Genomic DNA, 144,179 nt, shown 5'->3' on the forward strand with positions numbered 1-144,179 from the left:
TATATTCCTGACTTGTGATGTATTTTGGCTTCTCTAGATTGTTCAGACAAAAAGAGAAAAACTGGAAGGAGATCTGAAGAGAACAAGGGACCAGAGTTATATGTAAGTCTTTGCATAATTCATCACATCTTTTTATAACCCTATTCAGTTCACACTTTCAATACAACATTCATCATTTCTCCATTGGCAATGGGACTGGCCATTTTATGAAACAAGTGATGGAAAATTATATTCTAGTAAAGCTTGGGAAAAAAGGGTAGAATGTGTTGTAATTGTATCAAAAGTTTGATAATTCAAGTAAAAAAACAAACAAACCCAAGGGCCTAATTTCTCTCTGGTCTTCATAATTTGCAGAAAGACAATGGAAATCTCAAAACTTCTGGCAGAAAAAGAGGAGCTCAAAGTCCAAATTCAGGAGCTTATAAAGGAAAACCACCAACTGGCCAAAGAAAAAGAGGAGCTCTGCGAAGAGTATAAAGAGTGCAAAGAAGAGATGAGCAGGTTAAAAGATTTAGATAGCCACCCTGACTTTCTCTTCCTTTCTCAGCTATTTCAATTAGTTTTAATTTTAAACAAGTTTTATAATTCAAATAAAAAAAAACCTAAGGGAGCTAATTACACTTTGCTCTTGATATTTTACAGAAAAATTAGTTCAGAGGAACTTGGGCAGCTGGAGAAACTGAGGCAAGAGAACCAGACACTCCGCTGCAAGGCTCAGAAAGAAGCTGCAGAGAAAGCAGAGCTCCTACATGAGAATAATGATCTCAAAGAAGAACTTTATAGGTGAGAAATATTTAGACAGCGATTTGACTTTTTCTTTCAAATTCAGATTTATTTATTAGATCCCTTAGGCCAGATATACTGGATAAAAGAAATATTCCATTCATGTATGTATGTATGTATGTATGTATGTATGTATGTGTGTGTATGTATGTATGTATGTATGTATAACTGAGTAAGAGAAGAGCAATAGTTATAATGGAATGCAATAATAATTAGTAATTCAAGTAACAAATTAAGAGGGCTAATATATCTCTGGTCCTCATAATTTACAGAAAGATGGCAGTGATGTCAAAACTGACCGTAGAAAGTGAAGAGCTCCGAAACAAAACAGAGATTCTAACGTTCAAAAATATTGAACTTACCGATGAGAAAGATGAGATCTTCAGAGCGTACGAAGAAATATTGTGCAGGTGAGAAATTTTTAGATAGACACCACAAACTATTCCAGAATTTCATATTAGGGTCTCCTTATCTTAGAAAGCTTGGAAAAACCTGACATTCTCCTTACTTTAGAAATAAATTAACAAACTATGGCTCTTATACTTTTACATATACAAATCTAGGAGTTAGTCTCATGGAATGGGAAGATAGGTATAGAAGAGACTTTTCAATCTCCATCCCCCAGTGCCCAACAATATTTATAAACTTTCAGAGTGAGAGTTTCCTGACATCAAAGAAGTTCCTGTTATTTTAACTAAGAATATTTTGTTGTTGGCCCAGATTCACAGCTAACATTCTGATTTTTTTCCAGAAAGGAACTACTGAGGATAGGCCGCTGCACCTTATTGACACACAGAGACCAGATGGAAGACAAGACAGAAGCTCAAGAGAAAATGAAGCCTCAGATGGCGGAATATGAATTGAATCAGAAATGGCTTAAAGCTTCAGTAGACAAAATTAAAAAATCGAAGGAACCCGGGTCAAATATTCTGAGGTGGCTGCATAAATCTCTCAAACTCCTAAAAGAGGATTCCTCTGAACAGTCAAAACACACCCTGCCAGAATGGCTTAAAGCATCTGCCACCAACCTCCCGGAGGAATGTGCTAAGGCAGCCAGGGAGGATGTGAATGATTGGCTAGTAGAATCAATAAATCATCTCCAGGAAAAAGGGCCAGAAACGTGCAAGTTAGATGTAAAGGGATGGCTTGAAGCATCTATTATAGGCATTCAACATCTACAAAAGTTCAAGTCAGAGTCTCGTGGAAGCCAGAAAAAAAGGGATGGCTTGCTGTGATACAATTGTATCATCATCATCATCATCATCATCATCATCATCATCATCATCATCATCATCATCATCATCACGGCCAGTTGTATCACAGTGGCCAGTTGTTTCACCGGATTTGACATTGGTTACTAGTCGGGCCCCACCCAGGGGCCTAGGACGTCGTAACGTTAATAATGGTCTTAATATCTGGCTGACTGTGCAATAATGAACCATAAATAATGCAAGGTAAGAATGACGCCTGGAAGCTACAGAAACAGTCTCTGTGTCCTGTGAATCACAGTTTGCACTCAGTCCATTATAAAAAAAACAACAGCACCACCAAAAATTTAAAATATATTGGAGGGGGGAGCCCAAAACAGATAGTTAAATTGCAACATAAGACAACAGCCTTTCATTTTTATCTAAATCAGATATGTCCAATCTGTGGTCTACATGCAGCCCTGGACAGCGAGTAATGTGACCCCAAATAACTTTACTGACATTGTGTGATTTCATATTATAAAACTATATTATATATTTTTTGTTTGTTTGTTTAAAGGATTTATTTGGCTGCCCACCCACTCTCAGGGACTCTGTAAAGTGGCTTCCCCATTGACTTTGCTAGTCAGAAGATCCCAAAAGGTGATCACATGACCCAGGGACACTGCAACCATCATAAATATGAGTTAGTTGCCAAGCATCTGAATTTCAATCATGTGTCCACGGGGATGCTGCAACAGTCATAAATGTGAAAAAAGGTTTTAACTTCAAACGGTCATTAAATAAACTCTTGTAAATCGAGGACTACCTGTAAAAAGCTTCCTTCCCTATTTTTCTCTGGAACTGTCAAGGCTGCTCTGGGCATGCCTATAAAAGCTAAAGGTAAAGATTCCCCTCTCACATATGTGCTAGTCGTTTCTGACTCTAGGGGACGGTGCTCATCTCCTTTTCAAAGCTGAAGAGCCAGCACTGTCTGAAGACGTCTCCGTGGTCATGTGGCCGGCATGACTAAACGCCAAAGGCGCATGGAACACTGTTACCTTCCCACCAAAGGTGGTTCCTATTTTTCTACTTGCATTTTTACATGCTTTCGAACTGCTAGGTTGGCAGAAGCTGGGACATGTAATAGGAGCTCACTCCATTACGTGCTGCTAGGGATTCAAACCGCCAAACTGCCAACTTTTCTGATCAACAACCTCAGCGTCTTAGCTACTGAGCAGAGGTGGGTTCCTACCAGTTCGCACCAGTTCGGTAGAACCGGTTCATCAAATCTACCGAACTGGTTAGAAGAGGTTCCACCAGTGGACCTGGAAAGCAGGCGACACCAACAGAAGAGGTTCCAAATATTTTTGAAACCCACCACTGACACACAAACACACGCGCACACACACAGAGAAAGAGAAAGAGAAAGAGAAAGAGAAAGAAAGGAAGAAAGAAAGAAAGAAAGAAAAAAGTGAGAGAGATAAAAGAAAAAAAGGAAAAAGGGACAGAGACAAAAGGAAGGAAAGGAAGAGAGAGAGAGAGAGAGAGAGAGAGAACACATGGCTGGCAAGCCACTCCCACCAGGTCACATGGCCGGCAAGTCACTCCTACAAAGGAGGCCACACCCACAGAGTAGGTTCGAAAATTTTTTGAAACCCACCACTGCTACTGAGTCACCGCTTCCTTGTATAGGTCATGCCTATTGCTGCCTCCTATTTCTTGGCGCTCCTTGTCTTTGTGCCATCTGTAGTTTCTCAATAATTGACTATGTTGTTGGAAGAAAACAATTTCGAAGAACGGTCTGCAACAATTCCACCTTGAATAAGCCGCTTTCAAAAAACCTGGACACAAGCCTCAGAAAAAGAAACAGGCACCAGGCATGTTCTTTGGTATGGTAAAGAACAAATTAAGAAAAGGCTTGCTGTACAGCATTAGATAAGCTTGAAATGAAGATCCCTGGATGATAAATAATAAAAAAATGGCTGATAAGAAAGTAATTAGAATTAACAAAGAGGCTGCTAATCACTTACCCACCAGTAAAACAAGAGGGAAAAAGGAATGATGATTTCCCATGAGAAGAATTTTAAAACATATTATACTAGAACTGAGACTCATAGTAAGTATTCTTCCCCAAGCATGGGGGAGAAGTGTCCACATAACCCATGCTCCACTGCTCTGGAAACCTTTTAAGACTGGATGGATCAGCCTGTGAGTCGAATTTTGCTATAAGAGGAAAACCCAAATGTGCTTATCCAAAACGCAACTGGACTTTGTTTTCCCTTGAAGACATTTTGTTTCTGATCCAAGAAGCTTCTTCAGATCTGAACTGAAGAAGCTTCTTGGATGAGAAGTGAAACATCTTCAAGGAAAAAGAAAGAAAATCCACTTGCCTTTTGAAAAAGCACCTTTGGGACAACCATGACCTGGATGACCGTGAATCTCCATAGACATATAAGGGAAAAAGTTCAGCATTTCTCCCCACTTTTGTTCCCCACCTTGTATGGCAAAGGGCCACTAGTCATGTACCCCAGTAACTTGTGGTTCAAGGTGGGGAAAATTGGCTTAGACTGAAGGACATTTCAGGTAAAAGGTCTGCAATATTTTACATCTGTAAGGAAGCATAGAAATAGAATGGCCAGCTACTCTGGCTTCAAATGAGTCATCCCTTATACATACTCAGCATTAGGCAGAGTCTTGCAGAAAACAAATGTAAGAAATAAACATTTGGAGTAAGCCTTAAACAAGTCTGTAGAAGTGGTCCTTTACCAGATGCAAGAGAGGAGGTCCTAGGGGAGTAAAGAGATATTTCAGGTATAAACCTCAGGGGCTAAACCCTTAGGTCTATATCTGCATCCCCAAGGGAAGACAGACAGGCTCGCAAGATTCTTGTGGTATAAGTGATCAACAATGAAGTTTATATTGGTCTGTTCTGACCCCCTCCTCCATACAGTAACAAAAGCTGAGACAAGCTTAACTAGAATATACTTTAATAGCAAGACCAAAATCTCGGTGGCTGAAAGCCAAGCAAACAAACAGATAAGGACCTTGGCAGCAACTCAAACAAACCTTGGCAGCAATCCAGCCTGCCAAGTTAGTTACAACAGTTCTCTTTAGTCAATGCGTTGACTTCTGCAAGAGGGGTGTGTGCACAAGCAGTCTTTTTTATAGTCTGGAGTGGAGCCTAATGACCACCAGCTGAGCGCAATTACCTCCTGTACTTGCGTAACTGTTCCTGACTCCTATTAGCTCTTTGATTCCGGGAATCCAGGAACAACTCACTGCTGGGTTCTGAATCACTCTCCCTTCTCTCCTCCCCACTGGTCCAAGGCTCAGGCGCCACCTGGTGGCCAACCAGTTCTCTCTGCGCCCTGCTCAGAGTCAGAACCCTGTCCAGGGTCCTCCACATCCTCCAGAGCCGACTCATAGGGCCCCTCGCTGTCAGAGTCTGGTGGCAACTCCAACAGCTCCTGCTGGGCCACAGCATTGGCCTATTCAGGGAATGGTTCTGATTGCATGCACTTGACAGCAGGTTTGGTAGTTGTCCTCAGAATCTTTTCAGTTTATCCATGTGTCCTCTAGTGATGTCATTGGACACTGTTATGTGATGATGCACTAAGAGGCAACTTCAGAGACACTGTTCCTCCCAAATGTTCTGTTGCCCTCAGCTTGCACCACCAAAACTGACTGACATTTTCATAATTTTCTGTGGCATTCTCATTTCAGGCATATTCTGTGATGGTGCCACAAAGTATGTATCCACTGCCACCTTCATCATCATCACCCTCTGCTTTTCTTGTTTCATCTTTTATCTCAAGTTTCTTCACAACCACCACCCACACCGATTCAGAATCAGTTTTCCTTATTCACCCAGGTTCTTCCTGAGCTCCTTTCTTCCCTGTCTAAATTAACTCAAAGGAGAATGCCAAAATGTTTTTACTATCCTATCTCAAATAACTAGTTTCTGAAACAACAAAAATCATCATCACGCCCCCGTCTACAATTGTATAACAGCAATAGCACCACAGGATATGGTGCAGAAGAGATGTGGGAAAGTTCTAAGACTTCTGAAAATTACACTAATACAAAGACTCACACCTACAAACTTGCTAGCTATTTGGCAAAAGGGGAACAGCTGCAAGGAACTGCAAAGAGACAAAACCCCACTCCAGATCCATTTCAGCCGCCTTTTAAGGTAATATAAGCAGGATGGTGTACATTTTATTTATTTAAATGTATTTATTTATTTTTAAAGGGATGTGGTGGCTCAGTGGCTGAGATGCTGAGTTTGTCGATAAGAAGGTTGGCAGTTCGGCGGTTCGAATCCCTAGTGCTGTGTAACAGAGTGAGCTCCCGTTACTTGTCCCAGCTTCTGCCAACCTAGCAGTTTGAAAGCATGAAAAACATGCAAGTAGAAAAATAGGAACCACTTTCAGTGGGAAGGTAACAGTGTTCCATGCACCTTTGGTGTTTAGTCATGCCGGCCATATGACTACGGAAACATATTCGGACAGCTCTGATTCCTCAGTTTTGAAATGGAGATGAGCACCACCCCATAGAGTCAGTAAATATTAGCACGCATGCGTGAGGGGAACCTTTACTTTTACCTTTATTTATTTTTATCCCATCCTTTTTATTTTGATAAATAAGTTGAGGTGGTAAACATACCTAAAGTTCCTTTCTCCTTATATCCTCAACAACAACCCTGTGGGGTGAGTAGGGCTGAGAGAGAGTGATTGGCCCAAAGTCACCCAGCTGATTTTCACACCTAAAGTGGGACTAGAACTCACAGTCTCCTGGTTTCCAGCCTGGTTTCTTAAACCGTTATATGCCAGGCATCCTATGAGTTGTCTTGGGGGGACCTGTACAGCACCGAATCAATATTTTGTGTTAAAGGTTTGTGAACAGAGCGCTATGTCAGCTTAAGTTGGGGAGCAGATCACCATCAACAGGAAAACTGCGTTCAGTTTTGGTCTCCACGATGTAAAAAATAGTAATAGCAGTTAGACTTATATACCACTTTATAGGGCTTTCAGCCCTCTCTAAGCGGTTTACAGAGTCAGCATATCGCCCCCACAGTCTGGGCCCTCATTTCACCCACCTCGGAAGGATGGAAGGCTGAGTCAACCTTGAGCCGGTGAGATTAGAACCGCTGAACTGCAGATAACAGTCAGCTGAAGTAGCCTGCAGTACTGCACCCTAACCACTGCACCACCTCGGCTCATTTCTGTCAAGAAAAAGATGTGGAGGCTCTAGAAAGAGTGCAGAGAAGAGCAACAAAGATGATTAGGGGACTGGAGACTAAAACATATGAAGAACGGTTGCAGGAACTGGGTATGTCTACTTTAATGAAAAGAAGGACTAGGGGAGACATGATAGCAGTGTTCCAATATCTCAGGGGTTGCCACAAAGAAGAGAGAGTCAAACTATTCTCCAAAGCACCTGAGGGTAGAACAAGAAGCAATGGGTGGAAACTAAGGACAGAAGCACCTAGAACTGAGGAGAAATTTCCTGACAGTTAGAACAATTAATCAGTGGAACAACTTGCTTCTAGAAGTTGTGAATGTTCCAACACTGGAAGTTTTTAAGAGGATGTTGGACACCTATTTGTCTGAAGTGATGTAGGGTTTCCTGCCTGAGCAGGGGGTTGGACAAGAAGACCTCCAAGGTCCCTTCCAACTCTGTTATTCTATTCTATTCTAAAATACTGATGGCTGCCTGCAAGCTCTTCAGTTTCAGCATTCCAAACAAAAAAGGGTCCTCTTTCTTTCTTTCTTTCTTTCTTTCTTTCTTTCTTTCTTTCTTTCTTTCTTTCTTTCTTTCTTTTTTTCTTTCTTTCTTTTTTTCCTTCCTTCCTTCCTTCCCTCCCTCCCTCTCCTTCCCTCCCTCCCTCCGTCCTTCTCTCTCCCTCTCTCTCTTTTATTATGGATACACCATAAGCAAGGCAGAAATAAATCAAGCTGGCTGTCAGAAAAATGATGGAATGAGAACACAGGGATCCAGAAATTATTCTGGAGAGATGCAATGAGTCCATACGGAAATGTATAAAATCTTGAGTGAACGTTACATACTGCAGGGTAGGTATTCATTCTAACTACAAGTATGCCAAAATGATGAAATGTGTGTTGTGCTGCAAGCAATGTGTGCTTGCTCTTGTACCACAAAGTCACCCACAAGTAGGTAAAGGGCAGAGTTTCCATCGCAATACTTGTTTCATAATTGCCACTGGCACCCATGCTGTACTGTAGTGTTACATTGCTTTGGATGGGAGGTTTCTCCTCTATCAGGTGGCTGTCATGTAAAGACAACCCATCTTTTTAGCAGCACTCACTGTGACCTTGGAATTATTTCCAATAGCAACTTTGCTCAACTTTGAGACCTTCTGCAGAACATATTCTAACATGGAACTAGGAGGGCATAGTCTTTGTACAATGATCACAGGAATTACAAGTCTCCTTAAGGTGTGATATGATTCATCATTCCCATCCTGCTCCCTTTTTCTAGTTATATCAGGGCTTATTAGTTATAAGAAGAAGAAGAGCCACGGTGGCACAGGGGTTAGAATGCAGTATTGCAGGACAACTCTGCCCACAGCCTGGAGTTTGATCCTGATCGGCTCAAGGCCGACTCAGCCTTCCGTCCTTGCAAGGTCAGTAAAATGAGGACCCAGGTTGTTGGAGGCAATTGTTGCTGACTCTCTAAACTGCTTAGAGAGGGATATAACTCACTACGATCTGGTATATAAGCCTAAGTGCTATTGCTATTGCTATATATATTTATTTTAAAAGGGTTATAAGCTACTCCATTCAAAGCCAACTCTGGAACATACTTTTCCCATTTTTGTCATTCAGAGTAAAATCAGCCATTCATTTAAGGAGATAAATAATAACAAAGCCGATGGCCTCCCAAAATAGTAATGGTGATTATGATAAAAAAAATGATATTGTATTAGGTTTACCAGCCAATCCGAAAAGACTCCAGGCAGTGTAAGAGTCAAAATAGCATTAAATATTTACAAATACAAAATCAAATATAGTACGTTGGAAATGTAAATGCAAGTGAAGTTTTAGCACCCATCATTTACCATCTGGTTTATCAATTCCTCTGGCTTCTAGTTTCTTTCAAAAGCAAAACTTTTGAGCTTTTCTGAACCGGAATAAGCCTCCTTTAAACCCACTTGCGACTCAACTCAGAATCCAAAGGGTTACCAGATCTGGGCTGCAGAATTTGGACAAGCATTAGATAGCAACTAAAAGATACTGCAAAAGCTCATTCTTTTTGCTATCCATTAGTTACCTGGATTTTTACAATCCAGATTTAATAATTTTAGACTTAGTCATATTTTCTTTTGCAAGAGATTTGTATAAAGTTTTCTCATCAGATAGTGGAAGGTTTTGTATAATAAGTGTGTTAACCTTGTTGTTATGCTAGTTGTTCCCGACTCTAGGGGGCAATGCTCATCTCTGTTTCAACGTCGATGAGCCAGCAGTGTCCGAAGATGTTTCTGTGGTCATGTGGCCGGCATGACTAAATGCCGAAGGGACACAGAATGCTGTTACCTTCCCACCAAAATGGTTCCTATTTTTCTACTTGCATTTTTACATGCTTTCGAACTATTAGCTTGGCAGGAGCTGGGACAAGTAATGGGAGCTCACTGTGTTATGCGGTGCTAGTGATTCTTTCTGATTGACAAGCTCAGTGTCTTAGTCACTGAGCCATCGGGTCCTTAAAAATAGCAATAGCAATAACATTTAGGCTTATATACCACTCCATACCACTTTACAGCACTCTCTGGGAGGTTTACAATGTAGAAGCTTTATTTGCATATTGTACCCAACAATCTGGGTCCTCATTTTATCAACCTCAGAAGAATGGAAGGCCGAGTCAATCTTGACCCCCTTCAGGCTCAAACTCCAGGAAGAATTTGCCTGCAATACTGTACTTTAACCACTGCGCTACCAAAAGCCAGGAGAAAAGGCAATGTTAAACACCTTTGGTTCCCCAACCACACAGCAATGCAATGACCTTCACAACCATATATGGATGCAAATCTTTAAAAATGTATAAATGTGGGAGTCAGAGTGGAACACAAGAAGCTCTGGATTATAGTTAGAGTGGTTCCAATGGCTTAGGCCCAGGATACCTGCGAGACCACCTACTGCCACCGATAGCCTCCCACCGTCCAGTGCGATCCCACAGAGTTGGCCTCCTCAGGGTGTCATTGGCCAGACAGTGTCGGTTAGCGACCCCCAGGAGAAGAGTCTTCTCTGTGGGAGCGCCTTCCCTCTGGAATGAGCTGCCCCTGGAGCTTCGTATAATCCCTGACCTCGGGTCCTTCCGACATGCCCTAAAAAGTTGGCTTTTCCAGCAAGCTGGCCTGGCCTGAACAAAATAAAATAAATGATTGATTATTGTTAACTTTAATTGAATTTTTAAAAATGTTATTGTTAATCTTAATTGGGTTTGTTTTTTGGATACTCTATCAATTTTTAAAAAAAAACTTTTGAATTGTGTGTGTGTTTTTTTTAATGTTGCACGCTGCCCTGAGTCCTTGGGAGAAGGGCGGCATATAAATCCAATAAACAAACAAACAAACATATGGATGGAATGACAGCAAAAGTAGCTGCAAAGAAGGACGATTGGCATCTAACCCTCTCCAGGGACACTCTGGTATTTGTGGCATCACCAGAGTTAAATTGATATTCTGGAAATAAACTTTTGGAAGGTTAAAACTAGAGATATAACTGAACCATCAACGTGTCTAATGACTAGCTGGCAGCAAAGAAAATTATATTATTTTCTTTGTGCCTATCTAGAGGTCATCCAGATTCTTGCAGACCAGTATGGCATGTGTACTTAAATCTACAGCATAGTAGATGTAGGGTGGGGGATTTTTAAAAATACATTTCTGTTAACTGAACTCTAGACTTGAAAAGTGTTTAAGACTGTTTGAAAAACTGAGACAAATCAAGGATAAACTATAGCTATTCAGAGAAAGTACATTGGGGAAAACGATATAGTTCAATTTCTGCCTTTAAGGCTGCAGTGAGATTATTATATAGCAATAACATTTAGACTTATACACCACTTCATAGTGCTTTACAGCCCTCTCTAAATGGTTTTACAGTGTTCAGCATATTGCCCCCAACAATCTGGGTCCTCGTTTTACCAACTTTGGAAGGATGGAAGGCTGACTCAACCAATCTTGAGTCGGTGAAAATTAAACTGCTGGCAGTCGGCAGAATTAGCCTGCAATACTGAATTCTAACCACTGAGCCCCACACACTTTCTGTACAGTGGCAGAAAGACTCTGAAATGGAGTCTGCCCACAATGGAGGAATGATTGGGGAAGATGACAGAATTTGCAGAGAGGGCAAAAGTGATTGGTTTGATTAGAGAGAGAAAAACAATAATTACAGGTGTTAGTGCCTGGACTTTTCATTGAAAATGGAAGAAAATTAAGCCAGTGATTTAAAGGTTTGATGATTAGGAAAGCTAGACTACGGAAGAAAGGAGCTAAAATGTAGGAAAAAGGTAGAAAGGTGGAATAACATATAAATACATTTATACCTGCTGTAAAGAAGATTCGAAGCTGCTGTTTATATCCTTTCTTTTCTTTTTCTTCCTGTTGTTTCTCTTCTTTCTAATTCACTCATCACTTTTCTTTTAATTTGTATTGTTTTCATTCCGTAAACATTTCTTCAATAAAAAAAATAATTTAAAAATACCTTTAATGCTTAGAAGAGATTTATACTAGTTCAGACAAAAAAGACTCAGTGCACCTTCTGTTCCTTCAGCTATCAATGGATGCCTCTGGGCAGTCTCTTCTATCACACCTGACAGTCGGCCAGCTAAGTGTAGTTCGCAGACTCCACTCATTCCTACAGTTCATTTGTACTGACTGACTGCTCAAACAAATGCTTGAATGCACCATTAGCAGCACCGGAATATGATATATCGTTAGAGCAACACACACCTACATGCCTGGTCTGATTCTTCTTGTGGAATGCCCACAGAAGAGGTAAAACATATCAGGATAGTAATGTAATCATGTCTTTTTTACATTTGTTGTCATGCATATGAAAAGGGGTGGAGCCCCATTAGTGAGGGCATGGGTGCCCTCTTTGAACCCCGCCCACTTTGTGGATCCCTTGTCACCAATGTCTGCAGTCAGAGGACACAACCAGACTCTGAATTGTAGCAATTAGCAGATGGTGTCAATTTCCAGACTCTTTGCACATCAAATATTATACCATTTAAAGAAACAAGAGTTTTATTATCTTTCCTGGTCAATTGGCAGCCTTAAGAAGAACTACGCTATAAACGTATACCGGTAGACCTCACTTACCAACTGATTCATGTAGCAACTTTTCAAACTCAAGATCTCTCTCTCTCTCTCTCTCTTAATTATGTGTTCACTATTGTAGTCAATTAGTATGCATTTGTTGTGGCCCACCAGCAGCCAACGGAGCTGGCAGCAGATTTGGACAGTGAGGAGGTTGGGGAGGAACATGGGCCAGTCCTGGAGTCTGGGGAAGGCTCTGTGTCGGAGGCAGAGTGGGGCCAGAGCTGTATGCTAGTTATCAGCTGTCTTCAGAGTTAGACATCAGTGACGCAGATGAACAACTGGAGCCTGTTCCCAGTGTGCATTGTCCCGTTTCCGTAGGGAACAGATAAAGAACAGGGGTCGACTTGGGAATAAGGCCAGATGATGAATGGCCCCTCCCAGAAGAAATAAAAGAGGAGCAAAAGGGGAATGGAGTTTGCAGGAGACAATTAGTTCACTTAATTGGTTATGACTCTCTGAGACTCCATGCCAAGTTCTGCAGATATCAGCCTGGCAGCTCTCCAAGCCAGATAAGGTCTGTGACTGTAAATCCTCCCTTGAAGGACTTTGCTGGATGTGAATGAGCAGAATTCACAGTAAATTAATAAAAGGGGTTTTTGTCAGGACAAGGGATTTGCTTCCTGCTCTTGGGAAGCCTTGGTTAGAAGAGCATTGTCCTACGCCTGACCCATTTTTAATTCCCCTCCTCTCGCAGAGCAGAGGTTGCCTAAACAAGTGATTTTGTTAACCAATCTCTCCTGTGGTTGACCCATTTTTTCTCCACCTCCTCCACTGAGCACAGAGATGGGAGAGGAATGGATTGCAAAAGGGTAGGCAGGCATCAAATGGGGAATAAACATTAAAAGTAATGCTCTAGTGCCAGCTGTTTGCCTGGGCACATGACTTGCAAGGCAAACAGTCAGCACTAATGTATTTCTTCTTTTTTTACCGTATATGTATTCCTTATTGTGTGCCTACTTATTCTCTTGTAATCCCTTCCTCTCCAATTAAGGTAAATGCAAACATTAATTCTCTTCCTGCTAATTATTCCAGCACGGGGTTGAATATTCCAAAGAGTAAGGGAGTAGGGGGAAAGGAAAGCCAAAATAAAATTAGAAGCACAGTTGTGGGCACACAACTTTCCACTTAGCAACTACATCACTTAGCAACTGAATTGCTGGGCCCCATGTTGATTGCTAAACAAGGACTATCTGTACTCTAGTGTTACAGGGACCTATCTTACTGTATATTCACTGTGATAATTAGAAAATATTCCAGAGATTGCCATCAGATCAGACACACAGCCCACTTGTGATTCAATCCAAAGAGTTACCAGATCTGGGCTGCAGAATTTGGACAACCATTAGATAGCTACCAAAAGATACTGCAAAAGCTCATTCTTTTTGCTAGCCAGTGGTTACCTGGATTTCTACAACTCAGATCTAGTAGTTTTAGACTTAGTCACATTTTCTTTTGCAAGAGATTTATATAGAGTTTGTTCATAGATAGTGGAAGGTTTTGTATAACAAGTGTGTTAACCATGAATTCCAAAACTTGATTCACACATAACCTAGGCTGAAATTTTGTTTTCTGTATTTTTTCTACCAAATTTGGTTATATATACTTAAGAGTTACACATGTTTCAGTCTGGGCTTCAGATGTATGTTGTTTAATCACTCAAATGTGCACCAAATATTTGTATTATTTTATTCTACCAAGTTTTAAATTTGTAGTTCTCCCGCTCCCAAAGTGAATAACTGGTATGGACTACATAAAGAGCTACCAAAGCATTCAAACTAGCATAATTCTAACAACCCTGAGCCAGCATCAACATTTTATACTGATTTGGAACCATTTTGTCTACACTTTGTCTTCTATCCCATAGATAAATAGGTGCAGACTTTTCAAATCAGGATTCATCAAAAATTACAATTTTGCAATATTCAACCTGAACCTGCAGCAGTGTTCTATCAATTTGATGTCAATTCTTTGTCACCCAGCCTGGGTTTTATATTTTCCCCTCCCCCACCAAAAGAAGTGCAGCTCTAGACAACCAGTGATTGGAGACCTTCCTTACTTTTGACAATTTTTTGGTCTTCACTGTAGTGGCACAGTGGTTAGAGTGAAAAGCTGCAGGCTACTTCTGCTGATCACCAGCACCCCAGTTGCACAAATTATGATTAGTGGCCAGGTTTCATGCTGTCAGTGTCTAATCTCATGGTGTAAAAAGCTTCCTCTGTTTTTCACCATTTGTTTTTGATCAGCTGGTAACTCAGCACTAAGCTTATCCATACTAAAGAATGATTTTCTTGCAAACATCAAGGGGAACATAAATACCAGGGATACCGCTTCTTTAAAGAAGAAAAATTGTAAGATTAACCAATCTTTCTCCTGATGAAAAGCAAAAGTGTGATTTATCATCCACAAATACAACCACAGGCTGAACATGTCTTATAAACTTAGCCAGGTGGGAAGGAAATGTGAATAATTTGTTATGAAGAAATTACACAGGGATTCGTTGAAGTGTAAATGCCAACCAACTTTCTATTGCAAGGATGGCTCAGGGCCCTTCCCACAGTTCAACAGAATTGCTCTCCAGCTAACTATGAGCTGGTAGAAAAGCAAATGGGCATAGATTTTTCTGGCCTCAAAGGAGAACGGTATCTTCATTTTCCAGGCAGGAAAAGCTGGTTCCTACAAATAGTCAACCTCAGAAAAATACCTGTCAGTCACAGCCCTTCTGTGACCCAGATTCAGAGTTCCCACAGCTGTCCCACTCCCTTGGTCACATGATCACATTTTGGGTGCTTGGCAACCAGCCTGCATTTGTCTGTTTATAGCGTCCTGTAGTGTTTTTAACCATGATGTACAATTTTTTTTGCCAGAAAAAAAAAAAAACCCACTGTGCTTTCATTTAACAAATGCCCGCAAATAGGTTGTAAAATTGGATCTGGTCACCTAACGACCTGCTGAACAAGTGGCATGATTTATGACCATAATTCCGGGTTCAATTATGGTAATAAGTCAAGCACTTCCTGTATTAAAAGTCTATTCCAAAATAATGTGTCATCTCAATAATTTAAAATAGATAATATTGTTAGGAAACTTTGTATCTCTGCTAGAAAAGGGAAACGTATAGAAAACCAATTACGAGTTTGATGATGCTAAAACCAAGCTCAGCTACTATGCATAACTGGCCCTACCCAGTAGTGGGATTCAAAAATCTTAATGCCGGTTCTGTGGGCGTGGCTTGGTGGGTGTGGCAGGGGAAGGATACTACAAAATTCTCATTCCCTCCCCACTCCAGGGGAGTGTTTGTAGGGTTTGCTCATAGGGTCGGTTTAAGCCCTCCAGAGCCTTCAGGGAAGCCTCCTGAAAGTCCCTGAAGGCTCCGGAAGGCTAAAAACGGCCCTATGGACAAACCGTAGGAAGGCCCCTGAAGGATCCAGAGGGCTTAAACTGGCCATACGAACAAACCAGAAGTCCATTCCCGAATTTCTGGTTTGCCCGTAGGGCAGTTCTTTGCGCTCTGGAGGTTTTAGGGAAGCTCCTGAAGCTTCCGGGGGGCCTCCCGAGGGGGATGGGGGAGGCTGTTTTTGCCCTCCCCAGGCTCCTCTAAAGCCTCTGGAGGCTGGGGAGGGCAAAAAAAGCATGCAAAAAATGGAGGGTTGCACCTGTCATGTGTGCATGCACACTGGGGGGTCATGCATTGCATTATGGATATGGCACCCCCTTGCACGACCCCTCTGCACTCCCTCCGCTTTTGGCACACAAGCCAAAAAAGGTTCACCATCACTGGGGTAGGGTGTTCTATTGCTGAAATTGTTTTTCCTGCAATCAAGATTAGAATTATATAGCCATCCCTGTCACAAAAATGTGACTCTGAATGGCGTACAACATAGCAATGATTTAAAACATCGTAACAACCTAAAACAGCTAGAGATAAATAAATAAAAAAGCTTCAGCCACACTGCAGGGTTAGTTACTGAACAGCTGATTGGTCTGCTAGCCATTATGGGCCAGCTTTGCTGTCAGTCAGGTTGCAAAATTCCAGAAAATGTAATGATCAGCTTTTTGCAGGCTGGTCTGGGCCTGCTCCAGTACACCCATTTGCACAGATCAATCCTTAAATTGTCACATCTGTCCTTAAAAGCAAGAGCGCTGCCTTGAATATTGCATCGCTTAACGTCTCTGAGTCTGAATGCTTATAGCTTTTCTCCTGCGCGGGGTGTCCTTCGGTCTGCTGGATTGGCACTGCGGTAGAGAATAGCTCCCCTTCCCCCCATCTCCTGGAGCAGAGAATGAAATGGTCCACAGCAGGCCAAGACCACGTGGCGTGGAGGCTGCAGGGGTGAGAGTAGCTGATGATCTCCTATTAAGGAGATCTTATCTGTCAGAGCGGATGGTCTGTTCTGCTCACTGATTCTGGAGAAAGCTGCAAAATGCTTCAGTCGTTTTGCCCAAAAAGCAAGTTGAACTTGTCAACTCAGGAGTTTGCTCCCTTGTCTAATGCGCAAGTGATTTCACTTCATCAAGGCTCACTGATGAAGGGTTACAAGGGTGGCCCAGCATCTGCAGATGGGTCTACGGACTCAGATTAGTCACTGTGTGAAAGGAGCAAAAAAGATGGTGGAGAAGAGAAGGAAGCTGTGCTTCGGATGGCTGTTATGGAAGACAACCACCATGGAAGGCATTAGGCTTTATCAAATCATCTCGACATTCAGGCAGTACTGAATAGTCATTGCTGGGCCAAATGGGGACAACTACATTTGATAGTATTTGTTAACCTTGCTCCAATGGGGAGGCACCATGATTCTAATGTGGGACAGACCGCTTCCAAAATTGGACGATGAATTGTCAAATGTGGCCATTTTGATCCCAAATGAAGGAGTAGATAGATAGCTGTGGCATTGGAATAGAGGAGGAGCCGGCTCTTTTTCAGAAAGTTGTTTTGTAGCCGTCACTCAGGCAATGTGAAGTCTGTCCTTACTATTGTTATTGTGATAGCGAACCTCTGGCACGCATGCCGGAAATGGCATGCAGAGCCTTCTCTCCTGGCATGCCAGCCGTCTCCTTTTGCTCTGCCAGGTTTTGGAAGACCAGGTGACCGGCGCGCATGGGCACACTGGAAACCAGAAGCTCAGCTCTTCAGAAACTGCTCTTCCGGTTTCCAGCACTCCCCCATGTGTGCGCCGGGGAACTGCTCTTCTGGTTTCCGACACTCTTCCGCATCTTCGCTGGGGAGGTACTCTTCCAGTTTCCGGCGCTCCCTTGCCCGTGTGTGCAAGCTCCTGTTTCGGCACTTGGGGCCGAAAAGGTTTGCCAACATTGTTATATCAGTACTATGATGGCTAGAGAGCTCTGAAAGGCACTATAAATTACTAGCTGGGATTCACTTCTTTCTTTCTTTCTTTCTTTCTTTCTTTCTTTCTTTCTTTCTTTCTTTCTTTCTTTCCTTCCTTCCTTCCTTCCTTCCTTCCTTCCTTCCTTCCTTCCTTCCTTCTTTCCTTCCTTCTTCTACCTTAATCATCAAATCACATGTTCACTCTTTTTATTTTTATGCAAAAAGTCCACAAGAGGTTTCTAGTTACCAATAAATGTAGGTAGCGTCTTTTCTCTATCAAATAAGTTAATTTATCCATCTCAGCAAGACCTGTGAATTTTGTTCATAGTGGATATTGAACCTTTCCTTCTCTATGATTATAATATATCATCTCAGTAATCATATATTGAAATAAACTTCCATGGCTTTAAAAAAAAACCTGTTTATCTATTACTCCTTAAAAGTTAAATTCTGGATTTAGTTAATTATTAATCTTTAAAACCCAGAGTTTTAAAGCACGCACACGCTTTCAGAAGCTGTGGATGCTCCAATACTGGAGGTTTTGAAGACGAGATTGGACAACTGTTCGTCTGAAATGGTATAGGTTTTCCTGCTTGAGCAGGGGGCTGGACTAGAGGACCTCCAAGGTCCCTTCCTGTTATTCTGTTACACCTTCAATGTTTTCCCAAAGATGCTTTTTCTGGAGGCGTGGACTTTCTTGTTTTTTCTTTTGAATTCAATGTTCAGTGTTCATAAAAAATGGTTTGAGTCTTCAATCCAGTAGTGGGCTACGACCACTACGCCCCGGTACGGGCGTACTGGTGCCTGCCGGGAACACCAAGTACTGTTCCGGTACAATGCTACAGAGGCCCCACCTATCCGCCCATGCTCCTTACTGGTATTTGAGGTTTTGGGGGCTTCCGTACATGTGCATGGAGAGGAGGGCGCCTGCGCGACACTCCGCCAAGCAGCTGGAGCCTTGCGGGCGCTAAGTACACATTTGCGTGCTGTTTGCGTGTGTACACATGCCGTGCACATTCATGTGGTGGAGACCTGGCCCCGTTGCACCATACCGGTGATCCGGAACCCACCACTGCTTCAATCCCATGGTTGGGGCCACCATCTTAATTTTTTAAATCTCTCCTGCAAAAGAGGAGGGGCTGTTTAAAACCCATGACCTACCCGGATGGAATTTGAAGTGTCTTAACTTTTTAGTGCCTTGACTTCCACTTTATCTGTCCTGTTTTCTCTTCTTCCCACCAGTCTTGTTTGACAAGCTCCAGGGTTCTTCTCTTTTTTTTTCTTTGCCTCTGTCAACTGTTTATTTACATTTGACTTAGCTGTTCCACTTATCTCTGCTGTTACACCTTGATCTATTTGCCTCCCTCAGGATGTATTTAAGCTGCATTTAATCGAGGAGGCACTGAATTTACCATGACTTGGCTTTGAAGGATCCCTGCCTTGGTTTGAGCTGTGAATGGCTTTTCTCTGCTGAACCCTTTCGCAGGCAATTGCTTTGCTCTTGGCAAGTCTTTTCTTCTTGCTTTGGAAGACCCCAGACCAGATATTCCGCTATTGATGCCTTGCATTTCTCTCCTAGAGTGATATTCAGAGCATGCTTCAAGTATGTACGGATGATCGCCAGTGGTGGGTTTCATATTTCGTTACCATCGGTTCGCCCGGTACGGGCCCCTTTCCCAGGCACACATGCCCCTTCCGCACATGTTCCTGGGCTTCCGTGCATATGCTCGGCCTTCCGCACATACACTTTGCTCGCATGTGCACCTTTCACACGTGTGCCTGGTCTTCCATGCATGCACTTTGCTTGTATGTGCGCCTTTCATGCATGCGTCCGGTCTTCCACGCATGCACTTTATTTGTGTGTGCGCCTTTCATGCATGCACCCAGTGTTCCGGGCATGCACTTTACTTGCATGTGCACCTTTCATGCATGCGCCTGGTCTTCTGTGCATGCACTTTGCTCACATGTGCGCCTTTCACGCATATGCCCAGTCTTCTGCGCATACACTTTGCTCACATGTGCACCTTTAATGCATGTGCCTGGTCTTCCTCACATGCACTTTGCTTGCGTGTGCACCTTTCACACATGCACCTGGGTTTCCAGGCATGCACTTTGCTTGCATGTGTGCCTTTCATGCATGTGCCTGGTTTTCTGCGCATGCACTTTGCTCACATGTGTGCCTTTCACTCATGTGCCCGGTCTTCCATGCATATGCTTTACTCATGTGCGCACCTTTCATGCATGCGTCCGGCCTAAATAGGATGGCATAGAGCTAGGGCAGGTGGACCCACCTGTGATTTCTGCTACCGGTTTGGGTGAACCAGTTCAAACCGGCTGAATACCACCTCTGATAATCACATCATCCTTCATCATTTGTCCAGTTTGAAGTCTTCTTAAATTGGTGGCTATTCCAGTGCAAAAGAATCATAAACTTCTCTCAGGGTGAAAAAGTCAACGTTTTGAGTCCAGGTTCTCCAGAAAACAAGGTCTCCGTGTTGGCCTCATCCTGTACATTAGGAATGGGCAACCTGAAACACATGGACTTCATGGAGCCTCCAATAGCTCCTGCCCAAGATGGCGAGACACAAATTCAGAGCCCATGAAGCTTTAAACAAGCAAAACTAATATGATAAGCTTTGTAGAAACCATTAATTGGACTCCTTACGGACATCCAACCTCACCAAATGCAGAATGGTGATTTGAAATGTTACAGATACAGTATAAAGCACTGTCTGTAGAAAAGGCAGAGCACCCCCTTTTCTTTCTTTCTTTTTTGGCACTAGGCGGTCTCTGTGGGCATAGACCTTGCATCTCTGGTAAATCAATAAGCAGTGGAAGACAGTGGAAAAGAAGTAGAGGTTTAATTGTCCTTCTGTGGTGATCTCGGTTGCACTGAAGTCCATGATGTGGAAAAGAAGCTTTTTGTTAATTCAAGAATAGCAATAATGGTCAAGGATAGACATTGTGGTGGGTTACTTGTCAGGTGAGAATATTTCAACAATGGCCCCCAGCAGGAAAATCAGTTGCTTTTCATATGTGTAAACCCCCTTGAAATCATTGATAAAAGTTGATGCATGAAGGTTTCCAATATAACATATAAAACAGTCGAGGGGCTAGATCTGTGGATGTACATTTTAATTTCCCATAGTTGGTATGCTTGGTTGGTATGGGGTGAAGCCATCTACAAAGATTAGCTAAGTTACAAAATTATTTATTTCTAGGTTGAATCTCTCCTTGATTAGTTTCCATCATTTGAATATTCCATGTACTGCAATATTCATGTATTTCTTGCTTCAAAATAATGGGGAGCCATACCAGCTTACTCCGAAACAGCTGACATTTTCTGCCAATTTGACATTCGTACTGTTTTCTTATTGCTACCTAATAATACAGTTGCTGGCTATACCATTTTTAAAATTCTCTGTTAAAGTAAGGGATATTTCCTCTCTTCAATGACTGGAAAGTTGAACGTTTAATACTTCCTGATCTGATCAAAGTAGACTTTCCAGTTGACTGGGGGGAGGAGGGGGGGAAAGGAAGTGTGTCTGCTTCCTTGCCTTAAACTGCACTTTAATGTTTGGAAAGCAAACACAGAAACAGGGTTGAGAGACCGCCTGCTGCCAATTACCTCCCAAAGACCCATTAGATCACACAGAGCAGGCCTCCTCCGGGTTCCGTCTGCCAGCCAATGTCATCTGGCTACTACCCAGGGGAGGGCCTTCTCTGTGGCGGCTCCAGCCCTTTGGAACAAACTCCCTTCAGAGATTTGTACCCTCACCTCTCTCCAGGCCTTCCGAAAAGCCGTTAAAACCTGGCTGTGTCGGCAGGCCTGGGGTCGATGAGTTCCCTTCCCCTCGAATCATGTGGCTGTTGGTTGTTTTTAAATACCCTGTTGTTGTTGTGTTTTCCCCTTCCCCTCCTTGGGTTTGTGCGCCGCCCTAAGTCCCGCCGGGAATAGGGCGGCATATAAATAAAATGAAAACTCAAAACTCAAAAACAGAAGTTTCTCCCACTGACTGATCAGCCTTCTCCCCACCATTGGCTCTGTTTCTGGTTACTGTGAAAGGCACAGCTACAGGGGCAAGTTGAAAAATGGACTCTCCTGGAATCTGAGCTTCATTAGTCATTGATATGCAGCCAAGACACTGAAGCTATTCTCAGTTCAGGTAAAATGAAGGTTTGGTCATTCTGGGGATGAAAGGAGTCATTTGTGGAGAATATGAATTTGTCTCCCAACCTTCAGGTATGCTCCCGGTTGCGGCATTGCTGAGAACTGCTCTGTCCTCCCTTCTCCTTGAGATGGTGTTATTAAGTGTAGAAATTGAAACCTTCTCATATTCTTATGCCCCAAAGGCTCTTTTGTCAGCACTTCCGTTCATTCACTCAGCAGAAGGTGGAGTTCAGCAAACAGACATACACTTAACCAAACCAATGGCAAATCGTTTTGCACAAGCAGATTTATTTTGGAGAAAAAAGTACCATTTCTGCACAACAATTGAGTTCATAAGCAGAGATATTCATACAGGGTTTGGGTTGGATTATTTATTCATGTGGCAGGGGTGGGTAGTGCTGTAGATTTGGCAGCTGTAGCCCTTGATATTTTAACAGTGGCCACGGTGTAGTCTGGAGCGAGGAATTCAAGTTTTGGGTTGGGATTTCCAGCTTATAGAGAGTGTAAAAAAGCACCTGCAAACAGTTGGAATTTGCTCTTGTTTGTTTGCTTGCTAGCTATAGTGATTTCACAGTATTTTGTTCTTTGCATAGCACCAATAAGATTTGAAGCCTAGAACAACTTGTTTAAACCCAGCTTTCTGTTTATGTGGGAATCTCCGGGAAACAGGTTAGATGGCTGGTTAGATGTCTAAGGTCCCAATTGTGCAAAACCTTGCATGTGCGCTTATATTTGTCATACGGACCCAGCGTTGAGATAAGGAATATTGGGGTCCTGAGCTAAATAATACTCTGGGATCTCACATCTATCCTATTTTTCTGTCTGGAATGGATTCCCTGTTGTGCGATTATGAAACAGCTCTGGGGGACGGAAGTAACATTTCCCCTACGGTAAATTTCAAGGAACCACATACAGAGAGAAAGATGCCCCACACACAGCGTAGCTGGATTGCACAAGCCGAAAATTACCTATGTAACTTTTACATCGACCACCGAATCAGGCCTACCATATTACAGTTGGGTACATCCTTGTAGCTGATGAGCTGCTATACCTGAACATCTGGAGTTCTACATACAGGTGAAAAGCAGAGAATCCCAACTCTTGTGATTCAGGAATGGATGTAAGTACACAGGGTCAACATCTGGATTGCAACCCATCGATTTTGTCCACACAAAACAGAGTTGCCAGTTTATTTGCTTTGACTGCCACAGACTGACCTACAGTCAGTGGGCAGTTAATTCTGGGTTCCATTCATTTTCTGGCCATGCCAAGTACCTCTGCCCAATTTTACTGTATATACAGGCCAGCTCTAACCCTTAGGCACTGCAGCAATAGACAAGATTCTTTCATATCAAGAGCCCTTTAGGACTCTATTCATCAGCAAACAAAGGCTGGTTGGCTAATATAGCCTTATGAAGTTGTTTCTGTGGATCCCAGTAAGACACATTATGGTAGTACAGTTGGCAATGTGTATGCAACTCTGCAAAATCTGGACTTATTTGCTTATTTGCACATGCTCATGCACCCTATGTGTATAACAACAGAGAATCTGGTTCACCCATTTGCATTATAATTCTGGAAATCTGAGACAAATTGGAAGTCCCAGCCCATTTTGTTCATGTGCCCCACTCACATAAAAGCCATGTGCTAGTTAAAATTGCAAACTAGCTGAGACTACCCATCAGACCAATGCCTCTGCCACATTTTGCATGGCTCATGCTTTGCCATGCTTGCTAGAGCTATGACCAGTATTGCCATGTTAAAAAGGTATGCTTATACGGTACATCTAAGAAAGCTCCCACCATCCAGATGGATCCCAAAGTGCTTTGCGAGCCTCTGAGCGATTCGCTGATTTTTGTGCGTTTGGTTGTTCAAATAACACAGCGATCGCTTTTGCAAACACTGCAGAAGTACGGTCACTTCTGGACTAAAGTGCAGCAACTGTCCAACAACTCAGAGCAATGGCTACATGCTAGGTTTTAAGGACAGCAAGCAAGGAAGAATACTCTACCCAATGGAAATTGCACAAGAAAATTTCAGGCACAAAGCATCTAAATGGCAGCTAGGGATTCAGTGAAGACGCCAGCACAAATACATGAAGTGCTTGCAATATTTTGGTCTTCCTCTTTTCAGCCTAAATGAGACTAAAGCACGCAAGAGATATCATGAGGAGAAGTACAGCTCAGAAAGGGAATATATCAAGCAATCATAGCTAGGCAAACATTTTACTTTTGATCTGTTACCTGCAGGAATGGCTCTGGGAGTGAGAGGTGCAGCTCTAAGGACTAATTTGAACAGATTCATCACTAGGGTTGCCAACTAACCTAGCACCAACATCCAGAAAATTGGTATCAGTTTATTTAGCATTAAACCTGATCTATACAGAACAACCATCAAACTTGCACACAGCATAAGACTTTACTGCATAGGAGGTAAATATTTTATATGGCTTTTTGAGATCTACTTTTCTAATTGCAGTTGAAGACAAAGAGATTATGCTGTGTGACTGTTTGAAAAGTTGGCAACTCTAGCTATTAGTCTTATTTTTGCACACACATCAAGGCTGCGGTTAATCATACCATGATAAATTTTAACAATTAAGTTTCAAGCCACAAGGGTCTGCAGTTTGCATTCATATGGCAAACTTTGGGTTGAAGAATGCAACTGCTCGTACCTCCCAACTGATGGAAATTTACAATTCTGTCTCATTCAAGGACATATGCATTAGAGACAACCCACAACAATTCGGACTTTTTGTTGGGTGGTCAGTCCCAATCATTCTTCTCGGTACCGATGCCAACATGGTGTGACCCAGAACCGTGACCCGACAAATGCACGCCCAACAAATGGGCGCCGACAAAACCGCCGTGACAAAATGGCGAAGTCAAAAGCGTGCCCACTAAAGCATGCTGACAAAACCGCGCCCACAAAAGCGCAATTAGGGTTTTTAGGTTAGGATTAGGATTAGGGTTAGGGTTGTTAATGTTGTTACCGTTGTTTTCACATTGTTTTCTATGGCACGCTTTTGTCGGCGCGCATTTGTCGACGCGTTTTAATGGGCACGCTTTCGATTTTGCCGTTTTGTTGCAGTGGTTTTGTTGGCGCGCATTTGTCGGGCGCGCATTTGTTGGTGAACCACCCGGAACAGCTCCCTACTTCAGTTGCAAACCTCATCAGTTAACCCTGTGGTGTCTTAAAGAGCCTTCCTAATTCGGAAACTTTTCTCAACTAATCAAGCACATCCAATGTTATCATTCTGTGTTTTGTCTCCCACACCCCTACTTTGGATTATATGTTTGCATAAATGTTGCTTTTGCAGAGAGGGGGTGCAGTAGCACATTCACCTAGCTAAGAACTGAAATGGCTAGCAAATGCCCAATAATATAATATCGTGGTCGGCCCTTCCTGGGAGTGTTAAGGTAAGGACTCCACGGGTGGTGTAAATTATGCCTCTCTGCTGTAAACAGCAAAGGAGGAGATGATGGTCTCCATCATCTTAGGTTTCCACACATGTTGCTTTATCTGGTAGATTTCTTCCCAGAAGCAAAAGCCATTGTAGCTCATATGTGTGTTGTTTTTCTGTATCCCTTCATCTTGTCTTCCTTGGATGTTGCTGTTCCTCTGACATTATCTCCCCATGAAGAGTAATGCTTCAGTGAAGCAGAGGAGATTACTTGCCAACAGTAACGTGCTTATGGATTTTGTGCTTGGTGCCCCAGTTATACAAGAGGAAAGCACTTCAGATATTGTCTGGTTTTTCTTTCTTCCCCCTCCCCTGGAGTGGCTCCCACTGAGAAGTTTGGTTTCTTTTTGGTTTTTTGTTTCAACAAACTTCATTTCCTCTCCTTAGCTTTACCCCACGCTGAATGAATACTGTGAATGTAATCAAGTGGAAGTGAAGGCAGATCATTTTGAGGAGGTCTTAATTCAGTGGGAGGGTTACATGCTTTGCATGCAGAAAATCCCAGGTTTCATCCCTGGTGTTTCTGATTAAAATGGTCTCAGGTGATGGGGAAAAAATAATCTTTCCCTGACACCTGGAGAGCTGCTGCCAGTCGAAGTGGACAGTACTGGGTTGGATGGTCCAATGATCTGACGTAGCATAAAACAGCTTCAGAAATTCTCCAAGGCATCGTAGGTTGGTGTGCCATTGGATGACTTTTTATGACTCTGCAGGTCTTCTTGACACAAAAATGTGTGAAAGTTGCACTTTTGATGCCAGGTATTTGTAGTTATAAGAGGGAGACTAAATCTCTCCTTCAGTAAGTCTGCAATGGAGAGCCTACTTTAAGACAAGCTGTTTGTTCCCTGGCTAAATATTCCCTTTCCTCTGACTTTGGTGCTCAACAAAAAGGTACAGAACGAACTTTCTTCTCCAGGAATTCACACACACAATAACAGCATCTGTATCTGGACAGAATGAGGGAGGAATCAGATTATATAGAATACAGAAAGACAAGTGATTTGAAATGTATTTGAATATAATTAGCTCAGGTTGGTAGTTGAGCTATTGGTCTGAGCTCTGAGTTTGGCAATTTGGTTGCAAACATTTCATCACCATTCAAGAAGACACCATCAGTGTGCTTTGAATTGTGCTCGTCTGATGAGCACAATTCAAAGCACACTGATGATGCCTTCTCAAATAGTGATGAAGCATTTGCAACAAATTGCCAAACTTGGAGCGCTGACCAATAGCCCAGACAAGTAATTTATCCTATGCTGTGGAAAGTATATAGAGAGAAGTACAGCTAGGGTGTTGTGAGAAACCACTTTTTTCTTATGATTCAATGCAGACAAAAGTTTTCTTTTGCACACATTCCTATTAGAGGTCTTGGGTGAACTGCCATTATGAAATGGCACATCTGTCAGCTAGACCAGGGATTTCCAAACCTGGCAATTTTAAGACTTGTGAACTTCGACTCTCAGAATTCCTCAGTCAGGCATACTGTTAGATGTGGGGAATTCTGGGAGTTGAAGTCCAAAAGTCTTAAAATTGCCAAGTTTGGAGACTTCTGATCTAGATCCATTTTTCCAAAATAAGTACCAGTAATATAATAAACCCATTCATTTTGCAATGGCAGCGTGTAATAGATTACTCACTGTAAGCCAATTTTAATAGACTTTTTAGGACTAAAGAGATGTGCAAAAATCCAGAGAAGAATTATTGTGACCCAAATTGTTCTAATTCTAATTAACATGTTAGATATTAATTGGCAGTAGGTAGACCAATCTTCTACCCTGTTATAAAGCAATTCCATATGCTTCACTAAAACCAACAGTTTTAGAGATACCCTTAAGGACAATAAATATTTCCTCTGGATTCCTCAAAAGCTTCCTTGACATAAACTCAAGATGGGAGACAGTCACCAGGAGGAAAAGACAGCTACAGCTACTAAATTTGTTCAGTAACAAATAACTCCAAGGGGAAAAATAAATTACGATGGACCAGAGATGAGAAACACCTTCACTACAGCAGGGAGGTGAAAATCTCATCTGGTTATTATGACTTCTTCTACCTTTCAGCAGTCCAGCAGTGAAAAGAGAGGCTGACCAAGGTTGGATTGAGAGTGGTTGGCATTTTTTTTTACTATGAATGTAACACATATAGTGCTTAGTAGAAATAGGCTGAAGTGAAATTTGGTTGAGAATTAATTTTTTGGCATTAACACACTGGATGTAGGCTCCAGACAAGTCCTGGACCACTGAAGCTAGTTTATGATATTTTCACACCAAACCGTACAATAAAACTTAGAGATAGATAATCCTAACATTTGCTCTTCTGAGCCCTGGCATGTGCTGAACCAAATTGGATGCAGATAATACCATGATCAGAAGTGTTGGTCTCTGCTCTACTGTCAAAATAGCGATTATATTTTTTAAAAAGTAGAAACTAGATGTTGGATGTAACAGCTGACCAAAATCAGCAGCTCCATGTTTCTAGCTCAACTCCTATCTGTCTCAGAATGGCTTAGTAATTGAAAATATGTGATGAAATCAAATTGCCTGGCCATCCGTCTCTCTAAACAGAGGCCAGTAAATGAATGGGTTCATTAGGCTACATTTCAACTTTCAGATTATTGGATGTTGGAGGAAAACAGATGAAGAGACTCAGGTCTTCTGACCCTCAGAAAACATGTTGTATATACCCTATTCTACTTTTTGCCCATAATTTTAATCTCTGTCTCTCTTCCACCATGCCCTTTTGTCCATTCTGGCCAATTGTAAAGGCTGCTCTATTCTCATCTCCTTTTTTATGACAATAATCAACCTTTGCTGTTACTGAAGATCTGTTTCTGAGGCTGGGAAGACCACTTAGATAGCAACCGCACTTAGACTTATACACCGCTTCCAGACGAGGTATTCAGCCGGTTCGGACTGGTTAGCCCGAACTGGTAGCGCAAATCATGGGTGGGCATGCCCACCCGCCCCAGCTCTATGCCATCCTATTTGGACATGTTTTTGAGGCTGGGCACATATGTAGAAGGCGTGCAAGTGAGCAAAGTGCATGTGTGGAAGGCCGGGTGGAAGTGGCTTCATAGTGCTGAAGTGGTTTACAGAGTCAGTATATTTCTCCCAACAATCTGGGTTCTCATTTTAACAACCTTGGAAGGATGGAAGGCTGAATCAACCTTGAGCTCGTAGGATCGAACTCCAGACAGTTGGGAAGAGTCAGCCTGCAATATTGCATTATAATTTCTGTGCCACCACGGCTCTTCACCATGATGATGATGCTATCCAGTTGGCAAAATTGAGTGACCTTCCTAGTCTAATATTTTAAACGAAAGGAAATGGGTTATAAAAATTAATTAAATCTCAACTATGAAATGAGTAACAATTAACTTAATTTTCATTACTGGGCATTAGATCATTCAGACATAATACATGTGCCTCTTTTCCACTATCCAAAGGGACATTCATTTCTTAAGCTTTCCCTTAATTCCTACAAATGCATGAATGGTTCAGAATTTCATTCATCCCCATTGTTCTTTCTTGTAGAAAATAACTACTGTTCATGTCCCAATGTTGTTACGTATACCCGCCAAGTTTCTGTATTCTATATTTTATGAGGAGAATCATTAAAGATGTTAAAAGATTGCTGTTTTTTTAAAAAAAATACAGCAATCTCCTTATTTAAGATATACTTTAAAAAAAATAAAGGAAATTTTGTCCTTCCTTGTTTTAATGGCATATTTTTAAAATATGCCATTAAATATGTTGATTCTGTTGTACCTTTTAGAAAGTGGAGGTTGAGAAATAGGAGGGAATTAACCAGACACAACAACATTGCCGATGTCCTATTTGCTCCTATTTTGGTTTTCTTTGAGCAACATTGCATAATAGCTGTCACCAAAAAGGCTCTAGTGAGTTTAAGCTATTTATTACAGAGTCCTGCTATTTCATTGGCACTTAGCTTTCTTAATATGTGCCAACCTGAAGGGAATGGGATTGTCCTTTTTAGACGGAGAGAAATACTATATATATATTTTTTAAAAAATAATCTTCACATCTAGTCCCTCCCTTCTAAGGACATCCCTCCCTTTCCTTGTTGTTACGGTGATGACCAAATGCCTTGGGAGCTCATTATAAAACCCAGACTTTATCTTTATAGCCCAACCATAGAGAATGCTGTGTCCTTGGAGGCCATTATTTTCAATGCCGTGTTTTGGGCATGAAATGACCATTGGTCAAAATTCTTCACTATGTTTTGAGTAGTTGTTCTTTTCTCAGCCGGTGATGGATTTAAATCAGAAGTAGTACTATTGAATGCTTACTTGCTTGAAGAACTGCAGTTTTTTTAGGATGTTCCCTCAACTTAAGCCTCTTGTGTGAGGTAGAAAGATGTCATTTTTTTACCCCTCAGGTAAAATTGTGGAAACAGTAACTTTTCATGATTGAGTCCCACAACTGATGTTAAGGCTGTAGAGGACAGGGTGGAACATCTGTTGTAATAGCACCTTAGATTTCTTAGCTTTCTACCATGTAATACTTTATGAGAAATCAATGTTCTTTATCATTAATAAACTGTCGTAATCATCCTTAAAGGCGGGATAAATAGGAAAAACAAAATGTGGGAAATTAGATGAGTAATATCTGAGTCAACACACTGGATTGGTTCTGTGCTGGCATGAATTGATCTTTAAAAATATGATGGGCCTGAGGGAAATCTAGCTAAGATATTACAGCAAACATCAGCACTGTGACTGTAGGAGCCATAGAATCCACTGGAATAACAGATGTAAAACGTATCCAAGTTATTATGTAATTTTGTCAGCACATCTGATAAGCAAGTGATCCTACGTCTCTGAGCTCTTATCAATCTAATTTGATTGAATTATTATTTTTTTCAATTAATTATTCCTACTTTCAGCATCATCTGCGTGGATTGACTGAAAGTGAGCTATGCAAATAACTCACAGTGCAGTACAGATTGAACAGGTAAGAAACCTGCATGTGATACTCTGATGTCATAAATGCCAGAAGGATCTTTAGATCCTGTTTGGTTTGGAGGCTTGGCATTGTTGATTTTTCCCCTCTTATAGATGCAAAATTGCCGATACAAAATTACATCTATTTAAAAAAATGTATAATTTGCAAAGAACATTTTGGGAACAATGGTATGTAAGGATAAAAGGTGATTTTTTAGGTAGATAAAAAAAAAACCCCTTTCCCAGCTTTACCATGTTAACTGGGCATGATGAAAATGATAAATCAAATATCTGGATAGCTTTAGGTAGTGGAAGGTGGACCTGGATAGAAAGGACCAACCCCTGCCTTTGAACCAGGGGTGAAATGCTACCGGTTTGGATCGGTTCACCCAAACTGGTAGTAAAAAAAATGCTACCGGTTTGGGCGAACCGATAGTTCCAATGATCAGCTGTGCAACAATCAGCTGTGCTGCATGATTAGAAACCGTGTGGCACAGCTGATTGTTGCACAGCTGATTGTCCAGTAGCATTTTTTTACTACCGGTTTGGGTCAGCCAGTAGCTCCGACGATCCGCTGTGTGACAATCAGCTGTGCCGTGCGATTGTGCAGCACAGCTGATTGTCACACAGCTGATCATCGGAATGACCAGTTCACTTGAACTGGTAGCGCTGATGATCAGTTGTGTTGGTGGCCATATGTGTGCGAAGCAAACCGGTAGCAGCCTTCAGAGCATTTCACCCCTGTTTTGAACCCTTTCCTCTTACCATGCTTACATGAGATCTCTCACAATGTTTGAAGGCAGAACATCTCCAGCCACATTCATAGTCCCTATTCCAGTCTTTTTCTTGGTCATGAGCACCATGACTTGCACAGTTCGCTTGAAACTTGGCCGGCAAGCTCTTCCATCTCTCAGAATTGCAAGAGGGTTAGTCTTGGAGGCTGTGTCAGATTTCTGGGTGAGCCTATAGCACCGGGGATAATTGCTGAAGCATTCAAAGGTGTCAGAACAGTTCCTACAGGATCCACGGTGGTCAGTGAAAGCAGTAGAGAATCTCATGGAAGCCCGGCCATCTGGCGTGTGGAAGGATCGGAGGGTGATGACCCTGGACCGGCCACAACAGCAGACTGCACACACTGCCTGGAAGAAGGAGAGGTCTTTAGAAAGGAACTTCTGGAAGTTGGGCTTGAAGAGCAGATACACCAGAGGGTTGTAGGTGGCCGAGGACTTGGCGAAGACAGCAGCCAGGGCAAAGGCCAGGATTGGCACTTTGCTGGCATCGCCAAATGCTGCCCACATAGCAACAATGGCATAGGGGGTCCAAGCAGCCAGAAATCCAATGCACACAGAAACACTGAGCTGGAAAAGAGAGGGAAGAACCAAGAGGAAAATCGTAATATGCTCCACATTTTGCTTCATTTTAAGATTACTGTATGTAAGGAGATTCCTACATTGCAATAAGATAGGGTGCGGCTTGATTGGTTTGGGTTAATGTAATACATAAACTCAGCCAATTATAATTTATTCAGGAAATCATGGTTAAGCAAGCAATCATGGTTAAGCAAGCATTTGTGACTCAAGTCTATAACTCAACCATCCATAACTTACCCATTCTTCATTTTGATTAAGCTTATACAGTAGAATCTAGCGGAACATTGAGCTTTGTGGCAGGCCAGTGCAGAAGTCTTACAATCTCTACTGAATATTTTAGGGTCAGAGTTACTACAAATAGGCATTAGTTTTAAATGACTGTAATTCTCAGGACTTCCTGAAACAATATAGAGCAGTGATAGTCAACCTCGTCCCTATCGCCCACTTGTGGGCATTCCAGCTTTCATGGTGGGCGGTAGGAGTTTTGTCTGATACTGAAACACTTTCCTTTTTTAATTTAATTGACTTCCCTACTTTATAAATCACCATTACAGTGGAACTGGTGGGCGATTAGAAACTTTTACTACTAACAGAGATACAAAAGGTTGACTACCCCTGATATAGAGTGTGGTTATGCACTGAGAGTACTGAGATGTTCCTTAAAAATAGACAATTTTCCTAAATGTCTCTGTTTCCTGGGCTTCTTAGAACAAAAAGGTGACTTCACCATCAAGTATGTTGTACATCCAACCACATTAATCTGCTTGAATCAATTCCAAACAATAGGGAAGCATTCTAGTATCCACACAGTCTTTTCTGTGATAAAAAATGGAAGGTTATCAACTTCAGACCATTCCTTCCTTCCTTCTTTCCTTCCTCCCTCCCTCCCTTCTCCTCTCCTTCCTTCCTTCCTCCTTCCTTCCTTCCCCTTCCTTCCTTCTCCTCTTCCTTCCTTCCTTCCCTCTTCCTTATTTCCTCCTTCCTTCTTTCCTTCCTCCCTCCCTCCCTCACTTCTCCCCTTCCTTCCTTCCCCCTTCTTTCCTTCCTTCCTTTCATCCCCTTCTTTCCTTCCCCCTTCCTTCTTTCCTTCCCCCCTTTCAATTTTCTTTCCTTCCCCCTTTCAATTTTCTTTCCTTCCTCCCTCTCTCCCTCTCTCCCTCCCTCCTTCCTTCCCTTGTTCAGCATGGTAATGTCTATATGGGCATTACCTTTGCAGGTAATGTACTGAATGTGAAAACATTAGCTTCTTGCATTTCCTGTGCATGAAATTTTGCTTTGTTTCTTTAAAAGAAAAGGTAAAATCTCCCTGGAATCAAAACCGACTTCTGGGGATTACATGGAGAGATCCATATTTTCTGGGCAACAGTAGAGAAGTGATTGCTATTGCCTCCTTCCAATGTTTCCAGTTGCTTCTCCTATAGAAGCAGGACTGCATTAGAGCTAAGCAATGTGCTGCAACTGAATAGCATCATCATAGCATCATTCTGTACTCAAGAGATCTAGCTGCCGGAAGATAAATAAGTATCTATCGCACTTCTGGAGAGAAACTATCTACCGCAGCTCAAAATAATATGCTGCTGGCGTGTATATTTAATTAGCCTGTAATTAATGAGTTAATTAATTCAACTGGTGAATTGGTTAGTGCATTCAACCAGATGATAAACAAGGCCTGGAGTTTCTCTTCTCTTTAGATAAGCAGGTTGTGATATGCTGCTGACATACTGCTTGCCGATCAAGAGGGTAAGGTGTGTACACATTTAAATTAAGTTGTCAAATCATGACAGGCAGCCGTGCAACATGAATGAGCAAATCATCCTGATGTAATAGAACTCTCTCTCTCTCATTTTATCTTTGCCTGCTGCTGTGCCTGATTCATCACGCCACCTCTGTCTTCCAATGGCATTTTTGTGGGGGAAGCATTTTTTTTTTAAAAAAAGTTCCCCAAATTGAAGATTCTTCATATGAGGATTCCCAGGGATTCTGGAAGAATAAACCATTGGCAAGAAAGGGTGGTGGGTGCATTTAGACTAGCAGCAGGGATGTCACTGAAAGTAGATACCCCAGCTGTGCGACTTACAATAGCTTTCTAAGCAGATTGACGCCCTCTTGAGCAGTGAAACATCTTCAAGGAAAAAAACAGAAAATCCAGTTGCCTCTTGAAAAAGCACCTTTGGGGGAACCATGACCTGGATGACTGAGAATCTCCATAGACTTTTGTCATGGATGTTAAGAAAATCACTGCAGTCGTTAAGCAAATCCGACTTTCCCTATTGATTGTGCTTGCCAGAAGCCAGTTGGGAAGATTGCAAATGGTGATCACCTGAGTTCAGAAGGATGGAACCATCATAAATACCATATTTTTGGACTATAAGATGCACCGGTGTATAAGACGCACCAAGATTTTGAAGAGGTAAGTAAGAAAAAAAAGCCAAAAACGTCCCAGTTTTTGCGAAAAACGGCCCATTTTTCGCCCGTTTTTAGCAAAAATGGGTTGTGGGGTTTCAGGAGGCCAAAAAATGGCTGTATTCAGTGTATAATACACACCAACACTTCCACGCTCTTTTAAGGGGTGGAAAGGTGTGTCTTATACCCCACAAAATACAATACATTATGTGATTGTGGGAATGCTACGATGGTTGGAAGTCCCTTTTTTCAGGGCTGTTGTAACTTCGAATGGCTGCTAAAGGAATGGTTGTAAGTAGAGGCTTGCCTGTAAAAGAGTTTGTTTCCTTTTGGTCAGAATGTTTTGTGACTCTAAGCTCTGTGGTTTATAAAACATGGTTTAGGATTTAAATATGCTATGGGAACTCAGCCAATTATTGCTTAGATTATGTTTGAGGAAAACATGATTTATAGGTAAAGGTAAAGGTTCCACCACACATAGGTGTTTCGGCTCTAGGGGGAGGTGCTCATCTCCGTTTCAAAGCCGAAGAGCCAGCGCTATCCGAAGACGTCTCCATGGTCATGTAACTGGCATGACTAAATGGCGAAGGCACACGGAACGCTGTTACCTTCCCACCAAAGGTGGTCTCTATTTTTCTACTTGCATTTTATGTGCTTTCGAACTGCTAGATGGGCAGAAGCTGGGACAAGTAAGGGAAGCTCACTCCGATACACAGCGTTAGGGATTCGAACCGCTGAACTGCCAACCTTCTGATTGACAAGCTCAGTGTCTTAGCTACTGAGCCACCACATCCCTCACACATCTTGAACCCTGCATAACAAATCCATAACAACCCAAAGCTGAAAAAAGGGGTAAGCAAACCCAGATATTTGTTGCAAAGGGAAATGATGTTGTATGCATCAGGACATCATTTTTGCAAATGATGTGAATTACAGTATGTATTTTGTATCTGTTACAGATGCATACTTTTTGAAGATACAGATCACAGTATTTTTCGGAGTATAAGACGCTCAGAAGTATAAGATACACCTAGCTTTTGGAGAGGAAATCAAAGGGAAAAAATCTGCCTCTGCCTCCCAGCATTTTGCCTCCTTGCAACAAACAGTAAACAGTACAGATGATATCCACTGTTTGTGGTGTTACATTTCAGACTATACTTGTACATATGCTGTTAAAACTGATGTGGGTTTCTGGAAGTATAGTTATTCTCTGCTATTTAAAAGAAGATACAATAGCATTGGGCTTCTTCAGATCAGGCATTTATTTTAAAAAGCTTCTTCATTTTGTTAAGTTGTCTAGAACAATAATAAAGCAGTCTTTAAAAACAAGTCTAATAATTTGAACATTCTCTAGGCATTTATAGTTATTGACTTACCTCTTTGCAGCAAGCAGCAAACAGCCTGATTAGCACAAGAAAAAAAATCTGCCTCTGCCTCCCAGCAATTTGCCTTGTGGAGCAAACAGCAAGTTTCAACTTCAATGATCGGACCTCCCGATCATCAGCTGTTTCAGGGTGCAGGGATTGCCATAACCTATTACCGCCTCTCCAAGCCTCATTTTCCCCGATTGCTGCCAGGAGGTAAATCGCTGGGAGACAGAGGCCAAAGGGTGGGGGGCCGGTGGGTGGGTGGGGCTACATTCAGTGTATAAGACGCATCCAAATTTTTACCCTCTTTATACTCTGGAAAAAAAAATGCTATAGCTTTGGAAGCCCAGAGCCCGAGTTGGAATGGAGAGATTGGCTTTCCATCTTAACACAATTCATTCTCCCATTTGATGCTTATATAACATCCTTCAGTTGGTGGTTTTTGTCAGTAAATTGAAGTACTATTTGGGACTATTTCCCTTCTTGCAGGAAAACATCCCAGAATACAAAACCTAAAATTAAGAGATTTTCTAAAGAAACTGCTTCCATATGGGCATCAGAAACCTATCCACATCATGCTTCAATCCTTACCTTGACAATTAGACTATGAACACTGTTAGGTTTGCTCTGGGGTGACATGTGCTGTTTCACTGCTCTTCTGGACACTTTCACTGTCCAAAGGATGAGTGAGTAGGAGATGATTATCAGGATGCATGGAATGATGTAACAGAAGACAAAGAGGGCCATGATGTAGAATTTGGCTTCTCTGGTTGAGGCTTTCCATTTGATGCAGCAAGCAGTCCCATAGGGTTCTGGCCCATAACTGCCCCAGTCAGCCAGAGGAGCCGCTGCGAAGATGAATGCATAAATCCAGACACAGGCTAGCAAGACCCCAGCATATGGCGGAGAAAATTTATTGCCTAAAGAAAGAAAGGGAAGGAGACGGATCAGAGCTTTTCCCAATAAGGCAATCTGTTTATTCGTTTAAAGGATTCTTTGCCTGAAATGGAAACAAGAAAACAGACAGGGCAGCATAATCAAAGCTAACAGTTTAAAACAGGGCCAGAGGGCCAGATCCGGCCCGCAGGGTGCTTAGATCTGGCCCGTGGAGTCGCCCTGGAAACAGTGAAGGACTGGCCCGCAGTGCCTCTGCCACCCAAAATGGAGCTTGGGAGGGCTGTGTATGGCCCTCCTGAACTTTGTTTTCACTGGCAGAGGGTTGCAGGAGGCTATCACAGCAGAAAACAGAGCTTGCGAGGAAGCACTCCCAAGCTCCATTGTTGCTGGCAGAGGGTTGCAGGAGGCCATCACAGCCAAAACAGAGCTCGGGAGCCTGTTTTCGCTGGCAGAGCACTCGGACCTCCAGAGCAGTGGTGAAATTCAATTTTTTTTTACTACTGGTTCTGTGGGCTTGGTGGGCGTGGCAGGGAAGGATACTGCAAAATCTCCATTCCCACCCCCTTCCTAGGGGAAGGATATTGCAAAATCTCAATTCCTACTCCACTCCAGGCGAGGGTTAATGCAAAATCCCCATGTCCTCCTGATCAGCTGGGACTCATGACGCAGAGAATAAATGGGGGCAGGGCCAGTCAGAGGTGATATTTACCAAGTCTCCAAACTACACAAATTTTCTGCTACCGGTTCTCCAGAACCTGTCAGAACCTGCTGAATTTCACCCGTGCTCCAAAGGCACTTCCAACACAAGTGATGTCAAGCAGGTCACATCCACCCTGGCCATGCCCCCATGCCATCCCAAAGTCAAAGACAAACTCTGATGCGGCCCTCAATGAAATTGAGTTTGACACCCCTGGTCTAAAATATAAATGGAAATACATTGATTTTTACTTTTTAGCTCAGTGAGAATCTGAGGAAGTCAATTTTTCAACAGTGCTGTCTGAAATGTCTTGGGATGGAAGCACCGATAGTCCACTATACTTACGACAGTTGTAAAATAGTTTTACAATGTTTTTTCTTGGTGGTTGTTAAATGAACATGATGTCATAAAGCAAATGTGACTGTTGTAAAGTGGATGCAATGGTTAAGTGAACCAATGGGTGCGCTTTTGCCAAACATTGGAAGTACCGTTTTTTTCGCAGAGCCACCATAAAACACAGTCATGTGACTGTGGGACTTTGCATGGTTGTAAATGCAGGTGTTGCCAAGCACCTGAAGTTTGGTCACATGACCATGGAGGGGCCCATCGGAACATTGAATCTGGGTCGTCATAAGTCCCTTTTTTTCAGGACAGTGGTAAATGTCTGGTTCTAAGCTGAAGACTATTTATACAAGGTCTTCTAATAGAAATAATATGGGAATCTATCTTCTGTCAGCAGTGATGATGCAATCAACATTTTGCCCATTTTCTGTGCATGTCACTTGGATGAGACAATCACAGCTACTTCATTGATTTTGGGAACCTGACCGAGGCTTCCCAAGAGCATGAAGAAACTCGTCTTGATTAAAAAAAAAAACCCTCTTTTATTAATTTACTGTGAATTCTGCTCATTCACATCTAGCAAAGTCTTTCAAGGGAGGATTTACAGTCACAGACCTTATCTGGCTTGGAGAGCTGACAGGCCAATATCTGCAGAACGTGGCAAGGAATCTCAGAGAGTCACAAACCAATTAGCGAACTAATTGTCTCCTGCAAACTCCATTCCCCTTTCGCTCCTCTTTTATTTCCTCTGGGAGGGGCCATTGATCTTCCATCTGTGGCCTTACTCCCAAATCGACTTCTGTTCTTTAGTTGTTCCCTTCGGCGGACAACTCTGCGCATGCGCACACTGGGAACAGGCTCCAGCTATTTGTCTGCCTCACTGATGTCTGACTCTGAAGGCAGCTGATAACTGGCATACGGCTCTGGCCCCCTCTCTGCCTCTGACACTGAGCCCTCATCAGAGCTTTCCCCAGATTCCAGGGCTGGCCCATGTTCCTCCCCAACCTCCTCACCGTCTGACTCTGCTGCCAGTTCCACTCACAATCCACAACACCATTTCTTAGTGATACCCTTGTCATAAACTATTTATTTCTATACTAATTCTGTCTGGAAATATCAGAGAGAAAACCTGGATCTAGTTGTAAATACAGCTTATGTTTTATCTCTAAGCTATATCCCTAAAGAGGAAACAAAGCCATTTTTAGTTAGGCACACCATGGAGGTTGTTTTTATGGAGTGAATGTTATAAGAGAAGGCCATTGCTGTCTTCTACAGATACCAAAGAAAAATGAGTCGTAGAAGTTGTAAAAAGAACAATGCAACAAGATAGATCGCTAAAGCTAAAAATGGGGAAACTGTTAAAAACAGATCCAGGTCTTACACATATGATATGCAGGTGAATTACTGAGGTCACAAAACAAAGCCGACCCCATATTTATTTAAGGTGTACTATGAAGCTTTTTTGCACTTTGTAAGAATTGTGATGAAAATTCACACATGAGTCATTCAAAATTGATTTTTTTTCTAGTCCTTCCCCTTCCCATTGCTGATTCATAAAATAACATCTATTGTTATATCATGGATATGTATTATCCAGGGACAAAACCAGGTTTTACATAAAAGTTCCTCCTTCAATATAGTTGGGAAATTTACTGTCCAAGCCCCTGGTGGTATGTCCTGATTATACTCAATTAAATGATTAAATGATAGTAGGTCAATATGTGGCAGCTTCCTATAGTAGCTCCCCATTATATGTTTTAAACAAGGCACCATAAAATTCATTTTGTTTCTTCTTGTTTTGGATCCAGAACCATCAAAAGAAAATCAACAGTGAATTAAAACTTAAAATTAGACCCTTTCTCTGTTGTTTATCTTTTGAGTTAATTCTTAAAGCTGAATTGTTTTATTCCTACAAAAACAACTTCCTAAATTCTATGCATGTTTACTGAGAAGAGAATCCTATTGAGTTCAGTGAAACAGTAACAGGTTTCAATCCAGTCCAGTCCAGTCCAATCCAATCCAATCCAATCCAATCTAATCTGTGAACCGGAGGTAAAGGTTAGTATCATTCTTAAGGATCTTGTACTCTGTGAGATTGGTAGTTTGCTGTCTATAAAACTGGAATGGGAAACTACTATCTGTAAACATGCAACAAATCCTACTCACCCTCAAACTGAAGATGTTGCTGAAGATGTTACCTAGATCTGCACGCAAAACAATCAAGTAAACTCAAAGTAAGCCAAAATCTCACCCCTCAATATTTCTCCTGCCTAAGCAGGCTACATGGAATGACTATAAAAAGGGAACAGAGTGTGTGAAGCATTTGCATTTGATAATTTGTACATCACTATCAAAGCTGACATCAGCCAGCGCATAGAAAAACTCAAAAGAAGTAGTTCAAGATTGGACGATGTGGAGAGACCTGGCCCATAGAATCACCAAGAGTGGGACACGGCTGAATGGATAACATTAATTGTTCATGTAGTTCTGGATTTGGAAAGTATGTTTATAATTTGGAATACATGAGAGATTGGGGGAAACTGTCTAGTGAAAGGGAATCAACCCTTTGATCACAGAGCAACAGTCATGTGATTGGAATATCACAATGCGTGGGGGGGGGGCAGGCTTAGATTGCAAGTGTGTGAGTGTTGTTTTTACATTTTTGACCCCCATCCCTGAAGGGGAGGATTGTTGTTGCCTTATCTTATTAGCCGCTATTTCAGCCTTTACAATCACAACCAGTATCATTATTTAGAGTAACTATGATTATTCTCAGTTTTTGTTTCCCAGATAATTTGATCTCAGGGAACAAGTAATATACCAACCACCAAGGGAAAAGATTCAGTCTTTTGGTTCTGAGATTTACATAGTGCCTGAATGACCTTTTTTTTTTTTTTTCAAAGAACTGCTGGAGATTATTTTTAAAAACATTATTTGCATGCACAGTTGTCCCTCTGCTTTCTTGCAAAAAGCTGTAGCAACTACTCTGACGAATGGCCTTTAAACACAAAATTGCATATTTGTGTGGACATGTCAAGCTGCACTGGCCAGTATTTTCAGAAGGTCTTTTGACACATTATTTGTAATGTCAGGTTTGATCAAAAGATTTGGATTTGAGGACTGTATTCTTTTTGTATAATAAAAGTAACTTCTGTTTACTTCAAGGTGAGTGATTTTGTAGACACCTAGTGCCTGCTTTATAAAGCCAAGCATATATCATATCAATGCCTAATACAATAGAATGTTAGCATTATTCATTATGTCCTGTTTTAGACTTGCTAGCCAGAAATAAAGAAGTTGTTTGGAATCAATTTGGGATAAGCAGCATAGGTGTTATTCAGCCGGTTCTGACCAGTTCTAAAGAACCTAGCAGAAAGTAGTAGTTCAGAGTACTTGCTGAACAGAGTAGTTCAGCAAATACTATCTCTGGATGGCCCCGCCCACATCTATTCGCTGTCTCCCAAGTGCCAGATGGGTCTTCTTTTGTTGCCCTGCCCAGGAGAACAGAGCTGGAAAGCAGATTAGTGGGGTGGGGAGGGAATGGAGATTTTGTAGTATCTTTCCCCTGCCATACCCACCAAGCCGCACCCAACAAACCATGCCACGCCTACCAAGCCATGTCCACAGAACCGGTAGTAAAAGATTTGTGAATCCCACCACTGATAAGCAGGTGGAACCATAGGTTGTATATCAGAAACACCAACGATTCTTAGACATCCTAACACCCACAATACAATATCCACAGCTATTTGCTATGATGCATCTGCTAGTCTTTGAATAGTGCAAGATTTGTGTTATGGACTAACTCCAGTTAAGCTACAACCATTTTGTCTATGGTGATTCTCAATCATCCAGTTGTCCCAAATATGCTTTTCAAAAGGCAACTGATGAGTGCTGAATCATAAACCACCAAATAAGGGATTAATTTAATTAGTCAAATACCGTTGCATTCTCAAAATAAGTACTTTCTTGTTAAATTTCTAGCATTCTCCTTCTTGACTTAATGGATACCTGGGTATCTTTAGCGTGGTATATTGGGGTTGTAACTATATTGAGGGCTACTTTTCACACTTGTAAAGCCTTAATTGAACCATCATATTGGAAAAAGGATATATAGTTTTCAGCAGCATTCCTCAATTTGGTGCTTTCCAGATGATTGATCTACAACTCCACCAGCGGTGGGTTCTGGCAGGCACTACTGCCGGTTCGCTTGTGTGGGCACTGTACGTGCGCACGCACTGCACGTGCCTGCGCAGTGCAATTAAAATTGTTCTGAGCATGCGCAGAAGTGAAAAACAACTGAAACAAGATGACGGTGCCTATGGTGCCACCCGGATAACCAGTTCGGGGGCGTGGCAGGCCTGGGTCACTGTCGGTTCTATGACCCAGGCCGCCAAACCACTACTAGATCGGCCGAACCAGTCCGAACGGGTAGGAACCCACCACTGAACTCCACCCATTGATTAAATGCCATTAAGTCAGTGTCAATTCTTAGTGATCATATAGATTCTCCCCAGAATGATTTGTCCCCAGGAGGGCCTTTTAGGTCTCTTAATGATACATTGATTGCTCTTGTAATTGAATCCATCCACATTGCTGCTAGTTTCTTTTTTCTTTTAACTTTTCCAAGAATTATGGATTTTTTAAGGAGATCTTTAGGTGATATATCCAAAATATTACAGATGGAGCTTCATCAATAGTACTTTCCAGGAGAATTCTGGCTTCATTTGTTCAATGATTCATTAGTTTGTTTTCCTGGCTATCCAGGATCAATGTCTTCTTCAGCACCAAAGTTCAACTCTGTCCTGTTTCTTCAAAGTCAGTAGTAGGCCTTGCATTCATGGAATGTCACAGAAAAATCTATTGCTGAATGATTCTATTTTTTTCTTGGTTCAGATCCATCATTCCAAGGCTTTCATTGAAATCCTACCAGTAGCTAGTCTGAGAGATATTTCTTGACTTTGCTGTTGATGATCGATTCTAAAAAGCAAAGCTATCCACCACCTCAATTGATGTCAGTTGATGTATCTATTGTCATTTCTTTAGGCTTCTTTACATTTAATCTTAGTTCTCCCCCAACCCCCACTATACTCTTTGATTTTCATTACTAGCCTTGAAGATTATCTACATTCTCAGCACTCAGACTGGTGTTATCAGCATAGCACAGATTATTGATGTTTCTTCCTCCAATTTTAAATCCGTGCTCATCTTCTTCAAATCCAGCTTTTCTGGTATATGTTTTGCATATAAATTGCATAAATAGGCAGGGAGTATGCAGACTTGCTGTTATTCCTTTGCCAGTTTGGAACAAGACTATTTCGCCTTGTTTCACAACTCCCTTAGTTATTTTCAGTGGTAGTTTGATACATCAGAAGAGTGCAAGATTAGAAGGGTGATCTATAGGCATGCTAGAAATTGGCCCCATGTTGGTTGTGCACAAACTAGGATTTTTTGCTGGTTACATAACATAACTTCTGGGAGGTTTGAGGAGCAAATATTTCCTTTCATTCCTTTGTATCATTTCCTTTTTAAGTACAAAATACTTATTATTCTACATTGTACAGTAACAATTACTCATTGTTCGACACTGTTTCTTTAAACAGGCAATAGATATAGATTGTATTATGGCAGGGATGGTTGGCGGTATCCCAAAACAATCCACTGCAGGTTGTAGCCATTCATTGAAGGTACAAAACAGCATTTTGTGGTGCAGCTGTTGATAACAATAAGATCACCAACACAGTCGCCAATGGCCGATGATGATTATGGCAGAAGAAGAAGAAGAAGAAGAAGAAGAAGAAGAAGAAGAAGAAGAAGAAGAAGAAGAAGAAGAAGAAGAAGAATTGACTATAATCTACCATGTTGATCAAGTGCACATTGCCAGATTGACTCATTGACTCTCACATATGTGTTTGTGTATGAGATAAAACTAGGGAGAATTAGCTCCACCATGATGTTGGTGCATTCAGTGGATATCAAAACTAGTGCCCGTAAGGTTATGTGCACAAACACTCTTTATATTAATAGCTCCTTTCTAGACTGCGTCATGGTGGCATGAAGAACTTAAACTAGAGAGGTTTCCCTTCATATGCATGGAAATGGTCAGGCAATTAGTCATCTCTCTCCCCCCCCTTCTCTCTCTCCCTCCCTCTCTCTTTCTCTCTCTCTCTCTGTCTTCTCTTCCTCCCTCCCTCTCGCTCCCCTCTCTCTCCCCTCTCTCTCCCTCCCCCTTCTCTCTTTCTCTCTCTCTCTCCATACTCCCCCCCCGCAAGCAATACTCTTTTTTGCTCATAATTAAGGAAAAGACTAGAGTATGGCAGAATTAATCAAGTATAAATCCCAGGCTGAAACAGTTGGAGGACAAGAAGCAAAAATAAATGTTCAAAGTAGTTGAGGAACGGATTGAAATCATGAAGCCATATCAGCCGCATCATTTAATTTTTTTCAGAAAAAAAGGTTATCATTTTCAGATTGAAAAACTACTCCTAGATTGTATTTGTAATTGGTAAATCTCTTTAAAAAAAACTGCAGAAGACAACTCTATTTAAAAATGTTGTGCTGGTTAATGACCACTATAAAGTAATTTATTTATATTTAAAAATGGAACACGTGACCCAAAAAAGCAGAGACTTTGTATTATATCCAAAATCAAACTCTATAAATTGAAATTTGTTTCCTAAGAATCGGTGTGTGCCAGATTCCTTTCTACCCTTTTCATCTCTTTCTTAAATCTTAAACCCTTTGATTCTTTAAAGACTTAAAACTCCAACCCTCCCTCCCTATTCACCGTTCAAGTCTTCAGACATACATAGGAATAACATTTCTTTGAAACTAAGCAATTTGAGATATGCTGACTTTACTCACTGCCTCATGGGGACGAGCTAATGTGCATTAGAGGAAAGATAAGCTATTGAGGCCACAAAATTATTTCATGGTACTTAGAAGACAAGCCAAAACTGCACAAGGGAGAGAGGCTGGTTGGTGGCTGATGGTTAATAGCTAAAATTAGTCTTCGGCTCTTTCCTCCATTTTTCCCAGTCAACTTTGTAATTTGGAAGAATGGGCCTTTAAGTACCGTCTTGACTGTGTAAATGAAGTTCCTCATGATAGATTCTCAAAAAGAAAGTAAGATGTATACTATTATAAATAGTGACATAATAGCAATATAGTATGTTTGCTATGCAAGCGTTTCTCTATTTTTAATTTATTTCACTAATTTTGGAGTTAGCTGTAAGAATTGGGCTTATTTGGCTACATTTGGTTTCACCTACTGCCCCTCTCTCCAATATTTCCTAAACCTTTGATACTGACTGGGCTAGATCATTTTTACTGTGGTTTGCGGAGGATTTTCCCAGTTGGCTCAGAATAAGAGAAAGGCTGGTCTACAATAATAAAAGGATGAGTGGTTGGAGAGAAGGAAAAAGAGGTGCTTGTGCTTGTACAGCATATTTATTTTAAAAACTGTGTGCCAACTTATAAGTTTTCTTTTTGATCTTATCAAATCAATCACCAGAAACCCCAAAGTACAGTTGACACAAATCAACGTCCTCAAGTCATATCGGAATCCCGATATGTGATTTTCTTGGCAAGGATTTGGAAGTGGTTCATCACTGACTTCTCCCTGGATGCTCTTTGCTGCTAGCTTAAAGTCTGATGTTTCTTGCTGACCTCCCACTAAGTAATAACCAGACCCAGCCATGTTAAGAATTGGAGTATTAAAGGGAAACAGAATAACAGCGTTGGAAGTTAATCCAACCCCCTCCTCAGGCAGGAGGTCCTATATCCGGGATGGCGAACAGGTGGCACGCAGAGTCATTTGTCAGGGCACGTGAGGCATTGCCCTGTCAGCTGGCCAACGTGCATGTGCGCTGGCCAGCTGACTTCAGCCTTTTTCTGAGGCCATTTTTCGCCCTCCCCATGCTTCAGAGTTTTTATAGGATCCTGGGGAGGGTGAAAACAGCCCCCAGCCCCCGAAGACCCCCCTGAGGCTTCAGAAGCTTCCCTGAAGCCTCCGGAGCACAAAAACCCAGCCCTATGGGCAAACCAGAAGTTTGGGAACAGACTTCCGGTTTGCTCATAGGGCCGGTTTTAGCCCTCCGGAGTCTTCAGTGGCCTTCCGTAGGCTTCCCCAAAAGCTCTGGAGGACAAAAAACAACCCTACAAGCAAACCACAAGTCACTTCCGGTTTGCTCGTAGGGCCGGCTTTAGCCCTCTGGTGCCTTCAGGGGCCTTCCGAAATCTTCCCTGAATGCTCCGGAGGGCAAAAAAGGACCCTATGAGCAGACCAGAAGTCGCTTCCGGTTTGTTCATAGGGCCGTTTTTCATCCTCTGAACCCTTCAAGGAAGCTGCTGGAAGGCCCCTGAAGGCTTTGGAGGGCTAAAACTGGCCCTACGAGCAACCGGAAGTCCATTCTTGAACTTCGGGTTTGTCCATAACGTTGGTTTTTTTGTGCTCTGGAGGCTTCAGGGAAGCTCCTGAAGCCTCTGGAGGGCCTCCGGGTGAGCGGTGGAGGCTGTTTTTGCCCTCCCCAGACTCCTATAAAGCCTCTGGAGCCTGGGCAGGGTGAAAAAAGCATGCAAAAAAATGGGGGGAGCGCTGGTCATGTACGCATGTGTGCATGCACGCTGGGGTCGCGCATTGCATTTTGGATGTGGCACGCCCACGCACAATCCCCCTGCGCTTTTGGCACGCAAGCCAAAAAAGGTTCGCCATCACTGTCCTGTACATTTATGGACAAATGGCTGTCCAATCTCTTCTTGAAAACATCCAGTGATAGAGAGCACCCACAACTTCTCAAGGCAAACTGTTCCACTTGTTAATTAGTCTCACTGTTAGGAAGTTTCTCCTTAGTTCTTGATTGCTTCTCTCCTTGGTTTGTTGTTGTTGTTGTTAGTTGCAAAGTCGTGGATTTTATTATAGATTTTAGTTGTTATTTATCATTTTATATTAGAATTTTTAATTGTATATATACTGAGTGTTTTTATTTGTTCTGGTCTAAGACTATAATAAATTGATTGAAAGTATATAGAACTATTTCTACTTTGTGATGATTTCTACAAAGACACATCATCTCTTCAGTTTAAACTCGGTCCACCGCACATATTCTGATTCAATCAGGTTTAAAATGTGTTACAAATGTATGCAAAATATATTGATGCACATTAATGAGAATAAATAAATCTGGTATCACACGTAGCATAGGATGGATGGCTGCCGACACACAGATTTGTCGACTAAAGTCTGATGCTGTTCATTCCAGTTTGGAAGAAATGTATTAGACATAATTCCCAGAGTTTGACTACAAATTAAGCCATTTTCCTCTATCTGGGATATATTTTTCTTTCAATCCATTTATTCCAAAGCTTATATACTGTATGTTGCTTAGTTTGTCTACCTAAAGAACGTGTGCATTAAATCTTGCCAAAGGAGTTCAGTACATTCTGAATCCCCCTCTTCCCTTTTAGTGATTGGTACACTTTCTGGTTGGTGAATAATGTGAAAAGATCTATACTGATGAAAGCTGCTACATGGGCCAATTTTTCCACTGAATTGCTATCCAGAGAAATTAGCACTGACTGACCTTTGCAAGGGAATTCTTTAAGTTTTTAGATTCCGTGATCCTCCCATCAAAACATTTTTTGGATATGAGCAATTTTGGATTTTTATGTCATCATCATAAATATGAAAAACTTTCTTTCAGTGATGTAACAAGTGATTGCATTTAGTCTGGATGCTGGAAAGAGACCAAAGATGACAGAAGAGGAGAAAAACTATAAGATACCCCAGGGATTGGCAGGGGAAAAAAATGTTGCCTCTTCTGTCAGATCCTTAAAACTTACAGGTTAAATGCAAAAAAGCCTGAAGTCTAATCTACATACTGTGTTGTGGCCTGGCAGGAGCCGGTGGAGCTGCAAACAGACTCCGACAGCAAGGGGCCCTATGAGTCAGTTCTGGAAGAGGTGGAGGAACCTGGTCAGGGTTCAGACTCCGAGCAGGGTTCAGAGAGACTGGCCACCAGGAGGTGCCTGAGGCATGGAGCAACAGTGAAAGCCAAAGGGAGTTGGTCCCAGACACCAGGCAAAGGCAGATAAGCGCAGAGAGCAACTACGCAGATACAGAAGATAATTGGACCCAGGTGGTTGTACTTAGGCTCCTCTCAAGAAAGTATATAAGGAGAGACTTTGGGAGGAGGCTGTTTGCAGGATTCAACTCATATACCAATGCTGGAGAAGCTCTCGTGTGTATTTCTTATCTTGGAAGTCTGGATTGCTGCCAAAGTCTTGTTGGTGTGTTTAATGTACTGTGAATAAATTGTCTAGCAGTAATCTTGTCTTGGAGTGCCTTGGCGTATGGAGGGGGGGGGCAGAATAATACTGTATGCAAATGAAAAGGGAAAATTGGAAGCTGCTGGTTTTCTTCTTTTTTTTATGCCAATTATTGCTATTTCAAAGGCTTGATGAATACTGTCTAATGGAAAAATATCCAAAGGAGATATTGCTATGAGATCCATGGCTGTGTTGTTGTAGAAATGGCTAGTTCATATTATTATGGAAAAGTAAAAAATTGAGGTTTGATGTTAAATCTTTATTCTACTGCAACATAGTGAATTGGAAATCAACCCTTTTTTTTCAGTGGTGAAATGTAAATTTTTTTGCCACCAGTTCTCTGGGCGTGGCTTGGTGGTGGATCATGTGACTGGGTGGGTGTGGCCACTTTTTAATTTTTAAAGCATTTTTTATTACCTACTTGCCTGAACCAGTGGTGGGGGAAAAAAAAGATTTAGCTGTGCCGTGCGATCGTGAGAATCTTTTCCCCCCACTTTTTAAAGCATTTTTAAACTACTGATTTGGGAGAATAGCTAGTAAAAAAAATCTTTAAAAAGTGAAAGAAAAGGTTCCCATGATCGCATGGCACAGCTGATTGTCATGAAACCCTCCCCCCTTTTTAAGCATTTTTTTTCCTGCCGGTTCAGGTGAATAGACAGGAAAAAATGCTTTAAAAAGCAGGGGGGAAAGCTTCCAATGAACGCGTGGCTCACAGCTGAGCCGCACAATTCTTGGAAGCTTTTTTTTACTATCAGTTCATGGAACTAACGACAATCATCCCTATTAGTTCATGCAAACTGGTAGCATTTCACCCCTGTTTGTTTTCCTTTTCTCCCTCCCCTCACTTTTCTTTCCCTTTCTCCTCCCCACTGTGTCCTATTATTTGCTTTTGTATTTTTGTACTTTATTCTATAATCTAATGAAATGTTTTGGGTTTTTTTTTAAAAAAAGAGATCCATGATTGTAAGATCCTGGGAAAGGGTTGGGATGATGGAACAAGGGCCAAGATGAACAGGACTCAGATTAAGACAGTTAGCAAGGGAAGGGCATTTAAGACGCATGTCCCACCTACCATAAGCTGGATAACAGACCTTCATGCAGCAAACGGTGCTTAGTGCAGTCAAGCTGGTGAGGCTGCACAGACCAAAGAGGACTCCACAGAAGGCATAGAAGGTACACATGGCATGGTTGAACAGCCACCTTGAAAAAGAGATAATGGGAAAGTAAATGACCAGAAGAAATTATGTCTCCAGTATTCTAATTGGAAAGAGTTGTTTTAGCATCTAAGAAAATGTCCAGTAGTGTCAATTCTAAGAGCAGTACACATCTCCATCTTTTAGTTGAGAGCATTGTCCTAAGACATTTCCCTGGTCATATGGCAAGCATGCAGGGGTGGGACTCTACCGGTTCGGACTGGTTCAGGCGAACCGGTAGCTCCAACGATCAGCTGTGAGCAAACCAGTTCACTCTGACTTTGAGCTGGGCCCGACTGCCCGCCCTTGTGCTATATTCACCTATATTCCCTTTTCTGAAGCCCAGCTGATTGTTGCGGCACAGTGGATTGCTGCGCCTCACCTGTTTTGCAGTAGAAGGTAAGTATTCAAACCCACTGCAAACCAGTTGTTACACCGGTTGAATCTCACCACTGCCAGCATGACTATATGCCTAAGTGCACAGAACTATGTTACTTTCCAACTGATGTGGTAACTATTTATCTACATACTTGCATTTGCATGCTTTCAAATTGCTAGGTAATGGAAACTAACCTGGTCACCCTGCACTTGGGTCTTGAACCTGGGCTGTCAGCTTTCCAGTTGACAAGCTCAATGTCTTTAACTACTGAGCTATTGCATCCCCTTGTTTTAGCATCTGGGACCTCCAATACATGTCCAATGGGCATCAATTTTCCCATCCATGCTTCCTAAATGTCTGCCCTGCCACACTATCTACTGTATGTAGTTCTCATTTTTTAAAACATTTCTTTTGGGAGGGAAATGGAAACATTAATATACTACTAAAGTAAATCACTATTCCCTTTGTGCCAATGAAGTCCATATAGAGGCCAAGTATTGTTAGAATAGGCCTTTGAACAGTGGTGCTGGAGAAGACTCTTGGGAATCCCTTGGACTGCAAGGTGATCAAACTGGTCAGTCCTAGAGGAGATCAACCCTGACTGCTCTTTAGAAGGCCAAATCATGAAGATGAAACTCAAATACTTTGCCCACCTAATGAGAAGGAAGAACTCCCTGGAGAAGAGCCTAATGCTGGGAAAGGTTGAGGGTAAAAGAAGAAGGGGATGACAAAGAATGAGGTGGCTGGATGGAGTCACTGAAGCAGTCGGTGTGAGCTTAAATGGACTCTGGAGGATGATAGATGACAGGACGGCCTGGAGGAACATTGTCCATGGGGTCACAATGGGCTGGACATGACTTCACAACTAACAACAACAATTGTTAGAATAAAATTAGTGGGTAATTACAGCTCAGTATCCTGAAAAGAGTGCATCCACCTTCCCAGAAAAATAATAATAATAAAGGTAGGCTAAGATTGTTAAAATCTTCCCAGAAGGTTTGAGAAGGGAAGGAGTGTAATCTTAATAGTTTAATTTATGATTGACAGGTCCTTTGTAGCTGACTGTGTATACCACTCTCAAACATCTCCCACCCATAAAAACGATGGCTGTTCTGGAACATCTTTGAATCCCAATTGGTGGGAATCTTCAGTGTCAGGTAAATTGATGTGAAAGTGTTAATATAGTGTTTAATTCTAACTTTATACTCATGGATATTTATTATTGCATTGGCTTTATTGCTGTTTCTCTTTCTGTACCATTTAAAGAATTTCAAAATTTGGAAAGTTCAAACATTATACACACACACACACAGAGAGACACACAAACACAAATGGCTGTGTGTGTGTGTGTGTGTGTGTGTGTGTGTGTGTGTGTGTATGTTCCAGCATAACTCTGGAATGCCTCAAGCAATTTCAACCAAACTTGGTATGCAGATCACTTGCTCTCTGGAAACAAATACTGTGGGGGTAAGACATCCCTAAAACCCCTCAGGGTGTGCATTCTGTTAAGATACAGCCTGATGTGCCTTAAAATGGCTCCTACTGTGCAATGCAGTGGATTTGCCATGGTAATGGCTTCACGGTACTCCACAAGGGGGCTCTCTCTGGTAAGTGGGAAAATCCAACATTAGAAATTACATTTGATCTGGACATTTCCCCCCTATAAATAAATGGCTACCTAGATTCTAGCTTGGTTTGATAACTTCTGCTTGAACATCATTTGACCAAGTCAGTTTCCCCTAAGTTGGAATTTCCAGACACATCGTGACTACATTTCCCTTTATTTATCCTGAGGCAGCCAAAGTTCTTGATTTTATCCCACATTATTAATAGTTTGAAAACGAGGTCATGGAGGAAACAGCTAAACTCCATCATTCTCTGCTCTGGATCTACTCTTTCTCCCTTCTATCTGATTTTTTTGTAAGCATGTACGGTATATGTTGTTGAGGTCTTCAAAACAATCTACCTATGTTAACTCATGATTACCACGCTATTGAAAAAGTACCAAGAAGAAAACTGAGTCAATGGAAACCACACTGATCTTCTGAAGGGAAGAAAGAAATCCAATTATATTAATTAAACGGCTGAATGCATGGAGCTACCTGTGTGCAAAGAAAGATGGTGTAGCCAGTGGAAAGAGGATCAAAGTCATGCCTATGTCACTGATGGCAAGATTCACAATAAAGAATTCTGCAGGCTTCAGCAGGGCTCTTTTTCGGTAGGCAACCCATAGGAGAAGCGAATTTCCAAAGAGGGACACTACACCTGAAAGCAAATCAAAATTGTGATTTAGAACCTGGGAAAAGAAGATGACACATTCAGCCACTATATTTATAAACTGTTATGAGTTGCATAAGAACTGCATCCACAACAACATCTAATTGCAACCATTATATAGTCATGAGAATTACAGCAAAGTTTATACATATTTAGGGTACTCCTTCCTGACCTGATATTTTCCTGGTGCGTCATTGGCTACATTGGCTTGGGATTTTGAGAGATGTAATCCCAACATTTCTGAAAGGCATCAGATGGGGACAATTTATTTTATTTTATTTTAGTTAGTTAGTTTGTCGAACATGTACTAGATAACAGGTATGTATAAACATGGACATGAACAAAAGAAATGAGTACAAATAAACAGGGACAGTAGGACAGGGATGGAAGGCATGCTGGTGCCCTTCTGTATGCCCCCCTTTACGGACCTCTTAGGAATGGGGTGAGGTCCGGGGTAGACAGTATGTATGTATGTATGTATGTATGTATGTATGTATGTATGTACGTACGTACGTACGTACGTACGTACGTATGTTTGTATGTACATGGTATGACTGTGGCTAATGACCACAGGTCGAGCAAGGAGCTGGTTCTGAAAGATACCTCTTTCAGAACAGGACAGTGGAAAGCTTTTTCAAGAAGTAGACATATAATCCATCAGGGCCAATAGATAGAGATGGCTTTAGGTTGCATAGAGCCTTTTTAACGGTATCTATTGTAACAGGAGGGATGTGGTGGCTCAGTGGCTAAGACGCTGAGCTTGTCGATCAGAAAGGTCAGCAGTTTGGCAGTTCGAATCCCTAGTGCCGCGTAATGCAGTGAACTCCCGTTACTTGTCCCAGCTTCTGCCAAACTAGTAGTTTGAAAGGATGTAAAAATGCAAGTAGAAAAATAGGGACCACCTTTGGTGGGAAGGTAACAGTGTTCTGTGTGCCTTCAGCGTTTAGTCATGCCGGCCACATGACCATGAAAACGTCTTTGGACAGTGCTGGCTCTTTGGCTTTAAAACAGAGATGAGCACCACCCCCTAGAGTCGGGAATGACTAGCACATATGTGCAAGGGGAACCTTTACCTTTTACTGTAAAATTAATATGTAGCAGATCGTTGCAATTAGTTGTGGTACGACTAGGAAAAGTGGCACAGAATTGCTTTATAGTGTGAATCTTCTTTTGTTTCTTACTTTGCAAGAGGATGGCAATGGCATATGTTCACACAATATGTTTTAACTTAGTTACTAACCCAGTCATAAAATCTTACTACTGGTTGACTTGGGCAATGGAGCCAATCAGTATTAAAAACATATGTTCAGTATTGCAAGGATTTGAAACTGAATTGTAAAAGGGAGAGTCTTACTTTTTCAGCCACTGCAAATCAGTGTTTCTCAAACTTGGCAACTTTAAGATGTGTAGAATTCAACTCCCAGGTCAGCAGAGCTGGCTGGGGAATTCTGGGAGTTGAAGTCCACACATCTTAAAGTTGCTAAGTTTGAGAAACATTGCTGTAGAGATTATTAAGTTTCTTTTGGATTAAATTTAATCTCCTGGAGATTAGTTGACTAAATCAATTAACTCATTTATGGTGTTCCCACAATAAATTACATCCTCCTCACTTAATATAGTTAAATTTGTTATAGGATCTGGGCCAATGTTTCACAAAGGCTATCTTTACCAGCAATGTTCTTTTCCTATTTGATCCTATTTCCCAAGCTTTCTGATATATGGCCATTGCAACATTTAGTTTAAGTATCCATTTCCATATTTTATCCTTTCTCAGCCTGGTGCCTCCATTTCTGTTGCACTTAAATTCCCATAAAATGTGGATAAGACAGCTGTTAATTATAAAAGTTTGTCTTGCTTGGTCCTTTGGCCAAAACTATATTAATCACAACATTTCTCAAGTAGAATTCAGTTAACTTTTGTTAAGAATCAGTACCCTACTGAAAAATGCTGAAAAGAATAGTGTTTATTTTGAGTGGCTTTGATTGCAAGCTTCTTTCTAATTAAACAGCCATTTGCAACCATTTCTGGCAGAGATTTATTGTACTGGTTTGAAATAAATTATAAGTTAGTGCTCTCCCTCCCTCCCTTCTCCCTCCCTTTCTCTCTCTTTCTCTCTCCCCTATAGAATTATTTTATACAATAATATATTGCATGCCAAAATAAATGAAAAAGATGAAAAAAATATTATGCAACTGAAGCTACAGAGACAAGATGTTATTTTGTTTGAACATACTTGAGACAACACTGGTAATTAAAATTTAATACCTAGGATTTTCCTTTTCCATTAAGTCAGGTTAATTTCATTTAAAAAGTGTTTTCCTACATAATTCACCAAGGAGCCCCCCCCCCCATTACTCCAAGGACAGGTTTGGGGTATTTAGAATCACTGCCGGATAGATTGGGTTGCAAATTAAATATTATGATAATGGTAACATGCTGAAGATGGAATATAGCTGCTCTAGTGATTTTATCTTAGCCGAACTCCTTTGGGGCTCATTCTTACTCAACATGTATTGGAATTCTGAGTATAAATCACTTCAGTTGAAAAAAAAAGGGATCTACATATTCATGTTTCCTCTTCATAATTTTTGGACACACTAATTCCTTATTCGTTTACTCAGAACTTTATTAAAATCTAATACGAAGAGTGCTGAGTTTTGATAAGCAGATATCCTATAGTTCTACCATATCTGTGATTGCATAAAGCAAGATACCCACTCAATATATCTCTTATCTACCTTCTACCATCTTCAGATGTCCCAAAGGTACTTTTGCAAAGGGCAACTGAACTTTCTTGGGGTTTTTCCCCCCCTTGTCTCCAAGAGGATCTCGAAATTGTGGACCTGCTTTGATTATTATTGAGGATTTTAAATTGGAAATTTAATCTAGGCAAACTGCCTAGATAGAGACAGTACTACATAATAAACAAATATCTGCTAATAACACTGCAAACATGCTACTGACTGCTGCATGAGAATGTTCTTCACAAAAGGGCACAGGTAATGTTAAACAAAGCTGCTGGACATGAGTCTGCAAACACAATAAGGACGGAGAATCATACATGTTTCCCCGTTACTGTCACCATGCTCTAGGAATCTTTCATTCCCTTCATCTCCACTGGCTCCTTAGAAAACCAATGAGTCCATCAGGATCTGTGAGGAAGGAGATACAACTTGGGGATAGTCTCATCCAAATAGCCTCACAACTGCCATCTTCCAGAGGTTAGGAATAGAATAACAGAGTTGGAAGGGACCTTGGAGGTCTTCAAGTCCAACCCCCTGCTCAGGCAGGAAACCCTATACCATTTCAGACAAATGATTGTCCAATCTCTTCTTAAAAACTTACAGTGTTGGGGCATTCACAACTTCTGGAGGCAAGCTGTTCCACTGATTAATTGTTCTAACTGTCAGGAAATTTCTTCTAAGTTGCTTCTCTCCTTGATTAGTTTCCACCCATTGTTTCTTGTCCTGACTTGAGGTGCTTTGGAGAATAGTTTGGCTCCCTCTTCTTTGTGGCAGCCCCTGAGATATTGGAACACTGCTATCATGTCTCCCCTAGTCCTTCTTTTCATCAAACTAGACGTACACAGTTCCTGCAACCGTTTTTCATATGTTTTAGCCTCCAGTCCCCTAAGATCTTCTCTGCACTTTTTCTAGAGTCTCCACATCTTTTTTACATCGTGGTGACCAAAACTGAATGCAGGATTCCAAGTGTAGCCTTAGGAAGACGTGCAAAATCTCCCTAGAAGATTATTGGATAATTTGCCAGATTTTTTCAGAAAACCCAATATGTCTATCTGATTGTCTGGAGCAGACCATCTTCATCAGTTCCTCACTCTTACAGAATTGAATGCAGTCTTACAAACATCACTCAATATGTTAAGATCATCCGTCCATAGAACCGCCATTCCGTGCAGTCATTGGAAACCAATATGTTCAAACTTCTGCCACTGAAATATCTTTTATGTCTAACTGCAAATCTGAAGAGATGTCACCTGCCTTCTCTGACCCTCATGCCCTCCAATTGATGGCCAGGGATTTGGGAACCCAATACAGCTGGAAGGCTGCCTTACAGTAATCAACACACTTGTCTCACAGTTAATGGACTTTAGGTTTCAGAGTGCATTCTCCATTATATGAGCATGTTGACATCCTTCATCTTTAAGTCCTATGGAATCAAGTGTTTGTGCCCTTAGAGTCTTTCAAGCACAAGATTGTCCGTTCCTCTTTTCTTAAAGTTTAAAGCAGACAAGGTATAATACCTGCCTGCTACACAAAGTGTCCCCGGGAGGACACCTGTCTTTTACTGAGGCTGATTTCTGAATAAACTGAAAACATGGAGTGTTGTTGCAAGGATCTTGTCAGTCAGGCTCACAATGTTGAGATGATTGCTAAAGGCTAAAGATTTGGTGGTCAATGACAAATTAATGCAGGTCATTAGAAAGTCATTCGAGGGAATGGAGGATAAACAAGCTGCAAGGACTGTTGGAGTAACTTTCTTCTTTGGATCCATTTTTTTCTCACTCACCCAGTTAGCACAGTATATTCAAAGTCACATTCTAATTCTAATTTGGTAACAGAAAGGCAGACAGTTCTATTTTTGGCCAAAAAGTGATAGCTATTTAGGACACATTTGTGGAGCACTTTTGAAAAACATTTTGAAGTTTTGTGGAATATACACTTGAGATCCTCCATCAGAAATGCTTGGAGGTGCTGAGGGTCTCCAGGATTGAACCTATTATTAGGCTGAGTGAGCTGGAGGTGTTACGAGGTCTAGGGGTGGAATTAAGAGCAACAAGAGCTATATGCACTGCAAATTTTCCTGTGATCCTCAAGCTGGCTTGCTGTCTGTTTCTTTTAGGAGCAGTGGGAATGGGGTGGGATTCAGCCGGTTCAGACTGGTTCAGGCAACCCAGTAGCTCTGACGATCATGTGGGCCCACCCACCCCTGCGCTATACTGACCTACCATCTTTTTCAGAATATAAGATGCTCCGAAGTATAAGAGGCACCTAGCTTTTGGGGAGGAAAACAAGGGGGGGAAAATCTGCCTTTGCCTCCCAGCAATTTGCTTCCTTCCAATAAACAGCAAAGAGTACAGACAATATACACTGTTTGTAGTGTTACATTTCAGACTATACTTGTACAGATGCTGTTAAAACTGTTGTGCTTTCTGGAAGTATAGTTATTCTCTGCTATTTAAAAGAAGATACAATAGCACTGGGCCTCTTCAGATCAAGCATTTATTTTTAAAAACTTCTTCATTTTGTTAAGCTGTCTAGAACAATAATAAAGCAAAGTCTTTAAAAAAATAAGTCTAATAATTTGAACATTCTATAGGCATTTTATTTATTGACTTACCTCCTTGCAGCAACCAGCCTAATTAGCACAAGAAAAAAAAATCTGCCTCTGCCTCCCAGCAATTTGCCTTGTGGAGCAAACAGCAACTTTCACTTTCAATTTCAGCCTGGGCTTCCCGATCATCAGCTGTTTCAGGCTGCAGGGATTGTCATAGCCTATTGCAAAATCCGCAAGCCCCATTTTCCCCATTTGCTGCCAGGAGGTAAATGGCTGGGAGGCAGGGGCCAAAGGGTGGGGGACAGTGGGTGGGTGGGGCTACTTCTAGTGTATAAGACCCACCCAAATTTTCATCCTCTTTTAGGGGGGGAAAGGTGCATCTTACACTCCGAAAAATACAGTATATTTCCTTTGTTTGAAGCCCAGCTGATAGGCGTGACAGAGTGGATTGCCGTGTGCCTCAGCTGTTTTAATCACTGGGGCTGCAGTAGAAGGTAAGTTTTTGAGCTGTTTTCAAATGCACTGCGTGTGATCAGTGAACCAGTTGTTACACAGGTTGAATTCCACCACTGAGTGGGAAAGATATGCTTCTTTGCTAATGTTGAATAGAGTCCCTATATATATCATGTCCCGTTACACTATAGCTCCCCAACCTTGGCAAGTTGAAACCATGTGGACTTCAATTCCCAGAATTCCATGATGGCTGGGGAATTCTTGGAGAGGGTCCATTTGTCTTGATGTTGCCAAGTTTGGGAAACGGTGCACTACACTGACTTGGAGTATAGATATGTGAGTTTGTAAACGAAATAATTTGAAACTGACATTAAAGACTGCTCAGCAATTATGAAAAAAAGAAAGATGAAAGGGTCACCCTTTTGGGATGGATGGAAAAGTTATATCTCTAGGATTATGCATTGAATTGTGTCAGCTAAAGAGTATGGAACAGTAATATATTGCATACAAAATTATGCCAAAGAAGAAAGCTGTGCAAATATAATCAGTTTCATTAATGTATGCAGACTGCAGAATTCAGCTGTGCTTGCTGCAGAATATGAATATTGAATTCCTTAAAAGCGAGACAGAAATTGAATAGACAACCCGATCCTGATCAGAGTGATCTGGTTATGAGTACAAAGAAATTTGCTTCCAAGATGTTCTACATGAAGATGAAATAAAAATAATCATTATCGTCAGCAGCAGCAGAAGCCAGAGCAACATCTTTCTGAAGATGGATATCCTTAATAATTTTTATGGCATACACCATTAAATATTTCCACATATTTCCAAGTTATATATAGATACTAGAAAGTGGTGCAGTGGCCTAGAGGTGGAGCGCTGGCCTCACGATCAGGAGGTTGTGAGTTCCATCCCAGGTAGCGGCAGGTATTTCTCTCTCTGGGCACCATGAGTAATTATCTACTTTGAACTCTGCATTGGCAACAGGAAAGACATCTGGCCAGTAAACATTCAGCTCCATTCAGTTGCCCCGACTCCACCCCAGTCATTAAAAGGCAAAATAAATGCATAAATATTGACACTAGAAACCTGGGACCTGGTTGACTTGTGCCCTGAGATCTGGATTGCTTGCCTGATCAGACTCCCAGTTGATCCCTACATTTCAGATTTTATTTTTGCTAAAGGACCCCATCAATCTCTTTTCACTCTGACAGCAGTGATTCCCTTTTTCAGTGCATCATTAAGCATCTCCAAGAAGCAGACAGGACTGTCACTGATTAATTTCTACTGCTGCTTCTGGAAGACTAAGAGACAAGTCCCTGGGAAGGCAGAAGACTGGTTTTGTGTGCATTGGGTTTCAGTTGAAATCTTATTCTCTTTGTCCAGTTCTAACTGATGTGTGATGACCTGGGGCGTGGCACGAAAGCAACACAACCACAGAACAGATCTAATTCCCCTTTATTGCTCCAACTGTATTTAAAGCAGATATGGCTGCTTTAATAAGTAGATTTTAAAAGTGGGTGTCTTTTTTCAGACTAGCTCAGAAACCTGATAAATGCAGTTGCCTTAAGAACAGGCTGCACTCACACTTTCGTGATTTTTTTTAAAAAAGAAAAACTTTAACTGCATCATTTAGATGATTATAAAAAGACTCGAGATCGTATTATTATAAAATTTGGAGTAGACTGTACAAGTGGCTAGAGAATAGAAGCTAAAATAAGGAATAAAAGTTTTGAAAACTATTGAATATACTATGAAGAAAAATGTGATAATATGTACTATACTGCTATATTATAATATAATTATCACCTTATCATTAGAATTGTTAAAAACTAAGAGACGGCAGTAACTGAAATGTAAACCACAAAAGCAGATATATATATGCTGATACAGAAATCTGTAAAAGTAAAAATATAAAAATATTGTTATGTTGTTTGTGTTTTTATCTGTTTTGTATTTGTTTTTGTATTTGTTTTTGTATCTGTTTTTGTCTTGTTCTTTTTAAACTTGAAAATGTTTAATAAAACTATTTAAAAAAGAAAGAAAGACTTGAGGTCTCGACCTTCTTTTCTAGATATTCTCTAGAATATTCTCTAGGATATTCTGGCTATAGAACACTTGGCCCACCTCTCTGGAATTGGCTGCTAATTATTGCTACCACCAGCTATCTTTCCGGACAAAGTTTTCATCTTCTGCATTTTCTTTAAAACACGATACGTGGGATGGGCAAGGACCCCACAGCCATCATAACTCACTGGCAACTGGTGGGAAAATAAACTCAACAAAAATGAAATAAACTTTTGCAACATCACATCCTTGGTCTGTAGTGTGAGATGAGTAGCATCTCCCACTCCATTTGGAAGATAGATCACTGTGACAAGTAATACAATTATTCTTTAAAAAAGGGAGAAGAGAACACTTTCCCCCACATTTAAGTAATCATATGTAAAACATTTCATGGCAAAGGGAGAAATGTACAGGTATTTTAAACACCAAAAGTTTCTGAAATGAATTTTCCATAGAGATGCTATAAAAGATAATATCCAATTCTTGGCAGACACATTCTACTCATAATGAAATAACTCCGATGGTCCAGGGGACATAAGTATCTCAATCATTAACAGGCAGACTTTGTGACATTATAAAGTCGGTACAGAAAGGAAATTAAACTTGGTGCCACCCTTAGTTAATTTTTCACTTGTACCCCCACCCACCCCCAAAATAGAATAGAATAACAGAGTTGGAAGGGACCTTGGAGGTCTTCTAGTCCAACCTCCTGCTTAGGCAGGAAACCCTACACTACTTCAGACAAATGGTTATCCAATTTCTACTTAAAGACTTCCAGTGTCGGAGCATTCACAACTTCGGGAGGCCACTGATTAATTGTTCTGTTAGGAAATTTCTCCTTAGTTCTAAGTTGCTTCTCTCCTTAGTTAGTTTCCACCCATAAACTTCTGAGCAGATGTGGCCTCTGTTGCAATAATGGTACCTGAACATTGTGTTTCCTGCAAGTTCTAGTTTAAATTTGAGGAAGGGAAATGGAAACAGTGGTTTCCAACCTCTTGTTCAGCGACTTTGCTTTATTTTTAAAAATACTAATCATCTTTCATTCTAGCTAATAGGGAGGGTTTCAGGCCATTTGCTTGTTGAATAGACACCCAAACAATGTATTTCTACTTGAGATGGAGATGTATACTGAGATGTGTAGCCTCAAGGGAACTTGCTCTCTGTTTATTACAAGTTTTATTAATTAAAAAAAACACTGAATCCCTGATGCCTAGATTTTAATTCTTAAGAAAATTTAAATTCTGACTGCTCTGTTAGCCAGCATGGCCTTCATCCACTAGATTTTAAAATCTTGTGATTGATTTTCCAGCTATGCCAACTAGTCAAGTACTTGCAAAAAAATAAGATGCTTTTTGAACCAAATTCCAAAATCCCAATTTTTTTTAAATAAAAAAGAATCCTTGCAATTTCCTGGAGTTGATGGGAAGAAGATTTAGAACAGTCCCAAGAATATAATAATTTGCCCAGCATGTACCATAATGAACCTATAGAATTTATTGTCACAATGATCACTAAGTTGAATCGCTTTAAAAGGCGGACGGGGTGAGATGTGGAGTAATACAGGCCTTGGCCTCATCCAGCAGGGTGAAAGAGCTCCAAATTGTTTTCTTGCAAGAATGCTTCCCTTCCTCCCAAGCTTACCAAAGAATGAATAGAGAGTTCCAAAGATCAGATCTTCTCCTTCAGATAAGGTTGACAAGAACGCTGGGGCACTGGAGGCATTTTCCATCTGGAGATAAATCAGAAAACAGAAAAGGAAGCAAAGGCCTGTCAGCTTCGGTTTGGTCAGATGGCATCATTCAACACGCTCCCCCCCCTCCTGCCAACTCTCGAACAGAACGTTGTCCAAAAGCAGCTGGCTTCGGCTTCCACCAAATCAACCATGGGATTGCAAGCACACTGCAGTGAAGAAAAAGATGAACTGTTCATAGGGATGCTGGCACTTAGATACGGGCTGTGCAGCCGGCAGATAATGGAAACTGGCTGGGCCACCCAATTTGCGGTAATCTTACTTAATTATGGCTTTGTATATTTAATAATAAAATATGTTAATTAGCATATATACTGTATATACTATATATATAAGATTTTTACAACCCCTGGTAAGCCCCAATTATGGGAGGAAGCTAACTGCTTCCATCATCTGTCAATCGGCTCGTCACAAGAGTCCATCACGACAGAAACCCAATATTTTTACTGCTGCCTTTGTTATATTTGTGTTTTTTTATTTGTGCTGATAAATAAATAATGGGAGACTAGTATAGATCTATTTCAAGCTATTTAGCTCTCATCAGCTAGCCATACCCTTACTGGGATTTGAACCTGGGCTATATTACATACTAGGCAGACTTCTTAGCCATTAGGCCACAGGCTCTTATCCGTTATCAGCAAAGCCAGGGTGAAAGGTATTTATTAGATTTTTACAACCCCTGGTAAGCCCCAATTATGGGAGGAAGCTAACTGCTTCCATTCTCTGTCCATCGGCTCGTCACAAGAGTCCATCACGACAGAAACCAATATTTTTACTGTTGCCTTTGTTATATTTGTGTTTTTTTATTTGTGCTGATAAATATTTATTTGGCTAGCTGATGAGACCTAAATAGCTTGAAATAGATCTATACTAGTCTCCCTTTATTTATTTATCAGCACAAATAAAAAAACACACACACACACACATAGATAGATAGATAGATAGATAGAGAGAGAGAGAGAGAGAGAGAGGAAGGGAGGGAGGGAGGGAGGGAGGGAGAAGAGGAGGAGGAGGAGGAGGAGGAGGAGGAGGAGGAGGAGGAGGTGGAGGAGGAGGAAGTGGTGATTTGGGCAGAAAAAAACACTAAGTAGATTCAGCTGCTGTGCTTTCATGAATACTGTTTGTTCCAAGTTTGCCAAGCTTCTGGCTTCCTCTGCTCACATATACTCTTGGGCTGTGTTGCACTAAGCTTTACCTGCTTAATCTAAAGAGAAGCAGGTTTTTCAGCCAGATGCTTTGGAACCTCTGTACCCCGACTAGATTAAAATACATCTTTCAGTGCAACTGGACATCCCACCATCCACAAGCTGCCTAATTCTGGTACTTATCTTCCACTTCCATCCCTTCCTAGAATGGATATATGGTAGAGAAATACTGAAATGTGTCAGCGTTCACAAAGCTTTTTTGCAGGGAGAGGGGTGGGGATTGTGAAGTTTTCAAACAAAAGAGATGTACTAAGCTTTTATTCAGCAATTTTGTGTCCGCCCCCCCCCCCCCCAGCTTATTTTTCTGTATCTTTTCAAGCTTTTGATAATTGACTAATTAATTTTGGAATGGGGCAAACTTAGAAGGATAGTGCTGTGGCTTTGAGCATTTTTGGATGTTACCAATAAAAAGGTAAAGGTTCCCTTCGCACATGTGTGCTAGACGCTCCCGACTCTAGGGGGCGGTGCTCATCTCTGTTTCAAAGCCGAAGAGCCAGCGCTGTCCGAAGAGGTCTCCGTGACTGGCATGACTAAACACCGAAGGCACACAGAACGCTGTTACTTATCCACCAAAAGCGGTCCTTGTTTTTCTACTTGCATTTTTATATGCTTTTGAACTGCTAGGTTGGCAGAAGCTTGGACAAGTAACGGGAGCTCACTCTGTTACACAGCACTAGGGATTCGAACCGCCGAACTGCCAACCTTTCTGATCAACAAGCTCAGCATCTTAGCAACTGAGCTACCATGTGCCTTTCTGCATCTACAGTTTGATTCTATGATGGCTTTGTATAAAAAACATTAACATTAGCAACTTGAGTTTATGTATTTTTTCTATTACTCTGTACTTTTTTCCCTCATAGAATCCACACTGAAAACAATCGTTTAAAAAAAAAACATAAAAGAGATGTAGAAAAACTAGGTACAAGAAGAAATAGTTGCAGGGAACAACTATTTGTTTACACACTGCAAACAATACAAAGAATGCATTGAGTATTGTATGAGTTTACAGATGTTGCATTCTAAAAGGAAGGAAAAAACTAGTTAAAATTGGTTGAGGTGACTTATATAATAGTTTAGACTGCCATGGGCAGCATCAAGGCCTGGGCTCTTCTCATTTTTATCTTTCACTGGACTTGAATTGAGCAATCTTCTAAAGAGAGATTTGTCCTTTGCAAGGATCAAAGCTGTATATTTCAATCTTCAAAACAAAGATTAGATATTATTAGTTCTGAAGTTCCACCCACACATTATGATAAAACCATCAATTTAAAACATGCTCTGTTCCTGGAGATAAATATGTATAGTGCATCATGCAGGTCAATAAAACAGATTGAATCTACATCACTTTTGGACGTTTTGTAAATCTCCCCTCCTGATCCAGCTAAAGTTAAACACTTGTTAAGTATCACTGATTTCAGTGATCTCTTCAGTGATAAGCGTGTTTTATCTATCACTTAACTGAAATCAATGGGATTTAAAAGCAATGCTTGTCTGCATTCATAAAACAAGTAAAAACTGTCTCAAATATTTGAGTAGGAACATTAGTTGTATATTCCTGGGTGTTCCCTTTGGAGGAAACGGGCAAGAGGGAACAAATGATAAAAGTGCAGAATGACATCATAATATAAGTGACATGACTTCTGTACGTGAATCAGGTGTTGAGATGCAAGGACATAATGGCAGTATTTTCATTACTATGCAGGTGTCACAATTTTAGCATACCTGCAATTTGCTGCAGAAGAGCAACAAAGATGATTAGGAGACTGGAGGCTAAAACATATGAAGAACGGTTGCAGGAACTGGGTATGTCTAGTTTAATGAAAAGAAGGACTAGGGGAGGCATGATAGCAGTGTTCCAATATCTCAGGGGTTGCCACAAAGAAGAAGAAGTCAAGCTATTCTCCAAAGCACCTGAGGGCAGAACAAGAAGCAATGGGTGGAAAATAATCAAGGAGAGAAGCAACTTAGAACTAAGGTGAAATTTCCTGATAGTTAGAACAATTAATCAGTGGAATGGCTTGCCTCCAGAAGTTGTGAATGCCCCAACCCTGGAAGTTTAAAAAAAGATATTGGATAACCATTTTTCTGAAATGGTGTAGGGCTTCCTGCCTAGGCAGGGAGTTGGACTAGAAGACCTCCAAGGTGCCTTCCAACTCTGTTATTCTATTCTATTCTATTCTATTCTATTCTATTCTATTCTATTGAGAGATGCCACTATTGCAAGAACAAAGGAACTCGGAAAGTCTAATATCCTGAGTCCCCCCCATCCCAAAGCTATTGTGTAAAAGTATGGAGTAAAGTACACACTATTGCTGCATAATATTGGAAAATATATTTTTTTCACCCTCAGTTGTGTGCTAGCTTGTTTCTACCTCAGTCTGAAACACTCTTTAGAATTTCCTTAGAACTTATTATTTTGATAGTGCTCTTTGTTACCGTTTTACCATTTGTTTTCTGAAGAGGGATATTCTCTGCACTCTTTCTAGATTCTCAACATCTACCTCAGACGATTATTGTTGTGGAGAAAATAAGAGGAGGAGGAAGTATTAGATATGTTCACCACCTTAAATTGTTTATAGAAAAATATATCTGGGATATAATAAAAATAAACAACCCACTTCACTACAGAAGTAATTATTTCTAAAAGTTCTATAAATCAATATTCAAGGAGTTAAAATCAAGCGAGCCATTCTGATTTCAACACAAATGTGAATTTTCAGGCAGATATTTTTGTGCAATTGCTCTATTTGAGCAAATGTTTGTGAAAAGAAATAAAATACATCAAAATCTGAATGCCCCTCCCAAGATATAGAGCAGCATGACATATCATAGAATACTGGGCATTTGAAGAAAAACCAAATGACTATTTCTTCCTGGTGTCAAATTGTATTTATAGTGTTAGCTACAGGCTATGAAATAATATATTTCTACAGCTATTCTGTTATGTACAATCTTCCCTACAAAGAAACTGAATTGATCTGGAAAACAGATATGTCTCTGAATTTCTTAATCATTCTTATATAAACTAAAAAAAAGGGGGGGGATATTTTGAATTAACTTCTACATTCATTTTACCCCTGAAAAGATGTCTGACTCTCATATGCTACGTTTTATGAATCCTCTTAACAGAGGAAAGATTTAGATCATCAGAATTCTAACATATTCTTTTGCTTTATATTGCTTTTATAGTGTTTGTAAACTGCCTCCAATATATTGTTTTTATTCCACTAAAGTAAGTACAATCTTGTGAGCCCCCAGCCACAATCTGAAGTGGTTGCAATTCTCCAAGTGAGAAATAGGTTTCAGTCTCATTACAACTGAACAACTTAATTGCAAAAGCAACAAAGCTTATAGAACCTGCTCTGACCAAAAGACAGGTTTGCCTGAAGCATACTTCTTGATTTCATCATGAACATAATTCAATTATCTTCAACCTACTATTCTCCTTGATCTAAGCACATAATAGTTTGGGGCTAACTTTCCCCAAATATATCGATTACAACCTTTGTTATTTGACAGTCGGCATGTTTTGGGGAGAATGGAAATTGTAGTCCATTGCATTGTATTTCAAGAGCACTAAATTAAGGAAGGCTGCATTAGATCATTTCAATGCTTCTTCTGCTTCCAGTGAGGGCAAAGCCACAATATCTACATCTGTACTCCTAAAATCTGTATCATGTTCATCATAGATCACATGCCTCATAAACCAGGTAGTTCCAAGCAGGGGTGGGTTTCAGCTGGCATTACTGCTGGTTCACTCGTGCATGCGTAGTCCAATAGAAATTGTTCTGCGCGTGGGTAGAAATAAAAAAAAAGAGATGGCGGTGGCGACAGTGGTGACCAGAGAACCAGTTCGGGGGCATGGCCAGCCTGGGTCGCTGCCGGTTCTGTGACCCAGGCCAGCATACCACTACCAGTTCGCCCGAACCGTCCTGAACCGGTAGGGTCCTACCTCTGGTTCCAGTAGATCTGTTCTAATCTAGGCTTCCCCAAAAAGCATGGACAAAACCCCTTTTATTAAACGAATGTGAATTCCTCTCATTCACTGTCAGCAAGGCCTGCCAAACAGTCTTTCAAAGGAGTTATTATGACTACAGACCTTATCTATCTTGGAAAGCTGCCATGTAAATATTTTCCAAATGAGCTGCTGTGCAAGGAAAGACTGGGCACAGAGTCTCTGAGATTCACAGACAGATTTTCCCACTCCTGAAACGAATCTAATGACCGACAAATGAATTGTTTCCTGCAAAAGACAACTCTCCTTTGTTGCTCTTTTATTTCCTACGGGAGGGGCCAATCACTTTCCACCTGTGACTTTACTCCCAAGTTGAGCCGAGGTGGCGCAGTGGTTAGGGTGCAGTACTGCAGGCCACTTCAGCTGACTGCTATCTGCAGTTCAGCGGTTCAAATCTCACCGCTCAAGGTTGACTCAGCCTTCCATCCTTCCGAGGTGGGTGAAATGAGGACCCAGACTGTGGGGGCGATATGCTGACTCTGTAAACCGCTTAGAGAGGGCTGAAAGCCCTATGAAGCGGTATATAAGTCTAACTGCTATTGCTATTGCTATTGCTATCTGAGTTGTTCTTTTCTTCTGTCAGCTCTGCGCATTCCTCTGCCTCACTGCTGTCTAGCTCCATAGGCACATGGTTACTGCCAGGCAGCCTTGGCCCCGTCTTTGTCTTCAACGCAGAGCCCACATCCGAGCCTTCCCCAGCCTCCAGGACTGGCCCATGCTCCTCCCCAACCTCTTCACTGCCCGACTCTGCTGCCAGCTCTGCTGGGGGACCACAACAAGATCTTTGTGCTATCCAATTGCTTGGAGATCCTTCCCTTGACTCTTTTATAAGATTTGGAAACGAGGTGAGACATTTCAAGCTACCTATAACCAACAAACCAACTTCGCTACAGTTAACACTAATGCCACTGAATGTGTTGTCTTGTTTTAATTTGGGGACTACTCACCTGCTTTATTGAACAAAACACTGCAGCTACTTGAGTAGACACTTTCCAGGATTCAATACTGACTTGAAGGCATGTGCACAGGCAGTCAGGCAGTCAGGCAGTCAGGCAGTCAGGCAGTCAGGCAGTCAGGCAGTCAGGCAGTCAGGCAGTCAGGCAGTCAGGCAGTCAGGCAGTCAGGCAGGCAGACAGACAGACAGACAGACAGACAGACACACACACACTTTGTTTTTATTATGTTATGGAATACAAAGAAGAAGAGACCTAATGCTTTCTGTTTGAAGGTACAGTTGCCAAAACCTAGAAGGCCTATTGCCTTTGCAAACTCTATGTACTTGTCACAGGAATAGCAGCTGAAACTGCCAAGGCCACTCTGCCCACAACTTCACCTGTTGTTGCCATATTGTTCTTGCAATATTTCTGGGCACCAGGACCTGAAGGATGCCCTTTATAGAATCAGCTATGCAAGTTCCAAATAGGACCAGTTATATACTGCCTCCTGATGGTCAAGATAAATAAAAATACCATTCAGGATATACACTGTGTAAAAATAGAGACATTCCTACCCACGGGGAGAGGAACTATAAGTCTTGTTAAACTCAATAGAAAGGGCACACAATATAACATTCACAAGTAGTCCTCGACTTATGACCACAATTGAGCCCAAGAATTCTGTTGTTAAGTGAGGCAGTTGTTAAGTTAATGTTGCCCATTTTGTGATCTTTCTTGCCACCGCTGTTAAGAGAATCACTGCGGTTGTCCAGTTAGTAACTTGGTTGTTAAATGAATCTGGCTTCCCCGTTGACTTTGCTTGTCAGAAGGTCGTAAAAGGGGATCCTGGGACCCTGGGATGCAGCAACAGTCATAACTATGAACCAGTTGCCAAGCATTGAATTTTGGTCACATGATCTGCAAAGGTTGTAACTGTGGAAAATGGTCATGTCACATTTTTCAGTGCCGTTGTAACTTTGAACGGACGCTAAATGAACTGTTGTAAGTCAAGGACTATCCATATATGTCACTGTCTGAGAGCCTAGGAAAAGGAAAGGGAAATACATATACTATTCTAATCTGTATATACCAGGGGTGGGTTACGGCTTCTTTTACTGCCGGTTCACTCAGGGATGCGTTTTGGGTGCACCCGTGCTTGATGCATGCTATGTGCACATGGACAGTACTGAAAAATTGCTTCTGCGCATGTGCAGAAGCAAAAAAACAAGATGGTGGCACCTATGGCACCGCCGATAAAACCGGTTTGGGGGCATGGGTGGCCAAATTGCTACCTACTTATCCAAACCAGTCCAAACCGGTAGGAACCAGGGGTGGGTTGCAGGCGGTACACCCTGGTACAGGTGTACCGGCGCCTGCCAGGAACACTGGGTACAGTGCCAGTATGGTGTTCTGGAGGGCCTACCCGCCCGCCTGAGCTACCTACCTATATTTGATGAGCCGAGGTGGCGCAGTGGTTAAATGCAGCACTGCAGGCTACTTCAGCTGACTGCAGTTCTGCAGTTCGGCTGTTCAAATCTCACCGGCTCAGGGTTGACTCAGCCTTCCATCCTTCCGAGGTGGGTAAAATGAGGACCCGGATTGTTGTTGGTGACTCTGTAAACCGCTTAGAGAGGGCTGAAAGCCCTGTGAAGCGGTATATAAGTCTAATTGCTATTGCTATTTGAGCTCTTTGGTGCTAATGCGCATGCACACAGCGTGTACGGCACCTGCACGATGCTCCGCCAAGTAGTTGGAGTGTAGCTGAGGCGTTGAGGAGGCATTGCGGAGGTGTCACGGAGGCGTTGTGGAGGCAAGGATGCCTGTATGTGCGCGCGTGCTGTGCACGTGCATGTGGGGAATGCTGGGCCCCGTTGCACCGTACCAGTTGCACAGGGATCCAGAACCCACCACTGGTAGGAACCCACCTCTGGTATATACCATTCTTCTGCAAAACACTTTTGCTCCTTTCTGGCTTCAAGCTTTTCCTTTCTGTTGTTGACTGCAAAGTAATTTCTCATTACAAAGTCTTGCAACTTGCTAATGTGTGCTAATGTGTAAAGTAAAGAGAAAATAAGAAAGGGTTGCTCACTTCCTCTGACTTCCTCTGACTACCTGACAAAAATCATCATGCTTTATTGCCCTAATTAGTTTTCTTGGTATTTTATGCAAAGGTTCCAGGGTGCTTAGAAAGTTAATAGGGGGTAATGGAGTGGAACTTATGGAATGTCTTCTCACCCCACAAAGCACTCCTTTCCCTTGCTGATAACAAGTGTGTGTGTGTATTTGTGGAGGGGGGGGGAATTCCTTTTTTTTTAAGGAACAAAAGTTCAGTGAGTTGGGGGAAGCTGGTTTCATAATTAGCTCAAAATTACTAACGCCTGCATTAGTAATGTCCTACACCTGCATACCACTGCAGGATATGAGACCCAGGTCCAAAGTATAATGCGAATTTCTGCCAATCTCTGAATCAAGACAAAAATGGGCCAGCATAATTTTTCCTGCAACTGAGCTCTATTCTGCCTTAGTAATAAGCCCATCACTGGTACTGTCCTTATAGGATTAAGGATAATATAGGATAAATGCAGAACAATGATGTCTGGATTCTCCTTCCTTCCTTCCTTCCTTCCTTCCTTCCTTCCTCCCTCACTCCCTCCCTCCTTTCTCTAGATAGCATAAAGATTAAAAACCTAAAACCAAAAAAGTTTGGCCAAAAAGATAATGGGACAACAAACACACCTTATCCAAAAAAGTAGACATATCAAATGTACAGGACATAAGGAACAACCTTGAAGGGCAGGAGGAAGGACCACTACCAAGGCAATGATCAGATAAGTGGGGCTTGAGTCCCAGCCAAGAAACTATTTTGAGAAAATGTCTCAGACAAGTGAATGTCTTCCCCAGATCACATAGGGATAAAATGGGATGGGCGGGAGTACATTTGACTTGCAAGATTCTGTTATTTAGCGTTACCATAAAAGTAGTCCTGATCTACACTGCATTTGTTTCTTAGTTTTGTATGTAACTTGCAGGCTTTGTATAACTGAGTTCATCCAATTTCCCCCAAAGCTTTTTTTTTGGGGGGGGGGGACGACAGGTTTTTATATATCTTGTCAAGTGTTGCAGGATCAGATGGTCCAAATCTTCAGTTTGTTATGAAAGAAAGAAAGAAAGAAAGAAAGAAAGAAAGAAAGAAAGAAAGAAAGAAAGACAGACAGAGAGACAGAGAGACAGAGAGACAATAGGTTAGGATAGGATAGGATAGGATAGAATGATGGATGGATGGTTGAATGGATGATAGATTAGATAGGTAGGTAGGTAGGTAGGTAGGTAGGTAGGTAGGTAGGTAGGTAGGTAGATAGATAGATAGATAGATAGATAGATAGATAGATAGATAGATAGATAGATAGATAGATAGATAGATAGATAGATAGGATGATGGATGGATGGATGGATGGATGGATGGATGGATGGATGGATGATAGATTAGACAGATAGATGATAGAATAGAAAAGAATGACAGATAGACAGACAGACAGACAGACAGACAGACAGACCAACCAACCAACCTTTATGGTTATTTTTACTGTGTGCACATTCACATACATTAAAAATGAAATTCTGTTGCCTGCTCTCAAAGTGTACATATATATAACACACTTATAGACATCCTATGCAGTACATATGTATATATCTACACCCCTACATATAAATATTAATCACTGTCCATCTTGAATACGTAGCGGAAAGAGGAAACTTGAGAATTCACAAAGCTGACATGTAGGGAACAAAACTGTGGCTGAATCTGGATGTTCTGCTTCAGATACCCCGAACCTCCTCCCAGAAGGCAACAAGGAAAACAGGCCATGAAGAGGATGTGTAGCGTTCCAGGCAATCCCACCGAGCCCTGTTCAAGCAAAGCAGGGTTGTCACAGAGAAAGTGCGATTCTTAGGCCCTTTCAGACAACATTGCCTAGGGCAGTGATGGTGAACCTTTTTGCCATCACGTGCTGAAAGTGGGGGGAGTGCAAGGGGATCGTGCGTGGGCATGCCCACACCCATACTTCTATGTGCGTGACACACACACCCCGTGCATATGTGTGCAACCCCTGCCCTCCTCCCCACTTCCCTGAAGTCTCTAGAGGGCGAAAAACAGCCCTATGGGCAAACCAGAAGTTTGGGAACGGACTTGCATGTGGTGCTGGAGCTGACAGGGCAAAGCCTCACGTGCCCTAACAAATGGCTCTGTGTGTCACCTGTGGCACGCTTGCCATAGGTTTGCCATCTTGGATCTAATGGGATTTTCAGATAACATTCTCATCTGGTATCTCTGTGATGGGAACCAGTAACTTTGGATATTTGCCTCAAACTGTGAGATGGATGGCATATAAATGCAATAAATAAATGCAATCCTCAATCATTCAATTAATCAATCTCCTGATAGTGCTGCACTATCTTCCCCAATTTGGAATTATTACTTATTTTGATAGTGTAACTTAATAGGGTGCAGCATGGGAAGAATATAGATACATACAATACTTGGTGCAGCACTTAGAAACAAGAATAAAAATAATGTTTATTGTTCACCTTTTAAAAGCCCTCAAGGCAGTTTGCTCTAGAAACATTCATACGAGCCATTATTATTAATTTGCAAGAGTTCTATAGGAAATCAAGAACTTTTAATTGAAGATGTCAGAGATTGAATCTACCACCTTCCATTTCCAAAATTTGTTTACTACCACTGATCTAAAGGTAAAGGTTCCCTCACACATATGTCCTAGTCATTCCCAACTCTAGGGGGCAGTGCTCATCTTCGTTTCAAAACCAAAGAGCCAGCGCTGTCTGAAGATGTCTCCGTGGTCATGTGGCCGGCCTGACTAAACACTGAAGGCACACGAAACGCTGTTACCTTCCCACCAAAGATTGCCCCTATTTTTCTACTTGCATTTTTACATGCTTTCGAACTGCTAGGTTGGCAGAAGCTGAGACAAGTGACAAGAGCTCACCCCGTTATGTGGCACTAGGGATTCGAACCGTTGAACTACCGACCTTTCTGATTGACAAGTTCAGCCTCTTAGCCACTGAGCCATCATGTCCCTATACCACTAAGCTACACACCTGTATTAGATATCTAGTTGGTTTTCTGAATTTATCTTGACAATTTGTATGACCAGGAGAACATGAAGGTAAGTAAAAAGCATCTTTATTATCATATAAGAGGTTGTTCCTTGGCCAACTGCTTGTGAGCAAGACAAATATTTCTTCCCGAGCCTGCTTCCAAATAAATATTCTCCTCTGGATTTAAATTTGGCATGGATCCTACTTCGTAGCGGGGAATCCTCTTTATTTGGAGAGATAGCAATTCATCTTTTCTGCTCGAAGATGGTTTCTGTTTGAATGTTTTCCAATCTAAATCCAGATTTGAGGGGGTGGGGAGAGAAAATACTCCCGTGTCAATAGTTACTATTATTGAAAGCATTTTACTCTACAGTTGTTTTTAACTGAGAAGCAAACTTCTCAGTTGAGCCCCTAGGTAGCAAAATGAGCAGGCTATGCAGATCATCTAACCACAGTTTTCATTATGGTGAGATCCTTTATTTATTTATTTAATTTATTGGCCACCGATCTTACTATAGGGTAACTCTGGATGGCTCGCAGACATTAAATTAGGCTTCTGTTTATCTTAAAATCAGTCATCAATTCAGATTTTTCATCTGTATTAATTTCCATTAAAAAAAATCTGTACAAATGGAGTTTCCTCCTCCTTTCTCTTTCCATTCTCTATAATTGGGTGTCCCTGTCAAGTAAAAACAGTAGAAAAAAGCAGGAAAATATTTTTCCTAAAGAACTCTAGCTTACAAAGCAATGCCCACACATCTTTTTTCTCAATGAAGCATGCTCTTCTATAGGATTAATTCTTGGAACAGTGGACTATTATCAGAGGTGGGCTGCACATACGTTAACAACTGGTTCACCAGAAATGTAAGCGCACACGTGGCTTCCAATTCACAGCAAATCCTCTCAGGGAGCTGCAGTGAGTAGAGCAGGTGAGGCATGACAATCAGCGGGGCTTCGTGGGTGAGGAACAAAACCAGAGAGTGAGATAAATAGGACAGGCTAGCGCAGGGGCGAGTGGGCGGGCCCAGCTGATGGTTGGAAGTACCAGTTCGCCTGAACTGATCCAAACCGACAACATCCCACTCTGATTATTACTACTGTATTTTACAGAGTATAAGACGCACCAAGGTTTTGAAGAGGCAAATTTTAAAAAAAGGTTTGACACTCTGCAGACCTCCCAAAAACGGCCCGTTTTCCGCAAAAAAAATGGCCTGTTTTTTTGCCAAAAAGGAGGCATGGATAGCCTTTATAGAGTGCTCCTGGAGCCTGGGGGGGGGGGGAATTGAGCAAACAACGGCCCTGTTTTGCTCATTTCTGTCCTCCCCAGCCCCCAGGAGCTCTCTGGAAGCCTCCTACAAGCTATGCATGGCCATTTTGGTGAAGAGGGCAGGGTTTGGGGAGGCAAAAAAATGATGTATTCAGTGTATAAGACGCACCCAGATTTTCAGCCTTTTTTTTTTTAGGGAAAAAGGTGTGTCTTATACTCTGAAAAATATGGTAATTCTGTAAATTGATAGTTTTTAAGGAAAAATTTATTTGTTTCTTTATTTATCACATTTATTAGCAGCCCATCCGACAGTTCATGATAGGGAGTAAAGACATAATTAGGCTTCCCAACTACAAGTCCTCAAAAAATGATGAACTATGTTTCCCATTGATTGAGGTTGACCTGTATTATAATCCAAGATAGTTGTGAAAGAAGATTGGCTAAAACAATCATAACTGTCATGCACCATTGCTCCAATTCAAATACCAATCCACTCTGGCTGTATAGTATCCCGCTTTCTTTCCTTTTTGGGAAGGGGGGGGTAGGTTAAAAGCAAAAAAAGAAGATCAAAGCAAAGCATTCCCTTCAAAGCTTCATTTCTACATTGAATCCATAGTAATGTCTCATCATCCATTCTAATAACATCTCTGGAGAGAAGAAAGATTTAGATTTGCTAGGACTCTATAAGAATATTTATTCCTTACTTCTTTTTGTAGTTCTGAGTTGCTTTTGTTTTAAAAAAGCTGATTCTAATTTTAGGTTTGAAAAACAAATAGGGGGGAAAAAACCACATTAAACCCCCGAGTAAGTTTCCTCCAGACATCCAAATGTCAGGTTGGGATTACATTTGATATGTACCTGATTCCCACTGCAATACTTACCTCTCTGGGTCATGCTCCTAATTATAGACTTTGATGAAACTTCTAAAAAGATGCTTGACTTCCTAGAACATTTCCTAAACTATTTCGTTTTCACGAAGTGCCTGATGATTTCTCTTTCACAAATGGAACAACCACAAATTGTTATTGTGACTCTCTGTCTTTTTAAAGTCAAGTTCAGATTCAGCCCTCTACTTAGACAGATGGAGCTAATTACTTCAAGTGGCAAGCAAATTGGCTTAGAGAGCAAGAGTATTTTAACGCACTAATTGGTGTTAAACTGCCAATGCCTCCTGCCAATGGATTTTAACTGGACCCCATACAATACTTGGCTGCACATTGCTACACTGGCAGGACGTTGGCCTTCAAACCAAGGGGTAATTATCATTTGGGTCTTTTTGACTTCCTGCAGATGATTAGGAACAAATCTGGGGGAATGAGGGAAGCTTTTGAACTAAGAAAGAAATCTATTGCTGAATATTGCTAAGGGTAACTTGTAGATTTTATGTAACTTGCACAAGTCATGCTTACTTTTGAACTTAGATAGACATATTCAAGGCAGATATATCAATATAAAATTAATTTGTGCTTTGGGGTGTCATTAGGCAAACCCTACCTATTCATGGGACACGGTGGCTCAGTGGCTAAGATGCTGAGCTTGTCAATCAGAAAGGTCAGCAGTTCAACGGTTTGAATCCCTAGTGCTGCATGATGGAGTGAGCTCCCGTTACTTGTCTCAGCTTCTGCCAACCTCACAGTTCGAAAGCATGTAAAAATGCAAGTAGAAAAATAGGAACCACCTTTGGTGGGAAGGTAACAGCATTCTGTATTCCTTTGGCATTTAGTCATGCTGGCCTCATGACCACGGAGATGTCTTCGGACAGCGCTGGCTCTTCAGCTTTGAAACAGAGATGAGCACCACTCCCTAGAGTCGGGAAGGACTAGCACATATATGCGAAGGGAACCTTTATCTTTACCTATTTACACTAGTGTCCCTATATCACAGGTGTGTCAAACTCACATCGTTATGGCAGTGTCACGTGACATATTGGGACTTCCCCCCCCCTTTGCTAAACTGGGTGTGGGCTTGGCTAGTATGTGACGCCTACATCCCGCGGGCTGGGAGTTTGACAGCCCTGCTATATCAAACATTGGGAATGTAAAGCACAGAGTTTGTGTCATAACATCACACTGCATGTCTTGTCACTCACCCTCCCTTACCATATCCTACAGCTCTCTGCCTTTTCTGCCACTTACCGTATTTTTCAGAGTATAAGACACATCCTTTTCCCTCAAAAAAGAGAGTAAAAATCTGGGTGCGTCTTATACACTGAATACAAATTGCAAAAATGGCCAATGCATAGCTTTTAGGAGGCTCCCAGAGTGTTCCTGGGGGCTAGGGAGGGCAAAAAATGAGCAAAAAACAGGCCATTTTTGCTTGTTCCCCCCCCCAGCCCCCAGGAGCACTTTATAAGCCTCGTAAAGGCTCTGCATGCCCTCTTTTTTTTTTGACAAAAAATGGACCATTTTTGGGAGGTTTGCAAAGTGCTTTTTTTTTTAATTTGCCTCTTCAAAATCTTGGTGCGTCTTATACTCCAGTGCATCTTATAGTTCGAAAAATTCGGTACTCAGAAGACTTTTTTCCACAATGTTAGAAGTAAACAAGTGATGGCTGTTCTAAATCTCCAGCTCCAGGACTTCATAAGAGCTCTACTGACTTTCCTCTTCCTAAGCAGCATCTTCAGTTTCCCACTGGCTATGTCACATGGGGCATCTTGCCCAGAGACTGGGCACTTCCAGAAACTTACTTTACTCTGCAGGCAAAATAACCAGGCAGTGTTAAGACTCCAAAACCCCAATCTTGTATGAGGCTGAGAAAATGCAGAAATCTACCGCCTCCACCCAATCTTTCTGTTGCTTAATGTGGATAGCAATTCTAGTGAGAATTAGACGTTAAATGAAGTCATGGCCCTTTGCTGTTGATCACACAGAATCCGAAGAGCATCCTTTAAAACCTGCCAGGCTCACTTTCCATCCTTCCCTCTTACTTGCTTTTTATGCATACTTCTTGGAAATAGCTCTACTTTCCAGTGGGGAGGGGGGAAGAGTCTGCAAATTATGCAGGTAGTCCTCTACAACAGTTCATTTAGTGACTGTTCAAAGTTACGGAGGCACTTGAAAAAATGAGTTATGACTGCTTTTCACAACCATCACAGCATCCCCATGGTCAGAGGTGGCATCCTACCATTTTGGACTAGTAGCGGAAATCACAGGTAGCCCTGCCCACCCACCCTGGCTGTACGGCATCCCATTTAGGCCCTTTTTTTAGGCAAAGCAAATGCACGGAAGGCAGAGGGCATGCGTGGACACGTGCGCGCTCACATTTGCAAACTGGTAGGGAAGGTAAGTAAATACCATCCCTGCCCATGGACACATGATGAAAATCCGGACACTTGGTAACATACTGATATTTATGACGGTTGTGATGTAATACTTCAGACTCAAAAAGTGATTTCCAAAGGAAAGGAAACCCATAAAGGCTCTGAATAACCAGATGGGGATGATGAGTGCCTGACCCATAATGATACTTTTTTTTTCTGAATCAATGATCTTACTCCCCAAATGTTAGGAGGTCTTCACTGTTATGTCCTCTGAGATACAACTGGCATCTGGACCAATCAGGGCTTCTTCCTGATCCTTTGGCAGCCGTCCTTGGAGATATGACCGGCGGCTGCCGAAGGATCAGGAAGAAGCCTTGATTGGTCCAGACGCGGGAGAATTGCTGCATTCCCATTGGTTCCCCACCTGACAGCTACAAGTATAAATAGCTGTCAGGCGGGTGCTGTTCTGTCCTGTTCTTAATAATACTGCTGTTGTGAGTTAATAAAGAGTTAGTTGAACCAAACGTTCCCTCAGTTATTCATTCACTAAGGACTTAAAACTGACATTTAGCTTGTAATGCACATGTGTAAAATAGGGGTATTTTGGTACACAATCAACGTCAGAAAGCAGATATTGATAAAGAGCAATGATAAGAAGGATTCCTTGATAGGAGAAGGAGCTCAGAATAGATGGAAATTCTTTTTTAAAAAGACAGATATTAAAAGAAAACAGGTCTATATAGTTTCAGGAAAGTTGAAACTCAGAATGAGTTGAGGTGAGCCAAAAGTGAGATCTTGTGGGTTCAAAATGAAAGGAAAGAAAAAGAAAGGAAATGCCAGCTGTTTGGTGTAATATCACAAATAATAAAGATTAGTTACTCATTTCTTATTTGACTCTGATGTCTCTGAGAAGAAGATATATATTACGCCAGCCAATTATAAACCGCTAGTTGAAGGGAAAGGACTTTAGCTGGTGCTTGATAAAAAAAATACAGTGAAGGATTTCTTGTGACTTAAATGAGTTCAGATATCCAGAGCCAGATTAATTTCCTTCTATCATACTGAAGGAAATTGCTTATGGTCTAGCCATGCTTTTATGAAAACTCAGGAGAAATCATTACTCAGAATTAATCATGAATCAGAAATTATGAACCAGAATTAACTCAGAAAAAAATTGCTCAATCAATGGTCAGCAATATCTCCTTGACAAATTAGAGGACAATCTGAAGTGGACTATCCCAAGGATTCATTTTTTGGAAGTAGGACTCTTCAGTGTATTCATTATAGAGTTGATGAAGGGAATGTTTACCAAATTTTCAAGTAATGTAAAACCAGTGGGATAGCTGAAGCTTTCAAAGAGGGAGACAAAATTAAAAATGAGCTTGCTAGGTTGAAGCAGGCTGAAATTAACAGAATGAAATTGAATAGCGGGAATATGAAGATATTCAGTTGAAGAATAATTGGAAGGAGCAAATATAGGGTGAGGCCATGATGGCAAACTTATGGCATGCATGCCGGCATGGCAGCCCTCAGCAGCCCTCAACTCTGGCATGCAAATGTGTGCTGGCCAGCTGATTTTCGGCCTTCCAGAGGGCTGGGAGAGGCTGTTTTCGTCCTGCCCAGGCATCAGGAAAGCTTCCAGAACCTGGGGAGGGCGAAAACCAGGCCTAATGGGCCAACTGGAAGTTCGTTCCCAAACATCCGGTTGAGCCGTTGAGCCTGTTTTTCGCCCTTTCTAGGCTCCAGAGGCTTTCCTAAAGCCCAGGGAGGGCGAAAAATGGCCCAACAGGCAAACCAAGTTCATTCCCAAACTTCTAGTTGGGCTGTTGGGCCTCCGGAGCCTGGAGATGGTGGACATTACTCCCCCCAGTGCGGGGGTCGCTCGTGTATGCACAGTGGGGGTTGCTAGCACATGTGCTGGGGGGGTCTTGCGCATGCACAGATGATTGGGCATGTGCGCGCGATATGCACGTGTACACAGTTTTGGCACACCTTTAGAAAAAGATTAGCCATCACTGGGATAGGGGATGCCTAGCTTTAAAAAAAGTAATTGTGATTTTGGAACCGTAGTGAATCAAAAGTTAAACATACAGGCGACATCTATGTTCATATCAAGCCAACTTAGCCTGATCTTAAAAAAACATCCCTAAGCAGATAGACATTGTTAATAATGGAACTAGATTAGAAAATGAGAAAATGACCAAGAATATGGTAAGAGTAAACTATATTGTTGCTAGGAAAATAACATGGATGTATCTATCAACTCCCAGGAGTCAAATCCGAAGGAGATTTTATTTATGAAAGTATACTTTCCAGGTCATAGCAGTTCCAGTATATTAGATATTGAATGGACTGTACATCAAATATTGTGTCCGGTTCTGGACATTTTATTTCAAGGAAGAGTTCAAGAAATTGAAACCAAGTTGAGAACATAGGTGATTAGGTGAACCGGGGACAAAAATGAGGTCTTATGAGGAAAGACTACAAGAGATGGAGGAGTTTAGCCCTGAGAAAATAAGTTTGTATAGGATGGGTTGGGGGTGGGGAGTACAGGAAGGATTTTTTTCAGCTATCTGCAGGAATCTCACATAGAAAGCCAAGGTCTGTCCCAGACTGCAGATACAGAATAATGGTAGTGATAGTATCAATCAATCAATCAGAATAAAGCTGGAAGGGACCTTGGAGGTCTTCTAATCCAACCCCTGCTCAAGCAGGAGACCCTATACCATTTCAGACAAGTGACTGTCCAGTCTTTTCTTTAAAAAAAACCTCCAGTGATGGAGTTTCCACAATTTCCGAAGGCTGTTCCATTGGTTGATTCTCCGTATTTCTAGGTTGAATCTCTCTTGTTCAGTTTCCATCCATTATTCCTTGTCTGGCCTTCAGGTGCTTTGGAAAATAGCTTGACCCCCTTCCTCTCTGTGGCAGCCCCTCAAGTATTGGAACACTGTTATCATGTCTCCCCTGGTCCTTCTCTTCGCTAGACTAGCCATGTTCAGTTCCTGCAACCGTTCTTCATATGTTTTAGCCTCCAGTCCCCTAATCATCCTGTTTGCTCTCCTCTGCATTTTTTCTAGAGTCTCAACATCTTTTTTATAGTGTGGTGACCAAAACTGGATGCAGTACTCTAGGTGTAGGTCTTACTAAGGCTTTATAGAGTGATATTAGTATCTCACCTGATCTTGATTGTATCCCTCTTTTAAGGCAGTGTAGGATTGCATTGGCTTTTTTGGCTGCCCCTGCACACTGCTGCCTCATATTTAATTGGTTGTCCACTAGGACTCCAAGATCCCTCTCACAGTCACTGCTATTAAGCCCTGGTTTTACCCAGTCTACATATGTGCTTTTGGTTTTCGCTTTCCTAAATGTAGGACTTTACTTTTCTCTACATTGAATTTCATTTTGTTAGATCGGGCCCAGTTACAAGTAGTCCTTCCTGCATTGACTTTGTTTGTCGAAATTCAGTTGAAGAGATTGCAAATGACAGTCAGATGATCGAGGACACTGCAACCATTGTAAATCCGTGTCAATTGCTAAGCACCCAAATTCTGATCACATGACTACGGGGATGCTGTGATGGATGGAAATATGAGGACCACTCATAAGTCATTTTTTTCCATGCTGTAACTTTGAGCAACTGCTAAACGTTGTAAGTCAAGGACTACCTGTTATTGCTTGTAATGTAACAGAAAATAATCACCAAATCACAGAGCATTTCCATTTTCTCAAAACTGTTTCCAACATATATCAGATTTTTATAATATGATTACTTTACTGTACAAAAGTCATCTGTACCCACTCAGTGACATTTGATAGCAAGAGGGAAAATTTCTAGCTTTTTCTCCTTAACTATAAATGTAACAATGTCTGAAAAATAGCAGAAGATACAAACTATATTCACTCATTATCTCCCATTGTTTCCAATTAAAAACAAATAGATTAAATCTCATGTCAAAGCCACATATTTAGACTCTGGTTTCTAACATTGGTTAGATAATGAAGCAGAATCATGTCGTTTGTACCAATGCCATTACAGAATCTTCTGTTAGAAGAAAGTCATTTGATGGAACTTAAGAAATGTGTCATTTCTGTTCTGGTGCTACGCAATTCACAGCCTCCCCCAAGATCTGGGCGCTTCAACTCTCTTGGCTCCCCAGAAAGCTGACTTGTCTCTTCTCCAAGTGTTGGGTTGGGAGATTTGCTGAGCCCAGCCACAAACACAGTTGTATGGATTCTTTTAAAAATTTGAATTAGGTTGGGGTAGGGTTAAGAAACCATCCCCTTGTGGCACCTATTTTCTATTAACCACAAGGATTCTGGTCAGAGGTAGGTTTCACATAATCTTACCACTGGTTCACCGCGCACTGAAAATGTGAGTGCGCACGCCTTCCATGTGTGTGTGGCTTGCACACATTCATGCGGCTTTGAAAATGGGATAATGTAGCACTGGGGCGTGTGGATGTGTGAGCAGGCCCACTCGGGCCACCTGCAGGTTGCCACTACCGGTTCGCACGAACCAGTCCAAACCGGCTGAATACCATCATTGATTCTGGTAATTCCTGAAGTAAAGGAGATGGGTAGGCTGAGCCTGAAGGTGGGGTTAAATGCATCATCAGTTCAGAATTGCTGCACAGTCACAAGAGACCCAAGGCCATCCCTGAGAATTCTGTTGACCCTTAGCTAGTGCCAATTTGGTTTGACTGTTAGTAGACCAGACTCTTGTGTATGGGTAGCATGTAATAAACTTTTAGTGCTTTGAATTCAATTGCTGTTCCTAGTTACTTGTGCCTGATATCAAGTCCCTATTAGCCTCTATTTTAACTATAATGCCAAAATATATGCAATTTCTATTTTTTTTCTCTGCTTTTCTACTTTGTTCTCAAGATGCTTGAAAACTCCTGTATTTTGATTATACCACCAGTTTCTCTTGTTTCAATGATTGCATAACAAAAATATTCTGAGCATGTGCTATGTATTGGTGGGAGACAAAATGATAGAGCACAACCAAATGTGATTGGGCTTCTTGGAGGTCCAAGAATGAATGAGAATATTGATATGTGAATTTAATAAACACATGAAAGGATTTTCAGCATGTGGAAGAAATGACTTTTGGGTGTTATCAAGAGTGGATTTGGAGGAAAAATGAACACAGAAGTAACAGAGAAAAGGAGTGGAATAAATAAAAATGCAAGTCCTGCATTTTAAGATAAAACAGAATGAAATAGAAAAAAGACATAAAGAATTATTATACAGAAACTACTTTGAATAGAGGGAAAACAGTTATTAGAGTAACAGAGCAAGGCATGGAGAAGTATGAAAAAAGACGATTATTATAAGTAATTACTATGATGAGAAAAATTCATATAAACTGATTCCTGCAAAAGAACAATGAGATAATTATTGTAAAGTTAATAGGAGAAAAAAGAGAGCTGCGAAGAATGTAGTCAAAGAAAACAAGAAAGATTAAGGTTAAAAGAAGCAGAGAAAATGCAGAACAACTATGATGGAAATCGATATGATTTTGGAAGCAGTTGGAAAAGGCTAAACATGGAGCCTCCAGAAGAGGGAATGCTGTTTAATTAAAAGGGATGGAATTATTTGGGATGAAACTAAAGTGAAGGAATGCTGGAAGGAATATTGTATGAGAGTTGTAGTGATTCATTGAAGAGTAGAATCAAAACAAATGTTATGAACGTCATTATCCAATTAATATGAATAAAAGGAAATTGTAAACTATTAAGACTGCCGGAGTAGATGGTATAAGGGTAAAATTTTAGGATGTTATTTTCTTATGGAATAGTTATATGGCTTGATGTGTGTGTGAAGATTTAATCTATTCCTGGTGACTGAAAGAATTAAGTATCTTTCCACTATTCAACAAGAGTAGCAAGTGTCAACAAGGGTATCAAGAATGAAAGCAAAAAATATAGGAGAATTAAATGACCTGGAAAAGTGGTTGGCAGAAATTTAACTATATGTTATAAGATGCGACAATGAGAAAAGTTTGGTGATGTGGTTTTCATGCTGAGCAGATCTTCACTGTTTACTTTTTGCAAACCAGGTTTTTTTAAAAAATAAATAATTGAGAAATATAAGAATGCAAGTTTATTGTGCATTTGTTAATCATCATTTGAGCATATGATAATATAATCAAGTAAATAGGCTTGAAATATGGAATGTTTTGTGAGACATGCTTTTGGAGGTTGAATGCTGCTGGTGATAAAAGATATGTATGCAGAAAGTAAAACATCCATGAGAATAAAACGTAATACTTAGGAAATGGTTCAGTTTTGAGCGGGGAATAAGACAAGGATGTGTGATATCCCCATGTTTATTTAATGTATTTGTGGATGGTTGTAGTTACATTAGAAGTGTGTAGGTTGGAAATTGAAATATATATATGTTTTGTATGCAGATGATACCTTGTTGTTTACTGAAAACCTAAATGATTTGCAATGAATATTAAATAGACTACATGTTCCAGTGCAAAGTATGGATCTGCAAATTAATATGTTGAGGATAAAAGTAGTTGTCTTTGGCAAGAAAATGAAGTGAATGATTGCAAGTTATGCATAAATAACAAAAACCTAGAGCAACTTAGAAAAATTTGTATGCCTTGATAGAATATTTATTAAATAGAGAATAGAGAAACATGAATAGAGAAACATGAAGATATGCTGGTAAAAAGGTAGCAGGTAACATTTGGTTTGTTGTAAAGAATGATTTTTTAAAAATTAAAGAAATAAAAATTGCCCTGTATATGAGCATGTACCTACTTACTTTATAATTTGGAAGTGCAGATGGGTGTCATGGGACAAATATAAAATTAAGTTGACTACAGTGGATACAAGTAATTTAAGAAGAATAAGGAGGATTGCAGAAATAGTAAAACAAGAAGAGTTACATTTAAGACTGAATGAGTGACAAACAAACCTGCAATAGAAATACGTTGGGGTGATTTCCGATACAGATAGAATGGCAAAACATATATATGAAGGAAGAGGGAAGACCAAGACATCTGCAGATGGATTGGATAGATGAAATCATGAAAAAGAGAGAAGTAGATAGGTTTTAAGAACAATAGGCAATGTGTGAAGTATTATATAAATGTGGTGGAAGTACAAAGACTTTCCAAAGACAGAAAGCATGAAGAAAATCAAGTTTATTTACATTTTCTTTTTGTCTTATATCATGCCTTCTGGTTCTTTGATTTCTGATTCCTTTTCTGCAAAACACTCTACTCCTGCAGGGATTGATATGAAGGGTATACATTTGTGTAAAGACAGAACACATACATACAAACCTCTTAACCAACCTGGTAAGTAAGTTCCAGAGCTACATCTTCTGCTCGTAAGAATTCTCATAAGAATCAAAATACTCTTCTCTTTCGAAAGAAATCCCAAAGCAAATTCTCTTTCTTTAAATTCAGTGAGAACTTAAGAGGGAGAAAAGCCGTATAAAATATCTATTTAACATTTTCAGCAAAATTCTGTTAAATTCTCCTGGCAGAACATTTCTGCAAATGGCACAATTCAGTGATGAATTATATCTATCTGCAGACCTGGGATCATCCCATTTTTGAAAAACAATTGAAGTATTCTTTTCATAAAACAAAAATAATATAACCAGGTCTTTCAAGATCTCTCCATTATGACAGACCTGATGCCATTTTAATCATTTTTGGAATGTTTTTACCTTTGGGCAGGTGTCCATAACATTGTATAAAGCAGTGTTTTTCAAACTTAGCAACTTTAAGACATTGCCTGGGGAATTCTGAAAGTTGACGCTCACAAATCGTAAAGTTGCCAAGTTTAAAAAACACCTGCATAAGGCAGCACAAACAACTTTTATTTGTAACAGTTATACCCCCACAACATGGTAAGCCATAATGTGGTCTTGCTTTGCTTTGTTTTAGCTTATCAAGTGTGTTTACTAGTTATAAAGGTAAAGATAAAGTTTCCCCTTGCACATACGTGCACCGACTCTAAGGGGCGATGCTCATCTCCATTTCAAAACTGAAGAGCCAGTGCTCTCCAAAGACGTCTCCGTGGTTATGTGGCTGGCTAGACTAAATGTTGAAGGCGCACGAAATGCTGTTACCTTCCCACCAAAGGTGGTCCCTATTTTTCTACATGCATATTTACATGCTTTCAAACTGCTAGGTTGGCAGAAGCTGGGACAAGTAATGGGAGCTCACTCCGTTACGCGGCGCAAGGGATTCGAACCACCAAACTGCTGACCTTTCTGATTGACAAGCCCCACATCTTAGTCTACAGGGCTAATCCTTCTTCCTCTATGAAAGGCAGTAAACAGCCAATAATCCCTAAAGCCTTGTAAAGCCCTCTGCTGCCTACTAAACCTTACTGAAACAAGAGGTCTACAAGGGTGAGGATACTGATGTGGTGGCACAAGGTTAGAACGCAGCATTGTAGGCTAACTCTGCCCACTACCAAGCGTTCAATCCTGCCTGACTCAAGGTTGACTCAACCTTCCATCCTCTCATGGTCTGTAAAATGGGGACCCAGATTGTTGGGGACAATAGGCTGACTCTGTAAACCCCTTAGAGAGGACTGTAAACCACTATGAAGCGGTATATAAGTCTAAGTGCTATTGTTATTGCTTCATTTTTACTTTCTGTACACGATTTGATAGCCTTCTGGAGCCGTGACTTTCATTGAGGTAATGCATTTGTACTGGAGACCTTTTCTGTCAGGCTTCCTGCAGGTACAGTTTGATTCATGATTCTTAAGACACTCAACTCCTATCACTGCATGCTCTAGCTAACAAACAGCAGAACATAATGAACTCAGCACATAGAAACTTTATTGGAAATTAGAAATCATCATCTATGCTGGAGATCACCTAATACCAAGGAATCCAGCCCTACGTACTCTGTGTGTCAACCCTGGTGTTTAAATGTTGGTCTCTTCCTCTTTTTCTTTCATAGTAATGGGCAGTTTTTAAAATAGAGTACCCGCACCAGGGGTAGGTTCCGGCTGCCAGCTCAATGTCATTCGTGTCAGAGATGCCTGTGGTGGCCTGAGTGCTCTGCCAGAGAAAACAGCCTCTTGAGGTCTGTTTTTGGCTGCGACAGCCTCCTGCAATCCTGTGCAGAAGCACTGTGGGCTGGTCCTTCACTGTTTCCATGGTGGCCCCATGGGCCAGATCTAAGCACCCTGGGCCTTGGGTTTGACACCCCTGAAATGTTCCATGTATAAGTTTTGAAACTAACATTTTAGATAAATCTGAACACAAACCCAAACTCTGGCTTAGATATGTTGATGACACTTTCGTGATCTGGCCATATGGGAAAGAAAAACTGGACAACTTCCTCACACATCTCAACAGCCTACACCCCAAAAATCAATTAACTATGGAAATAGAAGCAAACAACCAATTTCCCTTTCTGGACGTCCTAATCTACAAAAAACCCAATGGCTCCCTAGGGCACACCATCTACCAGAAAAAAACACACACCAACTGCTACTTAAACGCACAATCCCATCACCACCCTGCACAGATCAACTCTGTAGCCAAGACCCACATCTCCAGAACCAAACGCCTAGCCAACAAAGACCACCTGAAAATTGAATTACACACTCTCAGAAACGTATTAATCTCCAACGGATTCCAAAGAAAAACAATTACCAACTTAATCCAAAGGGAGACTCCCCATAAGAACTGAGACACAGAACAGGACAATGGCATCACCCTCCTCCCTTACATCAAAGGCACCACGGATAAAATCATTAAAATTCTCCACAAGCACAATATCAAGACAGCCTTCAGCACTGACCAAAATATAGCCAATATCTTAAGAAACCCCAAAGACAAAATCCAGCTAGAAAACCAAGTCTACGAAATACCACGCAAAATCTGCCCAGCCACATACATTGGACAAACTAATAGGAGAATAAATGCACACGTAGCAGAACACAAGAATGCAGTAAGAAAAAAAGAAAAAACTTCCTCCCTTTTCCAGCACCTTAAAGCTACAGTACATGAAATTAATTTTGAAGGAACCAAATTAATCTCCAAAACTGAACACTTCAACATGAGAATAATTATGGAAGCTATCGAAAGAGAGGAACACCCACACAACATGAATAAATGTGACAATACCTCCCGCCTATCAGACATCTGGAAACCAGCCCTAGTCAACAAACGAGCCCCACCCACCACCCAGGTCGTTACAACACAAAAGAACAACGGACACCCAGCCAGCACCTCAGCCACACAGGATGATATGAAACAGCCGACCAATCTACAAGCATCAACTCCATCTACCAATCAGGATGCAACTACACAACCAGTCAACCCAATTACAGCGACAAAGACAGCACTCCACATACCCCACCAAGATTTATAGAGAGAAGGCAGCTCCGACCACGCTTTACTTGCACAAGCACAAAGCCGAAAACACCAGCCTGAAGATGGCGAGTGGGACCTTGCCGAAACATTGCCAAGACAATCTCAATCTTACATGGGAAAAGACCTGAATACAACAAGACCAGCACATATGTATGTATGTACATACATATACATATACATATACATATACATATACATATACATATACATATACATATACATATACATATACATATACATATACATATACATATACATATACATATACATATACATATACATATACATATACATATACATATACATATACATATACATATACATATACACACACACATACACACACACATACACACACACACACACACATACACACACATACACACACATATACAAATAAAAATAAAATTTTAGCAAGGGGTTCTCTGCTGGGTGGTTGTGGCCATGGTGGGCGTGGCCTAGTCGGCCTCCTGCAGCATGGCGGGGGGGGGAGCTTTTTGCCCTCCCTGGACTCTGGAGGCTTTCCTCATATCTCAGGGAGGGCGAAAACAACTTCCCCAGGCTCTAGGGGGGTTGAAACGGACCTGTTTCTAGCCTTCCCGAACTTCTGGTAGGCCCATTTTTTGCCCTCCCCAAACCTCCACACACACACACAATGCATCCAAAACAGGTGATGTGGCGATTCCTGGGAGGGGAGGGGCAGGGTGGGTGGGGCCAGCCAGGAGTGGGATTTGGATGGTCTCTGAACTGCACAGAATCTTAGGTAGAGGTTCTCCCAAACCCTCGCGAACCCCCAGTAGCCACCCCTGGTTGTCTGTACATATATATGCGCACAAAGTTGAACCTTCAAACAGCCATGCTGATCCTTCCACACTTCAGAGTTTATACCAATGCTCTTCACAAAGCACCCCTTCAAAGGCTCTCATTTGAAAACTTTTGAAATGATATCAGAAGATCCCTCCAATCAAAATGAAAGCCACAAATCTAATTAAAAAAACAAACAAACATACAGGATAACGGAGGACAGGAGACCTCATGAATCACCATATCTCGTGACAGATTCATGTGGAACTTGCTTGCAAAGTCTCCCAAGAGAACGTACAAGATTTTACACAAGAAATTTTCCACTCCTGTGTGACAATTATGTAAAATCTCAGGGATGAGAGTGCTGAACTCTCATGAGATATAATAATAATGTAATTAGATTTACAGGCAAATTTTGCAGACTTTATTTGGTGGAGTGCCCCTGTAAGTTATATTCTGCAGTATTATATGCTTTCATGATGCACTGGAAAAGTTCACTGACTTCTGGGTGTAATTCGATAATACAGTTTAATTATGCTTCAGGTATGAACCCAGACGTTCTGTTTTGGAAATCATGATTTCTGCATTACAGTTCCATATGAATCAGACCTTGCTAGTTTCAATGCTTAGAATAAAATTGCGGCTTTGCATGTGTGGGAAGCCCCCACCCCACCCCAGAAGAATGAAATATTTTGGAAATTATTTTAAAAAGGCAGAATATTATATTTCCCTAAATGAGAAATGGAGAAACATGTTTTTTAGAGGCAGGAAGCAGCCCCCAAGTCTTTCTTAATAGGCCACACTTAAGAGCTAAAGAGCTTATTGAAAGAGGAAGATGAGTATCTAGATAGCATCAGTGACGTGCGGTGAGGTTTATGGCTGGTGAGGCAGTCCTCTCCCCCGACACCCCACTGTCTAAAGCGCTTTCTTTCTTTCGTCTGCCTGAGCTCTGACAGGCTCGAGGCAAAGCTCAGGTGGGCAAAAGAAAGCGAGCTGGCGGGCTGGCACTTTCTTTCTTTTGCCCAGAGGCGGGCAACTCAGGCGGGCTGCCGCCTCTGGGCAAAAGAAAGAAAGAGCCAGCCCGCCTGAGCTGCCTGCCTCTGGGCAAAAGAAAGAAAGCAGCAGCTGGCCAGCAGAGGCAGGCAAAAGACCCGCCTTTGCTGGTAGGTTGCCCCGGACACAGAGAAAGAAAGCTGGTGGGCTGCCCTCCCTGCCTTTCCTACCCCCTTCCCTCTCTTCCCTCTCAAACAAACTCTCTCTCAAATTGTTTGAGTGAAGAAACAAACACACGAACACACATACACACACACAAATTACTTACAATTACTTACAAATTACATTAATTTTGAATTCCACCCCCTCCCTCCGACCCATATACCTTTTCCAGCTGTTTCCCAGAAGATTTCAATTCTGCTCTTGCCTGCCATCATGAAAATGTAAAAATGTAAAAGGAAAAAGGCAAGAGCTGCTGAGGTCAGGCTGGGCTAGCTGCTGTCAAAAGTCCCCAATGGATGACTCTGCTTAACTGTTTAAAAAAGCCTCTAAAAAAACGCCCTCTACAGGAGGAGGCAAGAGAACCATGTGCCTCATCTACATAAGGAATTTTTCAGCTTTTAACCCTTGCTTAACTCTGCTCGAGTGATCATAAAGTCAGACTAAATGAGGCACGTAGTTCTCCTGCCTCCTTCTGAAGAGGGCATTTTTTAGAGGCTTTTAGAGGCTAAGCAGAGTCATCCACTGTGACTCTGGCAGCAACTATCTCAGCCTTTTTCCTTTTACATTTTTTTTCTTTTCATGATGACAGTGGTGGGGCTCTGCCTCCCCTGACTGCACGTCACTGGATAGCATTATTCATAAGCAAAGCAAATACTGCAGGCAGAAATCCATTCAAGACAGGATATTTCTAAATTCCTTGGCCGAAGGGTAGGATTAGAAAGCAGACCCTCGCCCAAGATCCAACAGAGGACAAAAGCCATTAGGCACAAGAGGAATTGCCTAGCACCCTTTCAGAGCACAAGCTCCTTCATTGCACGCACACATACATACACACCTCCCCAGCAGTCCAAACATTAAAGTCACAGAAACCTGGCAACTCAGATAAACAATAAGCCAAAGGTTGACAATATTAGGTCAGACAAAAACCTCGGATTTGCATTTCCTCTTTTGCCTATAGAGCCAGCTATGACCCCTACATAACATCTACATGATGGCCCCACTCTGATCTCCATTTTGTCAGCTGACCCAGGACTGCTGTTAGTTGTGTTCATCATTAAACTTTCTTTCCTTTTCTTCTATATTAAATATATACGTATACATTCAAGAGCGAGACATAGAGTGGGGGGGGAACATAACTAGGGCAGACTAGTGAAGGTAAGGGAATAAGAAATGATACTAAATTATATTTGACGGAAATACCATCCCAAGGAAACATAAACTGAGACCTGAAAGAGACACCTACAATAATAAAAAAGAAAGAGAGAGAGGAGGAGAGAATGAAAGGGGGAAAGAAGAAAGAGCTAAGGAGAGGAGGATGGTAGAGAGAGGAAGAGAAAGAGAGAGGGTAGGAAGGGAAGAGGAAGAACAGGAGAGGAGAAAGCTAAGGAAAAAAGGAAGGGGAAGGAAGGAAGTAGAGAAGGGTGGGAGGGAGAAAAGAAAGGGAAAACAAGGAGGTGTTACAAAAGGAAGATGGTAAATAAAGCAACCCAAACTGTACATTATAACTTATTAAATGAAATAATAAATGCATAAGAATGATAAATGTAAAGAAGAATAACAATTATGTGAATGTATACTTAAAATGGTATGCAAGGTAATAAAAAAATCAAAAATTCTTTGAAAAAAGAAACTTTCTTTCCGTTCAGCCTCTATGTTGTTTCCAGTGTTTTATTTCCCAGCTTGGAACTGAACCAGATGGGTATTTCTTCCAACACATGATATGTGCAGTACAGTCAGTTTCTGTTTTAGGGTACCCATACCTTCCTATGATAAATGTGGGGTAACTCCATGTTTGCTGCCAAAAATAAATTAGTCTTCATATACTAATTAATAGTGTTAGGTGCCTACTTAGAAAACGATTGCTATGATTTAATTGCAAATGCAATAGGGATCTCCATGATGCTGGTATCCCCTGTGTTCTAGCTACTTGGGAATTGCAGGAGTGCAGAATGGCTCTGAGCCAAATCTTGCTTAAAAATAAAGATAAAGAACCAGTGTGGAGATTTTTAAAAACCAGCAGGATTTGACTCGGAACCATTCAAATCAAGAGTACTGTTAAATCAGTGTTTCTCAACCTTGGCAACTTGAAGATGTCCGGACTTCAACTCCCAGAATTCCCCAGCCAGCATTCGCTGGCTGGGGAATTCTGGGAGTTGAAGTCCGGACATCTTTAAGTTGCCAAGGTTGAGAAACACTGTGTTAAATAAAGGACAGGCCTTTTACAACCTTTTAAGTCAGGATCTGTTGGACCCGTGGCCACCTTATCAAGGGAAGTCTTTTTTGGATGTTACGTTCACTTTGTAGACTTTGGGCATGATGGTTTGGAGCCTTCTTATTCAGGATTGAAAAATGTTAGCAGCCAGTTTTCTGCCCAGTTGCTGGCTGGGTGTGGCCATGGTGGGCGTGGCCAACTCGACCTGCTGCATAGTGGTGGGATTCAAATAATTTAACAACCGGTTCTCTGCCCTAATGACTATCTGGGTAGGTGGGGCTCGGTGGTCATGTGACTGGGTGGGCTTGGCCAACTCAAGGTCACTCAGGTTGATGGGTTCTTCACCTTAGCTGTTATAATGTAATAAGGGTTAACTGGAGAGGCAATTTCTGTAAGCAGAGCAATAAAGATTAGGCTAGAAACAACACTAGAATGTTTCCTTCCTGCCTTCCTTACAGGATTAGCCCTGTAAAGTGGAAAAAACAAAAGGAGATTTCTTCCAACAACCGGTTCTCCGAACTACTTAGAAAGTTACCAACCGGTTCTCCTGAATAGGTGCAAACCGTCTGAATCCCACCACTGCTGCTGTACCACAAGAGGGGGGACGTCTTCATTCTCCCCAGGCTCCAGAGGCTTTCCTCAAACCTCTGGAAGGGTGAAAATGGCCTCCCCCAGTATCCAGAGTCCCTCTGGAAGCCAGAAACAGGCCTGTTTCTGGACTTCCAGAACTTCTAGGAGGCCCATTTTTCGCCCTTCTGGAGCCTCCACACAGGCCCTGCACTTACCTGGCATGATGAACGCGCTGTGTGGAGACTCCTGGGAGGGGGGGACTGGGGGGTTGGGGCCAGCCAGTCCTTGCAACTACCGGTTCGGTGAACCAGATGTGAAAGTAGCATCCGGCTTGCTTGACCCAGTCCAAACTAGCTGAATCTTACCCCTGCTATTATTGCGGTTCACCCTGTGTGATTGTAGCCGTTTACTTCAGTGTTTTTCAACCTTTGTTGTGCAAAGGCACACTTTTTTCATGAAAAAAATCACGAGGCACAGTGTGCCGCGGCACAGTGGTTGAAAAACACTGGTTTACTTAACCATATACTTATAGGTAGACTATAAACGTTTACCTATAGCTGTTTTTTATTTCCAAGAAATGGAATTTGAGAAATTATAGGCAGGGTTTGCCCAATGAATTAATGAATGAAATGAATACTTTTTAATGCATGGTGCAAACCCACCCCACATGTTCATTTACAGTTGCAGCATTAAACAAACAATAGCTTAACAGGGATTGTAGAATCACAGCTTTAGGAACAGTTCGCAAAACATATTAAACCAGGTTTCTCATTAAGCTTGCTTAAAGAAAATACCAGCAAATGCTTCATAAGCTGTGATGCAGGTCACAGCCAGCCAATTTTGACAGTCCCCTGCCTCTTCAGCATTCAGCAATATTGCCCAGCAATATTTATGGTGGCTGATAATGGGCCCTTAGTTCCTTTCCATCCATGGTGACTTTAATGGAGTAAAGATTACCACATATTAGAGCAGGGGAGAAAAATGAACAGAAGTTTTCTCAACATCTTTATTTTAAAAAAAAATACTACCTTCCATACTAGAGTGGGCATGAGAAGTTAAAAAGCCCTCCTGTTTTCTAATCAGTTGTGTCCATACTGGAAGAGTAGTAATCAGTGGGGGTATCCAGCCAGTTTGGGCAAACCAGTAGTGGCGTCCTGAGGGTAGACCACCCACCCTGCCCACCTGCCCCATCACTATGCTTTCCTATTTAGCCACGTTTTCTAAGCGGCACACATGCGTGCAAGCGGCACATGCAAGCAAAGCTCATACCTGACATGTGCTCACATTTTCGGTGTGTGGTGAACTGGTGGTAAAATTACTGTATTTTTCAGAGTATAAGATGCACTGGAGTATAAGACTCACCAAGGTTTTGAAGAGGCAATTTTTTAAAAAAAGGAGGTAGGTAGATAGAGGGATAGAGAAGGAGAGAAAGAGAGAGAAATACAATAGGTAGGGAGGGAGAGAGAGATAGTAGTTAGGTAGGTAGATAAAGGGAGGGAGGGAGGGGAGAGAGAGAAATATAGTAGGTAGGTAGAGAGAGAGAGCATGTGTGTAGGTAGGTAGGTAGGCAGAGGGATAGAGAGAGAGAAAGAGAGAGAGAGAGAGAGAGAGAGAGAGAGAGAGAGAGAGAGAGAGAGAGAGAGAGAGAGAGAGAGAGAGAGAGAGAGAGAGAGAAATACAGTAGATAGGTAGGTGTTTCTGCTGGCACAGCACTTGATCAATGTAATTCTCATCAATCAGTTAAAGAGGTTTTCACACTCTGCAAACCTCCCAAAAACGACCCGTTTTTTTGCGAAAATGGACCCATTTTTTCAAACAAAAGGCATGAATAGCCTTGAGGGGGCTTACAGAGTGCTCCTGGGGGGTAGGGGGCCAAAACCAAGCAAAAAACAGCCAGTTGTTTTGTGAAAACGGGCCCGTTTTTTTGTCAAAAAATTTCATGCATAGCCTTATGGAGGCTTACAGAGTGCTGCTGGGGGCTGGGGGGTGGATGGCCCATTGTTTTGCTCATTTTTGCCCTCCCCAGCCCCCAGACTCCATAAGGGTATGCACGGCCATTTTGGTGAAGGGACGGGGCTTCGGGAGGCAAAAAATGCTATATTCGGTGTATAAGATGCATCCAGATTTTCAGCCTCTTTTTTGAGTGAAAAAGGTACGTCTTATACTCCGAAAAATATGGCATGTGAAAGTCACCTCTAGCAGTAATTTTTAACCAAGAGTTAGCCACCAATTTGGCTTGGGTGACATGCTACTTTATATTCATGTTAAGCCAACCTTAAGGTCTGGATCTCAGTATCACTATATCTCAAAATATTTAGTGTGTTCTATAAATATGCTTTTTAATTTGAAGACACTATCTCTGACCAAAAAAAATGGTAGAATTCTCATGTAGTATTTTGCTTCCTTTACAGAAAAAGAAATTAACTCTGGCCTTGAAATTGCCAACATTTTATTGGCCTAACTGCAATCTGGCGTATAAAGATTAAACAAGTGCAGTATTGCCCACATTTCATTTCCCTGCTGGGAAATTTTTGGGTAACGTCAGGTGCTTTTAATAGGGCCAGAGCCAATAAAAATATACCACCCTTCAGCTCCCAGCCTTCTAAATTTAAAGTCTGAATAAAGTGTCTTTAATTAAAGCTAGCAAAACTGGCGGCAAAGATCTTTGATGACTCGGGGGCAGGACAAGGTTATAGGTTTCTATATCTCATTGCTGCCAGGAAGGCTTATCTGATCGAAGGCGAGAAGGAGAAGGAGAAACTGCGGAGGACGAGATGGTTAGATAGTGTCATCGACGCAATGAACATGAATTTGGGCAAACTCTGTGAGACAGTGGAGGACGTGTGTGTGTGTTTGGGGGGGGGCATACTATGGTCCAGGACAGAGCTCTTCTAACTTGGCAACTTTAAGACTTGTGGGCTTCAACTCCCAGAATCCTCCAGCCAGCTGGCCAGGTTTGAGGACCTCTGGTCCAGGGGATTGCGGAGAGTCAGACATGACTTAGCGATTGAGCAACAACATTTTATTTATTCATTTATTTTAGGAAATTTCAAACATGGCAACTGAAGGCAGCTTGCAAGAATATAAAAGCCTCGTTTATACAACTAATAAAATAGAATAATCATATAATAAATTAATAAAATAATATAATATAATAACCCCCCCAGCCCCTACCAGAGGTGGGTTCCTACCAGTTCGGACCAGTTGGGGCGAATAGGTAGTAACTTGGCAGCCTGGGTCACTGGAACCAGCAGCGACCCAGGCCTGCCATGCCTCTGAACTGGTTCTCTCGGTGGCGCCATGAGCGCTGCCATCTTGTTTTTGGCTTCTGTCCATGCGCAGAAGCATTTTTAAAGTACTGTGCATGTGCGCATAGTGTCCCTGAGTGAACCGGCAGTAACAGCAGCCGGAACCCACCCACGCCCCCTTACCCTGGCGACAACCCATCACACGAGCCATTTAATGGGCTCCATTCCACTCTGGGTTCCACAGGCCTGCTGGTAGAACCAGGTCTTCAGTGCCTTCTGGAAGAGTGTTAGAGTGGGGGTCATTCTAATCTCTGGGGGAAATGATGTTCCAGAGAGAGGGAACCACTACGGAGAAGGCCCTCCTTTTGGGTCCCACCAGGTGTCCTCGGGATGGGACCCACAACATTCCTTGCTTCCCTGCTCTTATGGGTCAGGCAGATGTGACCGGAGCTTCAGATAACCTGGTCCACAGAGCTTATCTGAATGTTTGCTGCTCAAATCCAGCAACTTGATTTTAACCACTCTGTGAAGGTATATAGCAAACATTTAATTGGAACACTTAGCAATAATGGCCTAGAATAAATTGATCAGACATAGAACATAAGGATTAGCAGACACAAGTGTCCTCCTATTCAAAAGGAATCTCCTTTTTTGAACTCCAGAAACAGAGAGTCAGTTTGATAAGTGGACTATAGACCATACCAGGGGTGAAATCCAGCAGGTTCTGACAGGTTCTGGAGAACTGGTAGCAGAAATTCTGAGTAGATCAGAGAACCAACAAATGCACTTCTGGCTGGCCCCAGAGTGAGGTGGGAATGGAGATTTTGCAGTATCCTTCCCTTGGAGTGGGGTGGGAATGGCAATTTTGCAGTATCATTCCCCTGCCATGCCACCAAGCGATGCCCACCAAGCCACACCACGCCCACCAAACTATGCTTACAGAACCGGTAGTAAAAAAAATTGAATTTCACCACTGGACCGTACCTTGAGACAATTGACCAGGGCCACCAACCTGAGATGTTGCCTTTACTGGACAATCAGTTGGTGGATAGAGGAGAGATAAGATGAATGGGTCAGCTTGCAAAACTCACAATTTTGACAGGCAGCACAACTTTTGTAGACTGCTCCTTGCCTTTGGTACACGTTGTGTTTGTATGCATTGGTAGCAAAGATGGATTGTTTCAGTTGGCCAGTATTGGGGCAGGAGAATAAAGTTACATTGAAGCGTTTTAATCCAGTTAATTTGCCCTCTGGGCCTGATTTGCTGGCATGACATAAGCACCGCTGATGCTAAATACACTTTTGCAATGGATAAAAGTCCCTTACCCTCAACCCTCTTCTTACTGCAGCAAAGCAAACAGTTTAATCCCCACAGCTTGTTGAGCAGCAAACGGCCAATTTGTCTTCTTCAGTGCCCCCATTTGTCTCTCAGAGAACTGAATGAAAACGTTCCTGGGCAACAGGTGGGCATGTTTCCACTGCACTTAACCCAGACTTCTGCCTCTGTTGTTTTTAAAAATGAAATTTCATTTTGGCACAGACAAGCTATTGACTTTGAGACGTGAGCCAACTGCAAATAGGCTAGCTTCCTTCTGCAACAAGTTTTCTTTGCAAGGCAATTTGACTGGAGTCCAGCACCCTGCTTTGATAGAAATTGAGTCTCCACTTTTCTCTTTTGCACCGTCCTCTTCATCCTCAGATGACTCGGAAAAGAGGATGAAAAAGGAAGCAATGATCAAACTTGACGTTATCTTCCTTGTGCAAAGCCAGGCTAGAAATTTGTCCTATGAGATACATTCAAAGTTGACTTAAAATAAAGTCTGGCCTTCCTTGGGCTTTCATAAAGCCCTTCATGGTATTGGATCTGGGTACTTGAGAGACCCCTTGCTGCCAATTACCTCCCACAGACCCGTTAGATCGCACAGGGTCGGCCTCCTCCGGGTTCCGTCTACCAGCCAATGCCATCTGGCTACCACCCGGGGGAGGGCCTTCTCTGTAGCAGCTCCGGCCCTTTGGAATGAACTCCCCGTGGAGATTCGGACCCTCACCCCTCTCCAGGCCTTCCGGAAAGCTGTCAAAACCTGGCTGTGCCGGCAGGCCTGGGGTTGATGAGTTCCCCTCCCCTCTCGACTTGTATGGCTGTATGACTCTTGTGTATTTTAATTACGTGTATTGTGTTTGTATCCCCTTTCCCCTTTGGAGTTGTTCGCCGCCCTGAGTCCCTCCCGGAGAAGGGCAGCATACAAATAAATTAAATCTTGAATCTTGAATCTTGAATCATAGCATCCCAAACTTAACTGTATGAAATATTTTAAATATATGAATGTAAGTATACTTGGGCTTGTATGTCACACTCTTTTCAGAAACTTAGGTATGAGAACTTTTAAGGTTTTCTGAACATGTTACAAGGGTTTCTTTTTAACAACAGCAAAAACTTCCCCTCAAATCAGTGGTGGGATTCAAATTTTTTTACTACCGATTCTGTGGGCGGGGCAGGGCTTGGTGGGTGTGACATGATGGGCATGGCAGGGGAAGGATATTGTAAAATCTCCATTCCCACCCCACTCCAGGGGAAGGATGCTGCAAAATCCCCATTTCCTCCCAATCAGCTGGGCCTCGGGAGGCAGGGAATAGATGGGGCAGAGCCAGCCAGTGGTGGTATTTGCCAGTTCTCCGAACTACTCAAAATTTCTGCTACCAGTTTGCCAGAACCGGTCAGAACTGGCTGAATATCACCTCTGCCTCAAATGCATTTGAGCACTGAGCGTGATGAAAAAACTATGCTGAAATCTGTATCTGTAAATCTGTGGTGCTTCTAGAAATTCTGAGAGTTCTAGTCCCAAAACATCTGGATGTGGCCAGCTTGGGGAGATTGAGCTCTGGAATTTCCTCCTCCCACATGAAGTTTGGCGTGTTAAATCTGTTTCTATATAAGCATGCATATCTAAACTTTCTCATGAAATATTTTTTTTGAAAGAGACAACTGAGCTTCTACAATTCCACGGTTACTTACAGCCATGGGTGAAATCCAACAGGTTCTGATAGGTTCTGGAGAACGGGTAGAGGAAAATTTGAGTAGTTCGGAGAACTGGCAAATGCCACCGCTGGCTGGTCCCACAGTGAAGTGGGAATGGGGATTTTTCAGTATACTTCCCCTGCCACGCCCACCAATCCACACTCACCAAGCCACACCCACAGAACCAGTAGTAAAAAAAATTGAATTTCACCACTGCTTACGGCCCAATGGTTTATTGTTTTATAAGGACAAATTTAAAAGATGATTGGTCTACAGTTAAGCGTGTCTTGGTTGTGACAAAGGAACATGACAACAACGTGACTGAAGGCTTGCCTCTTTTTAATCATGCACAGATAAAAAGGACAATACTCTGATCAGGCAGATGCAGCCACCGCCAGGCTATTTTTGAGATTTCCGGTGGACTTCCTGTATCAATAGAACTACAAATGAAGATCCGTTCAGTTCAGAAAGATGATGTTGCAGATATGAGGAATAATGAAAGAGCACAGGTAGTCCTTGACTTATGACCACAACTGGCACCAGAATTTCTGTTGCTGAGATCGCTGTTAAATGTATCATGCCCGATTTTACATATATATTTTTTTGCCATAGCTTTATTTATTTGTATCCCACCTTTATTATTTTTACAAATAATTCAAGGTGGTGAACATATTCAATGCACCATCCTCCTCCTCTTTTTCCCACAACAACAACCCTGTGAGATGGGTTGGGCTGAGAGGGAATGACTGGCCTAAAGTCACCCAGTGTCGGGCCTGCAGCCATCTTTTCTTTTGGATCTTTGGCCTGCCACACTTTCCATTATTCTACTATGCAATTTCTATTGTGGGAAAATGGGAGGGGGTTGTATGGAGTTAGATGGTAAGTAGCCATAACAAAATTCTTTCTAGAAAGCCAAGGTCATCTTTTCTCTTTGCACCTCTTCACCTGACTGGATCTGGATAGGTGGAACTGTCAGTGGAAGATTGGACCATGTGATGGACTTGCGGGTGTGGGGGCAAGATCTTGAACTTTCAACTGGGTGGGGAAAACCAGGAAGCTTTCAGATTTGAATTTTCCCACATGTGCCAACATGGCTCTCTTAATAAATTGGAATTTTGAGGAATCCTTTGCCTCGGACTCTGATTTAATTTTGGATGCTATTTGGAACCCTGACATCCAGCTTTCCCCATTGACTTTGCTTGTTGGAAGCCAACCGGGAAATTTGAAAATGACAATCAAGGGATGCTGCAACCATCATAAATACATATCAGTTGCTAAGCACCTGAATTTTGACATGGTCATGGGGAAATTTTGGCAGTCATAAGTGTGAGCACTGGTTGTAAATCACTTTTTTCATACTGTCATAACTTTGGATGGTTTTAAATGAGTATAAGTTGTGGACTACTTGTAAAGAATGGCAAAGCCTATATGAACAAGGGTTGCAGGAGTTGGGTATGTCTAGTTTAATGAAAAAAAGGACTAGGGGTGACATGTTAGCAGGGTTCTGGTATTTGTGGGCTGCCGCAAAGTAGAGAGAGTCAAGCTATTCTCCAAAGCACCTGAAGGCCGGACAAGAAGCAATGGAAAAAGGACACCCTTGTCAACCAAGAACCTCCATAACATCAAGCAGTCTACCATACATGTAAGAAATACTTTGAGGATTGGCATCAGATTTTGGGGTGCAAACGCATGCCCTAAATACTTCCACCAATGCTTCTTTTTTCATTTGCTCTTCAGTTGATTTGTTTTCCATTGGCCCAAAAGATGTCAAACAAATTAAAGGCTTTTCTTAACTTTTCAAGTGACCTACAGCCTCACATATTTTGAAAAAGTAAACGAAGCTCCAGAAAACTCCAAGCTGCCCTGGAAATATCCACCCAGACCAACATGGATGGCTCTGGAATATCTGCTCACTGAGTAACAATGTTGGCTGTTTCATAACATGCTAGAGTGTTTCCTTTTTTCTGTATATATAATATGAACCAAAAGCCACTGATACTTGCCACAGATGCTGGAAACATATACAGATAAAGTTCCAGGGACCTCTGCTGTCTTAGCAGAAGAAAAGCAAGTGATGTCTAGATAAGGACTCCTTTCCTTGGCATGGCAATTAATGCAAAGAAGCTGTGTTTGGAAATTCAAAGAAATAAGCCAGAGTCTTAACCAGGCTTCCTTTAAAAACAGTTCTGGACTAATACACTGTTTTTTCACTCCCTTGCCTGCATCTACCCACAAGGATTACATTTAGATTTTTTTAAAGGAAATTCTGAGCATTTACTTTTAACCTTTATGAATGTCATCACCATATATAGTTCTTTCTTTATGCCACTTATTTTCCTCCTGACCAATAAAATAAAATAAAATATGGCAGTCCATGACCTAATTAGGAGAGGGAATTCAGTAACCATCATTTATATTTGTCATTTTTCATTCTAGTCAATTGTTAAATTTTATCATCTGTTTACGCTGCTCTATGACCTCAATATGGATGTGATTTGATACAATCCGTCATTCTGTATGGCTGCACTAAGATTCAATTGTATTTTGAAGTACAGTACGTACGTTTTAAAAGCAGTGTGGCATAATAAAAGAATAACCAAGTTAGAAGGGATCTAGTCCAAGCCTCTGCTCTAGTAGGAGACCCTATACCCGTGATGGCAAACCCATGGCACGTGTGCCACAACTGGCACGAGGAGCCCTCTCGGCTCTACTGTGCATACGCGCGCTTGTCTCCCACCAGTGAGCTGATTTTGGGGTCTCTGCCATGCCCTGTTTTGGGCCTAGCAGGCCTCCCTGAAGCCTCCTGGGACCAAAAACGGGGCCTGCTAGCCCCAAAACGGGGCGTGGTGGGGTTGCACACAAATACGCAGTTGGAGCGGGGTGCACAGGGGAGTATCACACACACATTCCATTACCTGTGGGGGCATGTGCGCATGTGCTATCATGCATATGCGCTTTCGGCATGCAAGGACAAAAAGGTTAGCCATCACTGCCCTATACTATTCTAGATAAGTGGCTATCTAATCTCTTTTTAAAAGCCTCCAATGATGGAGCAACCACAACTCCTGAAGGCAAGCTGTTCCACTGGTTAATTGTTCTCACTGTTAGGAAATTTCTCCTTGCTTCTCTCCTTCATTAGTATCCATCCATTGTTTCTTGTTCTGACTTCTGGTGCTTTGGAAAATAGGTTAACTCCCTCTTCTTTGTGGCAGCCCCTCAAATATTGGAACGCTGCTGTCATGTCTCCCCTAGTCCTTCTTTTCATTAGACCAGACATACCCAATTCCTGCAACTATTCTTCATATGTTTTAGCCTCCAGCCCCCTAATCATCTTTGTTGCTCTTTTCTGCACTTTTTCCAGAGTCTCTACATCTTTTTAATAATAGGATAACCAAAACTGATGCAGTATTCTAAGTGTGGTCTTACTAAGGCTTTGTAAAGCAGTGGTAGAACTTATTGTGATCTTGATTCTATCCCTCTGTTAATGCAACCTGGGATTGTATTGGCTTTTTCGGCTGCTGCAGCAGTCTGCTTATCAGACGGAATAAATATGTCTATTCTTCTTGTTTACTCTGTAACATGTTTCCCCCCATTTATAGATTGAATCAACACTTCTACATAAAAACACTGGTGCAAAAATTCAAGAATTTCTGTTGCTCTCTTTCTCTACTTATGGGGGAAAAAATCTTCCATTGTCCAGTGCCACTGACAAACAAAAATCCAGAATATGTATCAAAAATCAGTGATTAAACCATCTTATCTCCCATGAAATCTGACTCTTTCCTCTTGTGCATAGTAATCTTACCCAATGTTTTATGAATCACTATAAAATATAAAATAATCAATATTAAAACCACTGTGGGATGCAATGGCTCAGTGACTAAGGTGCTGAGCTTGTCCATCAGAAAGGTCGGCAGTTTGGCGGTTCGAATCCCTAGCACCGCGTAATAGTGTGAGCTCCTGGTACTTGTCCCAGCTTCTGCCAACCTAGCAGTTCGAAAGCATGTAAAAATGCAAGTAGAAAAATAGGAATCACCTTTGGTGGGAAGGTAACAGCATTCTGTGTCCCTTCGGCATTGAGTCATGCTGGCCACATGACCATGGAGATGTCTTCAGACAGCACTGGCTCTTTGGCTTTGAAACAAAGATGAGCAACACCCCCTAGAGTCGAGAACGACTAGCACATATGTGCAAGGGGAACCTTTACCTTTATAAAATTACCCTTATAACTGTCCTATAATTTCCTAAGGAATGAGCAAAGCTAGATTTTCTTACTTTTACCTTGCCTTCATTCCCTGGTTATGTTAGGGGGGAAAAAAGGTCACTCACAGATTAAATCAACCATGAAAATCTGTTGTGAACTGCAAGTCGCCCAACTGGTTTTTGTGTAGAACATAGTCCTAAAAAGGAATAGCTTCAGGGATCATCTGGATGTTGGCAACCTTCCCCAATTGCAATCACATGGGCTATACTCTACACCTGGAAGCAAAGCATGAAGCAACTAGAAGGACCAGATTAATTCCTGATGTTACCCATGAGGAGTCCTTGATGTTATCCAGTTAAGCAGAGCTACACAGTGGAACCTAAATGGATCCCCAGGTTACATTTATGTGATGCACTTAACCACAATTTATTGAATACACCACCACATCTAATTAGACTCACATAAAACACTAAGCCATAAATTGCTATTCAAACCATAATAGTGTGTTCACACAATATGGTTGACCTATGAAAAGCACACTAAATTTTGATTTAGCATGCTCTATGACTATAAACTTACATTGGGTGACTGTTGGTACATCAGAACAAGGATCTTGTACCAATTCAAAAGCAGCTCTGAACCTCTGTGATCAGTGGTGATAGAATTCTGTGGTGGAAGATTCATTTTTGCAAGTATACTTGCTGCTTCCACCTATTGACTCCTGGACTTCAACCCATAATATACCTGAAAGGAGAAACATTCTATCATCTGCCTGCCTGCCTGCCTGCCTGCCTGCCTGCTTGCCTGCCTGCCTGCCTATGGAGATTCTCAGTCATCCAGGTCACGGTTGTCCCAAAGGACCTTTTTCAAGAGGCAACTGGACTTTTTGGAAGATGTTTCGTTTGTCATCCAAGAAGCTTCTTCAGCTCTTCTTGGATGAGAAGAGCTGAAGAAGCTTTCTGGATGAGAAGCGAAATGTCTTCAAAGAAAAACTAGAAAGTCCAGTTGCCTCTTGAAAAAACACCTTTGGGATATCTATCTGTCTGTCTGTCTGTCTGTCTGTCTGTCTGCCTGCCTGCCTGCCTGCCTGCCTACTTATCTACCTACCTACCTACCTTATCTCTCTATCCATCCATCCATCCATCCATCCATCCATCCATCCATCCATCCATCCATCCATCTATCTATCTATCTATCTATCTATCTATCTATCTATATCCAGAACAACAACTCCAGAACCCAGATTAAAAATACAAAAAAAGTCAAATAACACTCCAAATGAAGCAAAGATTACCACATTAGGACACAAGAAAACCAACAGAGCTTAAGCATCTCCATGTCTTCTCAGTTAAGGTTCTCCTAAAAGAGAGCAAGGTTGGGGCTTTTTGGATCTCAGGAGAGATGCTGTTCTAGAGAAAGTGCTGAAACTAGAGAAGATATTTTTTCCTGACTCTTATTAGGTGACATTGCTTGATGGATGGGACCTGAAGCAATGCTGATTCTGTTAGATCTTATAGCATGGACAGACACTATGAGAGAAAGATGATTCCTCAAATAACGAGACTGTGTGTCATAAAGGGCTTTATAGTCTTCTACGGGTGACCACCAGTACCTTGAATGGTAACGAGGAGCCTACCTGTAATCCACACATAGCTGCCTTGTCATCATGTGCTGGATAAGATGAAGCTTTAAGAACGGTCTTCTTGCAGTAATCTGAATGAGATTTAACTAAGGCATGAGTCACCAAGTAGTCCCCAGATCCAGATGCAAATGGGGCACAGGAATGGATTTGTGCAAGGCCTTCCTGGGTTCAGCTGCTCCACAAGGTGCCTTGATACATTTAGAACTTCACCTCATAGAACCATTTGGAGTTCCCCCCCCCCCCTCATATATCTGGCAAAGACATGCAAAACAAATTAAAAACACGGAACAAGAGTTGCAAGGAATTAAAGAGCTCTGGTGAGGGACATCCACTACAGGTTGTCCGCAAGGGGATATGGGGTCAACATGTTAAGATGGTGCCTCCAATTAAGGATCAGAGTCAGGTTAATGGATTTTGTTCTTGGTTGTCAACTTGAAAAGTTAGCAAGCTTGGGAAGGATTACAGATCCTTTACAGCTTACTTGCAGATAATTGATAGATCATTTATGATGATAGTTTGGAAATGTCTTTCGTTTGCAAAAGTCACAAAAGGAGGAAACTTGTTTTAGTCCCCAAACTGCTAGTTTTGCTGGGTATAAGTTACCGAGAGAGCAGTACCAATTGACTGTTGAACATGGTACCTTAATGGTCATAGCATTGCTTTCTTGGCATGGCAATAGGTATAACTTGGCAATAACAGTCATACTGTAGGAAAAGTAAATGATGGCAGCACTGCTCATCCTGGCAACTTAGACTCCCTGAGTAGCAGTTTAAGAGGTCCCTAAGCAATCACTATAAACCTCACAGCTGCAAAGCCAAGAGTTTGATCCAGGCACTTAGCTACACCAAAAAGAAATTTAGAGTTTTGTGGGAATTTAAAAAAAAATCACTGCAGAGGAGTTTGATTTAATTTCGCAAACAATTAAATTAATTCCACCCACATAATCATGGTGCAGGAACCACAAACGCCAATCAATAGTTCTGGTTTAACTGGTAGCCTTCCAAGAAAAAGAAGTGGAGGAAAGAAATGAAGGAACGCCAGTTGCCTTTTTGATTTCATTCTGTAATCTTAGCAAGCACTAAATATGCCTCCTAAATGCTTGTGGGCTTCAGGGATGAGCCAAACCATGTGCTTCTGGTTGCTTGAAGTCATTCTTCTTGCAAGCAACCAGTGATAATAATGAAAGAGGGGGGCAACTTTGCCTCTAGCACCTGTGCTCCATAAATATTCCTCAATGAGCTCATGTTCTTCAAAAGTAAATTGACAATACACTCTAAACTAAAGTATCTGGTTTATGAGCCACAGTGGTGCAGTAGTTAGAGTGCAGTACTGCGGGCTTCTTCTGCTGACTGTCAGTTACCTGCAATTTGACAGTTCAAATCTCACCAGGCTCAAGGTTGACTCAGCCTTCCATCCTTCCGAGGTGGGTAAAATGAGGACCAGAATTGTTGGGGGCAAAATGCTGACTCTCTAAACTGCTTAGAGAGAGCTATAAAGCACTGTGAAGTGGTATATAAGTCTAAGTACTGTTGCTATTCTCAACCTTAGCAACTTCCAGGTTGTGTAGACCAGACTTCTCATCAATGACCATGCTGGCTGTATAAATTAAAAACATTTATCTGAAGATGCTTTCCAAGGTTGGGAGATACTGGACTAACAATGCCAGCTAGGAATCTTTTCAATGTAAATGATAGGCAGGGAACAATGTCTGCTTTCCTTGTTTTCCAGGGCCTTTGCATCCTGGATGCTCAGGTACCCTAACAGCCGAGGTGGCGCAGTGGGTAGAGTGCAGTACTGCAGGCCACTTCAGCTGACTGCTATCTGCAGTTCAGCGGTTCAAATCTCACCGGCTCAGGGTTGACTCAGCCTTCCATCCTTCCGAGGTGGGTAAAATGAGGACCCAGATTGTGGGGGCGATATGCTGACTCTGTAAACCGCTTAGAGAGGGCTGAAAGCCCTATGAAGTGGTATATAAGTCTAACTGCTATTGCTATCTATAGGGGTTCCTTTCATGCTCTCCAATTTCTCTCATCTTGAGTTGCTCTCTGTCTCATGTAGGTCTGGCTAAGAATGTCTGTCTTTGAAGATGTTTTTCTTCCAGATCATTTGTTTTCCCTGCAAGGATGTTGGTGATCATTATCCTTCTCGCAGGGCCATATATATCAGGTTCAACAATAACACCTCAGCAGAAATGATAGGCTGTATAAACTTAGCTCAAGACATTGAGACATCGATTAAGCATGGTTGGTCAGGAAACATTACATGGTAGTAGGAAGTCCTACTTGCTTGCCTAATTAGCACAGCAATAGCACTTAAACTTACATACCACTCCGTAGTGCTTTTACAGCCCTCTCTAAGTGGTTTACAGAGTCAGCATATTGCCCCCAATCGGGTCCTCATTGTACCCACCTCGGAAGGATGGAACGCTGAGTCAACCTTGAGCCTGTTGAGATTTGAATTGGCAAATTGCAGCTAGCAGTCAGCAGTAGTAGCCTGCAGTACTGCACTCTAACCACTGTGCCACCTCGCTCTTAAGTCCTAATTAATTGCCCTCTATCAGAGTGGAGTTCAAATACTCTCTTATTCCAGCTGAAACCTGTTGCCTTTTCTTTCTGCCATGTGCTTTGCTCTTTCACAGCTTTGAAAACAAACAGTTGTGGGTTATTTATGAAATACTTTTGACCGCCTGCCTTGGCATCTTCTAATTCTGAGTGGAATTGTCACAATCTATGGGGAGGACTGACTTGAGAGTGGAAGAATGATGGGAGGAGCCTTTTGGAGGTGCCTCTGAGTTTGCAATCTGTTCTCTAAGACTGCGAGCAAGCGGGTTTGTACAGGTAGATTGGATGGTGTGGGGGATGCTTTGGGGAGGGGCTTGTTGGGAAGGAGAGGGACAGCAAAGACTGACACTGAAAATGAATGGAATTATAGAATGGAAGCTAATGAAGGAGAGAAGGAACCTAGAACTAAGAAGAAATCTCCTAACAGCAAGAACAATTAACAAGTGGAATTGCTTGCTTTCAGAGGTTGTGGGTGCTCGATCTTTGGAGGCTTTTAAGAAGAGACTGGACAATCACTGGAATGGTGTAGGGCCATGATGGCAAACCTATGGCATGCGTGCCACAGGTGGCACGCAGAGCCTTCTCTGTGGGCAAGTGAGCCGTCGCCCCAGCTCAGCTCTATCATGCATGCACACACGTCTCTTGCCGGCCAGCTGATTTTCAGGTCTCTGTCACACGTGTGGGGGCCAGGGCGTATGTGTGGTGGTTGTGCATGCATGTGGGTGAGTTGGGGGAGGCATGGGCCCCTGTGACCCATTTTTGTTCGCAGGAGGCTGCAGGAAGACCTACTAGGCCCAAAGTGGGGCATGGGGGGGTTCGCATGTGCATGTGTGGGGGGAGGGGAGTCACTGAGGGTCATGTGTGCATGTGCGTGGGGGGGCAGGGGGAGTATGGGGGTCACGTGCACATGCGCAGGGGGGTGGGGCGCACACACATTCCATTGTGGGTGTGGGCCAGAGGTGGGTTGCTCCCGGTTCAGCCTGAATTGGGCGAACCAGTAGTAGCCTGCATGCACAGAATTGTCGCATGCGCATGAGCAAGCATGCCGGAACCAGTAGTAAAAAAATTGGCAACCCATCACTGGTGTCGGCATTTGCATGCTGTCACGCATACGCACATATGTTTTTAGAATGCAATGGCAAAAAGGTTAGCCATCATTGGTATAGGTTCTCCTGCTTGTGGACTAGAAGATCTCCAAGTTCCCTTCCAACTCTGTTATTCTGCATAAGTTGTTGTATACACTGGTGTCTGGATCCATCATCACCAATATAGTTGTTTCTTCTCCACATTTTTAATTTCTTTCAGGATATCGAAAGATGTCAGAAATCTGCTTTCTTCCTGCAAGGGATCAAGGGATAGTAGGCAGTTTTTGCAGAAAGCTGGCAAGAACCCTTTTGTACCAGAATTATGATTTTTAAACCAGTGGGTCTTCCAGTGCCTGCCAAAATCACTGACGAGGAGAACGGATGTATGAAGCACTTTTTGGGAAAAGGGGTAATGGTTTAAACCAGCTGTTAGGGATGTACTAATTAGCCTTGATCTAATCTGAATTTGAAGTAGAATTAAAACGCTGAATAGAATCAATGCAGAGTTGATCAAGGTTCAAACTGGATTGGATTGGTTTTCAAACTGAAAAACTGAATTAATGTAGACGTCCCGATGGGATGTCTACATTAATTCAGTTCAGACATTTGAATCATATCTGAAAAAAAAATGGTTTTGCTGGCATTTGCACAGATCTTGGTGTGAAATTCTTACCTTCGCTACTGGTTTGCAAATGTGAGCACACGTGTGATCACTTCACTCACATGTGCCACCTCTGCACATGCGCAGGACCTTCCATACATGCGTGGAGCATCAAAAACGGTATGTGGTGACATCAGGGCAGGTGGTGGGAGCCTCCTGCCACCGTCGCTATTGGTTCGCCTGAACCGGATAGAAGTGGCTGAATTGCACTACTGGTCTGATTCTAAATAACTTTGGGGACCACCGTTTTGTTTGAAGATTCAAATCAGAAATGTGATTGAATCATCAAATTGCTTTTGAATCACATTTCCTAATAAAATTTTTGCGCAACTCCTCAAGTAAAATCATCTCTGGGAACACGTAAATTCCAAGCTGGATCGAAGACTTCTACGTTTTTGGGCTTGTGCTGGATCCCATGCTCAGGATTGAGGATGGGCTCCAACATGAGTTTGAAAGCTTGGAAGCCTTCTGGTCCCAGTGACTGACTCAGATTGGATCCGTCAACATTATCCTGGGACATGTGTACAGGTAGTCCTCCACTTACAACAGTTAATTTAGTGGGCAATGTTACAGTGGCACTGAAAAGAGGGACTTGTGATTATTTTTCATGCTCATGGTGGCGTGAAAGAGAGCCGAGGTGGCACGGTGGTTAGAGTGCAGTACCGCACTGCTACTTCTGCTGACTGCTAGCTGCAGTTTTGCAATTCAAATCTCACTGGCTCAAGGTTGACTCAGCCATCCAGACTTCAGAGGTGGGTAAAATGAGGACCCAGATTATTGGGGGCAATACACTGACTCTGTAAACCGCTTAGAGAGGGCTGTAAAAGCACCATGAAGCGGTTTATAAGTCTAAGTGCTATTGCTATTATGACTGTTGCAGCTTCCCCATGGTCATGTGATCAAAACTCAGATGTTTGGTAATTGATTCAGATTTATGACAGCTGCAGTGTCCCATCATGTGATCAGCTTTTGCAACCTTCTGAATGCGGAAGAGCCACATTCACTTAACAACTGTGTTACTAAAAACTGCAGTGATTCACTTAACAACCAGAGAGGTCATAAAAATGAGGCAAAACTCACTTAAACAACAGACATTTGGGGCTCCATTATGATCATAAGTCAAGGACTCCCTATATTCATTCGTGAGACCAATGATTTGGGTATTTTTTTGGAAGCATTCTGCCTCCAGATGAAGACCCGCAGGTTTGTTGTAAGTGCAAATGCTTACATTTACAGCTAATTGATGTCATTAGTTTGAATTCAGGACCGATGTTGTAATTGTAATGTGATCCGTGTCTTCCGTGTTTGTAAGATCTTTCAGCTTTGATTGACCTTTAGCAGGCAAGAATGCCAAGACAATGGAAAAACAAACATGGGAAGATACACCTCCCTCCTCTTCCATGGAGGTCAGACTCAAGGAGCTTCTGAAAAAAAAACATGAGCCCTTTGTTACTGACTGATTGTATAAAGTAGGAATCTCCTACCCAAAATATAGCAGAAGGTTTTTTTCTTCTCTGTTTTGATATTTTCAAAGTGGTTAGAATGAAAAAGCTGCTGTGCAGTATTTAAATTTACAGCTAATGAAAAGCTCAGTATACGATGCATGATAAATGTCTACAGAAGCTCACCTCTTGGGTCGTAATTATTGAAACTGATGCTAAATTTAAACTTATTAGACCATCTCAAGGGCATTAGGATATATAAAGGTAAAAGATAAAGGTTCCCCTCGCACATATGTGCTAGTTGTTCCTGACTCTAGGGGGCAGTGCTCATCTCCATTTCTAAACTGAAGAGCCAGCGCTGTTTGAAGACATTTCCATGGTCATGAGGTCAGCATAACTAAATGCAGAAGGTGCATGGAACACTGTTACCTTCCCACCAAAGTGATCCCCATTTTTTTACTTGCATTTTTACATGCTTTTGAACTGCTCGGTTGGCAGAAGCTGGGACATGTAACGGCAGCTCACTCCATTATGTGGCACTAGGGATTCGAACCGTTGAACTGCCAACCTTATACCACACCACAATTCTTGGTGTCAGAGAAACACACAACTTTATTTTTTTAAAATCAATGAGATACTTTCCTACATGAAATATTCCAAGCTATCTCTACTTGCATCTTTAGATTTGAGTGTCGTGTACACAAGTCTGCATTTTGGGACAGACAGTATTTAGATAAGGTTCATTAGTTTATCAGAGATCTTACGTTCAACTCCTGGCATTTTTGGTAAAACCTTTCTAGATAATCAGACGTGGGGAAAATCTCTCCCTGATATCAGGACTCTGCTTCTTATGAAGAACAGATTAAACTTAGTCTAAAGTTCTCAGAACAAGAAAACTTCATATTGTTATCAATGTTCCCTCTAAGCTGCGCGGCTGCGCAGCCGCGCACATAACAAGAAAATGCCGCACAGCAATTTCCAACTGCCGCACAGTGTTTTTTAATGTCTTAAAATATGACTTAAAATATTCCCTCTCCCTCCCTCCCTCCTCTCTCTGCACCGAACTCTCTATTCCAGCAGGTGAAGTCAAGGAAGACTCTGCCCGGAAACCGATGACGCTGCAGAAGGGAGAATTCCCATTGTTCCTCTGGGGCTTCGTCGGTTCCTGGGAAAACGTGATTTGCTGGTTGTAGCCTGCATTTCTCTGCACATCCCGCGTTTCTTAGGCATTGTGTCATCTGAAGGCCCGTTCTGGGCTCAGCAGCTTTTCTGCAATCCCTTCGCTTTGCGGAGAGAGGGAAACAGCATGGAGTTGGACCGCCTGAGCCAAAGAGGTCCACAGAATCTTGAGACTTGATTTTTGAGCAGTACCAATCCATTCCACTCTTTCCTTTCCCTTTCTGTCCTTCTTCTATCTTCCTTTCCTTTTCCTTTCCTTTCTCTTTTCCTTTCCTTTCTCTTTTCCTTTCCTTTCCTTATTTCCTTTTTCCTTCTTTTTTTCTTTTCCCTTCCCTTTCCCTCCCTTCTTCATCCTTTCCTTTCCTTTTTCCTTTCCTTTTTCCTTTCCTTTTTCCTTTCCTTTTTCCTTTCCTTTTTCCTTTCCTTTTTCCTTTCATTTTTCCTTTCCTTTTTCCTTTCCTTTCCTTTCTCTTTTCCTTTCCTTTCTCTTTTCTTTTTCTCTTGTTTTTTTCTTTTCTCTTCCCTTCCCTTTCCCTTTCCTTTCCCTCCCTTCTTCATCTTTTACTTTTCTTCTTTCCCATTTCCTTTCCTTTCCATCCATCCATCCATCCATCCATCCATCCTTCCTTCCTTCCTTCCTTCCTTCCTTCCTTCCTTCCTTCCTGGGGGGTCTGAGGGAGGGGACAATTTTCCTCCTTGCCCCCTCCCCAACATCTGCTCTGATGGCAATTATGGCTAAAAAAATTCAGGTGCTCAGGCATGAAAATGTGCTGCTCAAACACTAGACTTTTCCGCACACACTGAAAAAAAATTAGAGGGAACATTGATTGTTATCCCAATCCTTAAACTTGGGATATCCTCAACATTCACAGCCAGTATGGCTCTTTTCTTTGGGAAACCCTGTTGGAAGAATCCAACAAATGAAGGGATTTTTATAGAATATTTTAATAGAAAGTAAAATGCAGGTAGTTCTCGACTTACAGCAGTTCATTTAGTGACCCTTGAAAGTTATAACAGCACTAAAAAAGGACTGATAACCATTTTTCACACTTGACTGTTGCAGCATCCCATGGTCACAAGATCAAAATGCAGACTCTTAGTAACTGGCTCATATTTATGATGGTTGCAGTATCCTGGGGTCATGTGATAATCTTTTGTGACCTTCTGACGAGCAAATTGGACAGCCAGATTCACTTAACAACTATGTTGACACGATGTAAAAAAGATGTTGAGACTCGAGAAAGAGTGCAGAGAAGAGCAACAAAGATGATTAGGAGACTGGAGGCTAAAACATATGAAGAACAGTGTCTGGAATTGAGTATGTCTAGTTTAATGAAAAGAAGGACTAGGGGAGACATGATAGCAGTTTTCCAATATCTCAGGAACTGCCACAAAGAAGAGGGAGTTAAGCTTTCTCCAAAGCACCTGAGAGTAGGACAAGAGGCAATGGGTGGAAACTGATCAAGGAGAGAAGCAACATAGAACTGAGAAGAAATTTCCTGACAGTTAGAAAAATTAATCAGTGGAACAACTTGCCTCCAGAAATTGTGAATGCTCCCACACTGGAAGTTTTTAAGAAGATGTTGGATATCCATTTGTCTGAAGTGGTGTAGGGTTTCCTGCCTAAGAAAGGGGTTGTACTAGAAGACCCCCAAGGTCCCTTCCAGCTCTGTTATTCTATTTTATTCAGTGTCACTAATTTAACAACTGCAGTGATTCTCATCAACTGTAGGAAGAAAGGTTTTAAAATGGGCAAAATTCACTTATCAAATGTCTCACTTCACAACAGAAATGTTAGGCTCAATTGTGGTCATAAGTTGGAAAGGGCTATATTCAAAAATTAGTAATGAAACCTTTTAGCCTCTCATTGTGGGATAGTCCTTTTTGAACAAAGCAACTTCCAAGATGCATTTTTACACAAAACCAGCAGTAAATGAAGAAACATCACTATATGCTTAATGGCTGGAAATAATTTTTGAATGGTCATAATTCACCCACGGAAGCTATGAGATAGGCAGTCTTCAGAAGGTGTGGTTTTCTCCTAGAAAATTCCACTTTCTTTCCCAACACAGATCAGCCTGCATATTTACAGTTCATTATGTATTTCCAGAAATGTCTCTTTCAAAACATAAAGTGGTTCTTGATATTCTGGATGTGATTATTCATCCAGTTGATCCAGGAAGACAATAGGGTGGTTGGAGTTGATGATAAATTAGGTGGGGTGACATATTGTAAATCTATCCATAAAGTGGCTACTATTGTAGATCTGGCCACTCCCAAAACATTCATTTATGAAAACATATGCTGATATACCAATTTGTCTGGCTCCCTAAAAGATGATCATATCACCCATTTCAACTTACTTTTATATACCATTCCAGAATATGCAGGAAAACATGGATTTTGCCTTATGGCATTCCAGCTTTAACTGTATTAATTACAATAATATTTTTAAAAAATCAAGAGGTGAAGAAGGCCAGTCACTCCCTCTCTCAATCCAATTCACCTCACAGAATTGCTGATGTGGGGGAAATAGGAGGAGAGAGGAGTATGAGATATGTTAGCTGCCTTGGGTTATTTATCAAATAAGAAAGGTGGAGAAAGAAAAAGAAGGAGAATTCCTTTATGAAGAACAGTTGCAGGAACTGGGTATGTCTAGTTGGATGAAAAGAAGGACTAGGATGAAAACAAGAGCCAAGGTGGCGCAGTGGTTAAATGCAGCACTGCAGGCTACTGCTAGATCAGCAGGTCAGGGTTCAAATCTCACCGGCTCAGGGTTGACTCAGCCTTCCATCCTTCCGAGGTGGGTAAAATGAGGACCCAGATTGTTGGGGGCAATATGCTGACTCTCTGTAAACCGCTTAGAGAGGCCTGAAAGCCTGATAGCAGTGTTCCAATATCTCAGGGGCTGCCACAAAGAAGAGGGGGTCAAACTATTCTCCAAGGCACCTGAGGGCAGGACAAGAAACAATGGGTGGAAACTCATCAAGGAGAGAAGCAACTTAGAACTAAGGAGAAATTTCCTGACAGTTAGAACAATTAATCAGTGGAACAACTTGCCTCCAGAAGTTGTGAATGCTCCAACACAGGAAGTCTTCAAGTAGAGATTGGATAACTATTTGTCTGAAGTGGTGTAGTGGCTAAGCAGAGGGTTGGACTAAAAGACCTCCAAAGTCCCTTCCAACTCTGTTATTCTATGAGAGGAGAGGATGCTGAATTCCTAGAATTTCTTTCACTAAAACCTCCTTGTTGACATCTCCATCTTTGATTCAAAGCAACATGTGTCGTAATGCCAGTGGCATGCTGCTGCAAAACCAATCTGGCAAAAAATGAGTCCAGGAGATGAAGTTCTATTTCTGATACATTGCATCAGATGTGTCTGTTTTAATGGTTATGCTGAAGCCATTTGTAAGGTATTCATCTATCACTCCAGCTATTACAATGAAAGGCATGTCTGGACCCGAGTGATAGATGTGCTGCTATCATTAACAGTAAGGTACACTTACTGCAAAGAAGTTGTTGAGAAACAAAGAGATTTGTCAATTTTGCCACTGAAGGGAGACAGTAAACTTAGAAACTTTCTTGTACCACCCAGAAAAATAACCAGGAAAGGTCTGATGGTATTGCAGGGGAAAGTGTACTGGGAATGCCGTGTGTCCATTGTGTTGCACCACACCCTTTATGGTAGAGATTTAAAAAACTAAAATAAAATTTATATCTCTCTGCATTGAATCCTCACTTCTGATTACCCCGAACGTTCAGATCAGGGGTGGGTTCCTGCCGGTTCTAACCTCTTCTATAGAAGAGGTTTCACAAATCTACAGTGCCGTTCAGAACCAGTTCCAGCTCCCTCCCCTCACCTGTTGGCACATCATCAAGATGAAGAGCAAGAGGAGGAATTCTGGGAGTTGAAGTCCACAAATCTTAAAGCTGTCAAGTTTGAACACCCCTGGGTTTTTTCTAAAGGGTTAGGGGTGCAAGGGTCTTGTAACTTGACAGCTTTAAGACTTGTGTGCTTCAAATGCCAGAGTTTCTGAGCCAATGTTTTGGTTGCTAAGTGCCAAGCCACTCCCACTTGGTCACATGGCCAGCAAGCCACTCCCACCCAGTCACATGGGCAGCACACCACTCCCACAAAGCAGGACACGCCTACAGAAGAGGTTCTAAAAAAAGAGGTTTCGTATTTCGTATTTCGTATTTATTAGACATTTATAGGCCGCCCTTTTCCCTGAGGGGACTCAGGGCGGCTTACAATCAAAAAGGAGAGGGAGTGTAGGACAATACAAAAAGAAATGTGCACAAAAGTAAATTAAACAATAAAACTCAACATTCACTCAGCATTCGGGAGGGGCAAAAGTAAACTTATCCCCAGGCCTGACGGGCTAGCCAGTTCTTGAGGGCTGTGCGGAAGGCCTGGACGGTGGTGAGGGTACGAATCTCCACGGGGAGATTGTTCCATAGTGTCGGAGCCGCAACAGAGAAGGCTCTCCTCCGAGTAGTCGCCAGTCGGCACTGACTGGCGGATGGAATACGGAGGAGGCCAACTCTATGCGATCTGATGGGACGCAGGGAGGTAATTGGCAGAAGGCGGTCTCTCAAATAGCCAGATCCACTACCATGGAGCGCTTTATAGGTGGTGAGTAGGACCTTGAAGTGCACCCGGAGATCGACAGGTAGCCAGTGCAGCTCACGGAGGATCGGTGTTATGTGGGCGAACCGTGGTGCGCCCACGATCACTCGCGCGGCCGCATTCTGGACTAGCTGAAGTCTCCGGATGCTCTTCAAGGGCAGCCCCATGTAGAGCACATTACAGTATTCCAGCCTGGAGATCACAAGGGCTCGAGTGACTGCTGTGAGGGCCTCCCGATTCAGGTAGGGCCGCAACTGGCGCACCAGGCGAACCTGGGCAAATGCCCCCCTGGTCACAGCTGAGAGATGGTGGTCAAAAGTCAGCTGTGGGTCCAGGAGGACTCCCAAGTTGCGGGCCCTTTCTGAGGGGTGTAAGTTTTGTCCCCCCAGCCTGAGTGATGGTATGTTGGTCAAGTTTTTGGGAGGGAAACACAACAGCCACTCGGTCTTGTCTGGGTTGAGTATCAGCTTGTTTGCTCTCATCCAGTCTTTAACGGCTTCTAGACCCCGGTTCATCACGTCCACTGCTTCATTGAGTTGGCACGGGGCGGACAGATACAACTGTGTATCGTCCGCATATTGGTGATATTTTATCCCGTGCCTTCGGATGATCTCGCCCAGCGGTTTCATGTAAATGTTAAATAGTAGGGGGGATAGGACCGACCCCTGCGGCACCCCATAAGTTAGGGGCCTCAGGGACAATCTCTGCCCCCCCACCAACACCGACTGCTAAGTGCCAAGCCACTCCCACTCGGTCACATGGCCAGCAAGCCACTCCCACCCAGTCACATGGGCAGCACACCACTCCCACAAAGCCTAACCCTAACCCTAACCCTAACCCACCACTGTTTCAGATGCTCTAAAATTGAACCAGGATGAACTCCAAAGGACAATCCCGTTTTGGAAAAGCATCAGGCCTTGAAGTTGACACAAAGTGATAGAATGGGAGAGATGGATTTGGAATCTAACTGATTCAAGGAAAAAAGGTGAGATCAAGAAGATATCTCTTCATGTCACCTTTTGTCATTGAAGCAGAAAGCTCCAAATGTCACTGCTTTTTCCCTTCTATAAATAGGACTGCATAGAACTTCTACTCATAGTTGCTGAATATTAGAATAGAATAACAGAGTTGGAAGGGACCTTGGAGGTCTTCTAGTCCAACCTTCTGCTTAGGCTGGAAACCCTACACCACTTCAGACAAATGGTTATCTAATCTTTTATATTATACTAGTTGATAACCCGGCACTGTCTGGGTATTCATTCATCCCAACCCTCCTTCCATGAACGCCGCCACCATTTCTAATGTTGGATTTTCCCCTTTAGCAGAGAGAGAGCCCCCTTGTGGAGTACTGTGAAACCGCTACCATGGCAACTCCACAGCACTGCACAGTAGAAGCAGGGGTAAAATGCTACCTGTTTGGACCGGTTCGCCCGAACCGGTAGTAAAAAATGTCGAACTGGTATTTCTGACGATCAGCTGTGACATGTGATTTTATTAGCTAGAATTGTCATATTTCCTGCTTTTTAGCTAATCTAAATCATGTGGCACAGCAGATTTCTCCCCCACCCCCCACTGTTCTACTTACCTTTGCAGACTCAGAAAGCTTCAAAATGTTCCTTTTTTAGCGCTGCATGGGCGCACCTCAGATGCACATGCACGTGCTCAGTAGCAGACTCACCAAACTGGTAGCAGACTTCAGAGGATTTCACCGCTGAGTACAAGCCATTTAAAGGCAGTACAGTAGAAGCCGTTTTAAGGCACAACAGGCTCTTAACAGAACACGCACCGCAAAGGGATGTTAAGGGTGTCTTACCCCCACAGTATTTGTTTTCAGAGAGTAAGTAATCTATGTACCAAGTTTGGTTGAAATTGCTTGAGACGTTCCAGAGTTATACTGGAACACACACACACACACACACACACACACAAACATACACCCACACACAGAGTGCCATTTTTATATATAGATATAAGAGATTAGATTAGATTTTATATTATATATTATAGTATATTATACTGTATTCGCGCACATCGCATGCGAAGCATGGAATTTGAAGGAAAGTTCCTGCTGGATTCCACAGAGTTTTGCTTAAAGCACAACAGCCAAAACTAATTATGGAATCAGGATGATGTAGTGGTTAAGAGTACTAGACAAGGATAAAGGTCACAATGAGATGCACATGGTTTTAGTCGGCCTTCCAATATCCTGCTTTTTATTTTAAAGCTAATCTTTATTTTCTTTACAAAATAAATAACCAATGGGAAACGTCATGCTTCAAAGCATACTGCTAGCCTTTGGCACTATGATTATTTTTATTCTGAACCCTGTATGAACACGATAGGCATTTTTACAAAAGAGCTTTGTGTGGGAATGTGCTCATCTGCCCAATAATAAGTCATGTTGCAAAAATGCCCACAGTCTTTTGAATCTTCCAACCTACCACAAAAGCTTAGACACTTCTAGAATAGGACTGTTGAGACCACTTAGCCCCAAAACTCACCTTATGTCGGTCACTGCATTGAAGCTAATATCCCAGGATGGCTGTGATGATCAAAATGAGGAGTGGGAGGCACTGTATACACTTCAAAGGGATGCTTGGATGGGAGCAGACCCGGTTTGACCACACAGTGCATTGTTTTCTTGAATGAGCACCGTGAAAGGATGAATGAGCCCATGATACAAAAAATGGCAAGGACCATAATGTAAAAAGTGGAGGGAGCATTTTAAACCATGGAGGAAATAATTACAAATCATAACACTCAACATTCTTTTAAATGGCAAGATGATCAAAGGCCTGGAGATTAAAACATATGAAGAACAGTTGCAAGATTTGGGTTTGACTAGAGTCTAGAGAAAAGAAGAATTAGGGGTGATATGATAGCAGTAGTCCAATATTTGAGGGGCTGCCACAAAGAAGAGGGGGTCAAATTATTCTCCAGGGCAGGACAAGAAACAATGGATGCAAACTAATCAAGAAGAGAAGCAACCTGGAATTAAGGAGAAACTGCCTAACAATGAGGGCAATTAATCAGTGGAGCAGCTTGCCTTCAAAAATCGTGCTTCATCACTGGAGGTTTTTAAGAAGAGACTGGACAGCCACTTGTCTGAAATGGTATAGGGTAGTGTTTCTCAACCTTGGCCAATTTGAAGTCCTGTGGACTTCAACTCCCAGAATCCCCCAGCCAGCACAGCTGGCTGGGGGATTCTGGGAGTTGAAGTCCACAGGACTTCAAGTGGCCAAGGTTGAGAAACACTGGTATAGGGTCTCCGGACAGAGCAGGGGGCTGGACTAGAAGACCTAAAACGTCACTTCCAGCCCTAGTCTATTGTACCTCAGCTTCAGATGTGCACTTACAGTAGGATACAATTGGATGACGTACAGTATGTAAAATTTCAAAGCATTTTGTATAACCTGATTTAATAAACTTGCTCTGGCTTTGTCAAGATTCTGGGAGAAGAGGAATACAGGTGATTCTTGACTTACAACCAAAACCTAGGCCAAGATTTCTGTTGCTAAGTGGGACAGTTAAGTGAAGTTTGCCCCATTTTATGACTTTCCTTGCCACAGTTGTTAAGTGATTCACTACAGTTGTTAAGTTAGTATCACGGCTGTTAAGTGAGTCTGGCTCCCCCATTGACTTTGCTTGTCAGAAGGTAGCAAAAGGGGATCAGTGTTGGGGTCCAGGCAGTATGGCCCAGTACGGGCGTACCAGTGGTAGCTGGGAGCACCGGCTACCATACCGGAACCTGCCCGCCCGCGTTCCTTACTTTTTAAGACAAATGGGCCAATTGCGCACACACGCACAGCGTGTAGCACCTGCGCAACTTCTGCCAAGCAGCTGAGTGTCGCTGGGCAGTGCCATGCACATGCAGTGCGCATGCCTGCAGAGAACACCCGGGCCCGTCACAGCATACCGGTTGCAAGAGGATCCGGAACCCACTACTGGATCACATGACTCTGCGACATTGCAACTGTCATAAGTATGAGTTAGTGGCCAAGAGTCTGAATTTTGATCACATGACCACGGGAATGTTGCAATGGTCATGTGTGAAAACGGTCATAAATCTCTTTATTCAGTGTCATGCTCACACTTATGACCATTACAGCATCCTCATGGTGCAGTGATCAAAATTCAGTGCCGCTGTAACTTTGAATGGTTTCTAGATGAACTATCGAGGGCTACCGATAATGACATGTTTATTACCTATTCAGTTGCCTTTTGCTTAATAAATTGCCAGTGCTGTGCCTCCAACTCCAAACAATTTTTTAAGGGCTTTCTTAGGCAAGAGCGCTGTGCCGATCTCTGTCCCGTTATCCATGTGGAAAGCATCGATGTTGTTCCCAGTAACTCTTAAGCAAGAGGGTTTTGATATAGGAACTTCTCACCCAGTGGTGAAACCTAATTTTTTTTACTACTGGACTCTTATTTTATTGAAGATGCTATTTGGAACCCTGACAGATATAATATTGGAGGGAAAGTAGGATTAAACCATATGAATTAATGTTAAAGGCCATTAGTCGACCTCTTGTTCATGCTTTACTACTGAATCAAGGTTAGCAATCACCAATTGGAGGAATATGACCATCCCTTGAGTTATTTTCACTGTTGCCACCAACAGTTGCCACAGTCCTATTCTTCCCCTCAGCAGCAGTTGAGTTTTACATGCAATATGTCAAGACCCTTATAATGAAAATACAGTGGTAACCTACCATTCAGAATGTATATTATATAGCTGATCGCCTGGACTCTGTGAAAAAGCAACCCCTAAACATCTTTGCTTTCCACTACTCAGTTGGAAAATTGAACTGGAGCAGTTAAATATTTCTATTGATATCCCAAATTAATATTTTGGAAATCAATTTATATGTATAGGTATTTCACTCTAAAATCTGACATTCTAGTCTGTGAAGCAGGCAATAATAGCTTTTGCAGTCTCTGGGCTACAGTTTTTTTTATTGGGGTGTATATGTGTTAAAAAAGCACATGGCCACATGTGTATCTTTTAAGCATGAAGATACTAGGTGCAGCATATGAAAAAATGGAGTTGGCTCCACCGTTTTTGAATTTCTGCTGCTTAGACTCTTTCTAAAATGAATGAAAACTTGGAGGAAAATCAGTGATAAATTAAAATATTTGTATTTAATACTAAATGGTCTGGGGGTTGACAGAAAGAAGCCTTTGTTCACTGACAGACGTTAGTTTTCCATGGAAATGATCCTGTGTTTAGTTCCCAGTACAGTAAGGTTTATTAAGATGTCTCGATTAAAACCTATTGGAATTGATAGCAACTGTGCAAGTCAGTATTTCTCAACATTTGCCATTTGAAGATATGTGAACTTCAATTCCCAGAATTTCCCAGCCAACAAGAATTCTGTGCATCTTCAAGTTGCCAAGGCTGACAAACACGGGTTCAAGTGGAAAACTGTTTTGACCTTGTAAAAGGTAAGTTTGAGGAGAGAGAATTTTAATTCTGGTGTAATGTGGAGGCATGAAATAAACCATTCACAAGACAGTCAATGCACTTTCTTTCTCTTGTATATCCAACACTTTCTGGAATGTTTTTTGTCCTCAGTTTTAAACACTGTCTGCTGTGGATTTATAACATACAAATATCCCATATAAACGCAATAAATGTAATTAAAATATACAGAATGTGCATATACTGTATATTCTACGCATCTTGGAAAACATAACATTCTCCAACAACTAGGAAGACAGGATAATGTGGGAAGAAGGCATTCATTCTTCAATCAGATATTATTACTAATGACACATTATTGAACCCAATTCTTTCTATACATTCATGCAAAAAACACACTATTTTATTCAAACAACAACCTTGCAAAGTAGTCTAGCCTGAGTATTGCAACAATCTAATTTAGTAAAAAAATTTTTTACCCCAGCTTCATCCTCTCATCAACACAGAGCATAAACTTCAACTGATTAATTGGTGGTGGAGATCAATTTCAAGAGAGGTAGGGAAGTGCTAATCACCAGGTCTGATTAGAAGTGCACAGGTTTTAAGTGGTTTACTAATGGTGTAATGAAAAAAGAGTGAGAGAATGAAAAAAAATTGTAATATTTAAGATTGCTTCTCCTTTCAAGCAAAAATGGGGAAACTTTTTATTTATGAAAATTGCAAGTTATTTTGCATTCTTTGCAACACCCCAAAAAAGACATAATAAAGTTTGGTGATATGCAAATGTAATGAAATTTTATCCGTGCCATGAATTGATTGATGAGTTAGAAAGCAGAGGGTTAAGTGGCTGAAGGCTCCTTGAAAATACATGCATAATGCAGTTCTGGGAGCCTCCAGTATCACAAATAAAACCATTCCAGCAGCAAATGTCGCTTCCTGTAACACAGAAGAGGTCAGAGACAACGATGAACGGATGCTTCTCTGCCTGCTTCTTAAGAAACACCTTACTTACTTGTACCTCACAAATAAGATGCCCACTTTAAGAAGGATTTAGAGAAATGGGACCAAGTGCAAAGAAGAGCAGCAAGAATGATCAGGAGACTAGAAACAAGATCCTGTGAAATGACATTGAAAAATACTGCAGCTGTTTAGCCTCAAGAAAAAGTTGAGAAGGGATGAAGCAGATCCATTGTTACATCCTCAAAATCCCACAGCTTCACCCTTAAACTGTCTACCATGGACCTCACCCCATTCCTAAGTGGTCTTTAAGGGGTGTGCATAACGAAAGCTAGGGCTTTTTGGCACCAGATAAGAAAGTATTTGGAAGAGATGCTAAATCAAAAGATGGAGTTGAGGCCAAAATTATTTCTATAGGGATCACAAAAGAAAAACATGGCAAAGGTGGGTTATATTGAATGCTGCATATTTTAACAGCAGCAAGACTGGTTTATGCACAAAAATGGAAAAATAAGGAGACTCCCTCGGAACAAGAAATAATAAATAAGATACTGATGTGCTCAGAAATGGACAGACTGATTCTAGAGCTCAAAGACAAGGGTGAGACGGAATATCACGAAATCTAGGACAAATGGTACTGATGGTTAGAAATGAGGGAAAAAGGCTGGGACAGAAAAACACAGACAAGTTATGAATTGGAAAATATGCTATTAAGAATGTGTGATAGGAAGGAATTGGATATGTATTTGTATGATTAATAATTATATATAATAAAGGATCAACGGACAGGTAATCTGACTGACTATGCACACCTATGTAATGGGTATAAAATGTAATTGTTGTAAAATCTAATCACTATATGGAAAGGTTTATGCCAGAAATGTCGCATTATGTCCAATGTTTTTAATGTTTATCTAATAAAAAACTTTAAAAGGGGGAGGGCATGCATAAGATCACCAGCGTGCCTACCATCCCTGTCCTACTGTCCCCATTTATTTGTATCCATTTCCTTTGTTCATGTCTTATATCTGTTTGCTTATACTTATACCTTTTATCTTGTACGTGTTTGACAAACTAAATAAATAAATAGTTCTCTTCAAACACTGGAAACCTGAAGTGTGTCCCAACCTGGGTAGCTTGAAGATGTGTAGACTTCAAGTCCCAGAATTCCATCAAGTTCTCACACTGGCTGGGGAAGTCTGGGGGCTGAAGTCCACACCTCTTCCAGTGACCAAGGTTGAGAAGCACTACTTGAAAGGATGTGGCACAGAAAGCAAAAAGTCAAAAGTCTGGTGCTCTCTTGCGAGAATAATGGGTTTGCTTTGCAGAAGAGATTGCAAGTGAGCCTTAAGAAAAAGAAGAAAAAGTCAAGTCCTGGCAATAGGAGAACCAACGGCAGCGATGGACTCCTCTTAGGATGTGTTTGTCAGGGGTGTTTTAATTTGGGTTTCGGTAGGTAGGTCCTTCCAACTCGAAGATCTTGTGTTCCTTCCAGTGGTGAACCACGCTTCATCTTTAACAGCACTCCTCCACCTGCACTTCCCCCCAACGTGGCTCACGCTTGTCTTGGATTGCCTATCCCATCGTCCTCAGCCTAGGTACCCATGGGCCAGTCCTGTCTGGAGGTCCCCGAGAGAGCTGGAGGTAAGATGCACGCGAGAACCCCAGGTTAGTAAAAGCTTCACCCACCCCGGTCTCCTTATCCAGCCAACGATTTACATACAGTCTCACATTTTCCCCCTACGAAGAACGAGAAAAAGCCTAAGGATCTCAAGAAGAGATTTCTCCACTAGATTCTTCCAGATGAAGGGAAGACAGCAGCTTTGGCACAGCTTCTTCTTCTTTTTCTTCTGCCGCGTCTTTCCCAAAGATACACCTCCGAAATCATTGCGTCAGAATTGAGCTGAGTGAGCGGCCGCGTTTGCGTCGCTTGGGGAGGAAGCAGAAAACAACACAAGAGTGCAAACACCCACACAGGCAGACGCACACGCGCGCAGAGACAAAACAAACACAAACTCGGCTCTGGTGCTCCCCCAAATACATCTCCGTCCGGGGGAAGAGTCCGTGCACACCGGCTTACACACTTCGCCCCCGCCCTCCGTTTCGGCGCAGAGAACTCCGCCAGGCGCCGCTCCTTCCGAAGAGGGAGGGACGTGCTTGTTACACCGTCCGTGCTCTCGGCGCTTCGAGTTCTTCTTTCATCCTTATCTCCGACTTTCAGATCCTGCGTTCTTAGCCTTTGGGGAAGCGTCCTTTTCTCCGACGCTTCGAGCTCTTAGTCGACCTACTGTGGGCTACTCTCGCGGCTGCTGGGTTCTTCGACTAACTTTCCTCAAGAATTGCGTTCACTCACGCGGTCACTAGGCTACATGAGCGCAAAGTCAGTTGGAGAAGCAGCATTGCTCTTTGGGTAGGATTTGGGCGGTTGGCCTGCCTTGCGCGAACTCAGCCTGTTGGGTGAGCTCATCTGGGGTTCGGTTTGACTGAGGAAACTCAAAAAATGGACTAACTTGGTAACCAAAGGAAGCGTTTTGGGTGAAGGCTGTCTTTATGAGCTGAGGACTTGAAAACATGGGCACAAAAACCTGTCCATAGAGACAACACACTGTTTAAGTAATTGAATTTTTTATGTTTAATAAAAAAAAATTAAAACTTGAAAAAAAAACAACAACCACCTGTCCATAGACTCTGGTGTGCATTTTGGACATGAAGTTCAAATCCAAATGGCATTTTCATTCTCTCTCTCTCTCTCTCTCTCTCTCTCTCTCTCTCTCTCTCTCTCTCCCTCCCTCCCTCCCTCCCTCCCTCCCTCCCTCCCTCCCTCCCTCCTTCTCCCTCCCCCCCTCTCTCTCACACATCTCTTGGCAAAATAATAAATATAAAATAAAATAAATTCCCAAGAATCATGATGGGGCAGTGAAAAGTATTGAATTAAGGTCAAGAAGAGACATGCTGAAATATTCATCCAGTCACAAAGCCTGGCCTTTGTTCAATCCCTGACTCTACGCCTGACCTGCTTTGGGGAGGGGGTGTTGTTGGGAGATATGAGGCAACATGCACATCCTTTGATCTTTTGGAGAAAAAGTGGAGTACAAATGTAATAAATCACGCTACCTCTTCAATTTCTAAATTCCCTAGCTAACCTGGTACAGTGAGGGGCATCCTATTGTTTCAACACAAGGACATGTGTGGAGGGTAAATGGGAAGGGTAACACAATTATTTCAAGAGTTCTTTTTTATCCATACACAGACGTGCTATATCTTACTTACAAAGATCCAGATGGCCACTAGATGGTAGCAAAGTGTTGGTGCTATCTGTGTCTCTTTGCTGCCCTCTAGTGATTACTTTAGGTCTTTGCAGAATAGATATAGTAGTCTGCAATATTCACATTCCATTCCAGGACACAAGAGGCTGTTCCCCATAGATAGACCCATTTCTGACTGGTGAACCACATAGATTAATCTCATGCTGCATAAAATATGCAACCCTCAGGATGGATGTTTCAGCAATTGTAGATTGATCTGCCTTTCGTGGGAGATTATGTCTCCCAAGCACCCCACAACTCCTATTTAAGAGACTAGAGCTTTCGTAATGAGCAACTAAGTTTACCATTTCCTGACCTGAGTTGGTCTGTTAATGCAAAGGAACAGATCCTAAACCAATACACACTTACACATTCCTCTTCTCTGGCTATTTTTTTGAAGAAGTTTTGGAAAAACTAGAATTACTCTGAAGGATTTCCCATAGACTTTAGGATGGGAGAAAGTCTGTCCGTGGTTCTTGTTATTGAGGAGAAGAAAGTACATACCACTTGTTCTATGTGGTCTCCTCAATTCTCCAGCTTCAAGCCTAATGAAGCTATTTGAAGTCCACCACCCCAAGAATTTTATACAATTCTTTCAAGACCAAAAATATTTACAAATCAAAACAAACAATCCAGACACTTATGTATATGGCTCTATTAACTGTAAAAAATTCATTTCAGCTTTTAGCTTCTGCTTCAAAGATGCTGAAATGGAGATTAAAAGCAGCTGGCATAGTAGTCATGTTGGCTTACATTACTATCCATGCATACAGCATCCCTGTGAGGTAGGAGAGGTAGAAAGATAGTAACTATCTCAAGGTCAACCAGTCATCTCCATGGCTGTGTAGGTATTTGAACAGGGCCTTGTGCATCCTCCTCCAATGATTTAACCATTACGCCATCCTGAATTTCATTATGCTCTCTTTTGTATGAGAGGGGAAAGCTACGGATTTCTAACAGTGGAGCAAATCTGACTAGATGTGTTCAAGACCCCTTGGGCTGTCATTCTCACAATCTACAGGTATCTCTTAGGTTACAGATTCAGAAAACATCAAATTAGGCAAGGCTGCTTAAAGGCCTCGTCCTACCTGATTCATTCACTTCTACAGTTATATAACTGCAGTGTCCCCGCTGATAAAACTGATGTGGCATTAAAGGACTATTTGTTGTGCAGAATTCAACCCTCTTTCTACAAACACACAACATACAACTTATTTTACTCCTTTTATTGTTACATGCACATAAAACTCCCAGCTCCTGCAACAATAGCTTTTTCCTCTTGTGGACTGCTAACCTTCTGGTAAGAGTAAATGATTGCGCTTTTGGTGAGTGAGGTTGTGATGGTGAAATAACTATAGCCAACCTCTGCTCTACAGGGGTTTTTTTATTCCCATCCTCTCCCTTTCCCATTTGCTTAGCAATGTTCTCTCTTCAAACGTCTCCAAAGTTATCATGTGTTTGAAAGCTGGAACATTACTCAATAGCTTCCTGCCTTGCTTTATCATCTTTCTTAACTTAATGTACCGCAACTCACGCCATCCCAGCTGTGATCTGGAAGGGCAGCAGATTGGGGTAGGCTGCTCTGCATTAATAGTTCCTCATTGGTACTTCCATCTGGTTGGCCATGCATGAGGATCGCACCCCTTCTCCTCCTCCTCCTTCTCTTAATATGCACTGCAACCTAGGTAAGAAATCCATTCCGACTGCCTGCTCTCCTCCGGTGGAGTACAGTACAGCCAGCAGCCAGCCAGATAAAGTGGGTAAGCAACTCGGGGTAAGCTTTTTGGAGTATTCAGGTGCCCGCCTGGGAGACCCTCGTTTCCCTTGTTTCGACAGGTTTGGAGGTCGCCGCCCCCCTCCAGAGAGAGTTGGTGCGCCTTATTGCTCCTTCTAGACTTTCCCTCCCTTCTCCTCCACCAAACGACCCTCTCCTTCCTCCTTACCTTCTCCGAGTGGAGAGGCCGGGGACTTCTGCGCGCTTGCTCCTTCAGCTGGGCTCTGTCCTGTGCACCGGGAAACTTTGAGGTCCGGCAGCGGCGCCCATGGCAGCGCCTGCTCGGCTCCCCCTCCCTTGCCCGGGGCTAGCGGAGTGGCGGGCGCTCCTGAGGGCGGATCAGCACCACGAGGGAGCGGACAGCGCTCCTCGGCAGCTGGCGGGCAAGAGTAGCCTTTCCGCAGCCTGGTGCTGTCGCCGCCACTGCGGCGCCGGACTGCGCGCTGCTGAGCGAGGGAACCGAGTGGCGTGAGGTCTCCCTCTGCTCGCCACCCACGGAGAGCGGCGGGTGAGTGCCGGGACCACGAGAGGAGGGACGAGGCGCCGAGGGGTGGAGAGAGAGAGAGAAAGAGAGAGAGAGAGGAGAGGGGGCGGAGGGGGAGGGGAGGGTCGCGGGAGAGGGGGAGAGAAGCGGAGAAGAGGGGAGGACAGGCGAGAACCGGCGCGTTCTCCCCCTCCCCTCCTTCGCCTTCTGTTTACTCCCCCGCTATCTCTTGATTAAAAGGGTTTCCTCGTGCGCCTTTGGAATAGATGTTGAATCCAGAAAAATCGGTTTGTTTATTGGTGTTTTTAAAAAAAAGGCGAGTTCTGAAGGCGGGAAGACAGCTACTTTCTTCCCTTTTAGGTAAAGCCCGGGCAACGCAGTGTGCTTGAGAAGGGGGACACGGGAATGCCTCTGCAAGGGGGGGAAACTGGCCAGGCCTGGTTAGATTTTCGGAAGGGGTGCTCTTTGAAATAACGGCTATGGAAGTCTCCGTCTCAAGAAGAATGAGCTTTTGAGTTTGTGGCAAGGGTTGCTTTGGGACTGATGATGATCGTCTCTCTCACCATAGAGACACCGCTTCGTTTTTCATGCTTTCTGGGTCCACGAAGTCATTAAGAATTGAGCTAGACTTGAAAGAGACTTGGGTCCATCCATACTTTGGTCCAGATGAAACCCAGATTAGCCTCTGATCCTAGGATAAGTTATTGTAACAGATGGACCAAGTCTTGTCATTTCAGTGCTGGGTCAGCCTAACACGTAGCATTGCCTGAGAGGAAGGAGAAAATTGGCACACTTTGTCCCCTCTGCCCAAGTTCACAAGTTGACCATAAGGTAGTAGTAACAATCTTTTTTAAAAACAAACAAACAAAGGGACGTCTTTCAGCATATCTCTGAGTGGAGAAAATGAATAGGGTGATTGGCAAGCAGGATGGCCCATGCAATTGTCTCCCAACATCTGGCCTTAACACTTCCCCATCTAATTGAATTACCCCCTTTCTGAGGTTAGGGCTGGCTTACATTAAATCCAAAATTCTTTCTATATCCAAATTGTTACAGGAACAGTATTAGATTTCAACTGCCAGATATCACACTACTGGGAACTCTAACTAGGAAAAAAAAGATGTTGAGACTCTAGAAAAAGTGCACAGAAGAGCAACAAAGATGTATGGTTTGATAAAAAGAAGGACTAGGAGTCATATGATAGCAGTGTTCCAGTTTCTCAGGGGCTGCCACAAAGAAGAGGGAGTCAAACTATTCCCCAAAGCACCTGAGGGCAGGACAAGAAGCAATGGGTGAAAACTCATCAAGGAGAGAAGCAACTTAGATCTAAGAAGAAATTTGCTGGCAGTTAGAACAATTAATCAGTGGAACAACTTGCGTCCAGAAGTTGTAAATGCTCCAACACTGGAAGGTTTTAAGAAGAGATTGGATAACCATTTGCCTGAAGTGGTGTAGGGTTTCCTGCCTGAGCAGAGGGTTGGACTAGAAGACCTCCAAGGTCCCTTCCAACTCTGTTATTCTTAAACAAGAATAATTGGGGCTGAAATCCAATGTGGGATGTCCAGTTAGAAAAGAAAATGGGAATCCATCAACATACCTTCAGTTCTATTATTGTTTTATATCAACACGGTTCTCCGGCTTGTGCCATAGTTACTTATTATTGTATGCATCTAGATTACAATCATTTTCTAGAATGCTTTTTTAAATCCTTTTTTTTAAAAAAAAGCCAAACTAAATTCAATTTTGGAATTCACTATCCCAAGGTATAGTATTACCACCAGCTTTTTTAAAAAAATGGTTGAACCAATTCATGGAAGTCATGAGACTTGCTGTTTATTCACTGGATGCTTCTGCTGGAAGACTAGTGGGCTTGTTGTGTAGTTGTGTAGCAGCCACTAGACTGCTAGACTAGATGAGCAGGTATCCAAAGCAGCACGACACTTCTTATGTTCTTAAAAGATTCTATCAGCATTCAGGCATCTGATAGGCCAAAGGCCTGCTAATTGCTCATGTTGGTAATTAAAAGAAAGTGGCATAAATATGGAAATTGAACTCCTGATCAAAACAGTCTATCCCTATTTGCATAATGCTTAGATAAGAAGGGGGACACGGTGGCTTGTCGATCAGAAAGATCGGCAGTTCGGCAGTTCGAATCCCTAGCTCCCGTTACTTGTCCCAGTGTCTTCCAACCTAGCAGTTCGAAAGCATGTAAAAATGCAAGTAGAAAAATAGGAACCACCTTTGGTGGGAAGGTAACAGCGTTCTGTGTGCCTTTGGCATTTAGTCATGCCGGCCACATGACCACGGAGATGCCTTTGAACAGTGCTGGCTCTTTGGTATTGAAACGGTGATGAACACCGCCCCTTAGAGTCAGGAACGACTGGCATATATGTGCAAGGGGAACCTTTACCTTTTCCTAGATTAAGATCGTAGTTTTCAGAGAAATGTGCTTTCTGCTTTTTTGGCAAAGTCCTGTGAGCATAAACAGAGTTATCACAGAATAAATACAGCTAAATCCCATAATCTGAAATTGGAAATAATGGGTTCAGAGCAAAAGATGTGGGAAGCTTTGAGCTCCAAAAACTGCCCAAGTGTGAAAGAAACCTTTCCCAATTCTTTTATTTTGTAATCCGAAGGAACAAAGTAATTTATCTCCCACCACTGCAGTATGTCAAACATTCTTCCAATATCAGTCTAAAATCTGTGCCTTGAAGCTCTACACTTACCTTTACCATGGTAATTTTCTACAGCTGCAAGCCCAATTATTTGATTTTTTTTTATTCTGCACCTGCAATAACTTCAGTGCAACCATTCCTCTCTCACTTTGATCTACCCCAGTGAACATGTTGTGTTTGTGCAAATGCTAGTGGATCAGAGCGGCATTTAGGTGAGTTCCAAATGTGAGGAGTACCAGAAGAAAGTTAGTGAAGAAGGTGAACTTTGGAGTTCATCTTGCTCCCTTCCCTGCAGCTTTTCTGATCCTTCAGAGCAGCATGAAAGACAATGAGGCAAGAGGCTACAGGGGAGAAATGAGATTGGCAAAGTACACTCTTGCTCCACTTCACTCCACTTGCTGGACCTGCCTCTGGATCTGATTACCTGTATGTTCAAAAGGTACACACCCTGGGAAGGTTATAATGGAATGGAATGGAATAGAATAGAATAGAATAGAATAGAATAGAATAGAATAGAATAGAATAAGAGTTGGAAGGGACCTTGGAGGTCTTCTAGTCCAAGGAAGGTTATAATGGAATGGAATAGAATAGAATAGAATAAGAGTTGGAAGGGACCTTGGAGGTCTTCTAATCCAACCCCCTGCTTAAGCAGGAAACACTATACCATTCCAGACAAACGGTTATCCAATATCTTCTTAAAAGCTTCCAGTGTTGGGGCATTCACCACCTCTGGAGGAAAGTTGTTCCACTTATTAATTGTTCTAACTGTCAGGAAATTTCTCCTTAATTCTAGGTTGCTGCTCTCCTTTATTAGTTTCCACCCATTGCTTCTTATCCTACCCTCAGATGCTTTTGAGAATAGCTTGACTCCCTCTTCTTTGTGGCAGCCCCTGTGATATTGGAACACTGCTATCATGTCACCCCCAGTCCTTCTTTTCATCATACTAGATGTACCCAGTTCCAGCAACCATTATAGAAAGTCCACCACAGATTTTTGCAAGGCTGAATTGCCAAGACCTGCCAAGTTCAGGCTAGCATGAATGAATGAGTCCAGAAGCATCTATCTCTGATCAAAAATACACAGTAAAAATGTATGGGCTTCGAGAATTGCTTTGCAACAACATTGAATCGGAATGTTGTTAAGAACTGTGCATCAAAAGCTGAAATTACACTTTGGAAGAATAATTTATATTGGAGACATTAAGCAAAAGGATTTCTATCAGGGAAAGTACCTATTATTTTTTATGTAAAGATCTGCCCCTTTTATATATGAATATAACACCACAATATATATACAAAAGAGGTAGAACTACTGATTTGTCCTTTGTTCCTCTTCAGCCCCCCCATTGCACCCTCTCTCTCTCTCTCTCTCTCTCTCTCTCTCTCTCTCTCTCTCTCTCTCTCTCTCTCTCTGTGTGTGTGTGTGTGTGTGTGTGTGTGTGTGTGTGTGTGTCTTTAACTCAGTCTTGTCTCCCTGTCACTGCCTGGGCAAGTCCCTGCAGTTTTCTTGATAAGACTTCAGAAATGATTTGTCCTTGCCTCCTTTGGAGAAACATGACCACATCCTGACAGTATTATTAGCACACTCTTAACTCTTCCTTAGGTTGATTTGATTTGATTTAACATCAATTAGTAATTTTGGTTCCCTGCATTAGGATTAGTAATTTTAGAACTCTAGAATGAAGATTAGTCCGTATTTTTGAAGTCTGGCATCCCAACAGCGTGTGTTATCTGCAGATGATGCAAGGTAGAAATAACCACAGGACAGGAATGAAAAAGAATCCAAAGGGGAAAATGAAAGAGAAGAATTCAGGCTGAGAAGCCACAAAGAGAAAATTCTAAGCGTTCCGAACTCTTTAAGGCTGCAGGAACCTCCTATTTGGGAAGAAGGTGATTTCTCTTACTCTGTTGATGGGGTTTTTGTAGGAGATAGATAGATAGATGATAGATAGATAGATAGATAGATAGATAGATAGATAGATAGATAGATAGATAGATGATAGATAGATGATTGATAGATAGATGATAGATAGATAGATAGATAGATAGATAGATAGATAGATAGATAGATAGATAGATAGATAGATGATGGATAGATAGATAGATAGATAGATGATAGATAGATAGATAGATAGATAGATAGATAGATAGATAGATAGATAGATGATAGATAGATATGGTAGACAGACAGACAGACATAGAGGGGAACCAGAAGGCATTTAAATGGATGTCAACTTGGTTTCTAAGAATTGCCTTTTAACTCTTAAAATGGTCATTTCAATCAGTTGCTTCAATCAGAAAATAGAGATCTTAAGCATATAACTAAACCTGTTTTGGTGTCAGCCACTAACTCAATTGCTCCAGAATGTATTCTAAATCCATATGCTGCAGAGGATTCCATGCTTGTATTAGAAATGACCAGAGATGAACTAATCTTGCAGCAATGCAGAATTTTGCTCCAGATTGCAATTAATCCTCTTAACGAGGGCAGGTGGTCCAGTAGACAAGCAGTACTACATTCCCTCTCCCAACTTCTTCTCCATAAGGGCAGTAATTCTCAGTCTCAGCAACTTTAAAACGTGTGGACCTCAACTCCCAGAATTCCCTAGCCATTATGCCAGCTGGGGAATTCTGGGAGTTGAAGTCCACACATCTTACAGTTGCCCAGTTGAGAAAGAACTGCCACAGAGCATATTCCAGTCATTTTACAGAGACTTCTTGGCTTTCTATATGGCATGGGCTTGAAAGAATAATATTGACTTTTAGGCACGTCACATTCCTTTCCATGATTTTTAAATTTAAAACTTTACAAGTTTTGTAAGGGGATTTCAAATCACGCCTATACGTGTCTTTCACAATAGCAATGTACAGCCTCTGCTAACTTCTGGGAGGGGAGCCAAACCTGTGAGGGAGGATGGCATAAACCCCAACGTTCATAATCTCAGCCAGCAACTACCTACACCGCAGAGTATTCCACCAACTCCAAGGTCAGGACCAGATAAGCACAGGAGACATAACATTCTTGATTTAATTAAAGGGAAGATGCAGACATCAGTCGACCCAACTGGAGGATGAGGAAGAACTAGCTGAGTTGTTTGGCACTCTTTCTACCGGAGAACAACAAACAATTATAAGCAAACTTGAGGCAGTGAAATCAATGTTTCAGTCAGTGGCTGCTGCATCTGAGTTCCTCAACACTTTATTGCCCTCCAGCTGTCCTCTTGTTGAAATGCTGAGAAGTTCATTCTCTGTGCCTAACACCTCTAGAAAACAAAAAGAAGAAGATGCTCCATCTCATTCAGACAAACGAAGGGAACACCAAGTTGATCAACCTACCACAATCCTTCTCTAAACTCCCAGGTGATCATCCCGCAGGTAATAAAATAATCTCTTACAACTGGACTGTAGAAAACAGTCAGACTATAGCCTCATTCCCACTGGCTCCCTCCTGTATGGATCCTTATATATTTATTGAATGGCCATTCCATCTACAACTTGTTCCTTCTTACAAGTGAAATTTCTCCATAGTAGCCTCCAACATGGTCAACCCTCTTCCTCTGATCTCCAGTCTGGCTTTATTTGTTCTGCCCATCGAACTCCCCCAGATTCAGGATGCTACACACCCTAATTGGCAATGGATGGCCTGCTCTCTATCTCATTGACAGACTTGAACATTGGACACTATCTAACAAAATGAAATTCAATGGTGAAAAAAGTAAGGTTCTACATTTAGGCAAGAAGAACAAAATGCACAGGTAGTGTATAGGTAGTACCTTGCTCAATAGTAGTAACTGTGAGAGGGATCTTGGAGTCCCAGTGGACAACCATTTAAATATGAGCCAGCAGTGTGCTGCAGTTGCCAAAAAAAGACAACACAGTTCTTCAATTCTGCTCTGCTGTAACAATGCAGTCCTTCTCCCCTTGTCTTATATAGTCATGGAATGGGCACTAAGAACCTTGGCATACTGCTGTAACAAGGAACAATTAGTAATCAATATAGAGTTTTAGGTTTTTTTCCCCAACAAAAAACAAAGGCACAAGTGGACAATTGATTTCCATCAAATCAAATGTTTTAAATACTTGGCATAGTATTTCAGGCCTCTAGGAAATTAACAGCCCAGATAAATCATGCCGCGTCTATGGCCCAAAACTGCATACGAGTAGTAACTAAATTTTATAGGCAATGTGGCAAATTACATTCCAGCAGGGACGTGCAGTCAGGGGAGGCAGGGGAGGCAGAGCCTCACCACTGTCATCATGAAAAAAAAATGTAAAAGGAAAAAGGCAAGAGCTGAGGTCAGGCTGAGCTAGTTGCTGCCAGAGTCACTGTAGATGACTCTGCTTAACTGTTTAAAAAAGCCTCTAAAAAGCACCCTGTACATCTAGTCTGACTTTAGGCGTTTTATGATCACTCGAGCAGAGTTAAGCAAGGGTTAAAAGCCTAAATATTCCTGACGTAGGTGAGGCACATCGTTCTCCTGCCTCCTCCCATAGAGGGCGTTTTTAGAGGCTTTTTTAAACAGTTAAGCAGAGTCATCCACAGTGACTCTGGCAGCAACTAACTCAGCCTGATTTCAGCTCTTGCCTTTTTCCTTTTACATTTTTTTTCTTTTCATGATGACAGGCAAGAGCAGAGTTGAAATCCTCTCTGAAACAACTGGTAAAGGTACATGTGGGTCGGAGGGAGGGGGAGGAATTCAAACTTCATCCTCAAGTATAGATCCCTCCCCAAGTGTAGTTTGATTGCATGCAGAGCCACATTGCCTTTTCAAACATACACACACACACACACACACACACACACAGACACACACACCTGGACAAAACTATATAAGCCCAGCTTCACTGATTACAAGTTTGAAAAGGCAACATGGCTCCGCCTCCAATCAAAGGCTCGGATTGGAAGGCAGCAGGGGAATTGGGGGAGGGTATGGCAGAGGCGCTGCTTTCAAGCCATTGGAAAATATATCCAATCCAACTTCTGTGTTTGTGTTTGTTTGAGAGAGAAGAGTGAGAGAGGAAAGGGGGTAGGAGAGATAGTCCAATCCAACTTCTCTGTGTGCATGTGTCAGTTTGAGAGAGGGGGGAGGGAGGGAGAGAGGGAGGAAGGAGGGGGAGGGAGAAGAAAAAGAATGAAGGAAACTTTTTTTTGCAAAGGAGAAAAACATATGCTGTCATTTTAAATCGGAACTGAGCATTCCTGGCTGTGGAATTCTGGGAGTTGAAATCCACCACTGTGTCAGTGCCTCACCGGCCATAAACCTCATCGCACATTACTGCATTCCAGCAGCTATCAAACTCTTTTTGGCTAAAAACTATTATATGGGATACAACTTACAAACCTAAGGGTTGTGCAACCATTCAATAAAATTTCTTGGGACTTGGTTTGGTACCCCCAAATGCCCTCCAAATGCAGTTTTGAGGCTTGAAGGTAATGTGCCAAGCATTAAGACCAGGATTCTAATCTCAGGAATCAGAATCAAGCTTGGGCTAAAGGTCTAACACCAGTGGTGGGATTCAGCTGGTTCACACTGCTTCAGGCGAACCGGTTGTTAAATTAACACACACACATACCCACACCATCAAAGTGGATCCTGGGCACTGCGCTATGCTGCAATGGAGAAACGGCCAATGGAGCAGCTGGCACAAGGGGAGGAGAAGGCCGCTTTCCCTCTTTCTTCTCCCTGATCCTCCTCCTTCCCTCGTGCTGGCTGCTACATTGCTCATTTCTCCATTGCAGTGCAGTACAGCACTCAGGATCCACTGTGATAGCAGGATAAATGCAATTTAACAACTGGTTCACCCAGAGTCAGATTGGCTGTCGCGGAGGCTCATCCCACATGTGCAGTGAAACTGGAGGACAGGGATGTGCCACACCTCCAACAACAGCCAACCTGACCCTGGGTGAACCACTTGTTAAATTATTTGAATCCCACCACTGTCTGACACCGCTGCTGTTTAGATTCTCACCGGCATTGTATCTATGTATATAAAACTTTGATCTTGGCATCTTTGATGTATAATTAGGCCAGTTAACCCTTAAAAAGGTCAGTTTACATTCCAATTCCAAAGAAGGGCAATGCCAAAAAATACTGCACCATTGCACTCTTTCACATGCTAGTAAAGTCATGCTCAAAATCCTACAAGCTATGCTCCAGCAGTATGTGGATTGAGAACTACCAGAAGTACAGGAAAGATTTTGAAGAGGCAGAGGAACTAGAGATCAAATGGCCAACATACGCTGGATCATGGAGAAAGCTAGGGAGTTCCAGAAAAACATCTACTTCTGCTTCATTGACTATGCCAAAGTCTTTGATTGTGTGGATCACAAGAAATTGTGACAAGTTCTTAAAAAGATGGGAGTACCAGACCATTTTATTTGTCTCTTCTTGTGGGTCAAGAAGCAACAGTAAGAACTGGACACGGAACCACTGATTGGTTCATAATTGGGAAAGGAGTTCATCAAGGCTGTATACTGTTGCCCTGCCTATTTAATTTATATGCAGAGCACATCATGAGAAAGAGGCTAGATGAATCACAAGTTGGAATTAAGATTGCTGAGAGAAATATCAACAACCTCAGATATGCAGATGATACCACTCTGATGGCAGAAAGTGAAAAGGAACTAAAGAGCCTCTTGATACGGCTGAAGGAGAGTGCAAAAGTTGGCTTGAAACTCAACATTAAGAAAACTAAGATCATGACATTCAGCCCTCTCAATTCCTGGCAAAAAGATGGGGAAGAAATAGAGGTAGTGACAGATTTTATTTTCTTGGGCTCCAAGATCACCGCCAATGGGGACTGCAACCAAGAAATTAAAAGATGCTTGCTCCTGGGGAGGAAAGCTGTGGCAAATCAAGACAGCATATTAAAAAGCAGAGAATCACCCTGCCAACAAAAGTGCATATAGTCAAGGCTATGGTTTTCCCAGTTGCAATGTATGGCTGTATAAGTTGGACCATAAGAAAGGCTGAGCACCAAAGAATTGAGGCCTTTGAACTATGGTGCTGGAGAAGACTCCTGTGAGTCCCTTGGACTGCAAGGCGATCAAACCGGTCAGTCCCAGAGAGATCAACCCTGACTGCTTTTTAGAAGGCTAGATCCTGAAGATGAAACTCAAATACTTTGGCCACCTAATGAGAAGGAAGGACTCCCTGGAGAAGAGCCTAATGCTGGGAAAGATTGAGGGCAAAAGAAGAAGGGGATGACAGAGAATGAGGTGGCTGGATGGAGTCACTAAAGCAGTAGGCGTGAGCTTAAATGGACTCTGGAGGATGGTAGAGGACAGGAAGGCCTGGAGGAATGTTGTCCATGTGGTCACGAAGGGTCGGCTACAACTTCGCAACTAACAACAACAAAATCCTTAAGAAAGCCAAATCAATGACAAAAGAGTTAGGAATATTGATAGCCAAAATGATGTCAGTGCTTCTGAATTCTACCACCCAATGTTAGATAGCTGCAAGCCTTTTACTTCAGAGCATCTATATAATCTAATCCTAAAAACATATAGAAGGGCCTTTTAGTACCTTCCCTTCAGCACTGCTGGTGCAATCCTTATTTACAGAGACTTTGCACATGTGCATCCGGGGAAGTAGAAATCTTGCCCATGTCCCCATATGGTATCCTTGCTATGATGCCCCAAGATATTGTTTGATCTCTTAATCATCTCTAAATTTGAGAGACATATTAATACATTCCATGCTGATTGCTTTTTAAAGGATGCTACCTCTACTTTCACATACTAAGTGACCAAATATCTTCAGCAAGTCATACAATTGTGCAAAACATTTAACACTTAGATATGTTGTTTTATTGTCTTGTAGTTTTCAGATAATGAATTGCTGGGTCAAAATATTTCCCTTTTCCTACTGTAAAAGCTGGTTAAAGACCATAATAAAGAGTGATTTGATGTATTTTGATGCATCGGATTTTACTAGTATTAATAATAACAACTGTTCAAGTTATTTTATTAAAAAATAGAAATAATGTAGGGCTTATACGTATATTAAAAGTGAGGACAAGAAACATCAGGGGGAAAAGGTGAAAGGACTATTTCAGCTCACAAATACAGAAGTGTTAAGTTAGAATCTCATCACTATTTGCATAAATAGTCCCTTGAAGGCTGTTTCTCTCCAGAACTATTACCGTATTGATCTGTTTATCAGATCATTTAGACCCTTTCTCTCCTGCCAAGTTTTCAAGCAGGGCAAATATATCTCAATCTTAATTTATCCATTTATCTATAGGTACATTCCATGAACATTTCTGAGACCCTGCAGATGGAAATGCTAAGTACATCTATCATTTCACTTACCATGAGAAAGCAACAGTGTTGAGAAGGAGCCCCTGAAAAGTAGGTGGTTAGTTAACTCTCTGTCTATTATTTCTTCTATCACATTAATAATGTTCTTCATTTTCTTGCTTTCTGCCTCTTACACAGGCAAGCACCCACACATGGTGGGGTGATGGCTAATGTTTTCTATGATGTGCCACTTTATCCATGAAGTTAAAAACCTTATTTTTTTGTGTTCTTCTAATATATATATATATATATATATATATATATATATATATATATATATATATATATATATATATATATGTGTGTGTGTGTGTGTGTGTGTGTGTGTGTGTGTGTGTGTATATCTATATCTATCTATCTATCTATCTATCTATCTATCTATCTATCTATCTATCTATCTATCTATCTATCTATCTGCCAAATACTGCTCACTCGTCATGAAATCTCCAGAACTGTAAAGCCTACAAACTTGAAATTTGGCATGTATGTTCCTCTTGGCTTCTAGGTGCTCATTAAGAAAGGATTTTTTGAAATGACCATCAGTATACTGTATTTCTTATGCAGTAATTAACATCCCCTGGTGCTAAGGATTTCTACTCCCCCTCCCCACCTAAAAAGAACTCTGTTCCAACTGCCAGTTGCCTTATATCAACATGCTCTGATGCTAAGGAGTTAGACATTCTACTCCCCCTCCCCACCTGACAAACTCTGTTCCAACTGCCAGTTGCCTCACATTCCGTTACCTCAGTTCAAACTGGCAGGCGTTCCACTTCTTCACTTAGGAGCAGTCTGGGACTCCTTACAGTACTAAACTTTGTACCTCACCAAAATGTCTACGCCTGTGGAATGGCTTCTGGACTCAAGGTGGCAGGAGCAATGTTCCCTTATGTGTTTCAATCACTGAGCAACCGATTGTGAACTGAATTTCGCCTGCATAGCCTGATCACATAGTTTTGTTGCAAAGCACAGGTACCCAGCTATTAGTATAGTATAGTCTTCCTGTACTTAATCTGGGGTAGCTATGATGCATACTTGGATAGAAAAAAAGGCAGTTCCTATAACAGGTAGTCTTCGACTTACAACAATTCATGTAGTGACTGATCAAAGTTACAACAGCACTGAAAAAAGTGACATGACCATTTTTTACAATTATGACCATGCAGCATCCCCATGGTCACATGAGCACCATTCAGCCGCTTGGCAACTGACTCATATTTATGACGGTTTCAGTGTCCTGGGTCATGGAATCACCTTTTGTGACTGTCTAACAAGCAAAGTCAATGGGGAAGCCAAATTCACTTAACAGCCGTTACTAACTTAACAACTGCAGTGATTCACTTAACAACTGTAGCAAGAAAGGTTGTAAAAGGGGGCAGAGCTCACGACAAATGTCTCATTTAGCAACATAAATTTTGGGCTTGATTGAGGTCATAAGTTGAGGACTTATGTGTTTCTTAGCTTAGGGTGAAGAACGATGGTTATGCATAATAAAAGAAATAAAACACAATGTGCTTATTCAAAAATAATTCAAGGTATAGCTTAATTTATTACCTCCCATCTATCTATTCCTGCACACTTTGTGTTCGTGTTGATCATGAATTTGCTCCAGGCTATTCATTCCTTTGTTCATTTTTTTCCCCCTGAAGAAGCTTATCTGAATAATTATGTGTGACAATTTTTACATGAAACATCCCTGCATTTTATTTCTTATTACAAAATTGTAGGTTGGAAAATAGTTAAAGTCAGATTTTAGCCGTAGCAATATAGGAATATTATGACAGGGTGAATTTTGATCATGAATAAATTTATAAAGCAAAGGTAAAGTTTCCCCTCGCACATATGTGCTAGTCGTTCCCGACTCTAGGGGGCGGTGGGTCATCTCCCTTTCAAAGCGAAAGAGGCAGAAAGACAGCACTGTCTGAAAATGACTCTGTGGTCATGTGGCCGGCATGACTAAACGCTGAAGCTGCACAGAACACTGTTACCTTCTCACCAAAGGTGGTTCCTATTTTTCTACTTGCATTTTTACATGCTTTCGAACTGCTAGGTTGGCAGAAGCTGGGACAAATAACGGGAGCTCACTCCCTTATGCAGCGCTAGGGATTCAAACCACCGAACTACTGACTTTTCTGATTGACAAGCTCAGCATCTTAGTCACTGAGCCATCAGGTCCCTGCTTAAAAATCATGGTTGCACTTCATTTTTAAAAAGATACATTAGAACAGCAACCCCCAACTTTTTGGGTACCAGGGATCTGTTCCATGAGGAAAAGATTTTCCATGGACCACAAGGGGCGTGGATGGGGTTTGCTTGTTTGTGTATCCCGGTTGCTGGCATGACGTGGCCCAGTGCTGGTCCATGGACCAGGAGTTGGAGACCCCTGCATTGGAAAACAAATGCCAGCCTCTCCTAGTTTTGCTGATTATCTTCTCCTTGAGTTGGCTTATTGAAATATATCAAAATGCAAGCAAAATGTCCAGCAAATAATGATAAACATTCTGATTTGAAGAATTAGGATAACCAAGAAAGAAAGATCAAAATCATTATTTTTATTTAAAAGATACCCTGAAGTTTCCTTTCTCCATATTTGCCATGATGACTTCAAGACTTATTGCAAAGTGATCTGGAACAGTATTTTTCAAATGTGGCAACTTTAAAATGGGTGGACTTCAACTCCCAGAATATTGGCTGGTGAATTCGTCCACAAAACTCAAAGATGCCAAGTTTGAAAAATAGTAGGCTAGAGTGCATCTTCCAAATTTGTTTTGTTCTTTCCAGAGCATTCCATTTTTTCATGGGAATTAAGCACACAAACAGCACCTGCTGTAGCTCCTAGCACACAGTGCTGTGTCAAATGAATGTTAAATATGAAAATAAAGACAAATAAGTGTTCAAGGTAAGGATATAGCTAGTTACCACTGAATTGGCCAATCGGTTCAGTTCCTTTTGTGAAAAGGGATATGTGAGTGGCTTTAGTGATCGGTTGTTCTCAGACAATGCAGAATCATATTGTTTGTTTATACTGCAACTTGGCTTGGCTTGTGTTAATTAAGTCAAATCAGTTGTTGATTCTGTCCAGCTTGGCAAGTCTCTAGTCACGACTATCACTTATATGTATTGCTCATTCTCTCTCCATGAAAATATTTTCTCTGGTTGCCAGTTAAATATAGGAAAACTTCCTTCCTTCCTTCCTTCCTTCCTTCCTTCCTTCCTTCCTTCCTTCCTTCCTCCGTCCCTCTCTCCTTCCATCCCTCCATCCCTCCGTCCCTCCGTTCCTCCGTCCCTCCCCCCCCACAAAGATAAAGGTTTACCTGTCCAGATGAGTGGTGCTCATCTCTGTTTCTTGACCGAAGGAGCCAAAGTCATTTTTTCTGGTCATGTGGCCAGCATGGCTATATGCCAAAGTCATACAGAATGCTGTTATCTTCCCACCAGAGTGGTACCTATTTATCTACTTACATTTACATGCTTTCGAACTTCTATGTAGGCAGGAGCTGGAGCAAGAACGGATGCTCATCCCCCTGCATGGTTCTCAAACCTAGGCTGAGCATCACGCATCCATGTATATACAAATGTACACTATGTCTCTAATATTTTTCAGGGCACAAACAATTACAGATGCATCAAAATATGCAACATTTGACAAAAATACAGCAATCTAGTCAAGATTGGCAATGCAATCTAGGTATGTCTAGAATATTTCTACTGAGTTTCATAGAAACACTAAAATGTCCACAGTAGATGATCAGGTTCATGTGCATGGCAAAAAAAAAAAAAACCACACACACACACACCCTACTCATTCATTCATTTGTATATTTATGAAGAGGCAATGTTCCCAACTGAAATTTCCAGCACAGTTTGCATAATCAAGAAAATGCCGAAAGAAAAGCAAATGCTGAAAATTGAGCAAAAAGCAAAGCAGGGGGGGGGGGAGAAATCCAATAAATGTGTATTGCTGCAGGGAAGCTGTTTGTGTTACAAGCATTCATTCTTGCTTAGACTAGGAAGACATAGTGAAACAAGTTAATTCTGAAATTTGTCTTGTGATTTTCTTCGGCAAAAAAGCTTTTAATTTTGTTTTTTCTAACTTAAGAACTACTGAACTTTCCTTGGAAGCGTTGCTAACTATTTTTATAGTTAGAGGAGGTATAACTGTTGGTTTTCTTTCTCTCTCTCTCTTTCATTTCTTTCTTTCTTTCTTTCCCCTCTCTCTCTTTCTCTCTCTCTCTCTCTCTTTCTTTCTTTTTTGCACAAGTTTCCATTGCTCTGAAGCCTCCCTGGCTGCCTGTACTTCTGAATCTGAAGGACGCCGTAAGAGAAATTTCATCATATCTTCCTTTGGGGCTGAGTTGAACTATGGGTATCCAGAGAGGCTGCAGAACACAGGATAAATTATGAGGGTCTTATAATACTAATTATTAATTATGATATTATGGTAATTATTATATGACATAAGATGCTATTAGGATGTTATAACAATGAAGAAAACTGGCTGAATGACTTTGGGCCATTAATCAGAAGACTGTGGATTCTAGTTCCTCCTTAGATATGAAAGTCAGCTCAGTGACTTTGGGTCAATCACCAGGAGACTGTGAGTTCTAGTCCCGCCTTAGGGATGAAAGCCAGCTCAGTGACTTTGGGTCAATCATCAGGAGACTGTGAGTTCTAGTCCTGCCTTAGGGATGAAAACCAAGGGGGCAACTTTGGGCCAGTTGCTCTCTCTCAGCCCGACTCATCTCACAGGACTGCTGTGGAGAACATAGGAGGCGAAAGGAATATTAAGTATGTTTGCTTTGCCTGAAGTTATTTATAAAAATAATAAAGATGGGTTAACATTTTTAAATAAAATAAAAAATAAATGGAGGTACAGTGAAAGACAAAGTTCATGTACATTTTGTCCAGTTGCAACTATATAAACCACTGATGAAAATTTCACCAAAGAGCCATTTCTCTCTGAAGGCAATTCCAAGATGAAAATCTCTTTCATCCAATTGACTCCTTCAAGCTGTGTGTTGCCCTCCCATGGATTGAAAAGAGGTTTCCTGTATCCTAAAACAGCTTCTCTGAAAACTCCTAGTACTGATATATTGTATATACAATTGCTTCTTCGTCATCTCAAGCTAAGCTCGAGGCATTTTATGTTCTAGATTAGTAGTTGTACTATGACAATGAGTTGCATTAGAGAAAATTCAACACAGTATCCCAAATGTTATAAATAAGTGAGTTTATTTTTGCAAGTTCTAAAGCTCTTCAACAGACTGGAGGTTGTTCTGCAAAAGAAGCCAAAGAGAAAGGAGGGCATAGAGCACATGATTTATTCAGAACTTAGCTCCATATAATAATATATAAATGTAGTCCTAACTATATGGTTCTCCTAGGTCAGGGGTTGACAATCTGTGGCTCTGGAGCCGCATGTGGCTCTTTCATCCCTGTGCTGCAACTCCCTGTTGCCGCAATTTTGAGAGGAGCTTCTGGTTGGGGAGCGAAGCACAGCATGCCAGGAGGAGACTTTATGGCAAGAGAAGGGTTTTCTAGTCGGCTCCACAATTGATAGGGCTTTCGGT

At 41.9% G+C, this 144,179-nt stretch overlaps 2 protein-coding genes across 2 annotated transcripts; one reads left to right on the plus strand and one right to left on the minus strand.

Annotated features, from left to right (window-relative positions):
- The first annotated feature begins 361 nt into the window (after positions 1–361).
- On the plus strand, positions 362–25,806 carry LOC148044730 (uncharacterized). The gene is made up of 5 exons (XM_087720861.1): positions 362–501; positions 643–783; positions 1,056–1,193; positions 1,535–1,916; positions 25,663–25,806. The coding sequence occupies exons 1-5, from the start codon at positions 362–364 to the stop codon at positions 25,804–25,806; spliced, it is 945 nt and encodes a 314-aa protein (XP_087576987.1).
- A 5,202-nt stretch (positions 25,807–31,008) lies between these two features.
- Positions 31,009–61,036, minus strand: LOC106552693 (opsin-5-like). Its single transcript, XM_014071034.2, has 5 exons — positions 60,949–61,036; positions 51,315–51,477; positions 48,713–48,840; positions 35,970–36,298; positions 31,009–31,596 (listed from the first exon to the last, which is right to left on the minus strand). The coding sequence occupies exons 1-5, from the start codon at positions 61,034–61,036 to the stop codon at positions 31,009–31,011; spliced, it is 1,296 nt and encodes a 431-aa protein (XP_013926509.2).
- Positions 61,037–144,179: the final 83,143 nt, after the last annotated feature.

This window comes from Thamnophis sirtalis, unplaced genomic scaffold, assembly GCF_051295495.1.
Source record: "Thamnophis sirtalis isolate CommonGarterSnake01/CBP01778 unplaced genomic scaffold, rThaSir2_p1.2 scaffold_7, whole genome shotgun sequence".
In the NCBI taxonomy this organism is placed as follows: Eukaryota; Metazoa; Chordata; class Lepidosauria; order Squamata; family Natricidae; genus Thamnophis; species Thamnophis sirtalis.

What these genes read in the sequence shown, in the direction of transcription:
- LOC148044730 (XM_087720861.1), top strand. Translation starts at nt 362, where the DNA reads ATGGAAATCTCAAAACTTCTGGCAGAAAAAGAGGAGCTCAAAGTCCAA. An exon ending in TGCAAAGAAGAGATGAGCAG is followed by an intron (nt 502 to 642) that starts GTTAAAAGATTT and finishes GATATTTTACAG; the next exon opens with AAAAATTAGTTCAGAGGAAC. An exon ending in CTCAAAGAAGAACTTTATAG is followed by an intron (nt 784 to 1,055) that starts GTGAGAAATATT and finishes CATAATTTACAG; the next exon opens with AAAGATGGCAGTGATGTCAA.
- LOC106552693 (XM_014071034.2), bottom strand. Translation starts at nt 61,036, where the DNA reads ATGGAAAATGCCTCCAGTGCCCCAGCGTTCTTGTCAACCTTATCTGAA. An exon ending in CCATCTTTCTTTGCACACAG is followed by an intron (nt 48,841 to 51,314) that starts GTAGCTCCATGC and finishes CTCTTTTTCAAG; the next exon opens with GTGGCTGTTCAACCATGCCA. An exon ending in TTCATAGTCTAATTGTCAAG is followed by an intron (nt 31,597 to 35,969) that starts GTAAGGATTGAA and finishes TCTCTTTTCCAG; the next exon opens with CTCAGTGTTTCTGTGTGCAT.